Source organism: Microtus oregoni, unplaced genomic scaffold, assembly GCF_018167655.1.
Source record: "Microtus oregoni isolate MIOR12 unplaced genomic scaffold, Mior012 000100F_ref0000014, whole genome shotgun sequence".
Taxonomy (NCBI): domain Eukaryota; kingdom Metazoa; phylum Chordata; class Mammalia; order Rodentia; family Cricetidae; genus Microtus; species Microtus oregoni.
In genome coordinates, this window is record NW_024544713.1 from 2,073,582 (window position 1) to 2,217,231 (window position 143,650).

The 143,650-nt window shown below is 38.7% G+C and overlaps 1 protein-coding gene across 1 annotated transcript; it reads right to left on the minus strand.

The window, feature by feature from the left end:
- Positions 1 to 6,498: 6,498 nt before the first annotated feature.
- Positions 6,499 to 77,691, minus strand: LOC121443120 (hephaestin-like). Its single transcript, XM_041644802.1, has 20 exons — positions 77,595 to 77,691; positions 77,345 to 77,430; positions 75,241 to 75,321; positions 74,470 to 74,673; positions 72,287 to 72,531; positions 69,322 to 69,534; positions 68,365 to 68,547; positions 66,906 to 67,160; positions 64,556 to 64,724; positions 59,199 to 59,335; positions 57,436 to 57,567; positions 46,283 to 46,494; positions 45,195 to 45,345; positions 44,740 to 44,952; positions 20,092 to 20,198; positions 18,998 to 19,223; positions 16,417 to 16,556; positions 15,409 to 15,571; positions 10,331 to 10,375; positions 6,499 to 7,838 (listed from the first exon to the last, which is right to left on the minus strand). The coding sequence occupies exons 3-20, from the start codon at positions 75,264 to 75,266 to the stop codon at positions 7,606 to 7,608; spliced, it is 3,054 nt and encodes a 1,017-aa protein (XP_041500736.1). The 5' UTR covers positions 75,267 to 75,321; positions 77,345 to 77,430; positions 77,595 to 77,691; the 3' UTR covers positions 6,499 to 7,605.
- Between the last annotated feature and the right edge of the window lie 65,959 nt (positions 77,692 to 143,650).

Consider the following 143,650-nt stretch of genomic DNA (forward strand, 5'->3'; position numbering starts at 1 on the left):
GTTACACAGAAGTATTCTTTAAGGGAGGGAGACTTTTTCCATGATGTTTAGGGGTCGCATTCTGAAAGCCCTGGTTCTTGCTCATGCACACATTTTTATAAATTTCAGGCAGGTATGATATCACTTTTGGACATAAGAGAGAAATATCTGGTACCTAGGCTAATCTAGGGACAAAAAAAGACATGGGGGCTTGTTGTTCTTCTCCTGTATGGACACCATATTTCTAAGAGTAGGCACAACAGGTAGAAAATCTTAGTAAGTTGTGTGTATCTCCAAAAGGCAGAAAAAGAAACACATAAATTACATCCTTGCACTTCCTCGAAGACTGAAAGAGCAGAGGCACAGTAGAAGTCTTCATTGTGACATGGCCTTATCTTCCTCAAACTCTGAAAGGGAATCCCTTCCTCTTTGAAAGTTTGGTTTCTGTACTTTCAGATTACTTTAAACAACCAGGTAAAGAGCAAAAAGATTTGTATATTCTTTCCTGATCTCTCTATTTTTCCTTTTCTTGTTTTATTACAGTGCCTAAGAAAACCAGTATCATGTAAAGGAGAGTAGTCAGGAGAGATATACTTTCCTTATTCCTAATCTTGCTGGAAAAACCTCTAGCTTTTCATCATGATTTTATTAGTTGCAAAAGTTTGTAGGTGTTCTTCATTTAATAAAGTAAGAAAGCTACCCTTTATTACTGCTTTCTTGTATTTATATGAGTGGGTGTGTAGACATTTCACATAACTCTTCTGCAACTATTGACATTATCAAATAACTGTGTTCTCTTAGGTCATTGATGGACTTAATTACATTAATTGATTTTTTACATGTTGAGTCAGCCTTGTATACCTAGAACACAGCCCACGTGTACTTTATGTAACTTAATATTTCCTAAGGTACTTATTAGTAAAATTTCTATTGCATCATTTTTTTTCAACTCAAGTTTCTCCTGGGTAATTTTGTTGACTTAGTATAAAGTAGGAAGTAGTTTCTCTATTGGAAGAAACTACAATGAACTGACTCAACTACTTCCTTAAATGGTTGCTGGAATTCATTAGGACACCCATCTTCACCCATTGCTTTTTATTTAGAACAGTTAAGGAATTTTAAATTTAAAAATTTAAGTAATTTGTATACTGATATAGGTTGGAAACACTATGGCTGTTGAGCTGTTCATATCACTCACTTATTATTATCCTTTTAATAGCTTTATGATCTATAATAATGATGTAGAAGTGATAGAATTGGTAATATAAAGGATTTACTGATAAATTTAGTTAGGAAACTTATACAGACCTGTTAGAGATAAGGGAAATTGAGCACTTTATAATGGAAATGTTTATTCACCAGGACTGATTAGCCATAAGGCTCCATTCCTATGACAAATATACAGCAATCACTAACAACTAGCCATTAAGCCCTGATTCCCATCCCCAAGGACATACTTCTAATGGGCAACTCATGTGGGGAGGGGGCAGCATAGATAGAGTCACAACTATTGTTAAATTCTGATATGCCATTGGGTTTCTTTTGCCCAAAGACCTCGATTTAAAATCATAACTTAAAATCATACTTAGATGGTCAGTGAGACTTTTTATTTTATCCATGAAGCATTTTAAACTATATTTTAAAGTATTAAACGTGTTTTTTTTTCAGCTACTGATTTCTAGTTTGGGTCCACTGCAGTTAAAAAAAAACAAACCATATAATATTAATTTGTCTATGTTTAATGATGTTTATTGTATGCTCCAGGATATCATATAATTTTTTGTACATTAATGTTCAATGCACCTTTTTGTGATAAAAACAACTAAAATGTCCACAATAAATAAAATGAAAAAAATCACATTATTCTCACACAATAGAATACAACTCAGAAATTATTTCAAAAATAAGATGCCAGTGGAAAGTCCAAGGTCCTCCTCCCTCCATCCAGGTCTAGGAAGGTGAACATCCAAACAGCCTAGGCTCCCACAAAGCCAGAACATGAAGTAGGAACAAAACCCAGTGCCATTGTCCTTGGCTTCTCAGCAGCCCTCATTGTCCGCCATATTCTGAGAGTCCGGTTTTATCCCATGCTTTTTCAGTCCCAGTCCAGCTGGCCTTGGAGCTCCCTTTAGATCAGCCCCACTGTCTCAGTGGGTGGGTGCGCCCCTCGTGGTCCCGACTTCTTTGCTCATGTTCTCCCTCCTTCTGCTCCTCATTGGGACCTTGGGAACTCATTCCGGTGCTCTATTGTGGGTTTCTGTTTCTATCTCCATCCATACCACAGGGCAGGGAACCCTGACTACTCTTTGGACTGGAGAGAGAGGGGGAGAGGAGTGGGGAGAGGGGGAGAATAGTGGGAGGAGGGGGAGGGAAATGGGAGGCTGGGAGAAGGCAGAATTTTTTTTTCAATCAAAAATAAAAAAAAGTAAAGGAGCAAATATTTAAAAATAAATAAATAAGATGCCAGTACATACAAGGAAATTAGATCACATAGTACACACTATATGAATTGTATCTGTGCACAATTCATGCATAGACTCTTCACTAGATACAGAATTGAAATGATAGAGTGAGTCAGTTTCTCAATATGTAGTCCAAGCCAGCTTTCAACTTTCAATAAAGTCTAAGCTGGCCATGAACTTCAGTCTTCACTGATTTGCATTCCAAGCTTTAAAACTCTAGGTGTGTGTACCACCATGCATGGCTCTTTTTCTTCCTTCATTAGAAAAATACTACGACACTTCTAGTTTTCAGAGTTTCTAAAAGGTAGCCACTGTCACTCAATTTGCTGTTACTCATTGGTTATTTCCATGATTATGTTTTTCTTAGTTAGGGTTTCTATTTCTGTGAAAAGACACCATGACCCTGACAACTCTTATAAAGGAAAACATTTAATTGGGGTGGCTTACAGTTTTCGAGGTTTAGTCCATTATCTTCAGGGTGGGAAGCAGGACAGTGTGCAGGCAGATGTGGTGCTAGAAAAAAAAAGCTAAGAGTTCTACATCATGATCTTCAGGGAGCAGAAGCAACTGTGTATCACACTGGACGTAGCTTGAGCATAGGAGACCTCAAAGCCCACCTCTACCGTGACACTCTTCCTCTAACAAGGACACACTTGCTTCAACAAGGGCATAATTCATAATAGTGCCACTCCCTTTGAGCATTCAAAAACCTAAGACTATGGGGACCATATTCATTCAAACTATCACAATCTTTTCTAAAATTTTCTACCTTGCTTGTTTTGAGTGTAAGTATGCTGCGACTTGGTTGTTTCGGTAGAGAGTCATATGATGCAAAGCTAACACTACATTTTCAGTCCCGCTGTCCCTATTTAGTGATTTTCTCTTTCTTCTTCTGTTGTTGCCTCTTTAATTATCTCCAGGGTCTAGTTATCTTCAGGGAGATCTAAACGTACAATATGTTGTTCAAAGTAGAGACTTAATTATATTTTTGAAGCTTCCCTTTTCTGTCTGAAAAATCAATTGTAAGTCCGGAGAGAATCTGAGAAAAACATCAGGAAAAGAATACAATAGTCTAGGAAACAAACGGCTTTGAATTTTTTGCCCTCTTTGTTTTGAGAAACAGTTTCATTCAGTGGCCCAGGCTGGTGTGGAACTCACTGCGCAGTCTACGCTGACCTTCAACTTGTGTCCTTTATGTCTCAATGCCGGGATGGTATGCATAACTCACCATGCCAAGTTAACAAATAGTTAAGCTTTGAAGTGAAGTGGGGACCAACAAAGACATAAACAAATAAAAATATTTGGGTTCAGCAGGATGGGTCACTGGGTAAAATTGCTTGTCATACACGCCTGATAATGTGAGTTCAATCACCCGAACCCACAGTCGGGGGAGAAAATCCATTTCTGAAAGTTGTTTTCTGACCTCCACATACAGGCTCTGGTATGCGCTCCACAATAGTAATAAGAAAAACAAAATTGTTAAAAAATAAAATATTTTAAAGATGTATTGGAGAGAAAGCAAATAAGACACATTATTGTATTGATGTTGATGGATGAGAGTATATTTAACTATTTTTTGCATAGTACCTCCTTAAACCCATATTTGTAACAACTTAAGTAAAAAATACATCCTTTTCTAAAATACGAAGGCTCTAAGATTCCATTTTTTGATTGGAGGCAGAATTATTCACAACAAATAAAAATGTATTTTGTTTGGCGACAGAGATGGCTCATTGGTTAAGAACAAGTACTATTCGTGCAGAGGACCAGAGTTCGGTTCCCAAACCTACATTCAATATCTTGACACCATTGGTAATTCCAGCTCCAGGGTGTCTGATGCCTCTGGCCTTGCTCCATTTCCTCATACACATATACATAATTACAAAATAAATTTAAAAATTAGTCGTTTAGGATCTCTGTGAGTTCGAGACCAACCTGGTCTACAAGAGCTAGTTCCAGGACAGGCTCTAAAACCACAGAGAAACCCTGTCTCGAAAAACCAAAAAAAAAAAAATTAGTCATTTAAAATGCATCATGACATACCTATATCTCCCAGTCTCACATATGCTAACTAAGGACTTTCCAGTTATATGAAAATTACCAACATTAATTGACTGGGTTCCCTGGAATAGAGTCAGTTTTCATTAATCTCCACATAAACAACAGATCAAAGGATGGTTGTCGGCTGCTGCTACATCTATCAATTTGCAAAGGCTTAAATACTAACACTTTGTTGTGGTAAATTGTTGTAAAAGAAATTCAACGTGATAAAAAAACTGATATTATAAAGGACTTATTAATAGATTTGCTTAGGAAAGATTAAGTCACACATGTAAAACTTAGCCTGAGTAGCCCTACTTACAAAACACCGCAAAGATAAGTAGCATGTTCACCAGGCCTGAGAGAGATGAGTAAAACTTAAGATGCTAGAATGTGAATGTTTATTCACCAGGGCTCACCAGTCATTTGGCCCTGATTCCTATACCAAAGCTATACTTGTAAGGAGCAGCTAGATTTGGAGCAGCATAGAGCGACAGTGATCACTGAGGTCCTGTATGCCATTCAGTCTCCTATGTTCCTATCAGGAAAAACAAATGCTGTTACAGGGAGCCCACCAGAGAAGAAAACTCAGACACTGTTTATATCCAACTGAAAGTCTTTATTCCAGCCAGCTGGGACTACACTCAGATATTCAGGACCCAAGTACAGCACTGCAATTTAGGGTAAGGGGGTTTTTAAAGGACAAACCATATCATGCTACCTGGCTCTGCAGTTGTGCTAGCAAGCAGTTTAACAAAAGCTAATTCGCTGGAGGGGGAGGTTTGCATAAGCGGGCAGTTTAACAGAAGCCAAGATAAATTAACTGGAGCATCTTGAATTCAGGTTCCTAGAACAGAGTTGGGTAATTTTCCACATCAAGGAGATCAAATTCTAGTCAAACCTAAAACAGCTTTGACGGGAATGATGAAGGAACACGAAGATGAAAGAACCTCTGTACCATCCTGCTCCGCACAATTTCTCCATGTAGAAAGGATGGCCCTCTGTAACAACTATTCAAAAAGGAATAACACTGGTACACTTAAAAACAATGATGACAGTATCTTTGCTATGTAATTCTAGCTACCTAAGTGACAAGAATTGCAGTCTCCTGACTGTTTAAATTGTTATAAGTGTGACCTTCGGTCAGGACAAAAAGAGATTTTAGCATGACAGTGTTTGTGGGACACATAAGCCTAAGGTGTATGTAAGTCAATAAAACCTTCCATTCATTTCTGACTCTTATTTGAGCATTGTCACAGTCAGCCATGTACACTTTGGTTAAGAGTCTACAAAATATCTTCTAAGTGTGTAGAATCATTTCTCTCTAAGAAGGCATATTATTTCTAAAACAGGACAATAGGTAAATATGGTACCTAGATTTCCAGAAATTTTCCAGAAAGTCACTGAGCATGGACGAGTAAAACACATTATTCTGGTCTTTGTTTACATCTCTGGCCTCTGACCTGCAGCATCCTATGGCAACTGGAAACCAACTCTGTGGGTTGCTAACTAAGTAAACAAGTTGCTAGGCAACCTCACAATTTGAAATCAAGTGCAAAAGAACGACAAAGAATAATAAGAAGTTTCCAAGACAAAGGGAGAATAGGACATTTTTAAAGTCAAAGACATGAAAAATTGAGTCTCCCCTCAATTTGCAGCTGAGTCACCCTAAGTAAAATCATTTAATCTCCCCTTTAATGAACCGAGGCAAATCCAATCTAATCAGGAATTAGAATTATTTGCTACGTGTAGGAAGATCACTACACACCTCTGTTTTTACCTTGTTTTCTGTTTTGTTTCCTTTCTGCTTTTTTTTTTCAACCCAGGGACTCTCTTTTATTAGGCAATCACTTTGCCACTAGGCTATATTCCCATTCCATTGCTATTATCATTACTCTCCATGATTCCCCTTCTGTTCTCCATTTGCCATGTGGAAACTCTAGTGAGAATGGGCTGTCTTACTCCATTCTGTTTCTCCTGCCTTTGCTTTCTGATCAAAGTTTCAGAGAGGATTTAACATGCTGGTCAGAAAGAGATGATGCTGTAAGATACAGGGAGGAATGATTCTGTTCTATGAAGCTGCCTGCAAACTGCAAACCTGTCTCTCGTATCCCCATAGCCATCCCTACCAACCAAATCGCCATGCATGCACCTATCTCTTTTTGCCCAGTGGACAGGTGTGAGTCTTGTCTCGGTGCCTTCTCTAGCCACTTTTCTTGACATTCCAAAAATGTTTAGCACCCATAGAACTTCTCCTCTAGGATGTTACTACTCTGACATGGAGGCTTACGTTGAGAAAGCACCCAGATCTCTAGGATCCACAAAGGGTGTCTAGATTTATAATTTGCCTCCCCAGATCACTGAAATCCTTTTGTTTAAAACGCAGTTCCACCTCCCAGTTGCCATGGGAATCATCAAAATTACCAAATCCAGTGTTCCAATTTTTTAATAAGTACTTTAATGGATAGGATTCACTACCTCAAACATGCAGAGATCATCCCAAAGTCCCTTCAGTACCACTGTGAAGAAACCTGAAGAACTGTTTTACAGGTGTTTCTGGTTCCAGAGTTTGTAGGTACTCATAACAACCACAGTTCCTTCATCTAAATAGTCCATTGCCAAAGAAAATTAAAGAGTAATTTTGATTCCTACTCCCCACGCTACCTCTCATTTTCCATAATGCTTATGTTCTTGGTCCTTTATTTAGTTGTGGGTTATCTTTGTGGCTCATCATTTGGCTTCAATTAAAAGTATACTTTTCTAGCTAGGTTCTGGAAATAAAAGCCTAATTAGATAACTTCTTGGTATCTATTCTGTGAGCATGATTACATTCTAGGAATTTCCGTACAATACTGAAGGGTGACATATCCTAGCTACTAAAATTTGTTTACAAAGGTACTTATCTAATCCTAACTGCCTCAGGTTGCAAGGAAAATTAAGAAAAAGTAAGAGCATGATTTCCATGTAAATAAATAAAGAAATAGCCAAATAATTTTGATTCCATCCTCTGCCTTTCCACTCCCCTGACCCCTTGACAAAAGAGGTTCCTGCTAGTGCACAGCTTCCTGGGAGCATGGGAAACATTCCAGATGTGTTTTCTGAAGATATCTTCGGGATTCAGCTATTACTGCTTGAGAGACAAAAGCTTGAAGCTATCATCAAGAATAGACCTCCTGTTGCGCCGAAGCTTTCTTTGTCGATGCTGGTACCAGACTACGCCACCAAGAGCCAGAGCAACAAGAAGAAGAATTACACTTATGGCGATCAAAACAGAAGACAGAATCTCAGCATCCTTTATGGGAATCTTCATGCCCAGCAGCTTCACATTGTCTTCGCCAATGTCTCTTAGGATCACTGCTGAAATGGAGGAAGAGGAAAGGGATACCCAGACATGAGATTAACTTTTACAGGCATCTTCTAGACAAACAAGTCCATGAAAATAGGACAGAAGACCTGCCCCCATTCCTCAAACCAGCTGATGAAGATAGATTTTAAATTTATAATCAGATAATTCATATAATTACAATATCACAGCAAGAAGCTCTTCTTGTCAATCAGTGATGAACAATGATTTTTGCCCATGAGGAGCCCTAAGAGTCACTGGAGAATACTTAAAATCTTATGCTATAGAAAAAAGAATTAGACTTGATCTGCATGGACCCAGAGAGTAGAACTAGAAGAAATAAGTGAAACTTCATGAGGACATTGAGTCAATCCAACTTATCAACATTCATTTTAGCCATTAGACTGTGACAGCTTGCCACCATGCTGTCTGGACTCCCACCTGTACAGATCATGTTAATAGCAATTTCAGCTAGATCTTTTCTGATGGTTGTGATAGTTTCTGTCATATAAACATTTCACTGTCCTTAATTGATCTACATGACAAAGCTCAGAATTTCAAGTCACGCATTCCAACCCTGTCATTCAGGCTCCAAACTACCTTTCTAGTCTTATCTGATATTTTTCAACCACAGTAACTCATCCTTTATTTCCTGTAAACATGGCGCCTCTATAGGTTCTGACTTTGTTCATGTATCTTCCTTTGCCTGAATAATTTCCAACTTTTCTTTTTCTTTGTAACTCCAAGTTAAAAGTTACATATCTGTAATTCATTTGTACAATTAGGGGTGCACGTCTCTAGAACATAAACTGGCTGTGGTCTTCCTGAACCTATAATTTATTTAGTCTGTGACCTAGGGCTAAATGACTGAATCCCTAGTGAATCTTAGTTTACTCTTTTAGCAAAATGTAGATAATGATGACCATTCCTAAGAAAGGGGATTATTATCAGATTTGAATGAGTTAATAATACGTATGAAATATTTAGCATGGCACCTGGTAAACAGCAAATATATAATAATTATAAGATAGTATTGCTATTTACCCCTTCTGTGCACAGCATCTAATATTACAATTATTGTTTCTGTGTCTCATTCCATTTTTAGGCACTGGAAAGTAGCGATTATGTCTTATTTGTTTTTGTGCCCCTGGTAAATGACACTTGTTTGATGAATGCATAATTGGAAGAATGAATGTTCTCAGAAAACTGAAAGAAGATGCAAAGTAATGAGTTCAAATAGAAACTGAAAAGCATTCTGGTTCTGAGTTTACATTCTGGCATTTAGTCTTCTTGTGACCCTGAACAAACTTTCAATTTAGAAGATTAGTGAATTTTGTTAGACCTACAATTTTGACAGATTTTTTCTCAAGTGAGAGTTTATAAAAAATACACATATAATATTTATGTATATGTATACAAGCATGCACATATTATATACACATATGCACATGCATATGTATATATATGTAAAAATGATAAATGTACACATATATATAAATGCATGTATGCATATATACACACACTCACACACACACACTATATATATATATATATATATATATATATATATATATATATATATTATAGGACTTTAGGTTACTTGAGTTGAAGGAAATGTGATCTGCACACTGCCCTTTCAACCTTACCTCACCTTCCTCTAACCTCTCCAGCACACATCCCAATCCATGGTTAACAGTTCATGAGACACTTAAGTAGATGACAGGGGCTTTACTAATGAGAAGCTGGTTTTCAGTAGAGCTGAAAATCTCCAGAGTAAACTGATACTCTTTAGTGTCCCCTTTAGGTGGATTTTTTTAGTCTTTTGTGACAGGATTTCACTATGAGTCTAGGTTTGTCTAGAACCAATGATTCTCCTGCTCCACTTCCCAAGTGTGGGCATATCAGGCATGATAGCACCCATGGGTCTAATAGTCTTTGTACCTCACACAACTTTCTGAATCTTTCCTGGTAAAAGGCACAAATAGAGTAAAGAATGAAAGAATAATTTTGACCTAGGCATCATAGGAAAAGAAGCTTTATTTTCTCAAAGGGAAGAAAACAAATGGTTCCCAAGCTACAATTCCTTGGTATTCTGTAGATGAAAAATAAAAGAATAAAAGTAGTTGTTAATGGGCATCTGGTATTTGTTCTCTTCCCACATTGTCTGTGCAGGAATCCTTGTTTCGGCTACAACTCTTTCAGGTCCAACCTAGCAGGATTTGGAATTTTCTTCTCCCTCATAAAATATTTCATGAGCTAAGGTTACAGCTTTCTATGTGACTATTTCCCCAATCCAGAGGTTATGGGGGAGACACGAGGTGAATAAACATGTCAAGGGTCACTAAATCCTAGTTCATTGGCTTCTGACATCTTACAGAAATCTTAAGTTGTTATATCATGGTGCCGAAGTTTAGTCATGCTAGAAGTCACACACACACACACACACACACACACACACACACACGAGACACGTAACTTCTCAGTATATATGCATCATCCTACATACCTTTTCCAATCTCTTTGGTAACGGTACTCATAGTACTTAAATGTTCTGTGGGAAAAGACAAGAGGTTAATCCTATTATTCTTTGTACCTACCGAGAGGATTTCTATGGGATATTCACATTACTTGAAACAATTTCTTTTTGGAATTTACTACTTTTTAAAGGTCTCCCTGATTGGATTTGATATCTGTTCTAAGAGTACAAGGGAATCCATGCCTGGTACTTAAAACCTAGTCAAAAACCCATAGCAGGGCAGATCATAGGTCCTGTGTGGTGGTGGTGGGGTTATGGACTACTGTTGTTTAGCAAATGAACATAGTATTAAGCCATCTCCTAAACAGTTCCATTTAGCCTTCTAGACATACGATATTCTCAGCTTTGAAGAAAAAAGACTTTTTCCTGTGAACAATAATGAAAGGAAAAGCCTATTGCTGTGCAGATGCTCAGCCCTGAAAAACACATTTGTACTATCCACGGAAAAGCTTGAGGAACACTGTGAAAGACATGTCATGAAGAATGGAAGCACCGGAAGACATGGAGAGGGACTGCAAGAGATCATCTCCTGAGCAAGACAAAGTCTCTTGCACACACAAAGTCAAAGCAGGTGCAGCTCCCTGCAGCGGATCTGCACAAGAACGGCACTGTCAACAGTCAGGCACAGATGGAAAAGAAGCACAGGTCTCTACCCCTCATGGTTGGCCTTTGCTACAGATAAATTCAGGGAGAGTGAGGACCATTGCCTTCAGTTAAGTTCCCACTGAGGATCTCACCAGGCTCCAACAAATAGTTCCAATTCAATGGTCATACAGATGGTTCTGATTAAACTGAATGTCACCAAACCAACCTAAAAGTCGTGAATCTGAGAAAGGGACTGGTTGAGGGAGGATGGCAGGGAACGAGGTAGTTAAAGGGAGAAAGAGTAAGCCAAATACATTAACAGAATGTATGAGACTGTCAAATAAGGAATTTCATCAGTAAAAAAATCAATATTAAAATGTTAATTTAGTTTGGACTGGTCACAGGAAACAAGAGCAAGTGCACAGACCTAGGCAGCCAAAATATAACTTAGCCCTCTGCCTTTACGTCTGTGTTTCTTGTCCCTTTCTCTATTCCCATTGATTATTATGTTACTTCTCTTCCACCATTTCCCAGCCTCCCTGTAGAAAGCCCCTGCTCTTTGTCAAATGTGCTTCTCTACACATTCAATCCTGTCTCAAGATACTACTACTACTATTAATTCTCCCCTTCTTCAGTGAAGCGGAACTATTTTCTGAGGGCGTGCTATTCAAATATTGATTCTCCTGTTTTAGTAAAGACTGATTGTTATGCGGATCACATTAACCAGACAGAAAAAAAAAAACATTTCTTGTTATTCTTAACCAGTAGTTCTCTTCCTCCGTGGAAGTCTTTGATTATTAATATAGTCCTTCTTCATTTCTGTCCCAGGAATCAGACATTTTCATTCCAGTCACTTGTATCTACTCCAGTTTGAGCCCTCATGCTAAATCATGATCATACTGGATTGCTCATCTAGACCAGCACCATTGCAGAAATCCCAGTGCTAACAAAAATCTCTTTTTAATGCTTATTGTTTTGCTAGCAAAAATCCTGTTGTTCTCCCATCAATAAACATTTTATTACTAAACCATTTGACTTCCCAGACCCACCAATTTCATTTATATCTTCTCTTCTACTAATGACAAGATTAAAATACACGGTCTATAACTTCAAACACTAACATAGGGAATCACAGTAACTTTCCTTGCCTTGTATTTTACCTAATATGCTGAATACCACCAGAAAAAAATCATAAGAATATAGAGACTTGGATTCTCCCTGTCTAATTTTAACTAAGCCTTCAATGCTAGAATGCAATACTGACTTTATTTCTCACTCCAAAGAAGCTATCCTAACACTTCTCCCAATTTCCTCCAATAGCTCCCCCTCAGCAGATGACTATCAGCTGAGCCACAGAGAAATAAAGAGAACATGAGGCAGAAAATCTGCTTGTCAGGACCTTCTTTTAAACTTACATACTGATCCTCTTTTTTTTCTGTCTTCTCTCTTATCACAATAGAAAGATTATCTTCCTCCACTATTGTATTAATCCTTCATCTTAGATGTGGTTCATGTACCTCATAGCTTCATCAGAAACTTTATCCAAGAAACGGCCTTTTTAGAAATTGGAAATGACCTAGAGGTCCCTCAACAAAAGAATGGGTAAAGAAAATGTGGTACATTTATACAATGGAGTATTACTCATCTTTTTTTAAAAAATGACATCATGAAATTTGAATGCAATCGAATGGAACTAGAAAAAAATCATCCTGAATAAGGTAACCTAGACCCAGGAAGACAAACACGTTAATATCCATTTATATGTGAATATTAGCTGATAAGTAAGTGATAACTAAGCAACAATGCACAGACCCACAGAGGGTAGGTATAAACAAAGAGATCTCATTAGGAAATGGAAGGAAGAATAGATAATTACAGATAGACAAGGATGGGGGATCTAAAACAGAAGGATCAAGTAGATGGCAGTTGTGGGAGGGGTAACAGCTAAAATTAAGTGACATTCGAGGGGCAATATAAAACTAATATAATAGGAATTTCCTAAAATACATATATTTAGGTGATCTAAACAGCCAAATAACAAGAAGGCAGAGTCCCAGCTGTCCATCTTTTGTCACCAAACAAAGCTTCCTGTAGCAGGATTGAGTACATCTAGTTAAGTTGTGGATACAAGGGCCCCAATGGGAAAGCCTAAACAACTAAGGGTGTTGTCAAGACTATTGATTGTTCTCCACAAACATAGCAAGACCCCATTTCTGAAGACAACACGTACACAGCTCATTGCACATGGAGAAGTTAAGCTGGTGCCTACATAAAAGCCTCTACCTCTATGTTTTAGCATCTTTGGCACAGAAATGTACTCTGCATTCTCTCAAAAGAGAAACATAAACACCAAATCCACCACAAACCTTCTGATCTACAATGGTATCCTGTCTGCAAGATGTGCTAGGGCAATGGTGGCCAAAACTTGTGGGAGTAACCAACCAACACGTAATTTGACTTAAGACCCCCTCCATGAGATGGAACCCATGCCCAGTACTCCCTGGGTGACCAAGAACCAAAGACTAGGTAGCCTAGTGACCTAGGGGAAAACTAAATAATACTGGTCTAAAAGAGGAAAATAAAACAACAAAAAGCATAGTGATTAAATTACTCCTTATGATATTCTGCTATATTTATAGATCAGTGCCTTTTTCAACCACCACCAGAGAGGTTTACTCCTATAGCATTTGGGAACAAATATAGAGAAGCATAGCCAGAGAATGAAAGACCTTGGAAGACTAAGCCCTAAATGGGAAATCTCCATCAAATCCCTCCCTGCACGGAGCTCAGGGAACACCAAGTAAGAGGCAGCAGAAAGAGTGTAAGAGCCAAAAGGCATGGAGGACACCAACAGAACAAGACCTTCTAAATAACATGAGCAAAGCTTATATGAATCTATAGCACCTTGATGGTGTGTGTCTTCTGGGCTGTGAAGGGACAGAAAAATGACAACTGGGTTCTGGGGGATTATACCAGAGTAATAAGTAAAAGCAACAGAAGCAATATTCTACTATTAAGATTTGGCAAAGAAAAACTTTTTTAATGATATAAGAAATCATACCTACTATCATTTTGTCTTTTTCCATTAAGAGCAGAGTTGTTTTCTGTACTCCAGTTGACTTAAGTTTGTTTGAATAGTGAAAGGCATCTTCACTCTCTGTGCTTTGATAGAGTCAGTGACTGTTCATCTCAGAATACCTACTCTCATACCATTATTTTCCAGATCAGGATGATATATGAAAAAACTTTAAAAACATACATACTAGCAACATCACATGGACTGAGCTGGTTATAATTAGGAAAATAAATGTATATATATATATATATACACATACACACACACACATATATATATATACATGCATGCAATAATAATTAATAGAAAAGGGGTTGTGACTTTGAAAAAGAGGAAAGAGGAATATATATATAAGTGTTTGGAGGGAGAAAAGGGAAATACTATAATTATATTATAGGCTTAAAAATAAAAGCAAAGTAAAAATACGCATTGATATAAGAAGGCTTCTTGGAATGAAAATAGTGCTGGTCCTTGGACACAGTTCATGTAGAAGAAGAGTGAGACATTTACCATTTAACTTAGAGATAATTTTGAAGTGAGACATTTACCATTTAACTTAGACAGACAATTCTGAAGAACTGCCATTTATAGCCTTCACAAAACCATGACTAGAGTATCCCCTAGAATTATTTTCTTCTCTTTAGAAAAGGATTCACTACAATCCGGGGTTTGGATCTGTGAGCATGTCTGTGTGTGTGTGTGGGGGGGGGGGGAATGTGTCTGTTGTATATATGCTCACATGTGTTTGTGCAGGTATGTGTGCTCATGCCAATGCATTCAAAGGCTAGAGGCACTGGATATCTTTCTTCCTACTTTCCACCTCTGTTTCATTGACAAGAATCTCCCACTGAACCCAGAACTTGCTGTTTGGCTTAGCTGAGTAGCCAGTGAGATCCCAAGATTTTCCAGTCTTCATCCTGCCACACCAGGGTTCCAGGTATTTTGGTCATAGCCAGCTTCTTTTAAATAACTGCAAACAGATTCTCATGCTTGCTTGCAAACATTGTTGCCCACTCAGCTCTCTTCCAAGCCCCACAGATTTGTCTGTATCGACACTGACCACATCAAGAAAGCATTCACTACTAATTTCCTTGAAATAGTACCTCTATTAGACTTTAAATGAATTTGTAAATAAATAAATATTTTTTTTACCAAAGAGTGGTAAAGCTACATTAGCAAAGCACCCTCCCTTGCAAATGTAATAAACTTACATGGGAGGAAGAGAAATGCACCTTGGGAAAATACCTAATCAGGGTCCTTGCTCTATGATAAAACCTGGTTCTTCTGAGTCAGTAGGGGAAGTTCAAGTGGTTCCTTACTATTACCTGTTCTCTACCGACTAGACAAAAGATTAGAAAATAACACACTTGGGGGATTTTGGTCTTACCTCCATGAGACAAGACGGTAAAGATGGTCTCCATGCCAGCATGAACATGGTCAGTCACGTGGCAATGCATCAACCATGTCCCAGGGTTGCTGGCTACCATCTCCACAACCTCAAATGTCCCTGGAAAAAGATCTACAACATCTGCCCGGTAACTGTGTCCATTCTGTAATAAAGATGATGGCGAGAAGTGAAAATGAGGAACCAATTTACAGCTTATAGCAACTAAAAGTTTATGATGTCCTTTTTAGGTTCTTAAGACTCCAAAATGTCTGCGACAATGAGAAACATCAAAGGTCCATTTATTTATCTCTCCTAGAACTCAGTCATGCAAACTAAAACAACACAGCACTGTTCTACTTTTTCATAAAGTGCCACAGATGAAAGATGCTACCAGTCTTTTAGAGGGTTCAAATCTGGTTTCTCTGAAACTTTTAATAAGCTAAAATCTGGAGAGTCTGGTTAAAGTTCTGATATCTTAGAAGGATCCACATGTTTTCTTTTGAGTGAATCCAGCTTCGTTTCTCCTTGCCAAGACCCCAATCAAAATAGTTCTAAATCTCTAATCTACAACAATGTCTCCAATTCTGTGTTCTTTTCCTAAGATTAAAACTTTTTCACAACCATGTATTGTTCTATAGATCCTGAACTTAAAGTCTTGTTATGATGGATTCAAGACTTTCAGGGATTTTTAAGAATATTTGAAATTCCTTCTTCTTAAGATCATTGCTCATCGAATCTAAACTCTTTGGCTCAGATACAGTAACACTGGTTCCTTCCATCTACTAACCTTTTAAGTGAGACATTCTCTTTCTTATCAGAAGGAAAAGCTAAATCCTACAAGGGACTACCTTGGGGTATACAATTTATTAGAATCCCCTGCTAGATGCTCCATTCCATAAACCTTCATATTCCTTAACTATTACCTTATACCTTGTCATTGCCTTCTGCGAAGACTCTTAAGGCATCGTTTGAATCACCCCTGTGGGGTTCAACCACATTTCAGCTCACCTGATAAAGGAAACTCTCTGCATGGAAGTGTACCATGTGAATGTCAGTATCTTGACCCATGGCTAGCATGTACCAGGCTACTTGTTCTCCTTGGTATACGGTAAGACCCTTGAGATTAGCATAGAGTTTCCCATTGATGGCTGCAAAAGAAGAAAATGTCTCATATCTTTTATTTACAGTTTGCCACTGTCTTCTGTGGATTTCCTGTCATTTCTGATGATAGCGATAGTCTACTAACTTGCTACATTACTCAATAGAATGTATCTTCCACAACAATGATATCAGAGCTATCTCTAAGCAATTATTCCTAATCATGTTATTTTGCAGTTAAAAAACTTAAGGGCTCCTCCTTTTCCCAAACAACAACAACTCCACGGCAATAAGTTCATTTAAAATATAGCTCCATATCAGCTTCCCAGGTCCACCTCCAACTACCCACACTATCGACTCCAGTGAGTGGATTTGTTCTTTTTCTCTGCCATCCATTCGGTCTATACATGTCTGAATCCTTAGGCTTCTGAGCTTCCTTCTCATAAAAATTGCTTCCTTATTATTTCTCTTTAAAATTTCACCCCCTTAAGAAAACTTTTCTGATTTCCTAAGCTCCTCTATGTAACCTCAATTTCTTATATCACCTTCCCCCTTTGAACTCCTCCAATACTCCTCAGCATGATTCATTAGAACTCTCCAAAATCTGTCTTCTAGGTTTATTTATCTTTTAAGGTGTGAAAGCTTATGTTGCCAACTTGTCTCGGGTTACTAATAGCAGGAAATAAATTTATATACTCCAGTGTTATAGCTTCCTGGCACACTTGCAAAACCACAAACAGATAACTTGGAATACAATATACATTGTTTTATTTAACACATTGTCTTCCAAAATCACATCCTATGCTACACTGAACGATTCATGGCTATAGTAACTCATATTGGTAGGATTTTACCCAAAACAATTTCCTCCCACATCTCATTTTCTCACAGATGAGAGGCAATTTCAACTCTACTCTTCAAGAGGGAAAATAATGGAAGAGAACAGCTACAGTATTTCTCTATGTCTACCAACACTAAATTGTGGATTTGGCTAAAAACAAGAACCAAATTGCTCAGCTCACCCACTTCTAGAGGTTTTATCTCTTTGATCATAGAAAAAGGTGCAAATTGGCTCACTAATTGGTTCTGGTAAGCTCCTGCTTCTCTTAATGCAGAGAAATTATGTTGTCCATTGATGTCAATGACAATTTAGAAAACCTATCCTTTGCAAGGAAAGCTATCAGCAATCATATTTATATGATGAAATTCAGTTTTCCAATTAGCATTTTCGGTAATAAGGCTCATATTTTATCTTAACCATTTATTTTTTTTCAGCTGGTTCAGAAATGTAGAAGAGAAGTTAGAATATTATTTACTTGTCCCTTGGACTACAACATTATTTTTCTCTGTATTTATAGCTCAGAACATGTTTAAAAATACCTGCTATTTAGCTAGCTAGGTAGAGTGACAGCTGAAGTTTGGAAAAATGGACACCTGCGTAGATAAAAGTGGGCATTAGCCAAATCCTGAATTGGGAGGACCTATCTTTGCCCTCATTTCCTCTTAGTTCTAGTCCATTTTATTTCCGTGATTTGACAGAAACGAAAAAAGTTCACTTTGTAAAGTTGTGAATCATCCATTCTAGTGTGAATCACTCATCTTTCCATCAAGAGGAAATAGATAAAATCTGTAGGACAATGGGATACTACTTTTGAGTTCCATTAGAGTCATTATCAAAGCTGCACCTCACTCTCAGATCAAAGAAACCTTGGGCGAAAAGTGCTGGGGGAGATCACTTCAGACATTCCTCTGCACTTAAGCCCTCCCTCTCATTCGCGACTTTCTCTTTTGTGTGTGTGTGAAAAGCTACCAGCTATCTAGAGCAAAGGAAGGCTTTGATGATACAATTCTCCCACCCCAAATCCATTCAAGAATCAAAAAGTTCTTGATGGTATGTAACAGCTCCATGTGCTATTCTCGTGGCTAGCTTCTCCAACTACTCAATGCAAATTTAAATTTTATATTAAATTTAAATATTAAAGCATAGTAGTAAAACTGACAAGTTGTCCTTCATTTGTCTATATTGACAAAACCAATCCAAAATATAAAGTGATGATTAGATATCAAGCTTTTGAGAGAAAAACAAACTCAGAATTTTGAAACAGAGGGCCACTTACGAAGACTATCTGTCTAGATAGACTAATTAAGTATATAGGGGACTATAAATGTCCATCTTCATTTATCTAGTATGTTAAAATTTGCTTGTATTATAATGATAACTTTACAGAGTTAGCTTCCTTCTTTCGGGGCACCTCATCTAACCTGGACCATGGTTTTTTTTTTTGTTTGTTTGTTTGTTTTGTTTTTGTTTTTTTACAAATATATGTATAGAAAAATAAGAAATGTTTTTTCAAAGTCATTTCCATTCCACTGTCCAACTTTCTCATCCTTTCCAGAATTATGCAGCCACAGATAGAGATGAGCCTAGCAAATCATCTCCTGAAAACAATGCAGACTACTTTGAAATAAGAGTAGCTTCATTTCTACAGACCATGCATTTTATTGCTTTCCACGAAAGTCTCATCCTGTAGGTCAACACGCTTTGTCTCTTGTGACCCATAAATTGCGATATTCTCCTCCAGATACCAAGATTGGTTCTCATCAAAGATCAAAAACAACAAGGCAAATTCCCGGTCCATATCATTCCGGCCTCCATGGGGTCCCAAGACGCCCTTTCGGCAGATGACTAAGGGTCCCACCAGGCCACTATACATGTCCTGATAAAGGGAGAAAGGCATGAGGTTATTCCTGGATGGCAGTACTTTGTCAAGAGTGGAGTCACAAATAAGCTTACTCTAAGCCCGTTATCACTTTATCATAAACGCTTTGTATTCATTTCAGACAGAGTTGAGATGCCATGTGTAACTTGTGCTTTAGGTAGATTGAATTATTCATTAATTTTTAAATGTACCAACCTAACACCTTTTTAGGCAGTTTCTTATGCCTGCAATACCCTTCTTCCAACACCCCCTGATCTATGGCACACTCTCATTTAGATTTCAAAGTCCAGATTACAGGTGGCTTCCTTTCTTACACCTTCTCTGCTTCCCTTTTTCGCAACTGGACTTTGCAAGTAGGGACGATACCTTACATTTGCATCATCCAAAACTCCAAGAAAAATACCCATAGTATAGTAGACATAACATATTGCTGAAGACTTGCAGGATTATCTGTCTAGATAAACTAAATTCATTCCCCAGGCAGAGGCAGCACGACTTTATTATAGTTATTCCAAGGCCATTTGAGCTAAATTTGCAACAGGCCCCTAATTTCCTGACAACTATCCGCATTTTAAAAAAATATGAGAACATACTGCTTATAGGATCCACAAATCTGAGACAAAAAAGAAAATCCTCATGACAAGTATCTGGTGTCACAGACTACCTTCATCCCTCTTCCTATGAAAATAAGGCATGCATTTGAGTAAATTTCCTCAAACCCAGCTGTTTTTTGTTTGTTGGCTGGTTGATTGGTTGGCTGGTTGTTTTTTGTTTGTTTCTTTTAACCACACCTTTTGTTGTCCTTTTTCCAGGTAGTTTGCCCATTTCTGGGATCCTTCTTCCAATATTCAATTTTTTTCTTTACCTTGATGGGCTCCACTGCAGAATAATAAATCCAGGAAACACAAGCAGAGTCACCGGGTCCAGGACCAGATCTTTCTGGGATGTTCCACTGGTAAGTAAGTACTTCACCTAAGAAGGGTAGTAAGAAACGTCTCATTGGTGCCAGTATGAGAGTTTCCTCTATTTCTAAAGGCTGCAGTGGGTGAGCCTCAGCACCCTCAAGAGCCTCATCCATCATTCTCATGCCAAGCTCCATTTTATTTTGTTAGATTTTTTTTCTCTCTGCTTGGGGAAAAAAAAAAACTTGTAGCCCTCCATGCACAGACATTCAGGCTTAATTCTATGATGATGCAGTCCTGCTGCTGTGGTCAGAGGCTATGATGTTGTATCATTTGGCTTCTTTGTTCATCTTGATTCTCTGCTTGCTGCCTCCTGAATGAAACTGTTTCCATAAGCTCTGCGCTCATCTCACCCCTTTCTTCAAGACTCTATGGAAGATTTCAGTTACATATTATGATTTTCGCCTAGGAAAATCTTAACAACTTCAAGTCAGACCTACCTTGTTACTAAACTCTCACCTCAAAATTGCAATTGAAATTGAATAGTAGATATCATTTTCATACTGTCCTAATAGCAGATAAAAATGGAAATTTTCCGTTGGGGGTTACAGTTCAGTGGCAGAGCATCTTACTAGGCAGGAAGCCTTAGCTTCAATCTTCAGGACCAAAGACAACCTAAAATTGCTATAAATTTAATTCTCCCCTTGAAAAAAGTAAAACTTTTCTCCGAAGTGTGCCTTTGATGTTGTGAAGTAGCATAGCTATTCTACTAGTTGCCAAGACTCAAAACTTTAGTTTTCCTTGCCACTTTAAGACTCAACATCCAATGAAGTACCATCTCTGCAATATACTTTAGATTTTTAAGATTTAGTTTATTTTAAATTCATATGTACAGGGACTGTGCCCACATAGTGCTGATGGCCATTTAGACAGGAAAGCATCATGCCATCCTTTGGAGCCATAGATGGTAGTAAGCTTTCTGGTGTGCATTTTGGGAACTGAATTCACATTGCTCTGGAAGAGGAACACTTGCTTTTAACCATTGACTCATATCTTTACTCCAGATGCTTTCAAGATGCACAAATACCTACCATCAGAGATTACATAGACAGTAACAACTGCTAAAAATGAGCAGACTATACAGGAAGCTCCAAGAAAGCAAATTTGATGAGTTATCACCTATGATAAGATGAGGTTTTCAATGTTGTTTTTTAATTATCCATGTTTCTGTAAGTTACCCCTGAGTCATTACTGCTGCTTTAAGTACCCCAATAACTCACTAGTTTGTGAAGGTAGATTTGGGTACAGTGGTTTGACTGACCAGTTGTCATTGCTCTGTCTGTGATAAATAAACCTCTGTTCACATCTCTCCAGGAAAAGTGACCTCACTTCCAAGAAGTACCTCGGCCTCTAGCCTTGTCTTTTCCAACCAACTTCCTATTACTCTCATATAGACCTTCTATATCAATTTTATAGAGATATGATTTACACAACATACAATTAATTCATCTCTAACTACCCGAGTTTGATCATTGTGTGTGTATAGTATTATTGCATATAACCCATAGATATATTTAATTAAAATAGACAACAAATTACTGCACCCTAAAATAATACACTTTCACATAGTTTTGTAACTGCTACCATGATCTATTGTAGAACAATTCATTACAGCCCAGAAATCACTATACCCTTGTCACCCTCTAAACTACTCACCACTCCAGTGCAAACACAAACTTGTTTTCTCGTTCTGAACATTTCACATAAATTCAATCATATGATTTATTGTCTTTCTATTACTAGACTATTTCATTTTGATAATATTTTCATGGTCTACACATGCTGCCAAATACACTGTTGCTTTTTATTGCCAAAGTATATGACATTTTATGGATATATTGCACTATGCATCCCCTCATCAGTTGATAGATATTTGGGTATTTCTACTTTGAGTGCAATATGAATGACACTGACATTAAGGACTACGGTTGTAGCTCAGGGGCAAAACACTTTCCTAGCATGCTCGAGACCCTTGATTTCGTTCACAAAATCAGAAAATTGTCCCTATTAACTTTCATACAGTTTTTTTTGTATGAAGCTATGTTTTCATTTCCCTTGGGTATATAACTTGGGATGGAATTATTAAATTATACAGATATGCCAATCCTTAACAATTGGAAAAATTGGCAAACTGATTTGCAAAGCCGTGGAATCATCAAACATCACTATGTAGATTCTCCTTTCTCAATATTCTCAAAAATTAGTTATCTTTATTCTTAATTTTGCTTTAGTGAAGGAGATAGGCTATCCTAATGAAATTCTGATATGTTGTTCTCTCATGGCTAATGATGTTGAGAATCTTCTCTGGCCTGTAGTGGCATTTTCAAGTACTTTTTGGGAGAAATGTTTATTTAATTCATCTGCTCACTTTTTTCAATGAAATAGTAAAGAACTCTTAAAATGTAACAAAACAAAAACAATCTGCCCAATTAAAATGAGCAAACCTTTGAACAGACACTTCACTAAAGATGATATAAAAATATAAATAAGAACATAAAAGATTGTCAGCAGCAGCAGCTATCAGAAAAACAAAAACCAAAGTCAAATATTGTAATGATCCTTTTTGTAGCTTAGTGGTAGAATTTTCCCGAACATGCACAAGGACCTGAGTTTGACTCCAACGTCACTAAGTAAGCACAATATAATATCACTGGTCACATATAATTTAATAACTTTAAGTAATAGTCATGTTCACTAAAGCTGAAAAATACTAAGCCATATATCATCCTGGAATCCATCTCCTCTGGTATCAGACCAGTAGATACTAAACAGCACTGATGAAAGCTGCTTGGCCCTAAGTATGGCAGTTTTTAAAAATATATTCACAGTCTCAGTGGTGCCCCAAGTGCTATTGAATTTTGTAGCTCCATATCTTGTAATTCATGGTGACTCCAAATTTTTACCACATTCTTCTAGGCTCACCTGTTTTGTACCTCACTCCCCGTTACTCATTTTCACTCAGATTTTCCATAATAATGACATTGCCAAATGCTTGTCTAGCACATTGAAATTCTGAATTCTCAAAAAGAAACCTTTGTACATAGGAAGTGAAGGTCCCAGACAGATGTTAATAACTTTCCAAATGCCACACATAGGACTGAAATGTGACCTTATACACCCTAACTCTAGAATTATGCTCTTACCATTTAGATTAGTAACTTTTCTTAACCCTGTGACAAAATATCTAATACAAACAACTTAAAGAAAGAAATATTTGTCTTGAGTCATGATTTCAGCACCTCCTGATCAACAGGGAATAGTAGAGCAAGCAGCTCCCAATCTAGGGGTCAGGAAGTAGAGTAGAACACTAGTACATAGGATGCTGCTGTCTACATACAGAATAGGTGTTCCTGCCTAATTTTTCTGGAAATGCTATCACAAACATGCCCAGAAGGAAATTTCACAAATCACAACCAACACATCGGTTTAATTAAAGTGAGAATCAAAATTAACCTTCACATACCACTCTGAAGGCTTTTATCTCTTCTATTGCCATTACCAGTTCTAGTACCATACCGATATATATATATTCACCAGTCACTCCAGTCTCAGATGAGGAAGTTCTCTTTTTCTGATTTAAGATTGCAACTTTCAAGACAGTTCCCAATACCACTTCTTGTATATTGCCAGATTTAAGTTCATCGCCCTACCTGTATCTTTAACTTCTCCTCTACTCATCCCTCTTTCCAAATACACCATGCTCAGTTCTCTCCTTGCTTCTGTGATTTCCCCCCCACACTGCATCTTCTCCAATCTATGAATCTGGCTTCCTTTACAATTAAGTATTTTACAGTGCTGCCAACATTTACATCTAAATTTCCTCATTTCCTTTTCATTACTTAATCCTCTATCTGTTGTTGATCCAAACGTGTCCCTTCCAAAATATTATATATTGAAGTCTTAACCCCCATTAGCTCAGAATCTGACCTCATTTAGAAACATGGCCAAATTAGAAACAAGAGGAAATCGGTTTTAAATGAGGTTAGTAGGGCAGGCATCGAATATTACCCAGTATCCAGTAGTTGAGAAACTGCTTCAATCAGATATAGGCAAGTCTATAGGGCACGTTCTTAATGATGATTGAAGGAGGCCCCAGATCTCTGTGGGTTGTACCACCCCTGGGCGAGTGGTCCTGGGTTCTATAAGAAAGCAAGCTGAGCAAGCCGTGACAAGCAAGTCAGTGAGCAACACCCCTCCACAGTCTCTACTTCAGTTTCTGCCTCCAGGTTCGTACCTTGAGTTTCTGCCCTGACTTCTTTTGCTGATATGATATGATGTGGAACTGTAAGCTGAAATAAACCCTTTACTCCTCAAGTTTATCTGGTCATTGCCTTTATTAAAGCCATAGAAACCTAAAACAGAAACTGGTATCAGGTTCATGCGGCATTGCCGTGACAGAACTGATTATACTGCTTCGGAGAGGATTGTGGAAGGACATTGGAACTTTAATATAGGAAAGCCATTGAGAGCTCAAAGCTTAATGGGCATTTTGGAGTTTGAATGAGAAAAATGCTGAAAGAGATGCAGATGATAGAAGACTGACTTGTGAAATGTCAGAAGGAAACAAAGACTCTGACCAGGGCAATTTGTGTGATGTTTTGTGTTAAGAACCCTTGGTTCCGGTCAGCTAGACCTGAAGACTCATAAATGATTAACAAGATACTAGCACTGCTGAAGTAAAACCTTCGCTTTACTGAGACAAGTGACGCTGGTTCCCTGGGGCTGAGAAATAAGCTGTGCTTAAGAAGAGACCAGCATCATTTAGGAGAAATCTTCTGGGAGTATTTCCTCAGGATCCAAACATAGCATCTGTGGTCCTGGGTGGTCAAGGCTGTATCTCCTGCTGGCAGCTAAAATGGGTAATGTGTAAGAGTCAGGTGGTACTGGCTTTGAAGACCTGAAGAGGTAACGGGAAGCAGCGAGGGCTGGCACTGTGTAACAGGGATGGGGGTCCCTGAAGAGAAAGCAGGAGAGGCCACTGGTAAAGACTCATCCTCAGTTTCAGTGGAGACTCCAAACTTTTGGAGGTACAAGTACTATGGGATTATCACCAAGGACAATAGCAACTCTGGAGTGGAGCTAGCCCAAGGTTATCTATCAGACAAGCTGATTATGCTGCAAAAAGCAGATATGGATAAGGGGAACTGTACAGGCTTTGAAACCCAAAAGATTGTGATCCTGTCACAGACATCAAGCACCGAACTATTTACAGTGTTGTATTTTGGGCTAATTTTGGTTTTATTGTGACTATGTCCTTGTTCTTCCCCGTCGGAGTAAGAAAATATGTACCTTATATTTTATTTTGTAGGAGTAATTTTATATTTTATAGTTGAGCAACTTTAGACTTTTACCCCTAGGTAGGCAGGTAGTCCGGGATGGTATAACAAATCAAGCTGAACAAGCGATGATGAGCAAACCAGTAAGCAGTGTTACTCCATGGTTTTTGCATAAGCTCCTGCCTCCATATTCCTGCCCTGATTTTCCTCAGTGAGGGATTGTGACTTGAGAGATCTAAGATGAAATACACCTCTTTATTTCCAGGTTGCTCTTGGTCATGGTGTTTAAAGCAGCAATAGAAATCACAGAATGATGTGGGATTTCCTTCTGTATGATTAAATACCTTTAATGAATAAAGAAACTGCTTTGAACCTATAACAGGGCAGAGCTTAGGTAGACAGGAAAGACAGCACTTAATGCTGGGAGAAAGAAGGGCAAAGTATAGAGACTCCATGTAGCCCCACCTGATACCAGACGCTGGAACTTTAGCTGTTAAGCCACAGTCATGTGGCAATACACAGATTAATGGAGATGGGTTAAATTAATATGTAAGAGTTAGCCAATAAAAAGCTAGAGCTAATAGTCTAAGCAGTGATTTAAATAATACAGTTTCTGTGTGATTATTTTGGGGCTAAGTGGCCAAAAACCAATAAATGAGCTGCCCCCTCCTCCAAAACAACAACAACAAAAAAAAAACAAGGAAAAGATGCCTACCTACAATCCAAAAAAGACTGAGGTCTGAAAAAAATCCCTTCCCTCATAGCCATTAAAAAAAAGAAGCAATCTTTCCAGTACTTTAGTGTAGACCTCTAGTCTCTAGCAACTTGAGACAATAAATTGTCTGTTGTTCATATAATTCAGTTTGTGATATTTCCTTGGGCCACCCCTAAAAAATTAGTTCAACTTTTGTACTACAAATATTTATAAATAATTTGAATTCAGGTATGTCCAACTCATGGCCCACAGACTGGAAAGGTTAGCAAGAAGTAGAATCCTCCCCAAATATCTTTTGCCCAGAAAAAACTTAGGGTAGCTCAAAAGGAACGGTTTATCAGTGCTCAGGAACAGGATGTTTGATGTGGCAGTCTGCAATTGAGAATGGGTCCCATAGGCTCATATATTGAATACTTAGTCTCCTCTTGGTGGAACTACTTTTTAGGAAGATTAGGCGGTGTGGCCTTGTTGGAGGAGGTGAGTCACTAGGAACTGACTTTGACGTTTTAAAAGTCTACGCTGTTCCCAGTTAGTGCTCTCTCTCTCTCTCTCTTCCTCTCTCTCTCTCTCTCTCTCTCTCTCTCTCTATCTATCTATCTATATATCTATATCTATATATATATATATATATATATATATATGAGATAGCTGCCTCCTACTTGCAGATAAAGATACAAGCTCTTAACTACTGGTACCTCAGAACTGTGCCCGCCTCCCAGTACTGGAAAAGCAGACGTAAGTAGCTCTCTGAGAGTTTGAAGACAACTTGGTTTATATGCTGAGTTCCAGGCCAGCCATGGCTACATAGTGAGACTCTGTCTCTCTCATAGAAAATCAGAAAGAATACCTTGGAATACATCAAACTAAAGAAATAAAAAACCCTCTACATTAAAAACTTCGTAACACTAAAGGAAGAATTAAAGCAAGACGCTAGAAGATGAAAATGTCTCCCACAATTACGGACTGAAAAAATAATATTGTGAAAAGGATTACAGTACTCAAGGCAACCTACAGATACAATGCTGTTCTTCACAAAACTAAAAAATATTCTTAAAATTCATGTGGAAGCACACACACAAAATACCAACAATAAATGCCATGTATAGCCAAAGCAATTTTGAGCAAAACGAATAATCCTTGGTTCTATGTCAAACTGCACAGGCTGAGTTAGAAAATAGAATAGATCTGACACAAAGCAGAAACACAAATCAGCAGAATAGAGAGCCCAGATACAAGCCCGTGTCATAATAGTTATCAGATACCAGACAATAATTTCAAAAACATACATTTTAGAAAAGTCTCTTCAAAAATATTGTAAGTTAAAACTGGATAACCATATGTAGAAGAATGAAATTCTATCCCTATCATCTCACATACAATACAAATAAAACCTAACCCCAAATTAACCTAAGACCTAAACCTAAACTGTTGACATTGTTAGTCAGAATAGTATGGGAAACATCTAAAGGCATAAGAATATTAAAGGGCTTTCTAGAAGTGGTTACAGTTGTTCAGTAAATAATACCAACTATTGACATTAAGATCTAATGAAATTCCAATGTGCAGCACAGAAAAGAAACAGTTAAATGAGTAAATGACAGGGTATAGAATGGAAGAAGATCTCTACTAGTTTGATATCTGACAAGATTAATGTCTAGAATATAAAAAGTACTAAAAAAGGAACTAAATTATAATAAATCAAATAATTCAATTATATAAATGAACTAATGAACAGTTCTCAACAAATGAAATATAAATAGCTAATAAACAAATATAAACTTCTCAAACTCACTCGTTATCTAAGAATTCCAAATTAAAACTACATTGAGATTCCATCTCATTCCAGTCCCCAAAGCAATCAATAAGTAAATAGAAAAAGAACCAAAGAACCAGGCAGTGGTGGCACACACCTTTAATCCCAGCACTAATCAGGCAAAGACAGGAGGATCTCTGTGATAACTAGGCCATCCTTGTGTATAGAGCGTGTTGTGGAATAGCTAGGGCCATTACACAGAGAAATCCAGTATTGAATAACAAAATGAAAAGAGAAGAAAAAGAAAGAAAACAGAAAAAGAAAGAATTCTTACATACTTCTGGTTAAAAAGTAAACTAGTAAAGCCCACTATGGAAATCAGTATGTGATGGAGGTGGGTCTTGTATTTATCTGTTGCTTTCATTGGTTAATTAATAAAGAAAACTGCTTGGCCCTAATAGGACAGAAAATTAGGTAGGAGGAGTAGACAGAACAGAATTCTGGGAGAAAGAAGCCAAGTCAGTGAGTCGCCATGATTCTCCCACTCCAGACAGCCGCAGGTTAAGATCTTCCCTGGTAAGCCACCTCGTGGGCTACACAGATTATTAGAAATGGGTTAGATCAATATGTAAGAGCTAGCCAATAAGAGGCTGGAACTAATGGGCCAGGCAGTGTTCAAAAGAATACAGTTTCTGTGTAATTATTTACATAGCTATACTTCAGAAGAAAGGTGGTCTATGAAAAAGCACTTACATGAATTCAAGTGCATTACAAGTTTGTTGAGACTTATATGCACAGAAGAGGTCCAGTTCTGAAGCCACTGGGTTAAAAATTAAAGATGTCCAGGAGAATAAGGAACTCCTCCAGGGATGCCATATCCTTGGAAACCCCTCTTTTTAGATAAATTATAATCCTATTTGCTACTTATTAGCTATCTAAGCTTGTATGGGTTTCCAATTTCAGTTCTCTCTTCAGTAGACTGAGAATCATTTTGCATCCTTCATTTGGCTGTTTTACAAATAAAGATTGTCTGGCTGGCCAGACCACTTAGCAGGTCAAGGTATTTGCCCCAGGAGTCTGGAAATCTGAGCCCAATCCTTGAACCCACAGTGGAAGTAGAAAATCCACTTCCAAAAATTGTACTCTTATGTCCGTATGTGTGTCATACCATACATGCAATCACACTCACCATATATATCACATACAAATACACGGCCAACAGTAATTAATCCAGAAAGAAATATAGCATGTATCACTATATTTGATAAATGTGCAGTAAGTGAAATAATAAGTAAACAGTAATCAATACAGATTTATAATTATTATTTAATATAAACATTGACTTTTTTCCTACAAAATGCCCCCAAAACTTAAAGACCTACTAACAAAAAGAAACAAACAAACCCTATGGATTTATACATATATTTAAAACAAATTGTCTGATTACATGGGAGCTTACATGACAGATCTTTTTTCTTTCTTCTTTTTTTGAGACAGGATTTCCCTATGTAACCCCGCATAAACCTAGCTGTCCTGAAACTTGCTCTGTAGATCAAGCTGGCCTCAAACACAGAGATCCACCTGCCTCTGCCTCCCACATGCTAAGATCAAAGGTGTGTGCCACCACTTCTGGTATTCATAATAGATCTTTTAAAGGTGACATCTTAGGCTTTATACCGTATTTAGATATTTATCTTGGATAACTGTGATATATGAACTATATCTAAATAGCTAAATGAACCTGTCTGTAGCCACAGGTTTCTGTGTGGAAGACTCTAACTCAGATTATGCTAATCAAATGGAGCTAACTATTTTAGTTTTGTTATTTTCATTGTTCCTACATTGCTGCCTACAAACTACCCTGCCACTATAAATATTTCATCAACTAGTAAGTCTCTTATGAATGGTCCCTAAACTATTGATCCAGGCCCATTTTCCACCCTCAATTATTTTGCCAACTAAATCTGTTTCTGACTGCTTCCTTGCATATTCCTACCTTGTATTTTTTTCACTCCTGCTGTTATTCCTTTCTGAAATATATGTTCTTCCAACTCTGAAACTCTACGAGTGCCTACTCCTTTGCAGGATCCAATTCATAGTTTATCTCCTTTACAAACTTCTCCCTGATTGGTTGGGCCTAATTGCCACCATACTCTTGACCTTTCCATTACTATGTGTTCCATCATTAAGTGACACCATAAAACACTTAAATGTTCTGTATTTAAAATTAGTGCCTTACATTATTTTATAGACACCTTGATGAAAGCAGGAGTATTTTCATTTCTTTCTGTATCTTCTTGCCAAGACTTTTATTTTTATCATCCTATGCACCCATTTGATCAATAAATCTTATCACCTCTTCCTTAAAAATCACTCTTTCACTCCATTCCTATGGGCTCGCTCTTGGTTCAAAACCCACTTAGCACTTTCATTCAGCCCTCTCAGCCTTCCCTCCTAATCTATCTATATTCATTTGTGTCACCCGCTGACCCACAGAAGCACACTTTTCCAGTGACCCCATAGCCCACTTGTCTAGGACACAGACAGGGAAAGAGCAACCAAAGAATAAGACAGCCATCCAACAAAGACAAGACCAGATATTGACTCCAAGAAACATCTTGAACATCATAATTCTAGGTATTTCAATCCCAGTGCAAAACTGCAACATGAGGCTGGGTGGTGATGGTGCATGCCTCTAATCCCAGTACTCAGGAGGCAGAGGCAGGCGGATCTCTGTGAGTTTGAGGCCAGCCTGGTCTAAAGAGCGAGTGCCAGGACAGCTAGGGCTGCACAGACAAACCCTGTCTCAGAAAAAAAAATTGTAACAGGAACAGCCAGGAAAAATATGCCTTTACTAGAATCCAGTAACCTTATTGCAGAAGGCCCTGTAGAATGCAATATAGCTGAAGCACAAGACAAGGACTTCAAAATAGCAATTATGAAGATGTTCAAGGACCTTAAAGAGAATATAAATGAATTATTTAATGAAGCGAATGGGGGGGCAGTTGAAGGAAATAATGAAAGGACTGCAAGAAATGGTAGTGGAATTTAACAATATAGAATCCTTAAAGGAAACTCAAATTGAAATAAAACTGGAAATGGAAAATTTAGGATGAGAGTCAAAACCTCAGAAGACTCATCAATAGATTACATGGCACGAAAGAATCTGTAACCTTCTCTCATGTAAAATATCCCTTAGCCTACCACTGTGCAATGCTTGCTTTCTTTCTCTAGCTCTCTCATTTTAGACAGAGTCACCTCACACAGCCAAGGCTGGCCTTGAACTCAGTATGGAGCAGCAGCTGGGCTCAAATGTGGCATCTTTCTGTCTGCATCTCCACAGTTCTGGAAATCCACGCATGCATCACCATGCTTGGCCTTACCGACCTTGCACTGACCTTGAACAAGCTATGTTGGTTCTTACTTTACATTGGTCCTTTTCATCACCATTTAGGCTTCAGCTTATGTGTCACATCTTTGAGAGTATTTCTTTTGGACACAGTGCTCTAAAATAACATCATCATCATCATTTCATCATATTACTCCCTGCCTTTTGTTTTCTAACCTGTGTCAGTATCTTGATTTATTCATGTATAATAATAATGTTCTAAGAGAAAACATCCTATCTAGGACAGGTATGATGGTGCATGTCTTGAATCCCAGCACTTGTGAAGCAGAGACAATATAACCAATCATATTTCAAAGCCAGTCTCGGATACACAACAAGTTTCAACACAGCTGTATATCAAGATTGTGTCTCAAAACACAAAAGTTCACATACAAAAAGATTGTTATATAACTCATTTGCTCTAGTATTACAATCTTACCAGTAAAAGGTTTTCAATTAATAGGGGTTTAATGACTAAATGTACCAGCAAATGCAGTGATTTATGCACGCTGCCCAAAAGCCAGGCCAGTAAGTTGGCTTAAAAGGTCTTGGCACTCGCCAGCAAAGCTGACAGCCTGAGTTTGTTTGTGGAGCTCACATGATAGAAGGAGAAAACCAACTCCATAAAGTTGTCATCTTACCTCCGTGCAAGTGCTGTGCCATGCACACACCCCATAAATTAATTCATTAGATTAAAAAATATTGAAAAACAAAAGTTATGTGATGAGTCAGGACATAGTATTTTAAAAATAAAGTGTGAGAGCTACTTGATGCTAAGGAAACAAGTTATAAACATTCTGGTCTGGGAGAGTCATATGCCGTTGCAAGAAATTTTCTCATAACAATTCTGTTTTTTTTTAACTCACTTCTTTTTCAACATTCTTCTGTTCCAGGTTCTTAATATCGAGCATCACACTCTTAACACTTTTAGTTATTGCTACAACTAAAATATCACCGCATTTATGAATATGTTTTACCATGCAATATCAAGTAAGGAAAGAAATCACTGTAATCAACCTTCTCAAGTCAAGGTTTTACTTCTTGATGTCTACGGTGATCTTTACATCTCTGTCTCATTTCCTTGCATGACAATAGCTACTCATCCTTGAAAGACCAGTCTGAAACTACAGCTATAAAATCTCCATCAGAATGTCTGCTTTCCTAGGAAACCTTCACTCTGTAAGTCAGGAAAACTTTGTTACGGTTACCTTCGTGACATAGTTCTTGGCAGAGAGTGTCATCATGAGCTTAGTAATGTCTACATACTTACCCCCTTTCCCACTATCTTTAAACCACCTGATTCATCCTCACAGCCCCAGTACATAAGGCAGGAAGTGCAAGAAAATAGATATTAAGTGAAAAAGTTTAATAGAAAATAGAAACTAAGGAGTGGGGAATTAAAAAGAGGAAAAAGAGGGAAGAAGATGGAAAGAAAGTAGGAAAAAAGCAAATGGAACAGAAATAAAGATAAACAGTAAATAAAAATAGACTGGTGAGACAGCTCAGTGTGCAGAATCACTTGTTGCCAAGTCCCTGATCTGAGCTGGATCTCTGGGATACACATGGTGGAAGGAAAGAATCAACTCCCACAAATTGTCTTCTGACCTCCACAGGCACATATGATTGTAAACACACACACACACACACACACACACACAGAGAGTGGGAGACAGAGACAGAGAGATAGAGAGACAGACAGACACACATATACACAGAGAGATACAGAGACATAGAGACACTGAAAAAGAAAGATATAGAGTCAGAATCAATAGATATATTTTTAAAGTCACTAAAGAAAAAAGAATTGAAAAAAAGAAGAAAACCTCAAGAAATAGAAAGAAGCAAGGAAAATGAATAGGAAGAATGCAAAGAAAAACTAGAGCGAGACTCAAGCCAGGAAAGCAGGCAGGGTAACTGCAGATCTTCACCTCTGTCCTCTCCTCCAAATCTAACATGCCAGTCTCACGCCCAGCTCTGAGGCAGACCACATGTTGTAGTCGCTCCTCACTCTCTGTCCTCATTCCCAGGAGATTAAACCGATCCTTGTGGAAAATCTTGCTTTCCTTCCATTTGTAGACCCTCCCTCAGGCCCCCACCCTTCTAGCTCATTTCTAAGTGTAAGATCCTAATACCTAGAAACATTTTACCCAGAACTCCCAGGAGCCACAGCTAGCATAATCCCAAGTAATTCCCTACCAGGCAATACACAGCCACTAGACCCTCCTAAGAACCAGAGGGGGCAAGAGAAACTAAGGAAAAAAACCCACCCAACAAAGACAGGACCAGATAACAGCACCGAGAATTAGAGTCACCCCAAACCAAGATGCTTAGAAGCCAGCATGAAAACATAATTACAGCCAAGACAAGATGTGCCCACTAGAGCACAGCAGCCCTACCACAGTAGGTCCTGAGAATTCAAGACGAGGACCTTAAAATAGCTCTTTTCAATATGATAGAGTTCCTTAAAGAGGAGATGAATAAATGCCTTAAATAAATCTATGAAAACACATACAAATATTGGAAAGAAATGGATAAAACAGTTCAAAATCTGGAAGGCAAAATAAAATTAATAAAGAAAATCCAAATTGAGGAAATGAAAAATTTAGGAACTCATTCAGGAACATCAGAGAAAAACCTCACCAACAGAATATAAGAGATGGAACAAAGAATTTTAGGCGTAAAGAAGATAAAAGAAATGCTTACTTTGTTCAAAGAAAATGTTAGATCTAAAAAAAAAAATTCAGACACAACACATCCTGGAAATCCATGGTACTATGAATGAACAAATCTAATAATAATAGGGATAGAGGAAGGAGAGAAAGCCCAGGTCAAAGACACAGAAAATATTTTCAACATTTCATAGAATTTTCTTAATGACAGAATCATAAGGACATACTTTAAAAATTTGTACTCTACCAAACTGGAAAATCAAAAAGAAGTGGAGAATTTTCTCAATATATTCCACTTATCAAAGTTAATTTAAGATCAGATAAGCAACTTTATTTTTTCTGGGTTTTCGAGACAGGGTTTCTCTGTTCCTTTGAAGCCTATCCTGGAACTAACTCTAGCTCTTGCAGACTAGGCTGGTCTCAAACTCCACAGAAATTTGCCTGCCTCTGCCTCCCAAGTGCTGGGATTCAAGGCATGCACCACCACTGCCCAGCTCAGATAACCAATTTAAACAGGGCCAAATGGTTTTAGCACAGAATTCTACCAGACTTTCAAAGAAGAGTAAAGGCCAATACTTCCCAGATTATTCCAAAAATAACAATGGAAGGAAGATTTCCCTATTCATTTTACTAGACCACCATTACCCTAAAACCCAAATTACATAAAGAACCAACAAAGAAAGTTACAGATGAATTTCCCTTATAAACATCAGACTCAAATATCCACAATAAAAAAAACTTTAAAAACAAATCCAAGAACGCATAAACACACACACACACACACACACACACACGCACACACACCTTGATCAAGTAAGTCTCATCCCCAAGATACAGGGAAGGTTCAGCATACATAAACTGATAAATGTAATCCACCATATAAACAAACTGAAAGAAAAAAAACAAAAGATCATCTCACTAGATTCATAAAAGGTCTTTAGCAAAATCCAACACTCTTTCATGATGAAAATTTCTGAAAGATTAGGGAAACAATACAGACACACCTCCCATAATAGAGGCAGTTTACTTCAAGTCCAGAGTGAACATCTACTTAAGTGGAGAGAAACTCAATGCAATTCCACTAAAATCAGGAACAAGACCATGTTGTCCATTCTCTCCATACCGATTGAATATAGTACTTGAAGTCTTAGCTAGAGCAGTAAGACAACTGAAGGAAATCAAGAATACAAAAATTAAAATGGAAAAAGTCAAAGTATCTTTACTTGCAGACAATCTGATAGTATGCGCAAGTGACCTGAAACTTCTTCAGCTGATAATTCTTTTTTCAGATAAGTAGTGGGATACAAGATTAGGTCACAAAAAATGAGTAGCATCCCTATAAACAAATTACAAATTGAGAAAGAAAAAGAAAAATGCCTTTCACAAAACCTCAAAAAATATAAAATATCTTAGAGTAAATCTAACAAAGAAAGTAAATGACTTGTATGATAAAAACTTAAAGACTTTGAAAGAAATTGAAGATGTCAGAAAATGGAAAGATCTCTCATGTTCATGGATAGGTAAGATTAGTATAGTAAAAACAGCATCCAACCAAAAGCAATCTACAGAGTGAATATAATCCCTATCAGCATGCCAACACAATTCTTCACAGATCTTTGAAAATTTTCAGCTTCATATGGGAACACACACACACACACACACACACACACACACACACACGAGTCAGAACAGCTAAAACAATACTAAAAAAAAAACTGATGGAGGTATCACCATTCCCAATTCGAAGTTGTACTACAGAGCTGTAGTCATAAAAACAGCATGGTGACTCACAAAAGCAGACATGTTAATTAATGGAATTGAATTGGTGGCCCTGACATAAATCCACACACCTATGAATACCTGATTTTGACTAAGAAGCCAGGAATATACAATGAAAAAAAAGATAGCATCTTCAAAAAATGCTACTGGTTAAAGTGGATCCCTGCATATAGAAGAGTAAAATAGATCCATATTTATCATCCTGCACAAAACTCAACTCCTAATGAATCAAAGAATCCAATGTAAAACCAGATACTGTAAACCTGATAGAAGAGAGAGTAGAGAACAGCATTGAACTCATTGGCACAGGAAAAGACTTTCTGAAAAGAACACTATTAATGTAGGCACTATGATCAACAATAAATAAATGGGACCTCATTGTAAAGTTTCTGCAGGGCAAAGGACACCATCATTGGACAAAACGACAGCCTAGAGATGGAAAGAGATTTTTAACCAGATCCACATCTGATAGAGCTAATATCTAAAATACATGAATAACTCAAAAAAAAACTGTGTATCAAGCTACAGCCCCTTTCAAGGATGGAGTACAGATCTAAACTGAGAATTCTCAATAGGGATAACCCAAATAACTGAGAAATACTTAAAGAATTGTGCAACAGAAGGAGGGAGAACATGAGCAAAGAAGTCGGGACCACGAGGGGTGCACCCACCCACTGAGACAGTGGAGCTGATCTATTGGGAGCTCACCAAGGCCAGCTGGACTGTGACTGAAAAAGCATGGGATAAAACTGGACTCTCTGAGCATGCTGAACAATGAGGGCTGATGAGAAGCCAAGGACAATGGCACGGGGTTTTGAACCTACGTAATGTGCTGGCTTTGTGGGAGCCTAGCCAGTTTGGATGTTCACCTTCCTAGGAATGGACGGAGAGGGGAGGACCTAGGACTTACCACAGGGCAGGGAACCCTGATTGCTCTTTGGACTGGAGAGGGAGGGGGAGAGAAGTGGGGGGAGGGGGAAAAGGGTGGGAGGATGGGGAGAAGGGTGGGAGGAGGGGGAGAAAGGTGGGAGGAGGGGGAGAAGGGTGGGAGGAGGGGGAGAAGGGTGGGAGGAGGGGGAGAAGGGTGGGAGGAGGGGGAGGGAAAGGGGAGGCTGGGGGGAGGTGGAAACTTGTTTTTTTTTCTCCTTTTCTCAATAAAAAAAAAGAATTGCGCAACATCCTTAGTCATGAGGGAAATGCACACTGAAATCACTTTTGAGATTTTTATCTTACACCCCTCAGAATGGCCAAGATCAGTAAAAACAAATGAAGGCTCCCGCTGGCAATGATGTGGTGGAAGGGGAGCACTCACATACTGCTGAAGGGAGGGCAAACTTGCGTAGAAACTATGGGAATCAGTGTGGTGGGCTCTAGGAAGATAGAAATTGATCTTCCTCAAAACCCTGCTATGCCATTCTTGGGCATATGCCCAAAGTTGCTTCATTGTACCACAAGATACTTGCTCAGCCATATCCATAACTGTTCTCTTCATAAGAGCGAGAAACTGCAAGCAACCTAGATGTCACTCAATAGATGAATGGAAAAAGAAAATGTGGCAACATACTTGTGGAATATTACTCAGCCATTAATAAAATGAAGTCATTAAATTTGCAGCTAAATGGATGGAACTAGAAAAAAAATAGTCCTGAATAAGGTAACCCAGATCTAGAAAGACAAATATGGTATGTATTCACTTAAATGTGGATATTAGATATTAAGCCAATGACAACCAAGCCATAATGTGTAGAACCACAAAGACAGGTATAGAGTAAGTAACATACTAGTGGGCACAGACAAATCTCCCTAGAAAAAAAATAGAATAGATAATTATGGAAGGATGGGGAGGACTGGAACAGGGGGATCAAGAGAGGAAGCGTAGGAGACATAGGAATGAGGGAGGGAATACAGGGAGAGACAGCTAAAATTAAGGGCATTGAGGGGCAATAAGGAAACCTAATACTTCCTAAAACCTAAAGCTTCCTAAAATATATGCATATATGAAAGTGATCTAAATAAAATTTCCAAGTAATGGGAGAAACAGAGACCCAATTGGACATCTTCTATCATTGAATGAAGCTTCCAGTACTGGTAATGAGTTACATCTAATTGAGTTTTCGGCTAACAGATCTTATGGAAACCCCAAAAACCCAGGCTGTTCCCAAGACTGCAGGTTGCTCTCCACAAACTGACAGCACATTTTGGTGCTCTGAATAAGGAATCATTATTGTGTTTAATCCACACATTTTGGTGTTCTGGGTGAGATATCTTTAATGTGTCAGTGAAGCATTTTAGAGGGTTCAGTGTGAGAGCTGGATAGCCTGAATTGATATGAGCGTGTGGGGGAAGATCCTGTGTTGGCGACGCATGGCATGTTGGGGATTTGAATTTTGAATGTCTCAGGTGCCAAAAGCAATATTAGTCTATGAGTCTCCCAAAAGCTCCCAGCTCGTGTGTTTGCAGTGGGGCGTAGGGTCCCAAGGCAAAGGGAAATCTGGCCATCTCAGGTTGGAAGAACCTATCTGTCACTCTTGGCAGCAGTGGTCCATGACCAGAAGGCTTTTCTCCAACACTACATCTTTTATCTCCTTCTTCTCGTTCGTCAAGTCCTATTAAATGCTACTTCAACTTGTACTACCAGAGGTGGCTTTCTCTTAAGCAGACCAACGCCCAGCCTGCCTGTTCACTTTGTCTTCTGTTCTCACTCTGGAGAGTTTCTTGGTTCCTCTATCTCATATCCAAGAACAACAGCTAGCAAATTTATTCTTTAAAAACTAGATTAAGATATTAAAACTGGCTTGTAAAGTTTTGTCGAGCAAACCAGACATAATACAATTCCTCTGGGGCCTCTTTGTTCCAGGCCCTATCTTAATCAGACAACTTAGCAGCCCGGCCACCTGCTGCTAGAACAGCAAGCAAGTCTCTGCCAGTTCTTCCCCTGAGGCTGCCTGGCCAGTCCATTCATAGCTAAAATGTCTGCTTTCACCTTGAAAACATTTTGGTTTTGTACTGTCTTTGCAGACAAAGGACGGTCATGGTCTTTGCTGATGATACCTATTTGAGAGCTTGAAAGGAAAGTTCCATTACCCGAGTGTCTAAAGTAAAACTTCCACACTGAGGCACAGTTGCCCTCCAGTACTCAGTGGGTTAATAAGGAAATCAGTAGAGACTCTTGAGGCCTCACAGACTCTGATACAAGGGCCTACAGTAAGTACATAAGTAAACAAATAAAATCCCTAACCTTAAGACACACTCAGAGTATTGTTGCACTATCAGACAAAAAAGGCACAGAGAACTTGCTGGTTTTGCTGGAAATAAAAAAGAGATGATTGCTAGCAATGTATTTCTTTCATTGATTTGTGAACATACAAATTCTAACTAGACCTCTTTAAGTGTTTCAAATGTGAGAAGTAGGCTTTGACTTTTCCTAGAGCCAACAGGCTTCCTACTGAAAGAAGTAAGCTCATAAGCAGGTTTCAATGGGAAAACGCGCTCAAAACTAGCATGCTGTTGTTATTGACTTAAAGATTGCTTTTTGCTACCTCTTTGCAGCCTGATAATGAAAACGATTTGCCTTTCCAATGACTACTCTCAATATTCAGGCACCCATATCTCCTAGTATTAAAAAGGATAAATGTGTGTAAAGACAGAAGGCATTTCAGTTTTTAAAATGGCAAAAAGAGTTGCATATTTCCATATGAAAAGGTAGACAGTTGACGCAAGTGGCAAGGGTCTGAGTATTTGATTCAAAGTATGTGAAATACGAGATATAGATGGTACATATGATATTAAAACTTCTGTGTTTAATTCATTGATATTAAACCTCTACTTAAATAAATGGAGTTTTCATAAGTTGTTACTGGCTACTAAAGCTTTACAAAAACATCATAAAATTTTCATAGACATGGTCTCAAAAATTTAAATTTCTTTCAGATATTTAATTAATATCATGTTTGTGTTAATACCTTTTCGGGTTCCTTTGTTGCTACAGCTCAGATACTGATCAGCTGCAGAAATTTGCTGCCTATTTCTCTGTTATGGGGATCTCAAAAGAGATCAAAATGGACAATGGTCCTTCTGACGATTGAAAACTTTATTTCTTTTTGCCAATTTTGAAATGTTTATGCCTCTCTCAAGGTCATAAAAATGCCCTATAATCCCAAAACCAAGTCATAATTGAAAAGCTTATTTCTCACTCAACAATTAGATATTTAAACAAAAAAATGGAGGGGGAGGGAATAAAGGAACTGACTCCTCGGGATCAACTTGCCAAAGAAACTTACACTTTCAATTTTAAAAATTGTTTCTCCTCGTCTTTCCCCTGACACCCATATAAATTAACATCATAAAAAGCAGGAAGTTTTATCCAAACCCATGATTTTATATAAATTCTCTCAAGGACCTAACTAACCTATGTTTGGGTACTATTCCCTTTATAATGTAGGGCTGAGGGTTTATATCTGTGCTTTCTCCTACAGGCTCTCTCTAGCTACAACAGGATTGGCAAAGTGACATCATAAGCTAAACCAGAGGACAACAACCTGGTAACAAAAGAGGGTCTCTTGCCTAACTTTTAACCACATAGAAATTGCATGCCACTGCTATTCTTTCCCAGAGTTACTCTCATAACAACGTTTTTTTTTTCTCTCTCTCTCTCCTGGTTTTAATTCTGAAGCAAGCCTATGCATGCCTGGATTCCGGTTAATCTGGCTTGCCCGTGACATGGAAGATCTGCTTCAGAACAACTTAATTATTCCCTTGAACATATATGTACAAAAGATTCACTGGAATGATTGCTAAGGGCTGACTTAGCTGCCACAGTTGGAGCTACAACTGCGAAATTATCCTTAACTCAGTCCGTCCAAACTAAAGCAACTGCAAATTTCTATCTTCAAAATGAACATCTGGAAATGATGTTTTATACTAACTGGCTCAAACCCTTTAATTGTTTTTTCAGGATTAAATATCAAGATGCGGTCTTTTATAGATAAATCACTCTGTCTGCTTCTTTCTCGAAGTCCTAGTGTGTCTTTGTCTACTCTTCAAAAGGACTACCCTTACCAAAGTGATGTTGATTTAGGCTGCCTGCCCAGTACATCATCCCTTGGCCAGCTCTTCACCAGTGACTCCCTCCAGCAATGTGTTACTTCTTTAATAGAAAAAAATGGAGAGACTGTGGGGATGCAACCTGATAAAAATAACTCTTAGATTCTAAGAGCCTGAAACTTCTGCTGGACCACATAGCCAGAGTTAATAATAAACCCTGAGGTCATGTAAGACATAAGACAGCTAGCCTACTGTGTACTTATCCTGTTTACTTAGCATGCCTTTAAGAGAACAATGTAACAACCAACCTTACTGGCCTTGAATTTGCCATGTATTCAGCTTTTACAACCTCCATTAATCCATAGTTATAATCTTCAATTATATACTCATCCATGTCCCTGACCTACAGGAATGCATGTGTTCTCATAATCATTTGTTGAAAGAGCAAAAATCGAGTTTGAGAGCATTCTTTTAAAATGAATCTCTACAGTAAATGTTGAGCACAGCATTCAGATATTGCTTGATAAACAATGATGTTTATCACACTGCTTGCTAGCTGGGTCAGTTGGAATCAGCGACTAAATTCCTTGTAAAATTCTGTTAAAGATTTCTGGAAAGGAGCCTCATTCCTTCCCCATGTGATACTTCTGTGCTGTTCAATAAATTCAGAGCAAAGCCCTTTGTTAGGGACAGACAGACACAGATGCAGGGACAGATTCACAGGACAGCATTCAAGCGGCACAGATTCACCCACATACAACAGAGAGACAGGACAGAAGACACGGGGAAGGTAAAAAAGAGACTTCTAATCTGGGCTTGTTCGGAGTTAAACGACACCGAGAGGAAATGCTTTGATTTTTTCCCCCTTGATGCAACACCGACAAATTATTGGTGACTCAGAGTTTACTATTAATGTCTTCAAACCGACCACACAAAGGAAATGAGAAAGAGAAGGAAAAGATAGAAATAACGAACAAAGAAAGAGCTCCACTGACAAAGATAAAAACAGAGGAAAGAAACCCTAATCAGAGTCTGGGTGGGTGGTAAAAATAATATTATCTATGCTACTGAATAACTAACATCATTTTAATGGAACATAATATAGTCAGGCTTTAACCTTTTATCTGACACCTTTCCCGGTATTAAAAATCTAGTCTCAGTGTTTCAGTTTGAATATCTGAGGCACATTATTCACAGTGCTATTTTTAAATCAAGATGGTATTTTCAATTAAAGGTAATATAAGCCTATTAAAATAATAAATTCCTAAATGAAAAATACTGCAGTAAAGAAAAAATGATAGTGACAGCTATCACCTATAGGCCCACATATAAATTCCTTAAATAGTTTATTTATTTTTTAATATCTGATTTTGTTGCTTGGCTTTTTTTTTTCAAACCTAAGTATCGAAGACATAACATGCTGAATCTCCAACATGGAATTTTATGAGGGAGTCCTGTTATACTGCTCAGGGTATTGTAAAATTCCCTGGCTCAGGTCATCCATGTTCCTATCTTCGCCTTCCGAAGTGCTTGCACTAAAGAGAAGACACGTGCCACTGTGCCTGGCTAGAGTGAGGCGCATGAACCATCTGCAAAGCTGAGCAAGCACAACTGTATATTCATTACTGCCAGTCGACACTAGTCTCCACAGAATTCTAAAGCCAGATTCTGATCTAGATTGGCCATTATATTGCTTTGATTTGGGAGAACTATTCACAATGGTTCCTCTCCTTCTTAATGACAAAGCAAGTGCCCATGGGACAAATCGAAAGTTCAAATTCAAAATATCATCCACGGGTGAGAATTAATAGAACTTGATGGAAGATGAACCAGAAGAAAAGCCAAAACTTCATAGTCAATAATTCTAACCTGTGCAAGTCATGTATCCCTTTCAGGAAAGTGTTCGTTGCATCTATTAGCAAAATAAGTGAACCTAGGTGAATTAAAAGGAGCCTTACAGATTCCAGTATTCAATGACTTGACATTTCTTTGGCAGAGAAATTTTAAAAATATGTATGTGTAAAGAATGAAGGAAAGATTTTTGTTTTTGCTAGTAAAAAAATTCAAGAATCTTAGTCAATAGTCACATTTATACTTTTACACTTGAACACCTACCATTGTATTTCCCTTTAGACTTCCACCAATTTTTGGAGTATTTAAATCATACTTTGAGATGGGATATTGTCCAAGCTGGTCTCCAAATCCAGAGCTTAAGTGATCCCCCTGTCTCAGTCACTGAAGTTACTAGGACTATAAAGACTTATCACTGTGTATAGCCAGAATGTTTACAGCTACCTTTATGGCCCAAAACATGATAGCAAAAAGAAAATCATTCACTTAAAATTAGAGTGAACCCTAGGAAAGTATATAGATGTGCTGGGGATGCTGGCTGATTTTTCAGAAAAGACTTTGGCTTTGGAATTAAAGCTCAAGAATATGATCTTTCTTATCCATAGCTTTCCTACCCCCATGCACTAAAAGCACACCTGCTGCTTTCAACACTATTAACTGATGGGTGTAATTTGCTAAAAACTCTCTCCGGTCAAAAAAATGCTCTAGGTAGATGGGAAATAAGACATCTGAAGAGAATACAATTGTATTGTGCTTGGAAAGTTCACATCCATGAAGAAATTATTTAAATTGTCACAAAAATCATCTCTTTAAGGAATTGTGTTCCAAATATAAACAATTTATCCAGCTAAAATAAAAGTTACAAAAACAAAAATCAAAGTTCAGTAGAGACTGCAGTGATACATAAACACTCTTACAAATGCTCTTGCCACCTACTGGCTAGGAGAACACTCCGGACTGAAAATAACATGGTGCGTTCTAAAAAGCTTAAGCTTAATGGGATCTGAGAAAAACTGATATTTCAGTCAAACTTCTTCACACAAAAGGAGACAGGAATTACTGTTGAGAAGAAGAGAGAAAAAAGAGAGGAAGTACAGAGAAGAAAGGAAATGAGGAAGAAGAAAGGAAGGATGGAAGGGAGAGAGTGAGGGAGGGAGGGAAGGAGGGAGGGAGAAAGGAAAGAAGGAAGGAAGGAAGGAAGGAGGGAGGAAGGAAGGAAGGAAAAAAGGAAGGAAGGAAGGAAGGAAGGAAGGAAGGAAGGAAGGAAGGTTGATTCTGTACAGATAAGGGACAAAGTGATTAACAAGTCGGTAAAAGATCCTTCCAAAGTTTTGATTTTTGATCTAAAATGAAGCCAAGTGAAGTACATTGCTCATGCCATGTTGTAGGTAGTAACAAAAGCAGAGACTCGATTCCAGAACTTGAGATTTCCTGTCCCTCCTCTTCATACCCAAACAATGACTTCGTTTCACATTGTTTACACTTCTGTTTCTTATTAGACCCCGAAAGAGTTCCTCAAATCTTAGTTATAGCTAAGGCATGTAGCTGAACAAAGAAAGCTTTCTCTAGTCATTTGTCTTTATTACAAATGCATTTGACTTAACACAGACAGACATACAGAGAGATAGACACACACACACAAACACATACACACACACAAATAGGAGAGCTCGCAGAAACCTTCACAGAATAGCAGAGTTGAAAACACAAGAACATTCCATTGACTTCCTGAACATAAGTACTCTATTATAATCTGTCTCTATATAGCCAAAGAGCTGTGTGCCAAGAGCTGTCACATCAACGCTGCCCTGCAGCTGAGCAATGCCTGAACTTCCCTCCTCTTAGAACAGAGCTTCCTCAGCCTGCTAGTCACTCTGCAAATGAAGAAAACATCAAATAATCAGAACATGGACCATACATTGAAGAGATAAAAGTGTTTTGAAAATCTCCCAAGCCTCCTGAACACATCACCCTTTTCTTCCTACTACCCCTTCCTCCTTCCATGTCACCCCTTGTCACTCTTGACCCCCTACTTAACAATGCCCGTGCGTCTTGTTCCTGCTGCCAAAGCACTTACCAGGATTATCAGGCTGCATGAGAGCCATCACAAAGGCGTGGGGAAAGAGCATGGCTGCACTTTTCCTCATGCCCTGAAGCTGGATAGTGTTGCCCTCGAACATGACCCCATGTACATCAGTCTCTGTGCCCAGGCCAAGCAAGTGCCAGGCCACTGTATCGCCCTTGCACATGTCCAGTCTGGGCAGGTTAGAGAAGAGAAACCCATTGATAGCTGGAAAACAAAAACACAGACAAAATAAAGAGATATGATCAGACTACTCAAATCATGGTCAGCAGCATAGCAGCCCTGTATTATGATTTCCCATAGCTTGAAATCCCTCAGTCTAGCTTTTCCCTTGTATAAAGATTATCAATGAAATGAGTATTTTTAGGAATTGGTTATGAGTATGGTTCGAGTTGCGTGTTTCCTTGGGACCCCAAAGTTATAGTCAAAGGCAACCCCATTCCCCTTACCATGCATTCGATTGGAATCTTGGAAGCCCTCAACATCCTCTGAGAGCAGTCGGGTATCCAACATACCAGCTGCTTGATTGGCATCGCTGTACCAACTGTTGTTCTCATCAAACACGGTGAAGAGGAGAAAAAATTCTTTATCCATTCCTTTCTGTGGTCCCATTGGAAAGAAATAGAGGGAGGAATGACAATGGATTCAGCAGCTGAGTACTGCGTAGTTGTAGACCCAAGGCTTCCTGATTCTTTCTCATTTCTTTTTTGCAGATTCAGAGCCAGGCCCATATCTCATGCTCAGAGCTGCAGCTGTTGCTAGGCAGGTTTTCCTCGGGAAGACTTCAAATTGTTGAGGTCAGAGTAAGGGAAAAAGACTAGAGGCAAACCATGTAGGAAAGGAAGCAGGGAAGAAGCACAGGCTGTGGATTAAGGAATCATAGCACAGGATGTGACCAAAGATAGCTTGAAGTCACCTGCGGAGAGGATTGAGGAGACAGTTGCTAGGAAAGCACAGAAGGTCTATGAAGGGAAATTAGAAAACAGTTTTAAAAATTAGAAGTGCATTAACACCGTTTATTATTGTTAAAGCTGATAATTACTGTGTGCATACTAAATGCCAGACACTGCAGTAAGCATTTGATGTGTATTAATTGTATGACTTTTCCAAGAAATCAAAGATAACTTCAGCTGTTAACCCTTTCTTTACAGATGAAGTTAAATTAAAGAGACTTTAAGTAACTAGCCCAACGTTACACAGAAATGATGGGATAGGCCAAAAATGACAAACAAATATTAAAGCAAGTATATGGGTTACAAACAAATTTATGGGTCACTGAGGTAGGAGGGGGGAATAATAATTGGGATATATAAAAAAAGTAAGAATCAAAAGCTAAGAAAGATGTGCGTTTGCATATAAAATAGTAATATACTTAAGAACTGGTGGTCACCACCTATTAATTTTTGATACAATTGCTTGGTTTATCTTTTCTCTATTCTTTTACCTCCAGGATCCAACCCCATTCTTGATACACACCCGGAAACACAATTTTAGTTCTTTTCAGCCAATCTTCCTACCCCAGACCCCCCAGAAATACCTGCTTGCCATCTGCACCCAAGGCGCCAGCCTTGCAAACCAGCAAAGGGCCCACCAGGCCAGAATTTGTATCTCTTATGGGATCTGCAGCAGAGAAGTACATCCAGGTAAGGCAGGCAGGATCCTGAGCAGCTGGCCCAGCATGGGGAGGAACTGTCCACTTGTATGTAACTTTCTCAAAGGGCTTGGCTACCAAGCCAGGATGAGCTGTACCTGCAGGGAAACATGACTAGAGTAAGGACCAACAGCTCCAAAATTATAAACTACAATGACATTTTAAAGGCAACAATGATGGCAGAACCATGCAATAATGGATACTGCAGTGCATGAGTGCAAACTCATGGCCTTTTTCATGCTAGACAAGAGAGTTCTACCACTGAACCACAGCCCGCCTTAAGGCTATATTCTCTTAAAAGGACACACAATATGTTCAAGTAATGCATATTAGTAATCGAAGACATATAAATGGATGCATTTAAATTATTTTGACCTATCAAATTGGCAAATATTTTATAAATTTCAATCAGTATAATGAAAATGGTCCAAATGGTATCTAGCTCTTTCTCTCACCTATAGAGTTTAAATGTAGACATAAATAACCCTTTTTGAAAATAATACTGGCAAAATGCAAAAACTTTAATATCCTTCATGAATAGAAATAAAGATTCGCAGTAATTACTGTAGAAATGTTAACAGAAAGCAATCAAATAAATGCAAATGAAAACAACGAGTTGCATTGATGTTACTTGTTAGACTCTTATTTCGAAAAAAACTAAAAAGATGGTTCTGATGCAGGTGAGGCTGGAAAGAAAGCGACCTCTCAGTACTGTTGATGCAACTACAAGTTAATCAGACTGCAGATCTGTCCAGAGAACAATATGGAAGCAATTGACAAAAGTTTCAACACTCATGTCCTCTGACAAACTAATTTTACATCTTACAAGCAAGGAACTCAGAACCGTGAGGGGTGCACCCACACACTGAGACAGTGGGGATGTTCTATCGGGAACTCACCAAAGCCAGCTGGCCTGGGTCTGAAAAAGCATGGGATAAATCCGGACTTGCTGAACATAGCGGACAATGAGGACTACTGAGAACTCAAGAACAATGGCAATGGGTTTTTGATCCTACTGCACATACTGGCTTTGGGGGAGCCTAGGCAGTTTGGATGCTCACCTTACTAGACCTGGATGGAGGTGGGCAGTCCTTGGACTTCCCACAGGTCAGGGAACCCTGATTGCTCTTCGAGCTGATGAGGGAGGGGGACTTGATCGGGGGAGGGGACGGAAAAGGGAGGCGGTGGCGGGGAGGAGGCAGAAATCCTTCATAAATAAATAAATTAAAAAAAAATACATCCCGAAGGAGTAATCATTAAAATCGTACAAAAGTCCACTGGGATCAGGGCTTGTAGTAAAGGGATAAAATCTGATGTGCTATGAATTTATCTGTTCTTATTCCCTTGTCATTTTCTAATTCCTTAAATTTCAGAAACAGGAAACTTTAAAGAATGGCATAATTGATGTGAAATAAAAGGAGGGTTGAGAAAAGAAAGAGAGGGGTTGTAGAAGAAGTGTCATATGGGTAAGTATGATAAGAACATATTGTATACATGTGATACTAGCCTTATGAAAGTCAGTGTTTATAATAAAAAACAAAAGAGAGTTTAAAAACGACACAATTATGAGCTTAGCATCTAGAGTCAATGTCTATCAAATTTTGCCATCTTTAGTTTGTCTACGTCTACTGAGGAGTATAGCTCAGTGGCAGAACATTTGCTTAGCATGTGTGTAGTCCTAAGTTTTATCCTCAGTGACCATAAGGGGGTAAAAGTCCTATATTTGTGCATATTGTACATCTACATACATACATGCGGGCTTTAAGTTGTTTGTTTTCTTTTGCTGAGTCATTCACAAATAAAATTTAAACCACCATGACCTTATACTTAAAATAGATCAGTAAGAATCCCCTATGAAAGGGCTGGACAGATGACTCAACAGTTAAGATCATATACTGCTCTTGCAGCAAACCTGAGTTTGGTTCCCAGGATACATTCTGCTAGCTCACAACTCACACCAGCTTCAGGGGGAATGAACATCTCCAGCCTCCAAGGGCATCTGAATTTATGTGCATATACACAATCATACATATTCATAATTAAAAATAATAAAAATTGAACTTACTACCAGGGCCCCTCTAGCTACATCATGTACTATGGACCTAAGTGGCTAACACTGCTCTTCCTAAATGCCTCCTCCAATCGCATCACCAATCCTAAGACTGATTGCCAGGTCCAGCTACCTTCCCTCAGCCTGAATGTATCCCTTCCTCTGGTACTCACCAGATCCCAGCTCAATTCCCAGGAAAGATCCTCCAGTTATCAAAACTGACCTGGAGTCCCAAAGCCATGCCAACTCTCTAATTAGAACCTCTACTTGTGCTTTGAGGTCTTTAAACCCAGGACAAATCTACACTGCCAAAGGAAACTTCCTCAAGACTTCTTTTTTTTTATTTTTTTTATTTTTTAAATTTATTTATTTATTAAGGATTTCTGCCTCATCCCCACAACCGCTTCCCATTTCCCTCCCCCTCCCCCGATCAAGTCCCCCTCCCTCATCTGCGCGAAGAGCAATCAGGGTTCCCTGACCTGTGGGAAGCCCAAGGACTGCCCACCTCTATCCAGGTCTCATAAGGTGAGCATTCAAACTGCCTAGGCTCCCACAAAGCCAGTACGTGCAGTAGGATCAAAAACCCACTGCAATTGTTCTTGAATTCTCAGTATTCCTCATTGTCCGCTATGTTCAGCTAGTCCGGATGTATCCCATGCTTTTTCAGACCTAGGCCAGCAAGCACTGATTGAGGATGTAGGCCCAAATACCAGTTAAACAGAGGAAATCAATATTCCAATGCTAATATGACTTAACCTCTAGAACACTGTAAAACCCTCTGCTGAAAAAAGAAAATTATGTTAAACAAAAACAAAAGAAAAAAATAAATTAGCAAAGTAACGCCAGATGTGCAAATCCTAATGCAGAAATAATAACAAGCCACAAAAGAGCAAAATAAAGTGCTATCTCCAAAACACAAATCCCACAGCAATATCCCCTATTGAAAATAAATGGAGACACTTTCGGACAACAAAATCCAAAAGAATGATTGTCACATTGGCAAACAATCCAAAGAAGACAAAGGCAAAGAAGTACTTGAAATAATTAAGTCAATCCAGGACATGAAAATAAAGTTTACATTTGTAAGAAAAGACAAACTTAAAAGATTCTGAAAATGAAAAATTCAAAAAGTTAATTAAAAGTGTAGGTGGAAAGCCTCATGAACAAATTGTATCATTCCACAAACAGAATAAGGGATAGCAGACAAAACAGAGGAATTGGATCATTTAGTAAAGGTCAATGGAAAAAAATTAATATATATAAATGGGACACGAAACAGCTTTGGGACACCATGACCTAGCCTTCAAATATGAGCACAGAAGGAGAAAAATACCACAGTGAAGGCATAGAAAGCATCTTTAGTAAAATCATAGAACAAAACTCCCAACCAAGAGAAAAAAAATGTTCATACAGGCACAAAAGGCCCTAAGAGCAATGGCGAGACACATTATATCTAAAACATTAAAAATAGAGGATAAAGGAAAGTTATGGAAAGATACAAGAGAGGAAAGTCAAGTCACATTCAAAGGTAGGTTAATAAGAACAACAATTAATATTTAAAGAAAAACCTCTAAAGTCAGAAAGGCCTAGAAAGATGACTCCAAGACGTGAGAGGTCACAATTATCAATACAGACGATTATACCCCCAAAAAACTATTAAAATTATAAACCCTGCCTCTAAAAAGAAACCAAAAAAATTAAAGAAACTAAATTTCCATAATAAAAAACAAACTAAATGTAAATTATCCCTTTACACTGCTTGAATATATGTCACTGTGATTGGTTTAATTATATATAAAAAAAGCTGGTTGGCCAATAGCTGGACAGGATAAGATTAGGCAGCAGAACCAGACTAAGAACACTGGGAAGGACAGCAGAGTCAAGACAGCTGACAGCCAGATATAGAGAAGGAACAGGAGGTGCAAGATGAAAGAGCAGCAATGCCACATGGCAGAGCATAAATGTATATAAATGTGCTAATTTAAGTTTTAAGAGCTAGTTAGTAATAAGGTGGAGCTACAGATTAAGCATTTACAATTAATATTAAGTCTCTGCATTTACTTTGGAGCTGGAGGTCCTGACAAAAACTCTGCCTTCAACTACAGGAATTTATGACTAGAAAGCCAGCTCTTCAGAGGATACTTGAAGAATTATTTCAACTTGGAGAGAAGAATAAACACAACCAAGAGGTCACAAGAAACAAATAAGCAATGTCAGGACAAGCAACCAAAAGAGATTTAAGAAAATACTACCAAACTGACAAAATGACAAGAATTAACACACACATTCAATAATTCAATAATAACTGAAGGTTATTGATATTGATTCTAAAAAAAACCTTATTAGAATAGAGGATCCACATTTTTATTGCCTTCATAAAATGCACCTCACCTCGAAAGACAGACACCTCCTTAAGTAAAAGGGGTTAAAAAATCATGTTAAAAAATACATTCCAAGCAAATGAATGAAAAACATGTAGCTTTTTTTTTTTTTTGGATTTTCGAGACAGGGTTTCTCTGTAGCTTTTGGTTCCTGTCCTAGAACTAGCTCTTGTAGACCAGACTGGACTCGAACTCACAGAGATCTGCCTGTCTCTGCCTCCCGAGTGCTGGGATTAAAGTTGTGTGCTACCACCGCCCAGCTAGATGTAACTATTCTTATATCTGAAAAAAAATTAGTCAGAGACTTAAGGAGGATATTTTATGACCCTTAAAAAAACACGCTACCAACAGGTAATTACAATCATGGACATAAACACATCAAACATACTGGTACCTGATTTCATAAAGGAATCACTACCAGAACTAAAACCATGCATTCATCACAGCAGAGTGACAATGGTTGACATCAGCACCAGACTCTTACCAATGCACAGATCATCCAGAAATAAGCTAAACAGAGATAAGTTGGAACTAAATTACATAAAAAAAAAATCAAATGGATCTGACAGAAATCCACAAAAACATTCCACCTAGACATCAAAGAATAAGTGTTCTTCTCAGCAGCCTATGGAATTTTCTCCATAATAGACAGCATACTAGGACTCAAAGTAAGACTCAACAAATATTAGAAAACTGAAACCACATCCTTCATTCTACCTAACCACAATAAAGTAGAACTTGATATCAGCAGCCAAAGAAATGACAGGAAGTATAAAAATTCATAGAAACCAAACAACACACAAATGAATAATAACTGAGTCAAGGATGAAGTCAATTCATTACGAAAATTTTTTAAATTCCTGGAAAGTTTAGAGATATGGGCCAGAAGTTATGTGTACTTGCTGTTCTTCCAGAGGACCTGGGTTGGCTTCCTAAAACCCACATGGCAGCTCACAACTGCCCACAGCCATATATACATACATACACACCAGGCATGCACACGGTTTACATGCATATATACAGGTAAAACACTCAGACGCATAAAATTAAAAATAGATGAATCTTTAAAAATAAACTTTAAAAAACTTCTTAAAATTGAATAAAAATAAAAAGAGAAGATTTCAAATCTATGGGACACAATGAAGGCAATGCTAAGAGGAAAGTTTATATCTACCATGTAGGAAAACTCTAATAAATGCATAAATTTATAGATGCATATGACCTGGAATATTTAAATATTCTGCCAGAAATCTTCTATACCTGATAAACACATTCAACAAATTAGTAGACTAGAAAACTAGTAACAGACAAAAACCACTATGTTATAGGAGGCTGTTAGTTCGTTCCTGAATGCTCAGCCCCAAATAATCACACAGAAATTACATTATTTGCAATACTGTTTGGCCAATAGCTTAAATGTATTGCTAGCTAGCTTGTACATCTAGAATTAACCCATTTCCATTATTTTAAATTTTACCATGAGGCTCATGGCCTACAGGCAAGGTTCCAGCTGTCAGCTGGCATCTTCCCCCTCCGGCAGCTACATGGCATCTCCCTGGCTCTGCCTACTCTCTCTCTATATATATATCTCTTCCAGCCTGGCTATATTCTGTTAAGCCATTGGCCAAAAGCAGCTTCTTTATTAACCAATAAAAGCAATGCATATACAGAAGGACTTCCCACACCACCAGTAGACATCATATAAATAAAGAGAAATCATACCAAGAAAGAAATCAGGGAAATATTTTTTTCACAAATGCCTCAAAAAATAAGCAAAATATTTTGTAATAAATCTAACAAAGGATTTGAAAGACTTGTGCAATGAAACTTTAAGCCATAGAAATAGAACACTGAATAAGATACCAGAAGATAGAAAGACCCCCTCCCCATTATATATGGACTGACAGCATTAATACTGTGAAAACAGTCATCTTACCAAAAGCAGTATACAGATTCAATGAAACTGCCATCAGAATTCCAATACAATTCTTCACAGTAATTGAAAAACAATCTTAAATTTCATATGGAATCACAAATGACCTAGGTTACACAGTCCAGATTCACAAACACAATCGAAGACAATGAAAGGACAGCTAAAAGTATTACTAGCCCAGATTCCAAGTTGTGTTAGAGAGCTATAATAATTAAACAGCATAATAATGACAATAAAAGAGACATTTTTCAATGGAGTAGAACTGAGGAGCTCCAGATAAGCCCACACTCTGGCATCCATCTGACTTTTGAAAAAGTGCTAATTGGTAAACATTGGAGAAAAGATAGCATCTTCAGCAGGTGGTGCTGGTCAAACTGGATAGTTACATGTAGAATGAAATGAGATCCTTATTTCTCACCCTGTATAAAACTCAACTCCAAATGGATCTAGGACCTGAACAGAAGACCAGAAGACCAGATAACCTGAATCTGACAGAAGTGAATGTGGCAAATAGCCTCGAACCCCTTGGCACAAGAAAGAACATTCTGAACAGGACACCGATGGCACAGGCACTAAGACCAAAAATTCACGAAGCTGAAAAGTTTCTTTACAGCAAATAATACCATCATTCAGGTAAAGTTTCAGCCTACAGAATTGGAAAATATCTTTACCAGGTATTTATCCCATGGAAGACTATATATATATATATTCATTCTGATCTGTTCATCAATCGAAACAGTCTAGTTAAAAATAAGGTACAGAACTAGGCTGTTCTCAAACAATGAAACCCAAATGGCTGAGAAACACTTAAAAATGTTCAACATCCTTAGCCATCAGGAAAATTAAAATTACCTGAGACTTTTTCTTACCCTAATCAGAATGACAAAAATTAAGAAAACAAATGACAACACATGCTGGTAAGGATGTAGAGAAGGGGAAACATTTATTTATTGTTGGTTGGAGTGTAAACTGGTACAGCTACTATGGAAATCAGTATAGAGATTCTTCAAAAACTATACAGAGAGCCTCCACATGATCCAGTTACACCACTCTTGGGCATATCCCTAAAGGATTCTATGTCCTACCATAGAGATACCTGCACATCCATTTTCATAGCTAGAAAATAGAGACATATTAGATGTCCATCAACTGATGAATGGATAATGAAAAACAGTACATTCATATCATGTAATATTCAAACTGTTTAGAAAAAAAAATGAAATTTTCATGTAAACAGAGTGATAAATAATCCTTCTGAGTTAGGTAACCCAGGCCCAGAAAGACAATGTTTTCTGCCATTTGTGAATGTTAGCTTTGACTCTTTGGACATGTATGTTTCATTTGGAATACCCATAGAAGTGAGGAACTCAGCACGGTACCTTGGGATTGAGCAGGTTTCAAGAGAGGGGAAATAGAATACAGTAATATTAAAGGGGAATACTGATACAAGAAGTGTTAAATAGGAAAGAAAAGGACATGGCAGCACAGAGGATGGAGTAGAAACACAAACTAACACTAGAGACATTTTGAAAAAGTCATATGGGAAACCTATCTAAAATATATTCATGCACCATCAATAAAGAATTTAAATGGAGTTAACCCATAGCAGCAAAGCATGTCCACAGGTCAACAAATAAGTTCAATGACAGGAATGGGTTGTCTATTTTGGAGATGTTGATAAGTAAAGTCCCACTGATCCCTAAATACTGAAGGCTCTTGCCAATGCTTTTTGTTACTCTCCAGAACTAGATAACAAAGCTCTGTTGCTGAATTCACCATACACTTGAGTCATAGATCATGGAGAAATCAAGCTGATATGCCTGGAAATTTCCCACCTACTGGTTAGCTGTCATAATGTTAGATGGTGATAAGAATGTCAGAGGAAGAGAAAAGGAACCAACCTCATCTAGCTGTGAACCCTAAGAACTACACCAATGGTCACCCTGGCAAGACATACCACTTGCACATTAGTGTTGTGGGAGTAATCAACCATTTTGTGATTGGATTAGATTTAAGGCCTGCCCCACAAGTTGAAAGCTGTACCTAGAACTATTACTGGGGCCAGGATCCTGTAGATAGACAAGTTATAAGCCCTAAGGGAGAACCTATTACTATCTTTCTACAAAATTATCATAATATGAAACTCACTGCTAATGATTGGTATATTTTTCTGTGAAGAGATTAGTGTATCTCTCAGCCTTCATCAGAGAAACTTCTTTCTGCAGTAGATAGTGACTAACACAGTAACTCACAACTGCACAACTGACCAAAGTATAAAGAAAAAGAGACTGGATATTCCTCAGCCCGAAACAGAACATTGATATTGAAGGCTCAGAATTAATTATAGAAAGGGAGCAGAAATATTCTAAGAGGCAGAGAAGGAGCCTACAAGAAAACTGTTTTCTGAACACAGCAGCGTAGCTATACAGTTGAGAGAGCATGTGATGTGAGAGTGCCCTCTGTGTGCTGTGATTACCATTAATGAATAAAGAAACTGCCTTGGCCGGTTGATAGGGCAGAACTTAAGAATTCTTAGAACTTAGGAGGGAAGACTGGATTGAATGCTGGGAGAAAGAAGGGCAGAGTCAGAGGAATGCCTTGGAGCCAGCAGACACAGATGCTGGGAATTTTACCTGGTAAGCCACTGCCATATGGTGATACACAAATTAGTAGAAATAAGTTAAATTAATATAAGAGTTAGCCAATAAGAAGCTAGAGCTAATGGATCAAACAGTGATTTAATTGATATGGTTTCCATGTGATTATTTCGGCCGGGAAGAACAAGCAGCCCTTCCCCCAACAAGCATGTATGAAACCTTTATATTCTCAAGCCAAACAAAATTCCATCTTGGAGAATAGAGTTGAATACAAAGTTCTCCACCTAGCTAAGGAGCTATTGGCTTATTGGGGAAGGAGATGCTATTTCCTTAAAGTATGCAGCCCTTGATGGGTTGAAGATCTTCCATTGAAGGCCCACATCCAAGAATGTATGTGCAGCACAAACTGGAATTATTTTTTTTTAAGATACTAAGTTGAGTTGGTAAGGAAGTGGGGATGGATCTGGGAGTAATGGGTAGAGGGTGCATATTATCAAAATACATTTTAGAACCCTCAAAGAGCTAATAAAAATGAGGACAAAAGAAATCTTAAAAATTTCCTAGCCGGGCAGTAGTGGCACACGCCTTTAATCCCAGCACTCAGGAGGCAGAGGCAGGCGGATCTCTGTGAGTTCGAGGCCAGCCTGGTCTACAAGAGCTAGTTCCAGGACAGGAACCAAAAAGCTACAGAGAAACCCTGTCTCGAAAATCAAAAAAAAAAAAAAACTTTCCTTTTGTGTTAACAGAACAGTATTATCACAGCTAAGAAATTTCCTAATATCATTCAAGGACAACTCTGTGTCCAAACTTCTTAAGTTTTCCCCAAAGTTTCCGTTTGTTTCATTTTTGCAAAGTTTCTTGTGACAGAATTTTTGCTAGGTAACACAGGTTAGCCTAGAACTAAGTAGTAGCCCAGGTTGGCTTCACCCTTCTTGGCAATCCTCTTCTGCTTCCCAACTGCTGTGATGATAACCGTGAGCCACCATACATCAAGCTTGTTGTGCTTTTTGAGAGAGGGTCTTGTTTCATAGCTGGAAACATCCTGACAGCCTCTGAAGTACTGGTGCTATGTGTTCGTCCTCATAGCTGAATTTTGAATGTTTCTTCAAACTGTTCTTATATCAAGGATCAGTAGAAGTTTGCATTTGGTTTTAACCTATATAACTCTGTCCACTTCTTCACAATATTGGCTTCGTAAAAGAACAAGTCCTGAATGCCTTATGGAAAGTTCTTTCATATTCGTTTACAACTTTGACATTTATGTGTCCAGTGCTTTTGACATGTTCATCTCAGAATGAGCACATGAAAATATCATCAGAGTAAATAAGAAGTTAGTTTCAGGGTAGTAATCTCAGTTGTAGGACTCTGTCATGAGATGTAACACCCTCCAAACAATAAAGCTAGGATATACACATTTATATGTTACTATTTAAATAACCACAATACTTACAACTACTAAAAAAGTTATATGCCTAAGCAATAGAAGATAAAGAAACAAACTATCAAGGAGTGTTACACTGTCATTAATATAATATATATTATATATTATATATAATATATATATTATGATTGTAGACAGATATAGTATAGAGAATAGTAGAATGAAAAACTGTTCAAATCATATCATCCCATTTCTTAAGTATACATTATAATTACAGAAAATATTAAAAGGCCTATAAAATGTTCGTGACAGTATGCATATGAATGATGATTGCTTTTTAATTTTTTATACTTATGCTTTCCAAAAGTTCATGATGTGTACACTTTGTAACAAGAATATATTTAAGTATATTTTTACTTTGTTCCTGAGACTACAACTCTGACTTTGCCCACGTGGGACATAAATTCTATCTCTAAGCTATACATGTGCCTGAAAATACAAGACTGTATTGTCAGGAATCATTTCTAAAAATACCTTTTAAGAAGTTTTTTATTATTAATGGGGTGGTCTCTGCTTCACTGCTCCATCATTCATGCGTTCATATGACCACAGACTTTGCTCTTTCTCCTAATTCTTTGTTTATTTTTATATCTGGAGCCACATGCAGCCTACATTATCAGAAACCCTTCTAGCTCACCATCATTGTACACGGTCCCCTCATAGTCTTTCTCATAAAAGACACCGTGGGGCTGCATGCTGAATGGCTTGGATGCACGGTTGTAGAAGACTACCTGGATGGTATCACCTACTTCAGCCCTTATCACTGGTCCTGGAAAAATAAGAAAATAGAGACCATGAGAATGAAAACAAAGATGAAGGGTGGAAACAAAAGGGTAGGGCGAAAAAAACAATGTAATGGAATAAACACAAGATAGAGAATGTTTCCCTTTTAAAATAATCTATTTTAAGCATCATGTTATTTATAATAATAAAAGCACTATTAAATCTATTATCTCTGGTGATTCTCACATATTACTCTAAGGTATAATAGGAGGGCTTATTACCTCCATTTTACAGATGAAATCATTGCAGGGAAGAAGCGTTAGCCTATAAAAATTCAAATAGCAATTACAGAGCCAGAACTTAAGGTCATGGCTTTGTTCTACACTACAGTCAGATCCAATTTGATTAGTCCTGAATTTATTCTCTGTTCTCCCATATTTCCTAGGAGATTCCATCTAAGGTCTGAGCTCACCAATATCTTAACCAAATTCTAAGCAAAGAGAATACAGACCTAAAAGTAGGTAGTCTAGGCCAAACTTCTGGACTTCTGTGTGCTTTGATATTCATTATCACTTCCAACCTGCCTGGGATCACTTTCAAGAATATCAAACAATAGCCTGACTGTTTAAACTGACTCTATTCCAAGGTTAAACCTTCTAGCTTGGTTTTCTAGCTCAATTTCCACACAGTTTTCATAACTGAACAGCTGGGTATATATACAGAAAACTGGCCAACAAAACTCCTTCACACACACCAATACCTCTCTTCTCTAGGGACATTTTCTCCTTACAGTTCCCAGTTCAACAAATGTAGTGCCCATTTTTCCTTTTCAATCCAGAATCAACTGCACACAAATGTCCCTGGAATATTATATTATTTCCAATTTTTTTCCCACCCAATCTCTTTGATTTCTTGGTTCCATGAAGTGATTAAATCACATCTGACCTTCATATACTGTATTCATTCTGTGCGTTGGACCGTCTAGATAGAGTCTCAACAATCAAACAGCAAGTCTAGTTCTTTATTGATAATAATAACGAATATGTCTCTATGTAGTGATAGTATTCTTCTGGCTCTAGACTCTCAGGATTCTGGATAGTCCTACTACCTTTATATAGTTTCTCAAGAATACCTCTTTTTTTTTGGCTTTTCGAGACAGGGTTTCTCTGTGGCTTTGGAGCCTGTCCTGGAACTAGCTCTGTAGACCAGGCTGGTCTCGAACTCACAGAGATCCGCCTGCCTCTGCCTTCCGAGTGCTGGGATTAAAGGCGTGCACCACCACCGCCCGGCTAAGAATACCTCTCCAGAGGCCGTTCACAGAGTATAATCTGTACCACAGTGGTAATAGAGGATGTTACCAAAATATTTTATTGCTGAAAGTTTGAGAAATGATATATAATTTTCATTTCCATCTTGAACATCTGTCATAAACAAAAATAATGTAATGTTGCAGAAGTCTCACGGAAAAAAAATTCTATTTGACTATGATTAAAACATATTGTTTTTTTAAATGTACTCAAATATGGGACACATTTTACAAACATTTATTTCTTGGGACTCAACTTGGGGGATATTTTCCCACAGTCTTCACTTGCGTCATCACCAGGGTCATGCTATAAGTTCTCCTCACTTCTTCTTGCCTCAGTTCATGAAGTCTTAGAGTTAGAGATTCCTCACCCAATATTCCAAGATGTGTTTCTTCCTCTTGATGTACCCTTTCCTGGAATGTCTCATCTTGGAAGGCTTCATATCGAACTTTCCAGTAAGTACCTCCGATTCGGCTAGAGCTCTTCTGGAAGTACTTATCTGGGCCACTGACATGTAAGAGGAGAAATGTTATATTATGAACTCAGTGAGTATCAAATAGACTCCCACCTCATCTTCCAGCACACAAACTTGTAGATCCTCTTGAACCACCTAGATAAATTCTGAGCAGTAAAGGCACCTTCTCTGGTGACAGCACTATTAAGTGGTATACAGCTTCTGCTTGAATGTTTCCAAAGACAAAGACCTTATTTTCAGAGAAATTACTATAGTATATAATAATCGGACTTGTTATTTATAAGAAAGGTGAACTGTGACTGCTTCTAAGTTCCATATCCTGATACTCGTTCAGTTCTCCAGAGTTACACAGACTGCATCTGTTCTTTTACTTTGCTTCATCTTTTTTTTATGTTCACTTTTTCCCCTTTGGAGTCCACTGATTATCAAGAAAAGCTAAGAAATGCAACAACAGAGAAAGTCAATGTCCAAAGTCTAAGAGCCCAGGGCTGCTGAGAGCATAGGACATTTTACTGCCAGCTTTACACGGGCTGCAGAAATTATGATCTTCACAGGGCATAGCTGCTGGCCTGTTGGGAACCCAGCCGAAAGGTGAGAGTGGAGCAAAGAGGTGGAGCTAACTGCTGCAGCGCTGCATGATGACCATATCACACAGGTTGGCTTCCTTCAGAGTCACTTTTGTCAGAGAGGGTAGTCATGAGAACAAAGCTGAAGGCAGCATGGCTGACCAAGAATCTACAAAGAAGACTTGGGTATTACTGTTCATATGTTGTTAAACTTCCGCCACCACCTCCCACAATCAGCTAGCCAAACTTGGATATTCGTGGTCAACTCTGACTCCCTGACTAGTTTAGAAGAGTTCACTACGCCCTGTTTTTTTTTTTTCTGTTTGCATCACTGGAAGGCTGATATTCAGTACTGAGGCATATGAGAGGATATTCTGCTCCCCAGTTTCTGAGGATTCAGTAGAGTTTCTGAGGATTATCTTGGACTTCCCAAAGTCCTGTACCAATAGTCTTCTACATCCAATTTTACTTGGCACCTCCTCTCCAGACAGTATCCAGAAAGTGGGCACTGGATGGTTCCTGATAACTTTTATTCCTTTGGTAACTTCTGAGGTCACTATTTTTACATGATAAGTGGATTTTGTTTCAGAGCCGCAGCAGAAGATCTAGGCTGGAACGCTGGTACCTTTCTCCTCAACACAGGTGGACTCTCTGGTGCTGCCCCAGGGGAATAGCCACGCACAGCAATAATGGCCATTTACTGCTCTCTTTAGGGAGCATGACCAGTTGCTCCACAGTTCCATGTCTGTATTTCTTGACATTTTTAAAGAGATCATCCACTAGCTCATTGGATCTTTTCTTCCTAGGAGGTCCAAAAGCTTGTTATCTGCTTCTGCCTGAACATCTAGCAAAGAACCCCTGTGGTCCTTATCTTGTCATGAATGAAGTCTCTGAAAATGTCACCCTATTATCACCTATTATCACCGGAACTTGTGCCTCTGGATGCCTAACCTTGGTTTGCCAGAAATATAGTCAAAATGTCCTTAGATTCTAAATGCTTAAAAAAAAAAAACCTCACTAACATAATCTCCAAGTCCTAGGCAGGCAGAGAGGGGGAAGGAGCAGCAGAATCTAGCCTTCTCAGCACGAGAGACTCTCAAGAACTTCCCTATGCCCCCATGGATCCTGCCCTCATAAAGCCATCTTTACCCCACATATACTCCAAATTTCTCTAGACAAATGAAGGGACTGTCTCTTTATGGGATACATATTATTAGGAAATTGCCACATCTTCTTTAAGCTCATTGAAAAACTTGGCTCCGGAGGTGGGGTTTGCCCCTCCCGTTTCTGACCCAAGCAGGTTTTTCTTAAAAGTATCTTCCAAGACCACTTATCCAGGGACAAGTTGGTCTCCCAGCTTGTGAGAAAGTTCAATGAGAACAGCAAAACATGACAGGATTGAAAATACCATGCCCTTGAGAACAGAAGGAGAGCAAATTGTTAGAGTCAAAACGTCATGTCCTTGAATGTAGCTAGGAGACAAATTATTCCCAAGTACCTTCCTAAAGCAAAAGATTCAGCTACTGCTTATCCTATGATATTAAAATATAACATGATATAAAAACTGGGAGCAACTAATTCAAGGTCTCACTAAAGAGACCTTGACCTGGGAACCTATTTACTGGTCAGAGGCTCCATCTGACTGTTTTGGTTGCTAGGGTTTACCCAGTCAGTTTCTGTTGGATGGTATATATGTCTGATCTGATGCTCCACCATCTTTCTTCTGCTTATGGTTTGTTACACTTTTCTTCTTAGTTGTTGTGTGCTGAACAAGAGCCATTCATTCAAAACCAAATGCACAACTACCACGGACCATTCTCCAAATAGAGCACTCTTACTAGGCACTAGGCACATGTGAAACAATCTGGAAATCTGGTTGCTTGTTTGTTTGTTTGTTTTAAAAAAAAGCAACTGCTACTTAAAGAAAGGAACGCTATCAAACTCTGTAGACAAAATCAGTATTTCTCTAATAGCCAAACCAGATAAAAGCACGAACACACACACACATATATATAGTATATAGTAATCTCATTGATAAGCATAGATGCCATATTTCTTAATACATACAAATGAAATTCATGAATATACCAAATATGTCATTACCATGATCAACTTGACTTTATTCCAAGGATACAGTGATGCTTCAATATATGCAAATTAACACATAAAAATCCCTAGTTTACCTATACACCAACAGTAAATATGCCAAAAAAGAAATCAGGAAAGCAATCCTATCCAAAATTGCCTCCAAAATTACTTTGAAATAAATGTAACCAAGAAAGAAAAACAACTTCTACAATGGAAACTTTTAAACACTCACTGAAGAAATTGAACAGGACTTTAGAAGATGGAAAGAAATCACATGTTCATGAACAGGAGGAATGAGTACTAGGAAAATGGTTTTGCTACCAAGGACAACTTAAAGATTCAATGGAGTGGACATCAAAATTTTGTCACCTGCACAGATACAGAAAAAAAAATCTTAAAATTTCTTTGAAAGTATGAATGATCCTAGATCCATCAAAGCAATGCTCAACACATACACACTCACACAATAATATTAGAGGTATTCACCATAACTGATTGCAAGTTACAATACAAGCCTATAGTAATAACAATAATTTCAAAACATGAATTTGAAAGCACAGGGACAGGTATGAGGGAGGATTTACAGGGAGGAAAAGGAAGGGAAATGAGGTGATTATATTATAATTTCAAAAGGTAAAAACAAATTGAAAATAACCATCCAGCCATAAAAATAAACTGCAACAAATACTGGCGTGTAGATAAATGGAGCAGTCAAAGACGCTCATAGAAGCCCACCCACTCAGTTATAGCACCCTGAATTTTAACAAAGTTGTCACAACTACATGCTGTAGAAAAGACAAACTTTTCAACAAATAGTGCTAGCAAAATTGGAGGTTCACATGTAGAGGTTTGAAATTAGATTTCTATTTCTCACCCTGCACAAAAATCAACTCCAAACGGATCAAAGATCTTAATGGAAGACCTGAATTGCTGAACTGCTAGAGGGTAAAGAAAGGAAAATAATAAAGCTGGGTAGCCACAGATAATGGCTTTCTGAGGACCAGAGTAATTCAGAAAATAAGGCTGACACTGAAAAATGAAAACACATGAAATTAAACAGAAAAATTTGGTGCAGCAATAGAAACAGATAACCAAGTGAAGATAAACCCTGCAAGATGGGAGAGAGTCTTTGCTAGCGGATGTTTGACAGAGAGTAATATCTATAATAAACTCCAAACTCCCATAAAACACTGAAATGTCAGGCAGCCCCATCAATAAATGAGGTAATACGATGAAGAGACAAGTTCTTTTTTTAAAAAAAACTCTTTTGTATGTGTTGTGTCGTATGTGCATACAAGGCTTGCATAGAAGTATGTAAGCGCATTGCCCATGTGTGTACATAAAAAGTCCAGAGGAGGAGAGTGTCTTCCTCTCTTGTTCTCTCACCTTACTGCCTTGAGATAGTATCTCGCTTGCCCCTTTACTAGGCTGGATGGCTTTTGGGATCCACCTGTCTCTACTCCCCATTGTTGGGCTTTATAAGCATGGGTAGCTATGTCCAGCTTTTCATGAAGGTGACAGGGATTCAAATCAAGTCCTCATGTTTTCAGAGCAAACCCTATTCCCAGTTGAGCCATCTACCCAAAACCTGAACAAACAGTCCTTAAAAGACGAATACAAATGACCAATATACACATATAAAAGATACTCTTGTCAATCATCTCTGAAATATAATTCAAAACTACACTGAGTTTCCATCTTACCTCTGGTAGAATATCAGTCATCAAGACAAGAAGTAACAATAAATGTTGACTCGGGTGTGGACATAAGGAAACTTTTAAACACTGTAGGTTGGAATGTAAACCAGTCAAGTCAATATGGAAATCAGTATGGAGGAAAAAAAGAAAAGGAAAGGAAAGGAAAGGAAAGGAAAGGAAAGGAAAGGAAAGGAAAGGAAGGAAGCTTTTAGATGGTGCTCCAGAAGGCCAGTGTCAGCTTTTAAGGTTTCTCTATATTCAATCCATTTCTTACCGAAAGAATGGTATCCAAGTATCTTCCCATGCCTTGCCCTAGTCATCTACCAAGTACTCTGGGAAAGAACCTGCCTTGCTGAATGACCCAATAAATTGGAAACTTAAGGTCTGGCAACTGAGTTGAGACCTAACCGTCTGCTCTAACAGTTGTAAATGTGACTCAAAGGAGAGGAAACTGGAGAAGTTCCTACAAAAGGATGGACGGGGATTCTCCACAAGCAGTCTCTTTTTGTTCTGATATTTTTCAGGGTGTTTGTTTTTAAATATCCATGCTCAATTGTTTTCTTCAGAACAGAATAACAAAGAGAGGAGCGAGGGGTCAAATGATTGATACAAATAAATAAAAGTCACATCAGTTAAGGAGGAACTGGTCCCACTGATCCCTGCTAAACATGGTCACATACTCAGCAGTAACAACCTCAAATTCTATTGAAATATTAATTGAGTATATGATGCAACCTCGCAAAAGGCTTGCTACATATTGCAAGCAAGAAAACCACAAGAAATTAAATGATAATGGCAATTCTATCTAGGCAATTGTGACCTTCCAAGTAAAGAGAGATTTCAAGAAGGCATATAACAAGTGTTTGGGCAGGAGTACATACAGGATCCCTCTGTCTCTTACCTTCCTGGCTCTCGCAAACTCTTCCCAGTTCTACCATCACGCCCTCGTGGGCCATAGTCCCATTGAATCTCATGGGCCTCAATGAAGTATTGACGAACTTTGCCTGTGAGTTGCTCCACAGGTGAGTCCAGGGAGCAAGAGTCGGCCTTATAGAGAGCTTGCATGCCATCTGAAGAAAAAACACACATCTTTTCATTTCTACTGCTAAGGTTCCCACTCAGAATGGACTTTTCCTTGTTTTGTCTCCTCCAGTCCTCTTCGAGTTTCTTAACCTCTATCTCCAAATCAGGTACTTTTCCTGATGCAAGAGCCTGGCAAAAGATCCATGGTGCAGCTACATCATAAAGACTCAAATCAGGAGACCCAAGTTTAAGCCAACTATGCATTGCTATCTATAAGGCTTTAGGCTTGCACACACTTTTATAAATGAAGAGAAAAAGAAAGTCTGCCTCGGAGTGTTTCGAGTGATGTGGACATTGGGACTTTGGATTAGAAAAGCAGTTGAACTCATTAAGTGGAACTTAAGGGGTCATCCTAATAGGAACACAGAGGGCTGTGGTACTGAGGGTGATTTGAACTGTGGGGGCCTGGCTCAAACGGTATCAGAGGAGAAGAATATTAGTATATGGTTGAGAGACTATTCCTGTGATATTCTGGCAAAACCGAAAATTGGTGAAGATGTAATTGAAAAGGGGGTTCATGTTCTAGCCCCAGAGAGCAACAGAACTTTGCAGCTTTGGACACATGGTTGTGGCTTTAGAGTCAAGGACAGAAGAAAGGGACTATGGAATCTTTCTCCATTGATGGAGGAAGGTCATTGGCTAATAAAGGAACTGCCCTGGCCCATTTTATTGGTTAGAAGATAGGTGGGAGGAGAAAACAGAACAGGATACTGGGAGGAAGAGGAAGTGAGGTCAGAGACTCCACAGCTCTGCTCTCTCGGGAGCAGACGCCTCAGCAGAGATGCCATGTCCCGCTCCCGGCATGAAGCTCCGACCCAGGATGGACTAGGCTAGAATCTTCCCGGTAAGACCGGTTCTCACAGATTATTAGAGATGGGTTGATCGGGATGTGAGAATTAGCCTGTAAGTGCTAGAGCTAAAGGGCCAAGCAGTGCTTAAAAGAATACAGTGTCTGTGTAATTATTTTGGGGCATAAGCTAGCCATGTGGGCAGCCGGGTGTGGGGGACGCAGCCCTGCCGCCCCATATTACTACACTCCATGACTAAGGAAAGTCACTGAGGTCAGGTGTGATTCAAGGATATCCTTGCATGGAGGCCTAGAGAGGCCATTGTGTGAAGCTGTGAAGATGAAGCCTGAATTGCCTTGGGAACTTTAAGATGCTGAAGATGCCAGAGTTGTGGGATACTTGCCAAGAAGAGCTGCTAACAGGGAGTGGTAAGAGCCTAAGAGAGACAAGTGTGTGGCAGTCATCAAAGGTGAAAGGAGCTGGAAATCTGAAGAACACTCGATATCGAACATGGAGATGAAGAATTTAAAGTTTGCCCAGCTAGATTTCAGTCTTGCTCTGGTCCAGTATTTCCTCACTATGCTCCCTTCCCCTGTTTTGGAATGGTAATGTATATCCTGTGCCATTATATGTTAGAAGCATGTGATCTGCTTTTTTTTCTTTTTATTTTCTGGCAATTAAAGTTAAGAGATTATCAGAAGTCTCAGAAGAGTCTGCACATTGAACTTTCTCAGGGATAAAACTGTTACAGACTACAGGAACTTTTGAAGTTGTAATAAATGCATTTTGCATTATGATATAGTTATATGCCTATGGGGGGGCAGGGAGTGGAGTGTGGTAGTCTGAATAAAAAATGGACCCCACAGTCCTGTAGGAAAGTAGCACTATTAGGAAGTGTAGCCTTGTTGGAGCAGGTGTGACTTTGTTGGAGGGAGTGTGGGGGTCACTAATATTCAATCCGGGCTTTGAGTGACTGTCACTTCCTGCTGCCTGCGGATAGAAATGTAGAACACTTAGCAACCTCTACAGCACCATGTCTGCCTGCATGCCAACATGTTTCCTACCATGATGATAATGGACTAAACCAAACCTCTGAATTTATGCCAGGCCCCAATTAAATGTTTTCTTTTGTAAAAAGTCTCTGTGGTCATGATGTTTCTTCACAGCAATAAAACCCTAACTGAGACAGGAAGATTAAACCCAAAAATTGTTTCTTAATTTACCCAGCACATTAATGGCAGAGTCAAGAAAACTGACTTCATTCCAGTTATGTACATCAAGAAGCCTGGAAGACAGATGGCTCCAAGCTAGAAGCCCCACTTCCTACTGACCATTAACTACACTACATGTATTCCAAGGGTGAGAAATACTAGACCTTACTTTTCAAGTGGCTGTTCACTTCACAGCTAATTAACCAGGTTCCAGATTTCTGGGGCACCATCTCAGCAGTCACAAAGGTGGCTGGAAAAATGTGAGCAACATCAGTGCGGTGTCCACGGACGGTCAGTAGCTGTCCGTGGAAGAAAGCTGTGTGGACATCTATTTCATTGCCCATGCCAAACAGGTGCCAGGCTACATGCTTCTGGGCACACATGTTCAATTCTGGTAAGTTCCCAAAGACAAACCCATTGATTGCTGCAAAAGAAAATTTCAGAAATTAGCAAAATACAGATAAATGGGAAAAGCCTTACCATCTGACAAAAAGAATAGATAACGTTCAAATGAAATTTTAAAGAGCACACTGCACTGAACATATGCCTTATTTCATTAAAATTTACAGTTAAAAATAATCATTAGTCTAAATCAAAAAATTGAGAAAACCAAGACATAAAGAATTGAAGATACTTTTATGTAAGAACTACAGATCTATTAGGTAAATAAAATCAATATTCTAAATCCAGTGATCTGACAAAGTTCTGTGAGATGTTTTTTTTCTAAGCCATTCTTTTTTTTTCTAGCCAGTTTCCTTCTGAAATTTCCACAGTACGCTGTTACATTACCTGACTATCATGGCCGCTGTAATCTATTTTTGTCAAACTCAAGATACATTTTAACTACCTAATCCTTCCTTTACATCTCTCCACTAAGATTTCAGCTCCTTTAAGGCTTTGAGTGTATCCCCATAACCAAAGCAGCAAATCATTTCCTTCACTAACAAAAACAAAGTCAGGCTATTTCTATTCCTAAAATCAGTTCTCTGTACATTTATTTATCTTTAATCAATATAACTAGTTCCTTTAGAGACATTAGCCAGTTATCTATTGAATTCCAGATGTGCTGACCTCTGTGATTTCCCCAAATATGGGAAACTCGATGGCATAATTTTTGGAGAACTGCATTCATGCTCTCCCCTAATTTAAAAAAAATAGATATAAGCCAAAAGTAGAATATAAGGAAGATACTTTGAAGATAGTAGCTTTTCTCCAGAAAATAGATAATTCTGCCATCTTGCATCCTTTTAAAATCAAGGCAATATTAATTACTATATCAGTGGGCAACTCATCTAGGTGACTAAGCATATCATGTATGATTTAGAATCAATAATCCTGTCTATTCTACATTATGAGAAAGATATTCTTAATGGCAAGGGTACAGCCTGCATAACTGGAGAGATCAGATATGAGATTTGAATTTGCCATTTTTGATCCATAATAATATGATCCTCGATATCTTAAAGACAAAAGAAAATCCACATACCCCTGGTCTTTCCACCTACTCTTGGTCTTGGTGAGTATTAAAAGGACAACATATATGAATGAACCCAACAAATACTAGGCCTAGCAGACACGCTACATAAGATTCTCCATTGTCACAATGCAGCTACTTCCTCCTGGCTCACCATGCATCCTATTGCTTTCTTGAAAGTCTTCATCTTCTTTGTCCACTGAGGTGGGATCAGAACAGTAAGCAGCAATGTTGTCCTCGAGGTACCAGCTAAGGTTCTCATCTATCACGCTGAAGAGGAGGAAGAAATTACGGTCCACATCCTTCCTCTGAGGTGGGGAGTTACCATCCAGGGTCCCTGGGCAAGCATAAGAAATTATCCTTCATAATACGTTACGAGGGGTTCTCATAAGAAAAAAATAAGAAAGGAGGGGAGAGGACCCTAGAGGTCTGTCAACAATAGAAAAGGTTTCTGAGCTCCTTTTCATTTCAAAGCTTGCCAGACGAACCTGTGACATAAAGGAAGAAAACACAGGTCCCAGAATAATTCCCTCCCAGCACCCTTATTGCTTAGTGCTTAAACCTAACCCAGTTCCTTCGATCCCTTGGTCTTCAGACCTGACTACTCTTTGGGAATAAGCCATTTCAAATCAAGCAGCTGCATCCTGGTGGCTGCATTTTCCATCTGATTCAACCTAAGCTCTTCTTAGTTACCTTACTCAAATGTGAGTTGGCTGCCATCATCACTAACTTGAATATTAAAAGTGAAATAGGAAATAACAGAAAAGTAGTTTGGTGAGTGTTTTTTTTTTTTTTTTTTTTTGCAGAGGGGATGGTAGGGTTTGGACAGGGTTTCTCTGTAGCTTTGGAGCCTGTCCTGGAACTAGCTCTTTTTGACTAGACTGGCCTCGAACTCAGAGATCCTCCTGCCTCTGTCTCTCAAGTGCTGGAATTAAAGGTGTGTAACACCACCACTTGGGTTAGTCAGTGTTTTTTAAAAGTAATGAAATAGACACAGCAGAGGAAAGAGAGTTTGACAGGCTAATAAATGAGAATCACTCAGGTTGCTTCTCAATATGATCTTGATTTAACTATCTCATTGCATCTTATGGCTGGTTGTTTGGGTAAGTACCTCTTTTACAGGTGATAAGGGGTCCAATGAGACCAGTTGCAATGTCTCGTGGAGCATCTACATGAGAATGGTAAATCCAAGTGAGGCATGCTGGGTCTGCATCAGTGGGTGCATGGCCTTCTGGAATAGTCCAGTTGTATACATGGTAGCCTCCAGGGGGAACAGAATCATCAGCTTTCAGAGACCCAGAAGAACCATCTGGATATAGTGAGCCTGCAAAACAAAAATGTGCATGTCTAGTACAAGGGTGAGCAAGATTGTAGCAGTTATAGAATGAAAGAGAAGGCATTAATCAGTGAGATCACTCATCAGGTATAGGAACTTATAGAGCAAGCTTGGTGGCCTGAGTTCAATCCCAAGGATCCATGTAAAGCCAGAAGGAATAAACAAACTCCACAAAGTTGTTCTCAACATGCATACTGAGGCATTCACATGCTCCCCCTGACACATATATCATATACACATACACAATGATAATAAATTTTGTTGGGAAATCCAAAATATGTGGGATACTTAGGTTAAGTCTAAGGTTCAGTACTATGGTTTTCCAAACCTCAGTACTCACATGGCAAAAGAGAGAAGCAACTATAAGTTATGCACTACTTCTGTTATTAAAAAATCTTTCTACACACTCTTCCCTACACATTCCTGAGCCCTGGGAGAAGGGACACAACATAGATATTCCAATTAGGACATTCCTCAGTTCTTAATACTCTACATATTGATCAGTAGTGGGTCTCTGTATTAATAGCCATCTACTACAAAAAGAAGCTGCTTTGATGACTCTAGAGATATTTTCTGGGTCTAAGAGGGAAGATGCATGCATAAACCCACAGTTTATGGCAGGAACTGTATGCACACGACCTGCAAAAGATTGAGCCAAGCAAACTCCAAGCACAAAGCGGGGAGTAAATCAAGAAGTTTTCCCTTATTTGCTGCTGGATGTGGCCCTTGTGAGGCTGCCCATGCACATACTGGCAGAACTAAGGGAGGGCTGAAAAAGAGTGCATAAAGTTGCGAAGAGAGAAAAGTGCTACAAGGGCAGGGAAGATACAGGAGGAGAGGGTTTGGGGGAGGGGGGTCTGAATTTGATAATTTACTTTTAAATATTAAAATTAAGTAAAACTCATTAAAAGAGTTTTGAGATATATAGAAATCACTTGGAAAGAACTATAGTCAGAAAAAGTCATGTTTAACTTAAATGATGTGAAGGCAAAGAAAAAAGCAGACCTTCCTTCCAAGCTCCCCTGGCAGTACAGTTAGTTCTAGTAACACTCAGGAGTTGGAGGGTCTCTAGTTAAAACACTAGCCTGGGGTATATAAGGAGACCCCACCTGAGAGTAAGGGAAGTCCTTCATTTCATGCACTCACTTTGAAATACAAAGAGCACACAGTCACACTTTAACGTAACGCCATGACCAGTGGGCTTATTTTCTCATTTTAGAGAATATAAAACAGTGAGTAATTTTATTTCTTTACATTAAAAAAAATCTATCTCTTCTAACAAACATTGGTTGTTTGATGCTGGGTTTCACCAGACATCCCAAAGTATTTTGGAATCCAATTTCCTCCTGCCTCTGCCTCCTAAGTGCTGAAATCCTTGGTATGTATAACCATATTACTATTTACTACCTTATGATTTACAAAGTGTATTGCTACATATATCTTAAGAACACCATAATTTATTCCTTTTATTTGTGACATTAAACTTTCAGTAATCTTTCCCCATTCTTATCTTTTCTTTGCCCCACCCCCTCTGGTAATGGCTATTTTCATGTCAACTTCTATGATAACAACTACTTTAGATTCCAAAAAATAATCAAATCCTATAGTATTGATCTTCCTGTAGCTGATGTAGTTCACTCAATGTAGTGCCCTTCCAGGTTATTCTATGTTGTAATAAAACAAAATATTTATTTCTCTCTAAGGGTGAATACCATTCAGATACATACACACACACACACACACATATATATGTATGATTTTCATATTCAAGTATAATATATAACATTCATATTTATTTTTGCAACTCTGGGGATGGGACCCAGGGCCTTGCAAATTATGCCTTATATCTTCAGTTCTATATACCATTTTCTTTGTTCATTCATCTGTATATGGACATTTGGGATAAGTATATAATCTCGCTGTTGTGCATAGTTCTACAATAATCACGGGAATATATGTCTCTTTAACATGGTGCTATCATTTTCCTTTTGGACATACACCTAGTAATGGGATTTCTGGGCAGTAACATAGTTCTAATTTTAGGAGTTGAAGATTGGTACTTGATGGCTATATTAATTTACCTTCCTATTTACAGTAAAAAAGAGTTCCTTCTCTGTGCATACTCATCCCAAACCAGAGCTACTGACTTCCCTCTTTAATTTTCTCACTAACTACAATATCTATTTTAAGCCATTGTGCTTTGACAGTTAGAAGATGCTAAAGAATAAACTGGACATACTCTTTAAAAATAACAGATCTTCTGGAAGCTTCTGGAATCAGAATAGCACTCCATTACTTTCACAGAACTTTTCTTTCAAAAGCGTACTCAAATATTTAGTAGAAATGGAATTCCAAGAGTTCCTTGCAATAAAACAGGGAGTGTGTCATCATACTCCTCATGTAGAATCTCAAGCCCAAAGAACTGCAATGTCTTGTCCACCCAGCGTATGTATCGGTACACAGCCATGTTCGCTCTAAATAAAGTTTTGCTGTGGCAAAACAGTAAGTAAGAAAAAAAACTATATTGGACTGGGCATGATAGCATCGAAGCACTCAGGAAACTTAGGAAGGAGAATCATGAGTTCTAAACCATCCTCAGCCACAGACCAACATTCTGTTCAAAAGACCAAGAAAATGGAGAGAAAGGTAATTCTTGTTTTAAAGTCCTCTATCTCAGGTGGCAGTAAAGGAAAAGCGATACTTTGTGGGAAAGGAAGAGAGGAAAGGTAGACTGCTTTACCTTCTGAGTCCTTCTCATAGAAAACTCCATGAGGGTGAATAGTATAAGGCCGACTTGCAAAGTTCTTCAGGTGGATTCGCATGACATCCCCCACCTCAGCCTGTAACAGTGGTCCTAGGAAGCCCAACCAGGCAGGCTTGGCTACTTCAATAGTGTATGTGCCGTCACTGTATTCCTTGTAGACAGTCTTCTTGTAACTACTCCCTATCCTGTCTTTGCCAGACTTTAGGAAGCTGGAAGCCACTCTGAGAAAATGCAAGACAGAATTACAACTTTTCTACCATCTTCAAGCAACTGGAAGCTTCTTTCCTAGAGAACGCTGACAAAAGAAAAGAGGAATTGGATTGCACTTGTGAAAAAGCCATGTGAAGTAGAAAGTTGAGTCATATGAAAATGCTGGAATCTGATCAAATTTCAACACACAAAGAGTCACTTTTACATGGTGCAAACAAGAGTACATTGACAAGTAGACAAATGACTCTAGAATGACTTTTTTTAAAATGACAACTCCTCATTCATGCAACCCTTAGCATTGTGCAGCTAGAGAGAGGGCAGAATATCATAGTGGTTATGACCATAGGCTTTGGGTATTTTGTATTAAATATCAGCTGCTCCATTTCCATAGTATTTGAACATTCAACAGGCTACCTTAGCTTCTATGTACATTATTTCACCATCTTCCAAATGAAGATTATTGAAGGATCTGACTTTCAAAGTTGTTATGGTGACAGAAAATTATATTTATATGTCTGGGGTCTTAAAATGTGTGGTTAGCATGTACAACACCTTGGATTTGAATCTCGGAAGTGGAGGGGAAAAAGTAATTGAAAACTTCAGGAATTTTTAGAGAAGTACCTGGGAAATTGCAGAAGCTATTACTTCAAATTATTAAGATGAGTGGCTAATGGTTGCTCTTTTAAGAAGAATTTCAATACAAGAGTTATGACGCCAAAGTTGAATGAATGGCTTGAGTCAAACAACAGCTTATGCTAGTCATAGATCTCAGTTGTAAAACACTTGCCTACAATATATGAGGTCTTAGGATTGATGCCTGCACTACAAACCAGAAAGAGAGAAGCTGAGTTGTGAGTACTGCAAGATGAAAACTGCTGAGCTTCGGAGAGATAAGAGGAACCACCATTGTAAAAGATGTTTCCATACGTTCATTCGCTGTCTTTAACTTTTGCTGAAGCATCAACCAATATGTCAGATCAACCTTCCCATTGTTTGGGAGCTTGAGGCTGGACGAATGTCGTGAGTTCAAACATGGCAAGAGTTATGTAGTGAGCTCCAGAACAGCCTTTGGCATAGTAAAAGTAAGATCTTGTCTCAGAAAAAAAATGAGAAAGAGAGAGGAGGGAAGGGAGATGAGAGAAAGAGAGAGGATAGAGGATGCAGGGAGTGAAAAATAGAAAAGAAAAGAAAAGAGAAAAAAAAGTTTAATCCTGTGAGGGGTACAGTGGTAAAAACAGAATCTACTTTATAGAGATTAGAATCCTAGTACCTCCATCTACTGGCTATAGGATTTGGATTGATCACTTGACTTCCATGAGCCTGTTTTCTCATCTATAAAATCAAGATTGCCGATAGTTACATGTTGCTCTGTGGTAGAGTTCAAGATCATGGGTTCTATCCTCATACCACAATATTGACAATATTCATACTTCCTAGGGGTTTTTCAGAATTGAATGATGTATTTGTAGGTGTCTAGTATGGCATCTCCCCTAAAGCTCTTGTCTATGAACTATGTGTTACTATTGTCTCCTTGCTTATAAGATGTTTTCACACATCTAGAATTCGGGTAGCTCCACCAGACTACAAGAGCATGGTTCCACTTCACGTGTCTCAGAAATACTGCATACATTTCATTTTAAAACGATAAACCAAACAACTGTTAATAGATGAGCATTATGAATCCCATTTTAAACGAAAAGGAATATGGACTTATCTTCAGAAATCTAAAAATGCTGTAGTGTTTCATTGCTGAAAAGCAAACTTGGGATGGGATGTTGGGTCCCAAACCAACTTTCTTTCCATGAAAGCTGTTGTTGCATGTATGGTCCAAAGAGATTGGAAGCTGGCTGTTATCATACCCTGAGAAAGTACCCTCAAAAGACTACCTATTGGCCTCAAGAATATCCTCTTTTATCTCTACTTCTAATAATACATAAGATAAAACCTACATGTCATCGTTCAGAGGCTGGTTTGTGATGACATTTCTTCCTTTGGGAGCATAGTCCCACGTCACATTTTCAATGGCCAGGTAGTAATCTCGAATGGCCCCATCAGTTGGTAGAAGCCACAAGGAGTTCATGAACAGTAAAATCCAGAGAAAATGGCCTGGAGTCATGGCCCACACTACTCGGAGAAACCAGGAATGGAATCTGCTGGTATGAAAAAAAAAAGATAAAAGAGGACAAAGGAATTTTGCATGTATCTGGGAAACTGTAGAGGCAAGGAACATATGAAATGGCTGAAAAAAACATAACTCAATTAACCCAGGTGGTTTTTTTTTAACCTCACTAGACTCTTTTCAGTCCAACAAATATTCAGTGGCCTCGATACATAGGTTGTTAGAGAACAAAGTTAAAAATTCACCTGTATTACTAATCATGCATTGTTTCCTTCAGAAGAGAAACCTGAATTCTGTTCTTTCAGCAGTATGGACACGAGAATGTACTCTGACCCTTGAATCAGGAAACAGTCATCGGAATCATGATTAGACTATACTGACTGACTTGGTACCTTAATCAAGTCAGTAATTCTTCCTTTGCCTGTTTTCCCTTAAGCAAAAAGTGACTCATAGTTGCTACTTCCCATAATCAATAAATTATATTTAGAAACACATGAGAAACCATCAAAAGACATTTGCTGGAATATTCATAGACCCAAAATGAGAACTGCCAAAATGCCAATCAATATTAAAATGGCTGAGTAAATTGCATTTTACTTACACAATGGAACTCAGAATGGCAGTCATAATGAACAAGCTATAACTATGCACGGAACGATGGGCAGAGGTGGTAAATGCAACTCTAAAGAAAGAAACAAATCAAAAGAAGCATACATGCTACATGATTTTACCAGGTAAAGGGCAAATTACAGCAAACAAATCCTTGCTACAAGACGTAAGGATGGAGGTGAAAAAAGAGCTCAGATGTTTACTACTTGCACACTGTCCAATGGTCGCTGAGTTCCATCTCTAACACTATAAAAAGAAATGAAGATAATGTTCACCCTTGAAGCAAACATCAGTGACTTTGAAGGGAAGAGTCATGTTCTGTTTCTTTATATTCAATTTATATAAATGTGTTCGGTTTCTGACAATATTCTGAGCAATACAGAATTTATAGACATTTTCATATGTTTCATTTTGGGTGTTAAAAAGGGTAAAAAAGATAGAACAAAACTAAATGAAAACATCAGAGGGAAGTAGTTAGAACATCTTAGAGTCTCAGCTGGTTTCCAATGCTGTATATAAATTCATTTCACAGGTTCCATCCTGAGTCACTGCCATACCCGGACTTCCAGCTTCTTATTTCAATGTTTTAAGCAAGAAGGTTAGAAGTCTTTTGAACCAGGGAGGGAGGCTCTAAGTCATACCAAATATAGATCAAAACCAGAAACATAAGCACACATTAACATTTGCACGCATGGCTTTACTTAAAATCACAGATGCACGTATTTACATCCACATACAGTCATACTGTCAACATAGAGACAGCATCACCATCAGAACAACAACAACAATAATAAGCAAGTGTCTATTGTGTCAGTTGTGTGCTCATTCTAAACATTTAACATAAATGAACTACTTTATGTCTGACAACCACCCTATGAAGTGGATGTCATTATTCCCCATGGTATAGTGGAGAAATTGGAGAACAGAGATGTAGTATGTCCAAGGCCACCTTAGTTAGCAAATGTTAGAGTTGGGATTTCATTCCAGGAAATATGACTCCACCACCTAGGACGCAGGCACAAAAGAAATTTGCACACTCACTTGCATGCACACTGAAAGTGTGCATATCCTCACAGCCACAGCTATGTCTGGAAAAACTGCACGCAATCTACAATATGCAATTTCATGTGGTTATGTTTACTTTAGAAAAAGAGAGATAATCATAATAATGATAATAACTATGTTTCACCAAGATATGACTAAACACAAAACACCATGTTGAGTGCCTTAAACAAAATGTTTCATTAAATATTCGACTCAAGCAAAAGTAATAGAGATTATTACCCCAAACTAGAAACCCAGTCTCTACTGGGTGTGGTAGTGCATGACTAATTTCAGCACTCAGGAGATTGAGGCAGGAGGATTACATGTTCGAGCCCAGCCTGCGCTACATACAGAGAAGAAACTCTGTAAACTTAATGAACTGTTTAACTAATTAACTCAAGTCTTAGTACCACAAAAAAAATTTTAAAAGATGGCTAGATTCACACATGGATAGAAAGGAATCAGATATTTATCCTAAGTAGGCCCAGAACTTACTCTGATTAAAATCAAACTTAAAGATTTTTAAAAAATAAACTCTCAGGCTTTTCAGTACATAGCAACTGTGTAAGAATTAATCACCAATCTCCATATTATGTTTGGCAGAAAGCCCTAGATGGAAAGACAGGCCTGTTTGGGACATACTTCTGGCAGAAACCTGGCTGCCCCACTGATTGATGATAATATAACCTGATCATTATTTAACAGCTATGATCTTGCTTCCTCGTGGGTAAAGTGAATTTATTATCAGCCTTGGAAGAATAAATCAGAAATTTTACCTAAAAGAGCCTTAGTAATATCAGTGTTTCGAAGACAGGAGATAGTTCCTACTATAAGCTTTTCCTTCCGTCTCCTGGCTAGCTTGCTAATATATCCTTGCAATATATCCTTCCTAAGACATTGCCTTTATTTACCACATTGGACTATAAATTCCTTGAGAGTGGATGGAAAGTAATACAGGTGTCTGTGTATCTACTGTCAGGTGAGCTACAGAAGGCCCACTGGTCAGGCAACTACTAAAGTGAAAGATGAGGAATAGGCATGGGTGTTCCCACCTGTTTGCTCCAGTCTAGTTTCTAGCACTAGCTTGAACAGTGACTTCAGGCAAGTTCCTTTATCTTAATGAGCCCCAGTTTCTCATCTATAAAACAGGGAAAGACACAGAGCTAAACTATACAGTACTTACATTGTAGAAGTTACGGAAATGTTATAATCTAATGGAACACACATATGCATAACTATGACAATTGTGGCATTTAAAAACTTGTCAAAGACTCGTTTCTCTCACATGATGCCAATACTCACATTTCCTGATGAAACACAGGTACCGTCACATGTACCTACATACAATACTACGCATGGACATACAGTTAGCCATCCCTTAGGACCCTCACACTGGAAGAAGAAGCCTTTGTTCAATGGACGCCTGATTGTAACCTGGACATCGTTCACACTTCCTCCTCAAGGGTTACCATCAAGGCAGCTGTGCCTTCAGCTTATTTACCTAGAGAGAAAATAGTTCCAGGTAAGGGCTCCATGATTGCAGTCTCACTTGATAGTCTTGGAAATGTCTGGAGATGCTTAGTGCAGACCATTAGCACAGAATTAATAAGCAGTCAAGTTTAAAAATGGTGACTAAGATCCCACAGTCCAGATAATATAGAACCTAGCAGTACCGATGTGCTCTTTGTATCTGCAGCCTTATTTCTCCTAGTCCTGTAAGATATGGACTGCTTTCCATGTTTTCTATACAGCGCAGAGGCTTTGACGTCACACCTCTTAAACAAAGCCTGGGGTCACCATAGTCTTCATCTTTAATACTATTTGTTGCCTCAGAGTCATGAAGATTAAATACATAATAACAATCTATACCTGTATATAGTGCAAATAAGTGCTGCTAGTTATGAAAAAAATAGTGGCTATTATCATTAAAACCGAGGAAGTAGATTTGAACATATAACCAACCACTATCACAAAGCTTTATCTGTTTTGATTTTGTTGTTGGTTTGTCTCCTTATTTTTCTTTCGGGTTCTGGGAATCAAACCCAAGTCATTTCACAAGCAAGGAACGTACTTCCAGCCTAAACCTTATAATTTTTTGGATAATGACAGATATATATATTGTTCACATCAGTAACACATTCAATGTACAGAAGCATTCTTACAATGGTATAAAATGCACGCATTCCAAGCTGACAGGCTCTTCTCGAAAGAAACTTGATTTAATGTGAACTAGACCTTGGGCCAGTTATGGTGACACACACCTATAATTCTAGTACTCGTGGAGGTGATGGGTGAGGCAGGAAGATCAAGAGTTCAAAAGCCAGTCTGAGCTGTATGGTAAATTCTAAGTTAACCTGCTGTCTCTAGCTCTGTTTCTCGGTCTCTGTGTCTGTCTGTCTGTCTGTCTCTCTCTCTCTCTCTGTGTGTGTGTGTGTGTGTGTGTGTGTGTGTGTGTGTGTGTGTGTATAGAAGCAGAATTTAGCATCAGATAAATTTAGTTGTGAGTACTATGTGTTTTGTGTTTAAATAAGATAAGTGGATATAGAATCTGGAACTTATCAAGCATCTTGTAAGGACTAGTTTCTCTTCCTTTAAATTACTGACTTCCCATCTTACTGCCTTGAGACTGAGCTTGGCATCCTCTTCGTCATTTATGTTGTTTACGTTGGTTTTTATCATACACTTTAAGGGCAGAGGAAAGGAAGAACCCATAAACTTACTTGGACATTCCATGATAAATGTGGAAAGTATCCAAGCACCAATAAAAAGAGAGAGAGGGAGAGAGACAGAAAGAGAGAATCACTTCCCTATTCACTGTTTATTCATTATGTGACACTGGAAAGCTATGCAGCGTCCTGAGCCTAAGATCCTCGTTTCTTAAATAGTGAAAATCTGTACCTTGGGCCTCTCAGTGGTTTCCTATGAAGACCAAATGAGATGAAAGACATGAAATCTCCATGGAAACTTTTCATCAGGTCTGTGACATGGTTCTTGCTAATGGGCCTGCGGAGAACAGCCAAACCTGTGTAGGAAAAGGAAAACAAGAAATGAAATGAATAAGGTGAGCATGAGTGCTGGGTAAAAGCAAAGAGGAAGTCTCTTTAAGAAGAAAGTAAGAGCCACTCAGAGGGAAAAAAGCTAAGGGCACTTTCTGGGCAACTTGGAATTCAGTATAATTTAATTGTACACTGACCTCTCGCTTCAACCAGAGTAGAAAGTGAAGCCTCTCCTTCCTTTCAGTTACCATGGTCTCCTGGCCTAGCCCTTAGCAACCATGGCAATTTGCATCAAGGTTTTCCCTAGAATTTGCAAGTTGCTTTTTTACTGTGATAATGCTTTCTTCTCTCCCTGTAGTCTTGTCTCAGTTAACTAGACTGGGTTTAAAAGGTTCAGCCTAAATTTTAAGAAGTCACTAAACTGAATAGGAATTTGAAGCTATCTTCAGTGAGCCCTGCCTCCAGTCTCTCTGAGCAGCCTTCCTAAGATCTGCCTGTCAAGATTCTCCTTTTGGCTCCCTGATTTCTTAACGTTTTATCACTCTGTTGATAGAAAAAAAAATAGTGGCATTAATGACCCTCAATCAAATTCCATCTCTTGCCTATATGAGTTATAATTCAGCAAATTATTTTCACTTCTGTGAACCTCTGCTTTCTCATCCTCAACATGGGGATTCTGATTATTTCAATTGTTTCACAGGACTGGTTTGGTTTGAGACTCAAACAAATGATAAATATCCGAGGCAGTATACAGATATTTTGTTTGTATAGTATATGCAAATAATAAAGCAGATACTCAGTACTGAGAAACTGAATAAACTATACTTACTTATCTACCAAGCCTTTAGAAACCGTTTTTATGTGTGTGTGGCTCGGAGATATTTAGAAAACTGAGAGCACAGTGGTAAAATGGTTGGTTCAAAATCATGCAGTCAGTTACCAGGAAGGTCAGAATTCAAATTCATGCCTAATAAATTGTTTCATTGAGCATTAAGTACTTTTTAAATGATTCTTAAAATAATTCACTTTTTTAGTGTGACTCAATTACTCAAATCACACTCATATCTGCACCTATCTTGTCTGAAATATATGAAAGTTAGCATAGTTGTTTTTAAGGGTTGTAACCTTAAATTCATGGAATTTGCAGTCCATTTTCTCAATAAAACTTCCCAACCTGAGAGACAGAAGATGAAGAGGCTGTTTAGACAGCAAAATGAATTATTCTCAATGACTTCAAGATTGTCCCAGAAACAGTGGAATCAGTGAGATTCTGGCCATTTTGGCTAGAGGAACAAAAGGAATGCAGTCTATTGTCTCCTGTTACTTCCCTGTGCACCTAACTAAACTTCCTCCAACTCTAGGTCCACCTACTTTCTTTCCCAGTGACCCTGGACTCTTCTAAAGCCAACTGAATAAGCATTTTGCAAAGGAAGGCAAGTGAGGTTGTTTCAAAAGAGAAAGAATCTTACCTTTGTTAGGGAAAACCCTTCCTTCCTTTCTTCCCTCCTTCCTTCCAAATTCATGTCAGTGGCCCATCAGTGCAGAACTGCAGACCCCAGCCTGAGTCTGCCAGCCCTGTTTACTGAGTAAACACGGCTACAAAGCTCTTCCCATGAGTTAAATCTAGGACTGCTGTCTGGCGAGGATTACTGACTGGGGTGAGTGAAAGGGGGAGGGGACAGTGCTGGGTGCCCTCTTTTCCACAAACTAAACTACTGGAATGTCCTGTTCCCGCCGGTTTGGTACAAAACCCGGGGTGGTTCTTTGACAACATCCGGGTGTTTTCCAAATCCTGGTGAGGATCTCCGGAGGAATTACAAGGAGGTGTAGCTTGCTAGAAGGCTTTGCTGAACTGGGTTCAAAACGCATCTTCAGTGTGGCCAGCCAAAGCCTGCAGGCAGATTCCAACTGCCTGGGTTAAGAAACAGGAGGACAGGGGTAGAAATGCTGATAACGATAGTAACAATAGTAATGCCACAAGGCTCTCTTAAAAATTAAACTGTCGTCTGGATTTTTTTTTTTTTTTTGAGCCAAACACCATTTGTGCTCCTTCTGCAAAGAAAAGGCAGTGAAAAGTCACAGGACTCAACAGAATCTATGTCCTGGCTTTTCTGGCTTGGAAGCAAGAACTAGTTGAGAGAATTTGACCTAGGCCCTTACTTCACTGGGCCTCTTTCCAGTGATTAGGGCCTTAAAGTAGACACGAACCCATTCATCTCTGTAAAATTACAAATCTAAGAATCTATGACGGTGTATTCTCAGTGTTAAGAGCAGTTGAGAAAGAGCCGTAAGGAAAGACTGAATGAAGAGAAGGTCATGAAGACAGAACTGAATACCTTGTCATGTTAGAAGGGGCCATTTCTACCCACCAGACTCCCCAGCCCCAGGATGGTTGTTGGTAAGATGGCAGTCGATTATCTGGTGTCCTTACTTTGTGACGAGGAGATCTCCACGGAGAGCAAACTGTCTTCTTCACGCCGGCTGTATTTGCTCCCTTGCCCCGAACCTGGAACACCTGGAGCAGGGGCCACGAAAGAGAACTTTCATAAGACCGAAAGTCCACTGAGCTGGTAGGGCAAAGTCTGAGTCATAAACAACTAGAGGTTTTAAGTATTCTCAGCCACTGAGGAGCTGCCCTGCAAATTGCAGCGTCAAGGGAAGTGGAAGTACAAGCAAAGAGAAGGGAGGAGCTGCCAGACTCAGCTACCTCAGAGACTCACAGCAGTCAACAGCAGCTGGATTGGTTCAAAGCAGCACCTAGGATTACCTGCCTGACATACATGTGGACCTTGAAGCTAGAGGGGGAAGGTGGGGACCAAACCCATTAACCTGGGATCCAAGTCCAGGCTCTAAGGCATTTATGACAGGGAAGGGAGGGGAAGGAATAAGGTCTGCACTCTGACTCATGAAACACAACAAGAAGCAGGTCATTATAGATGCCCTTCAGTCAACACAGTAAAGACTACGGAAGGCAAGCAAGGCAAGATTTCCGGGCTTGTATTATTTTTTCACAGATTTCACTGAGAGTGTAAGAGGCTAACATGTCTTACAAAAATCTTGCATGTTTCTGGTGCTTTCTCCTGGGAGTCATTTAAAGCATATTTTTAAGTGGTTGCCTATAGACCACAGGTTGGCAAGCTTTAATGTAAAGTGTCACTCGGTATATATTTTATTTTTCAAGAGTAGATAGTTTCTTTGTGGTACAACTTTTAAAACTATAGTTATAACTCATACTTCTATCCATATTTGAACAGTAAATAAAAAAGCAACAGACAAGATTTGGGCTATGAGCTATGGAGCTTTATTCTTTTCTTTTCCTTTCTTTCTTTTTTTACATATATGAACATTAGCATGGAATTTGTGTCTAGTGTCCTTGATTGAGATTGCAATTTTGCCATTTCCAGATAATGCAAACTTGGAAAAGTGTTTTAATCTTCTCAAATGTAAGTTTTACCCTTTGTGAAATATGTTTTACCTTTGTTTTATTGGGCTATTATGAGGAGGGAAATAAAATTATATATGTGAACATGGTGACTGGCACATCGTCTAATGACAGAAATGATGGTTGGCTTAATTTTATTAAAGGTATAAAACTAGGGCTGATGATGTAGCTTAGTGGGTAACAGCTTGAAAACCATGCACAAAGCCCTGTGACCAATCAGTAGTACCATAGGAAACCTGGGTTGGTGGAAAATGTAATACTAGCAGGACACAGAAGAAGGATGATCAGAATTTCAAGGTCATCTTCGGTTTCATATTGAGTATATTGAGTTCTATGTCTGCCTAGGGTATATGAGACTAAATAATAAAATTCTTATTAACACAAATGGTGTGAAATATGGTAAATTGTGGTGATTTGAATGAGAACTGTCCCCCTAGGCTCATATATTTAAATGCTAATTCACCAGTTCGTAGACAGTTTAGGAAGGATTAGGAGACATGGCCTTGTTGAAGGAGGTGTGTCTCTGGGGTTGTGTTTTGAGGTTTCAAAAGCCCATAGCAGCCAGGCGCTCTCTCTCTCTCTCTCTCTCTCCCTGCCTCTCTCTCTCTCTCTCTCTCTCTCTCTCTCTCTCTCTACCTGCTGCTTGTGATTCAGGATGTCAGGATGTAAAGCTCTCAACCACTGCTACAGAGCCATGTCTGTCTACTTCCTGCCATGATGATCATGGACTCACCTTCTGAAACTGTAAGTAAGACCCTAGTTAAATGCTTTCTTATGTATGTTTCCTTAGTCATGGTGTCTTTTCACAGCAATAGAACAGTAAGACACAAATAAAGGAAGCATGCTTCAACGATTCCTGCTTTATATTCTGGTTATGTTTCTGAAGAACCCACAATGATCCTTAACATATCGTTTTACCTCTGAGGAAACTTTACCAATAACATTTAGAAAATAACTAGACTTTCATATTTTTTTAAGATCATCATATATACATTTATTTTACTTTTTCACTTCATCTGTTATTTGAGAATTTCATACAATGTATTTTAATCATATTCATTCCCTTTCTTTACTCTTCCCAGATCCATACACTCTCCCCAGCTTACTAAACTCTATCTTCTTGTTTTATTAAACTCACCAAGTCCAATTTATATGCCTGCATGTATGCCTTCCACTGAATGGTAATCAACACTAGGGACTGAACCTCTTCTATCAGCAATCAACTGGCAATAGCTTCTTAGGTATGGTGGAATGTCAAACCCACATCCTTTCCCCAATTGAACTTTTGCCTGCTTGATATTGTACAGTGGTGTGGGAGGTCCTTCTATCTATGTGTTGCTTTTATTGGTTAATGAATAAAGAAACTGCCTTGGCCTGTTGATAGGGCAGAACTTAGGTAGGTGGGGAAAGCTGTACTGAATGCTGAAAGAAGGAAGGTGGAGCAGGAGATGCCATGGATCCTCTGCTGGAGATAGACATGCTGAAACTTTGCTGGTAGGCCAAGACCTCATGGTGATATACAGATTAATGGAGATGGGTTAAATTGAGATGTAAGAGTTAGCCAATAAGAAGCTAGAGCTAATGGGCCAAGCAGTGATTTAATTAATATAGTTTCTGTGTAGTTATTTTGGGTCTAAGCTAGCTGGGATGTACAAGCAGCCATTCCTTCTACAAATTGGTGTCCATGTGACCAACTAAATCCATGTGAAAACTGAGAGGGCTTAAAAAGGAATTCTAGACCAAAAAAACAGCTTCTTGCTGTTTGTTGATGGCATGCCACACCTCCTTTAAGACAGGTTTTCCTGATTCAGCCATAGCAAGAAAAAGCAGCACCATTTTAAAATGCCTGCTTTCTGGACTGTGCTGCCAGCACAACCTCTGGTTCTTTCAGGCAGGAGGTCTGGCTACAGAGCATTTGAGTGGGGTTAGTGAGCAGTGTGTTGCAACTTGCTTGATGGTGATGTGGACAAGCTTTGTGCCTGGAACTGGGGTGGTGTGCATGGTTCAGAGATGCAAGTGGCTCCACCTTGCTGGACTGTGCAGAGTGAGCAGGCAGTATAGTATATACCATAATAATAGCACAGATTAACTTTTAGACTATGGGGAGTGAGCAGGCAGTGCCATATATATCTAAGTAATGTTGCAGCTTGTTTTAAGAAGTGCTTAGCATTTTAAAAAGCACTCCTAGACAGTAAAGAATTACAGATATGCAATAAAGACAAATCCAGAGAGAGGAGTCATAGTGTTGGCTAAATGTACATAGGCTTAGAAGAGAGAAGAAAAAGAGTATAGAGAGTTATAAAATAAAGTTAATGCTTTTAAAAAAAAGTAAAGTCTTTAAAGAGACAGAGTACAGACATTCATAGATTAAAAGGAGTAAACAAAGAATAAGCCACATAAAGATGGAAAATTTACAGAGAGTCTGGATTATGTATATTATTGGGTTTTCTTTGAATTTTTTGACTGTGGAGGAGCTAAGTAACAGACATTTCATTGTATGGACTGCTAAGTTAAACCAACATAAAGGTATCTTGATTTCAAAATTTGAGTCTAAGTATATATTGCTTTGGAAAAGAGGTTATTTTTTTGTTTTCACAGATTATGAGAACTTGTGGATTGCTTCCAGACCAATATGGTTAGATGTAATGCAACTCCCTGAAAGTGTGCTGTAAACACCACCACAAAGAAAATACTTCACACAATAAACAGCAGATATATAAACCTGAGATATAAACAGAGGTATAAACATGGATAATTTCATTGGTATCCTTAGACTCAGATCTGTGCCTGCAACAAGGAATCCAGTAATCTGCTCAGGTAATATGCCTACCCTCTCAAGCAATATGGCTAGCCTTGGTACACCAGTAAGAAACCTTTAAGACATTTAAAGAAGGTATGAAAAGCACAAACCCAAAATATCCTTAATGGGCTTCAAGCTTTAATCTCTATTACTAACCCATCAATTCCTTATATTTATTCAGCAACATGATCAATATTTCCAGATTTCTTGATTACAGACTTTCACCCTGAAGTAGTTCCAAAGATGAGATGGATACAAAGGCACTAAACATAGGCGTAGCATTGTATAGTAAGAAAAACAAGTAGTTCAGATTTAGAAAAACCAAGGATCATAAAAGAACAGAGTTCAGAACTAATCACTAGAAGCAAAGACATGCAAGTGGGGAATGGAACAGAAACAAGTTGTACTAACAGTACCATAACATGGATGCGAGAAATTAGCTATGGCTTTATTTTATTGCTCCCCCTCTCTTTGTGTGTGTGTGTGTGTGTGTGTGTGTGTGCGTTCTTTCCTTCTACTATGTTGATCCCTAAGATTAAACTCAGGTCATCAAGATTGGGGCCATTTGTCTTTACCCCACTGAACCATAGCAAGGATTCTAATTATGGCTTTCTGTAGCAACATTTGATGTCTTAATTATAGCAATCTATAATAAATTAAGAAATATATCAAATATACAAATTATTAACATTTGAAAAGATGGAAATGTTTATTGTCTTATTTTTATTGTTATGTGTATAAGACATGCATTGGATTGCTGTCATGCAGCTGATGAAGATATAAAAATATTATGTCTAATAAAAGAAAATTTTAAAAAATCAGGTCTCAAATTCTAGTATTTATCAGAATCTCTTGAAGAATTATTAAGACACAAAACTTCTGGATCAGGACATCTTTGGTGGGACATGAAACCATCATATTTCCAATAACCACCCAGGTGATGCTAATGTTACCATAAAGTACTATTGCTTAAAAGCTCCACCCTGCCGTTTCACCTCCATGTGCAGTGTGATGCTTAAGTTCCATACCTGCTTCTCTTGTGTGTGGGTATCCAGGCTTAAATATATTTTCATCAGGTATCTTATTTATGTGCAATTCTCCCAAAACTCATCCAAACATCTATTCCCTTTGCTGCAGACCTTGCCTGCTTGTGTGAATATGGCCTTCCACCTTCTTGACCAGCTACACAGTCTTCCTTTCCAGATACCTACCTGACTCTAGTGCTCTCGAAATGGTACCAGCTGACCAACTCCACCCTCTGAACTTCCTCTGCTGTCTAGCATTTCTTCCTGATGGTGCTTTCTGGGCACAGGCAAACCTTGCTTGAATTTTAAGTCTGCTTCTCCCTGAAACGTGTGATTTAAGTGAGGTCACTGAATTTTCCAAGTATCTGTTTTGTCATCTACAACAACAGGCTTTGAAAATGAAATGGAAAAAAATGTTTATATAAAGACAAGCACAACATTTGTCACATAGAAAGGGACAAAAGTGAAAAAGCAAGGTGAATACTTAAATAAACTTGTCAATATATGTATGTGTATATATCCATGTACCACGTGGGAGTCTAAGAAAATTTTATTCTATAAATATTATAATCAAAATATTCTTATCTGTGGTTTCCTATTGGCTCTCACTTTACGTTTTGAACTATTCAGATTTTTCATCTCTCATAAATTAGTTTCTTTATTTTTAATTTTAAAAAGAATATCTGGAAAATGAATGTGAACCCACTTTTGTTTCCTTCCCTTCATTTCTATGAGTAAGAAAGAAACTATTGGAGTGAGGAAGATGGAAAAAGTGTGAGACCATGAGCTTGGTTCCCCAGAACAATAGAAAATGTGATGTGGTGGCCCACATCTATAACCCTAGTGCTGTTATAAGGAGAAGAGATCATAGTCAGAGTTGAGAGAATCTCCAGAGCTTGTAGGCCAGTTAAGCTGGTGTGTGCATCAGTAAAAAGAGACATGCCACCTCAAACAAGGTGAAAGTTGAGGACCCCACACCAGAAATTGTCCTCTGACCTCCACACATGTGCCCACATTTACACACACAAACACTAATATGATCACATGGACAATATTTAGAATAAATACAAGCTGCCTTCCAAGATACTAAACACAACAAAATCTGTGGGTGTAGTCTATGCAGTAGAAACTGGGTTTCTTTTCAGCTATGCGTTTCAAGTGAGTTGAATTTACCTCTATTAATTCTTTAACAAATGATTACTCTTTACATGGAAAGGAACATAAATGGAACGGTGTCTCCCCCAAAAGAATTTGCACTTCGTTCCCTGAAATTTATAAATAAGGATATTACATGACAAAGGTTAATTAAAATCAAAGATGAAATGAATCACCTAATCACCTGGTTTCTAATCACTTGGCCTTAAAACAGGGAAATGATCCTGGATTTATCTGGTGGGCCAAATGATATCTGACAGACCCATTAACATAGAAGAGAAAGCAGAAAAAAAATCAAAATGAGGAATTGTTAGAAGCCAGACCACTGCTGCAAGCTTCAACGATGGGGGAATTAGCCTCTAGCCCTCAGAAGACAGTCCTCCCTTAGCCAAAGGTATAACCTGATTAAGTGGTAAGACTCTGGAGACAGACAACCAAGGGTTGAAGGTTTCAATTCTCCTCCATTTTGTTCCATTTCCTAGGTGTTGACTTTAGGCTGGTACTTTAGAATTTATTTTAGTTCAGTTTCCTCCTCTATTAAAAGGGGATAATGCTAGTGACTGTTTCAGAAGGTTATTGTGATGATTATATAAGCAAATACGTGAAACACCTTTTCGTAAATAAATTTATGTATGTATGTATGCTATTTATTTATTTTTCAGCCAGGCTGCAGCTTCTTCCCTTATCCAAGTCCCCCTACCATACTCACTCTGTTCCCACAAAATATGACACAGAGACTTATTTTTAACTATGAAAACTAGGCCTTTGCTTAGTTTCTAATGAGTTCTTATAACTTAAGCCATATTTTTTAAATCTATGTTCTTCCACACACTCAGTACCTCCTCACCATTATGCCATTCTGGTTATTCTGAGTCTTGCTGGGATCTCTGCCTTTAATCTTCACAGAGCTCTCATTATTCATTAGTCCCACCTATATTTCCTTCCTAGCTATTGGCTGTTTACCTTTATATTAAACCAATCACAGTGACACATCTTCACACAGTGTAAAGGAATATTCCATAACAAAGTACCTCGCCATGCATCAAAAATGGGCAACGTGCCCCTGCGTGAGGAGTGGAGGTCCCCCAAAGCTGCAAAAAAAATTCAGAGACAGCCCTTGTTCCTACCACCAGAACTCCCTGAAGAGGACCAAGCCACACAATTGCAATATTTATGTAGAGAGCCTAGGTCAGTCCCATTCAGCATCCCTGGCCTTTGGCTCAGTCTCATGAGATGACATGAGCACAGGCTAGTTAACTCTGAGCTTCCATGTGGTATCTTTGCCTCCTCTTGCTCCCACAATCTCCTCCCTTTCACTTCTGCAGGATTCTCTAAACTCCACCTAATGTTTGGCTGTGGGTCTGCACCTGTCTCCATCAATCGCTGGAAGATGCCTCTCTGCTAACACCTAGGGTAGGTACCAATCTGGTCACAGGAGATATCCAGTACAGGCTACATTTCTGCTACTGCTGAGAGTCTAAGCTGGGGTCCTCCTTGTATCCTCCTGGGAGATAGCCTTGTACCAGGTTCTTACCTGACCCCCAAAGTGCTCCCCCACCTCTCCAATAGTCCCTCATAGTGCTCTTCCCCTCCATCCCTTCTCGCAACCTGATTATTTATGTTTCTATCTCCACCAGCCTCAAATCCACCCGTGAAATCTCCACTTCCCTTTCCCATGGAGATCTGGGTATCCGGCCCATGACTCTTTCTGTTACACAGTCTCTGTGGGTCTGTAGACTGTAACATAGTTATCCTTTATTTTACATCTAATATCCACTTATAAGTGAGTTACAAACCATGTTTGTCTTCCTTGGTCTGGGTTACCTCACTCAGGATGAGTTTTTTTGAGTTCTTTTCATTTGCCTGCAAATTTCATGATGCCTTTGTTTTTTTTTTAAACATTTTATTTTTTATTTATTTATTTAACTTTATTATGTTCATTGGTGTGAAGGTGTCAGATCTCGTGGAACTACATTTTCAGACAGTTGTGAGCTGCCATGTGGGTGCTGGGAATCGAACCCGGGTCCTCTGGAAGAGCAGTCAGTGCTCTCAACCGCTGAGCCATCTCTCCAGCCCCGATGCCTTTGTTTTTAACAGCTGAGTAATAGTTCATTGTGTGAATCTACCACATTTTCTTTATCCATTCTTCAGTTTAGAGGCATCTAGGTTGTTTCCAGCTTCTGGCTACTATGCATAAAAACTTCTATGAACATAGCTGAGCAAGCATCCTTGTGGTATGATTAAGCATCCTATGTGTATATGCCCAAGAGCAGTATAGCTGGATTTTAAGGTAGATTAAATCCCAGCTTTCTGAGAAGCTTCCCTACTGACTTCTAAGTGCCTGAACAAGTTTGCATTCCCAACAGGAATGGAGGAATATTTCCCTTACTCTACATCCTCTCCAGCATGAGCTGTCACTTGTGTTTTTGATCTTATCTATTCTGACAGGTACAAGATAGAATCTCAGGGTAATTTGGCATTTCCCTGATATCTGAAGATGTTAAGTGTACCCCAGTCAGGTACTCCTGCTGAGAATTCTGTTTAAACCTGTACCCCATTTTTTCCATTGGATTATTTGGTATTCTGATATTTAGTTTCTTGAGTTCTTTATATATTTTGGAGGTCTGTCATTTTGTTCTATTGACAGTGTCCTTTGCTTTCCAGAAAGTTTTAAATTTCATGAAACGTTTATTAATTGTTAATCTTAGTGCCTGTGCTATTGCTGTTCTGTTCAAGGAGTTGCATCCTGGGAACATGTCTTAATACCTAGAAACTTTCTAATAAATAAAGGGAACATTAGAAGTAAAACTTGCATAACTTGACTAACAGTTCTTTTATATAATACTTGTAGAGCAATGGATCAAATTTATGATCTTCTATATGTTAACCTAATAATAACGTGATAATGGCTACACCAGTTTTTCTCCATGCATCATATGTAAGGGTCCTGCTTTTTCAAACAATATGTTCTGATCACTGTTTCCCTTCCCCTATGTCTTCTCAGATCCTCCCCACTTCTCTGCTCTTCCAACTTCAAGCTTTCTTTGTATCTTAAAAAATAATCAGGCAAAATCCAAAACAATAATGAAGCAAAATAATTAACTGAAACCAAAAATAAAGCAAAGAAATAACCTGAGAAATATATACGCATGCACACATCAACACACACATACACTATGCCCAAACAAAGCAATATGAGACAAAAAGTCTCCAAAAATGATTTTGAAATCATTTCATGTTGGCCATCTACTGTTTGGAATGGGGATCGCCCTTAAGTATGGCTTGTATACCCAGTGAGACTCCCTTGGAGAAACTGTTTTTTTCCTTTTTGAGCAGTTGTCAATTGAAGATAATGTCTTGGTTAAGACAGGAGACTTGAATCTACTTTCCCACCTCAGCACTTGAACTCTGTCTCGTTTGGACTGGTACGGTCCTATGTATGTTGAAACAGTCTTTGTGAGTTCATATGTATGTCAGTCCTTTTGTGTCTAGAAGATACTGTTTCCTTGGTATTATGCATCCCCACTGGCTTTTACAATCTTTCCACCTTCTCTTCTGTAGAGTTCCTTAAGCCGTAAAGGGAGTTATTTAGTGGGGACATCTCATTTAGGACTTAGTATTCCAAGGCATCTCACACATTCTTTAGCTGAGTATTTCTGTATTTGCTCCCATCTATTGTAGGAGGAAGCTTCTCTGATGATGGCTAAGAGAGCGATTGATTTAGAGGTATAGCAGGTCTACTATATTAGGAGTAATTTAGTTGCTATATTCCTTTAGAAGAACCATACTGGTTGATTTTCTCCTAGGTCCCTAACATATCTAGTCTAAGATTTTTGGCCACCCAGGCAGTGTCATGTCATAGAGTATGTCTTAAGTCTAATCAGATAGTGGGTGATTACTCCCACAAACTTTGTGCCATGATTGCACCAGCACATCTTACAGGGGAAGTCACCTTTGTAAATCAAAGAGTTTCTAGCTGGATCGGTGTTTACCTTTCTGATTTGGTAGCCTGCACAGTACTTTCCAGGGCCAAGAACACAAGTCAGCAGAAATGAAGGCTCTAGTCCTGCATCAACTCAACTTCTCCATATTTAATGAGTTCTGTGGGTGTTGTCTTCAGTAAGGGGGTCTTACCATCAGTTTGTGGAGAAAAACAATAATTTGAATGCTGGCTGGGGTCAGTTGGAATCCAAGAGTTTTAATTCTCAGTTTTCTAATAGCTGAGGATGCTGAAAACATTTTTCAACCATTTATTTGCCATTTGCACTTCTTTGAGAAATGTTTAGTTGGCTCATTACCAAATTTATTGATTGGATTTTTATCTTAAAATTAAGTAGTTCTTTATATGTATTCTAGGTACAAATCCCTTCTCTAATGTATGAGTAGCAAAGGCTTTTTCCTGTTTGGTAGGCTGCCTCCTCACACTGGTGATTATTTCATTTTGTATTCATAAGCTTTTTTTTAAACTCATGTTTTCCTCTAGGTATTTCAATGTTTCAAGTGTTACATTAAAGTCTTTAATACATTTTGAATTGATGTCAAGGATGATATATATATATATATATATATATATATATATATATATATTTAAGGATCATCTGTATTTTTTATATTATCATCATAGTCTTTGAATCAAGGTAAAAATGATAGCATAGTTCTTTTAAAGCTTAGTATTAAATATTAAATATCTTCCCCATTTTAATTTTGTATTACTCTGGCAAGAAAAAAGGGTTTTTAAATTCAAGTTACTTGAAACCTAGATATACTTCCATGATTAGTTGACCTATATCAAAGTAGATTTAGGCCCTAGGAAGATGGAAGAAAGTTGTAATTGTTTTTGAAAAGTGTGCCAAAAACTGGATGGCCTGATACCAGTCAAGTTACAAAGTAAGGACATAAGGATGGGGTAAGGGACGGATATTTTCTTGAAGAAAAAAACAAAAAAATAGTAATTTCTGAAGATTTCTAGTCCATACATTTTTATTCAAATGGCTGAAGGAATGGGTGAGATCTCAACAAGAGCTTCAAAGTCCTATCGTTGAAGAACCAGCAGCCCATGCCGAGATGACTGCTGAAGACGGCAGCTCCCCAGCCAGCAAATGGAAATGGATAGTTGATTGCTTTATTTTCATTTCCAGAGGTTGTGACAGTGAAGTGAAAACTCACTTGTACGGACTTCTCAAAAACGTTTCCTCTAGAAACGGACAACTCAAACTCTCCCTCTTGCTAAAGTAATGAAGTAATTTTTCAAAGTACTTAGGAAGTTCCTCCTCCCAGAAGGGAAGGCTCAGAAGGGAGTCTTAGAAGACTGCCCTCTTCTAGGCAGTGGCAGAATTCCTAAAGTTTAGAGATTCCCATAGAAGTGTGGATGTGGACAATCTCATAAAACTGGAACCCTATGTAAAATTTTCCCGGAAAGAAACACTCAGGAATCTGAGTAGCATCATCTCTGGTGATGTTCATCACAGCCATGAGGAAGAAGTGGCCTATCTAGTCCACTCTTCTGGCCTTGATGTCAAGGAATTTTGATAGGTCTAGAATTGAAATTTTAGGTGACTGTTGCTGGTTCATGAAAACTGAACCCCTTAGACACCTGACTTTTATAAAGAAGTCAGATATATACAATAGTAAAAAGAAAGCACCTTCAACACACAGTGCTGAACTAACTGGATTCTGCATGTAGAAGAACGCACATAGATCCATATTTATCACCATGCACAAAACTCAAGTCTAAGTGAATTAAAAACCTCTACATAAAATGAGATACACTGAACCTAGTAGAAGAGAAAGTGGTAAATAACCTTGAAAACATTGGCACAGGAGAAGACTTTCTGAACAAAATGCCAATAGCACAGGCACTAAGATCAACAACTAATAAATGGGACCTCATAAAATTGAAAATTTTCTATCCCATCAAAGGGAGAAAATGACAGAATGGAGAAAGATTTTCACCAATTCCACATCTAATGGAGGGCTAATTTCCAAAATGTACAAATAACTCAAGAAACTAGACATCAAAAAAGCCCACAAATAATCCAACTTAAAAATGTTGGTACAGAGTTAAAAACAGAATTTTCAGCAGAGGTATCTCAAATGGGTGAGAAGCACATAAAGAATTGTTTGACATCCTTAGCCACCAAGGAAATTCAAATCAAAAGGACTTTGAGATTCCATCTCATACCTATCAGAATGGCTAAGATCAAAACCGAAGTGACAGCACATTTTGGTGAGGTTGTGGAGCAAGGGGAAACACTCTTCCATTGCTGGTGGGAGTGCAAACTTACAACCACTTTGGAAATCAATATGGTGCTTTCTCAGAAAACTGGGAATCAACCTACCTCAAGATGCAGCTGTACCACTCCTGGCACATACTCAAAGGATATTCTAACATACCATGAGAAAGCCTGCTCAACTATGTTCATAGCAGCTTTATTCATAATACCCAGAACCTCGAAACAATCTAGACTCCCCTCAATTGAAGAATTAAAAAATGCGGTAAATTTATACGACTGAACATTACTCAGCTATTAAAAATAATGGCATCATGAAATTTGCAGGCAAATGGATAGTACTAGAAAAGATCATCCGGAGTGAGGTAACCCAGACCCAGAAAGACAACCATAGTATGTACTGACTTATAAGTGAACATTAGCCATAAAGTAAAGAATAACAATGCTACAATCCACAGACCCAAGGACACTAAGTAACAAGGGGGTCTTAAAGGGACACAAATGAATCTCACTGAAGAGGAAATAGAATAGGCATCTCAGGTGGCAGGAGGAAGGGGTCTGGGTAGGGGATGGACATGAAAACAGGAGGGATCAGGAGAGGGGAGGATGAAGGGAGAGAGTACTGAAAAAACTGGAATCAGGGGCATCTCTGGGATGAGTTAGAGACCTAGTGCAATGGAAACTCCCAGGAATCTGTAAGAGTGACCCTAGATAAGACTCCTAGAAATAGGAGCTATGGAGCCTACATTAGCCATCCCCTGTAACCAGGCAAGACTGATAGTGTAGGTATTGGGACCCCAATCCAGCCACATAACATTGTCAAGATATGCTGGGGTAAAGAGCAAGGCAGAGCTCATGGGAATGGCCAACTAACAACTGCTCCAGATTGAGACCCATATTATGAGAGGGAGCCCACCTCTGAAACTTTCTGGAGGGTCATGACCTGGAGGCTAGACAGCCCAGAGACCCAGGATAAAACCAAACATGATAAACAAAAAAAATAGTTAATGAAATATTTCATAATAATATTCTGCTATACTCATAGATTGTTGCCTAGGCCAATTGCCATCAGAGAGGCTTCACTGAGAAATGGAAAGAGATGCAGAGACCCACAGTCAAACATTAGGCCGAGCTCGGGGAACCCTGTGAAAGGAGCGGGGAGGATTGTGAGAGGCAGAGGAGCCTAAGATACTACAAGAAAACCATAGAATCAAATAATTTGGGCTCATATGGGCTCACAGAGACTGAACCACCAACCAGGGAGCTTGAATGGGACTGACCTCAGCCCTCTGCACATATTTTACAGTTGTATAAATTGGTCTTGTTGGAACTCCTAACAGTGGGAACAGGGGCTATCTCTGACACTTTATTTGGGACCTTTTCCTCATACTGGGTTGCCTTGTCCAGCCTTAATAGGAGAGGTGCCTAGGCTCACTGAAACTCGATATGCCATGGTTGACTGATATACATGGGATATCTGTCCTTTTCTAAAGAGAAGTGAGGAGCAGTGGATGAGGGGGAGAGGGGAAATTGAGGGGATGGGCTTAGAGGCTAGGAGTGAGGGAGGGAAATTGTGATCAAGCTGGAAAATAAATAATTAATAAAAATAAATCGAAAAAAATAGCCATTTTTATATTTACATATACTTCTTTGATCCTACTTGTCCTGCTTCAACTACTTTTTGAAAAGCTAACAGCTTCAAGTATGAGTGAAATCTGCTGGCCTATTCGTCAATGCTATGTTGTTTTGCTAGCTTCTTTTCATCTCTCTCCAACTCTGATATCACATCTTTTTTTGGGGGGGGGATTCCCACTAGATAATTGTGTTTATTTAATTTTTATTTTTAAAAGATTTTAGTTTTGAATTATATGTATATCTGAGCTTGAATTTGTGCCAAGGGAGTACAGTTCCCACAGAGGTCAGAAGGTGACAAGAGCTGGAAGTGAAGGAAGCTCCAGGTGGTATAAGCTGCCCGTTCTAAGTGCTGGGAATGAAACGTGGGTTCTCCTCAAAAACAGTATGTTTCTTCTCAAGAGCAGTATGCTGTGCTCTTAATCAGTCCTCTTTCACCCCAGCCCTCCCCAGATGATGCTTTGATGAAGGGGTTCCATAACTATTCAAAACCCAAATAAGTACATTTAGAATCCAGTTGTTATGTATATCTGTCTTTGTACTGTTACAAGGACACGTAATAAAGTGTGCTAGAGGCAGTCTCTAGGGATGCTTAAGGAGCCAGTGCCAGATTAATTGCTATATTTGAACACTAATCCAGGAAATATGACACAGCCCAGGGATGTCTACGCAAGCTGAGGAACTCAGAAATTCAACGACTACTAAGTCAATACTATTCATTTTCTTTTTTCCGTTTCCTTTTAAACAAACAAGCAAGCATTTTGAATATAGTTTAGCTCCATTATAAAATAAATGATAAAAACAAACAATAAGACAACTTTGGCCTAAAATGAAGAAAAATATCCTTCTGCAAGTATATCTCACACTCTGCTGTTTAAACTTAAATTTTTTTAAAGGTATTATCTTAACTCTGCATTGAAGCTTAAGCTTTTATCTTTTGCATCATGGAGCTTTACTTAAAACTCATTAAAATGAACATAAGGGTTTCCTACTTATTTTTATTATCAAAGATGCACTCTGGTTCAATGTTATTGTGTTATATGCTCTCAATATTGATTTTCATAATTATTTTGGGTACTGTGTTATATGTAGAACAACACAAAAAATCATTCTGTCCCTAGAATTCTTAAAACTAGCTGACTATAAGAAATCTTTTGCCATGTAGTCTTTTCCCCATCCACTTTGGTGAGACTTTGTAAGGTAGCTTCTGACATTACTAGGAGACACAATCCCCTAGCAAACTCCCTGATCCTTCTGACCACTGCATTTTTATGCTTTTAGTCTAAATGGTATGCCAAAATTACAATTTTTCACATGCGTAATTTAGAGAGAGAAAGAATGCATTGTGCAAGTATATACAATATGTGAATGAGTGTTTCTATAGCTGAATGTGTCTGGAGGATAAGTTTTGTGATCTCTTACCTCTGTATCATTTTTCTCTTTGAAAAAGTGGATAGCTAAGATGCAGGAATTTAATTTCAAACACTGTTATCAGCATGCATGACAGTCACTCCAGGGATGACAATGAGTAATAGGAATAAAATGTCGTTTGGGGAGAGAAAGCCAAAAAGAATGCCAACAAGAACCCACTAGATGAAATTTTGACTGTATACTGGCAGGACTGTCATGAGGAAGTGTATATTGGAAAGAAATCTATCTCCTCAAGTTTGATAATTCATATTTCTTGTGGAGGCTGAAGTCAGTCTACTAGAAAATCTTTTATATTAGATAAAACTGATGTTACAAGATGTATAGTTTAGGTTTGGACAGATGATGGCATTTAATTTATTTTGACTATAGTGGAACATTGAAGGCAATGCTGCCTCTACTGATTTTGATCTGGTAGTTTGTGACTCTTGCTAGAATCAGGGTTTCCATAAGACCATAGCATTAATGGTTTGGGATTTAAATCCATTACTCAGACTGAATTACTCACAGTATTGACAGCAGAGTCATTAGTAGATGCTCAAGTTTCATATCTCAAAAAAAAAAGTCCCTGCACCAACCCAAACTTGTTGATTCATTGCTGACTGCTCTGTGGGTTTAACGACAAGCCACAGTAATAGTACCCTCTAACTGGAAATGTTTGTGTCTATGATCTATATCTAATGCAGTTGGCTTTGGATTAAGGTTAACATTTCCATTTGAGCTTATTCTGAATGATCCAGATTGAATTCGTTTTGAGTGAAATGTCTAATTCAGTGTTACCGTGGCTTAGTTGTCTATTGCTGTGACGAGACACCGTTTCCAAAGTAACTCTCATAAGGAAAACATTCAATTGAGGCTGGCTTACTGTGCAGGCCTGTTTGATCCTGGAGAGGTAGCTGAGAATCCTGCATCTTGATCCTCAGGCAACAGGAATTGAATTTTGACATTGGACCTAGCTTGAGCATAGGAAACCTCAAAGCCTGACTCCACAGTGGCATACTTCCTCCAGCAAGGTTGCATCTGCTCCAACAAGGACCCACCTCTTAATAGTGCCACTCTCCTAGCGGGACCATTTTCTTTCAAACCACCACATATAGATAATTATTTTTCTGAGACAATCTGACTATTAAACACAATAGATAATTGAAATAGCAAAATGCACTGAATTTCCAAGTAATTAATCCTCCACTCATACAGATTTAAGAAATCTTATTTAAATTCAGACATACACACACACACACACAGTGCATACATAAAATTAGAAGCAGGATTTGTTGAGGAGAAAATATTCAGCAGATCAAAAGGAAAGGTAATGATAAAAAAACAAAATGGGGACATGTCAAATTTTCATTAAATACATATATGAAACAGTAAAAAGAAAAAGATGCATTGGACACCTTATACTTCTTATTAGTAAGTCTCTTCAAACTCTCAGGTCTTTTCATTTGACCTTCATACTAATAAATAAAAGTAGTCAATTTTGGTTTTATGGAGCTTTAGAAACATCTCAAATTGAAACTACTATAAAAATCATAGTTAGGAGATTTATTAATTAGAATTGCACCTACTTAATAAAAATATGCAAAATAATGTAAATGTGATACAATATTTACAAAGAAATGGTGCACTAATAGGAAATCATGGCCAGAAACAATATTCTTTAGGGCGCAAATCCTATACAATCACCACTTTAGAATTACCCATTAGAAAAAGTTGAAAATACACATGACCATGAAGAAATGTTACAGTTTTAATCTGCTTACATTTTTACTGATAGTCAAAGACATGTCTTTGGTTTTGTTACTGAAGCAAATACGGATTAACTGCTTCAAATACATGTTAATAGTAGCTCTAGAGCATTGGTTCTCACTGTGGGTAGTGATCACTTTGGGAGTCCCATATGAGATATCCTGCATATCAGATGTTTGCATTATGATTCAAAACAGTAGCAAAATTACAAAGTAGCCAAAAATAATTTCATGGCTGGGGTTCACCACAGCATGAGGAATTGTATTAAAGGGTACAGTGTTAAGAATGTTGAGAATCACTGGTCTGGATGCTTTTGTATTTAAAAGAGAGGTGGTATAGATAGAAAACGACAGAGCTGTAATATGTACTTAGTGTTGCTTTATGCTGCTACTGAAAAACTTGATTTAAAAGTTTTACATCACAAATCACATAAGAGGAATTATATTAATTAATTGAAAATACGTAGTTTCTTAAATAGAGGCAAGGAGGCCCTGAGAGGTCACTGTGCAATCCATGAAGGTGAAGGGGGAAACTTAGGGTACACAGCAGACTCCAGAATGGTGCCTCTTCCAGGGTTATGAGATATCTATGAAGGAGAGATGTGGGCAAGGAGTGGAACTGATTTAAGAAAGAAACATTGTACACTATAATTAGAAGAGCTGGAAGAGTTGGGGCTACACAAGCCCTTTATAGCTCAACCAATTTCTTTATGCTTCAGATGTGAGACACAAAGCTATAGATTTTGATTGTTTTCACCTTGCTGATGTTGGGTCTGACTACGCTCTAAGTCTTCCATTTTGGAATTGCAATGTTTATTTTGTGTCACTTTTTTTTCTTTTATGGACAAAAGAAACTTTGGACTTTTAAAGTATTTGAATTGTTAAGGACCATTGGAATTATTAAAGTTGTATTGAAAGTATTTTACATTATAACATGGCCATGAACCATAGGGGAACTGGAGTTATTAAAAGTGATGTGCTCAAGTGTCACGCTGACAGGGATGTAGTTATGAAGGCTAATGTTAATTGTCAGTTTGACAAAATCTTTTACTGGTGTGATATGACTGATCTCACTCTCTTTTTATGGATGTGATGTGACCAGCTGCTCTTAAGTTCCAGCATTCATTGCTTTTTGATTACTGTCCCTTGAATGCAATGCGGTCCTCTACTTCAAATTTCTGTCACCATAACTTCCCCCACATTGATGGGCTGTGCTCTTCAATTGTAAGCCAAAATAAACCTTCCCATCTTTCATTGACTTTGGTCAAGTATTTTATCACAACAAGAAAAGTAAATACTATACTGCACATCTGTAACTTATTTGCAAATGACTCATATTAACCGTCCATAATTCTATACTGCGGCCAAACAGGACAATAAGAATCACACACCTGGAAACTACAACAAAAGTCATTTTAACTATGAATGGATTTCTTCAAAATCAAAGGCCCTATAGCTTCCCTACATTTCAGGCAATACTCTAGTTACTGCCAGGCTATTCGATTTCTTGTTGTGTAACTAATTGTAGGAATAAGTCCCGCCCCTTAAGGGGCGTGTTCGCCTCGGGCTAATGTCTGCCTATAAATTTGGCTAGCAAGCTCCGAGCTCTCGCTTCTGCTTTCCTGGTCTCTGCGGGAATGGTGGTTCTGTAAGTCTATTTCTACATTAAAGCTATAGATATATTTTTACACTCTGTCTGCATTCATTTACGCCGTTACATTTTGGCGTCCAACGTCGGGCTATTTTGCCCCCGACTCAAGCGGGTAGCCGGCTAGCTAACACAGCACCCTCCCCAGTGCTGTTTTTCAGTTCGTGACTCCGGCCCCAGTGCCGAGTCCGAGACACACTCGGGGACACAGGCCCATTCTGCCTGCCTTGGCTAAGTTTTGCAGCGGAACACCACTGCCTGAATTAGCAGAAGCTCAAGTACTTGCGGTTTTGCAACAAAAGCTGCCACAGCGTCAGATTTGGTCTGTTACAAAGTGACTTGGCCGGTTGTGGTGGCCCACGCCGGTAGGATTTGCTGAAGGAGGCAGAGGCAGGAGGATCACAAGTTTGAGGCCGGCCAGGCAGTGGTAGAGCACGCCTTTAATCCCAGCACTTGGGAAGCAGAGGCAGGCAGATCTCTGTGAGTTTGAGGCCTGCCAGGCCTTGGTAGTGCACGCCTTCAATCCCAGCACTTGGGAGGCAGAGACAGGTGGATCTCTGTGAGTTCAAGGCCAGCCTGGTCTTCAAGAGCTAGTTCTAGGACAGGCTCCAAAAACACAGAGACCACCACTGGCAGGAACCGATCATTGCAGGTAAAAAAATTTTCTTTTATAAAAAAAATGTCTGAACACATTACTGTTCAAGAATTTAATGATTTTTTTAACTGTACCATGTGGGAGATTTTACAAGAGGTGTCTATCACCCCACATATATGGATCGTTCTGGGATTCGTAGTTTTCATTGGCACCAAATGGTTTGATAATAGAAATATGATAAAGTCTTTACGAGACGAATCCAGGATTCTTAAGGTAGAGATTGAACGCTTAAAAACAATTGAGAATGACAACAATCTTCTCAAGAATCAGTTTGAAGTTCTCCAGGCTGATAACAATCTTCTCAAGAATCAGGTTGAAGTTCTCCAGACTGATAATAATCTTTTCGAGAATCAGTTTGAAGTTCTCCAGGCTGATAACAATCTTCTCAAGAATCAGGTTGAAGTTCTTCAGGCTGATGTTAAGGAGAAATTCATTACTATGGAAGAGGGAACAGCTGATCTGGACCATAAGATTCAGTCCCTTTCTGTAGGAAATGAAACATTAACTGAGAGAATCAAAACTGCTGAATGTGACAATCGGATTTTGTCTAAAGCTTATGACAGATTGACGGAAAGATTGTCAATACAAGAAGGCACGGTTTATGCCATAAAAATTATGTCCAAAGATGAGATGTTATCTCTAACGGACAAACTTCATACTTTAGAATCCTCAATGAAGGCTTTGGAACATAATTCTGGACAGGAGATTCAGACTGCAGAAGGCAATGGTGAATAGAATTGAAAAGATTGAGGAATTTCTAAATTCTGATGAGGAAGAACAAAGGGTAGAAAGGCCAATTTTAACTACATCTGTGGGTAAGTCTCTCCGGGACAATTTCCACAAAGCTCTACCTACAGCTCTACCTGCCTTTCCAGTAATAACAACAGAGAAGGTGATTGGTCCAAAAACCCTAGGGTCATCAAGGAGGATACATGGGAGCCTGTGCATATGAATGATCTCAAGGAAATAAAACAGGCTGTCATGACTTTTGGGATGCAAGCCTCTTTTGTTAAAGAGATGCTAAGATCTTGGGCCATGACAAGCAGAGCAACCCCCTCAGACTGGCTCCAGCTGAGCTCTGCGGTACTCGAGAGTGGACCGCAATTGAAATGGAAATGCTTATTCAGGCAAGAGGCTAGACTCTTAGAACAGCAGGAAAAAGCGAAGGGAATTGACATTTCCCTAGATCAAATTCTAGGTGAAGGGCCCTTTTCCGATCCTCAGGAACAAGCTAATTTGGATGAAAACACACTCTCCATGTGTACTACAGCAGCCTTTAGGGCTTGGGACAGGGTACAAGACCCAGGACAGAGAATGGAATCATTTGTCAGAGTTAAACAGGGTCAGAGAGAACCCTTTAGTGACTTTTTACAAAGATTAACTAAGGCTGTACAAATAGGAATATCTGACCCAGAAGCAAGACGTATAATGATTGAGTCTTTGGCTTATGAAAATGCAAATGTGGAATGCAAAAGGATTTTGGGTCCTTTAAAGCTCAGATCAGCGCCGTTGGAAGAATGGGTCTTGCATACACTCAATGTTGATACATTTGATTATGGCACTGAAGCATGGGTAGAAGAAGCAATTTCCAATGGTAAAAGGAGACACCAGAATACCAAATGTTTTAATTGTGGAAAAATGGGTCATATGAAAAGGAATTGTAGACAACGGATTTTCAGAAATAATAATAATAATGCATCTTTCAGAAATAATAATAATAATAATGCATCTTCTAGAAATAACAGAAATAGGAGGACTCAGCCTTCAGGTGTATGTAGAAGATGTGGAAAGGGTAGACATTGGACGAATGAATGCAGGTCTACAAGAGATAGACAAGGCAACCTGATACAGCCGGGAAACGTGAGGCCCCCATGGCAAACATGGTTCAGTCATATCCAGTTTCTGCAGAGAACGTGCCTCATCAGGACAATTAGGAAGCCCCATGCCTACTGTTACAAGCAATAATGATCAGAAAGATAAGTTACGTGTGTTTTGGCAAACTTCTATAAATGATCAAAGACCTAAACTGAGAGTGTGTGTAAATGGCATTTTTATTACTGGCCTGCTGGACACAGGTGCTGATGTAAGTATCATTATCCCAGAATCTTGGCATCCGTATTGGCCTCTTCAGAATGTAAATGTTCAGCTCCTGGGAATTGGAACCCTATCTCGAGTAAGGCAGAGCACGAGATGGGTTGAATGTATAGGGCCAGAGGGACAAATAGGAAAATTAAAGCCATATGTAGCCAATATCGCAATGAATTTATGGGGTCGTGACCTATTACAACAATGGAATACTGAAATTAACATTCCTGCTAAATCTAGAGCCTATATTTCTGAGAATAATATTAAAAGATATTACAAACGGAGAAAACCAGCCATTCGGGCTGTAAAAGAACAAGCAATTGATGTCCCTTCAGAGATACCAACAGCCTTGCCTCTAAAATGGTTGACTGAGAAACCAATATGGACAAAGCAATGGCCTTTAGCTGAGGAAAAGTTACAGGCTTTAGAACAGCTGGTACAAGAACAATTAGATGCTGGACATATAGAAGAATCTACCAGCCCTTGGAATTTTCCTGTATTTGTGGTTAAGAAAAAATCAGGTAAATGGAGAATGGTGACAGATCTCAGGGCCATCAACAAGGTTATTCAACCTATGGGCCCTCTGCAATCTGGAATTCCTTTGCCCTCTTTATTACCAAAAGGATGGCCTCTCATAGTTATTGATTTAAAGGATTGTTTTTTCACTATACCTTTGCAAAAAGAAGATAGAGAAAAATTTGCCTTCACAGTGCCTACTTATAACAATTCTCAACCTTCGAGGAGGTACCACTGGACCGTTCTCCCCCAGGGTATGTTAAATAGCCCCTCCCTGTGCCAATATTTTGTGAACCAACCATTGCAAATAATACGCAAGAAATTTCCCAGATCTATAGTATACCATTACATGGACGACATCTTGTTATCCGATTCAAACATGGATACCTTGAACAGACTGTTTGAAGAAATAAAGATACTTTTACCTAAATGGGGATTGCAAATAGCTCCTGCAAAGATTCAGAAGGGAGATTCTGTTAATTATTTAGGTTATAAAATAGGTTTGCAAAAAATTAAGACACAAAAAGCACAAATTAGGAGAGATCGCCTACGGACTCTTAATGACTTTCAAAGACTGTTAGGAGACATTTCCAGTCTACGACCAGCTATTGGAATAACACCTGATCTAATAATTCATTTGAACAAAACCTTGGATGGTGATAAGGATTTAAACAGTCCCAGAGAATTAACAGCTGAAGCAGAAAAGGAACTGACAATGATTGAGGAAAAATTACAACAGGCACATGTGGACAGGGTGAATCCAGAGCTCGATTGTATTCTCGTCATACTACCATCAAAAATTTCTCCTACTGGAATTTTAATGCAGAGAGATGATATTATTTTGGAATGGATCTTTTTACCACATAAACCAAGTAAGAAACTGAAAACTTATGTGGAAAAAGTCTCTGAGTTAATTATAAAAGGCAAGCTGAGACTTCGTCAACTAGCAGGCATAGACCCAGCAGAAATTATAGTGCCTTTCACTGCTGATGAACTAAAGAAATTATGGGAAGATAATGAACCATGGCAAAGAGCTTGTGCTAATTTTTTGGGAGACATTAATAACAACTATCCAAAAAGCAAGAGGCTTAACTTCATAAAGAGAACTTCTTGGATTCTTCCTCGAATCGTCCGTGATGCTCCAATAACTGGAGCCCGTACATTCTATACTGATGCCAATAAATCAGGGAAGGCAGGTTACAAATCAGAAGACTTGGATAAGGTGGAACAAAGACCGTATACTTCTGTCCAGAAGGCGGAATTATATGCCATTCTTATGGTGCTAAGGGATTTTAAAGAGCCTATTAATATAGTTACAGATTCACAATACGCAGAAAGAGTTATTTTACATATTGAAACTGCTGAATTTATACCTGATGATACTGAACTAACCTCATTGTTCCTCCAGGTTCAAGATTTGATCAGGAACAGGCTTTGCCCTATGTACATAACACACATCCGATCCCATACGGGTCTGCCAGGTCCTCTAGCACAAGGTAATGCAGAAATTGATCAATTATTGATTGGTAGTGTGCTACAAGCCTCTGAATTTCATAAAAAACAGCATGTTAATAGCAAAGGTTTGAAGAAAGAGTTTTCAATTACATGGCAACAAGCTAAGGAGATTGTAAAGAAATGCCCTACTTGCTCTTTCTATAACCAAACGCCACTGCCTGCAGGGGCTAATCCAAAGGGCACCCAAAGGAATGAAATCTGGCAGATGGATGTGTTCCACTTTGCAGAATTTGGCAAATTAAAATATGTACACCACACCATAGACACATATTCAGGTTTTCAATGGGCTACTGCCCTGAGCTCAGAAAAGGCTGATTCAGTAATCACACATTTATTGGAAGTTATGGCCATCATGGGTATACCTGCGCAAATAAAGACAGATAATGGTCCAGCATATGTATCTAAGAAAATGAAACGGTTTTTTGAATATTATAATATAAAACACATTACAGGTATACCAAATAATCCTACAGGTCAGGCAGTTATAGAAAGATCAAATCGTACTATAACGGATATGCTGAACAAACAGAAAGGGACTGAAAATACCCCCAGAAATAGATTACATAATGCTTTATTAACCTTGAATTTTCTTAACGCTAATGAGAAAGGAACGACAGCAGCAGAAAGACTTTGGATAATGGAAAAGTCTGCTGAACTAAATCAACCGATTTATTTCAAAGATGTGCTGACCTCTCAGTGGAAGCCAGGAGATGTGCTACGTTGGGGAAGGGGTTTTGCTCTTGTTTCCACAGGAGAAGAAAAATTGTGGATACCATCAAAATTAATAAAGTTTTGATTTGAAGAGGAGAAACCTCTTGGAAAGGAGAAATGACAACTCATCCACAACGATGATATTCATACAGGTGGTAAGAAAAACATATAGAATGGGGGCAGGGTTATGTTCTTATCTCCACAGGAAAACACTCATCTTTGAGAAATTCAAGGGACCCTGGATGTTTGGATACTGACAGATGGAAAAATACCTGCCCAATAGGAAATATCAAGACAACTGAATGGGTTGTGTAAGTAATATTAAACCATATTTCTAAATTTATAAAGCTGGTTTTGAAGTTGGACTCTGGCTCAGTCCCTCTCCAATTCCAAGCCTGTTAGTAAGAGAAAAACCCAGAATTTCTGGAGTTTCTGTCTCATGTCAAGAGCCATGATATGGGACAGAAAGAAATATGAGTTTAGAAAACATCTTTGCTTTTCTTCATGTCTATCATACTTTTCATTGAATATATCTATCATGTCTTTCATTGAATATATATATATATATGTCTATATATGTCTATATGATTAATGTTTAAGTTTTTCATAATGAACAATGAGTTTTTCCTGAAGTGACATTTGAAGTTTCCAGGAAGAAGATGGGGCCCCATAACAACAACTCCACCTGGTTGATATGACGTCATGATACTGATAGCGCTACTACAAGACCTGCTTTGGGTACCAGCTGCACAAGACAGTTCCAACTTGGTTAGCTGAAATGGTGCACATCTTATACAACATTTTGGCCAGACCTGCACGAAAATACTCAGAGACTATTTGCAATTTTAAAAGACATTATCTTGAAATTCAACCATCATTTTACTTTCACAGGATCCCCCAGAAAGAACGTCGCCCCTATGACAGCTGGAAGTAATTCTAGAGAACGATGTCCCCTCTCCCAGTAAAGTTTGTCCTTGGATTTAGGGACATCATTTAGGGGTTGATTATAATTAGTATATGATTGAGGGTTGGGGGAGGAATTTTATAAGCTCAGGGATCATTTTGAAAAAAAAAGAGGGATGATGGGATAATAGACAAATATATTGGTATAGATTCTTGTATATTGATACAAAGTTAAATTATATTGACTATTGTACGCATGCATGTTTCTACCTCTGTTTAAAACATTTTTATGTATTGACATATATTGTATTGATATATATATTGTATATATTTACCATATTGCAGTGTACATTTCTACCTCTGATTAAGATACTTATATAATATTTGTGTATTGATATATATTTACCTACTGCAATGTATATTTGTACATTGTTTATATTTGGAGGTCATTGTCCTCATTTCTTTCACAGTCGTTTATTGTCTTATTCTTTAAGTTAGATAGATATTGAGAATTATATAGACTAATTGTCATCTAAGTTTGTCATTTATAATTAGACTAATCAGGTTCTTTAGATATATAGAGATTATACTCAGTATAGATAGATAATCTTCAACCTCTTCAAAGAGCTGTAGAAAATGGCCTTTAATCTAACTCAGAGTTTCGTGATAGTGAGACACAATTGCTCCTGGCAACACCGCTCTATTCCCGAGAGAATGTTGAGCACCAAAAACACTACACCTGGAGCCTTTCTATTTGGCAGAACTGGCCTTTGGGCAAAGAAATGCCCATACCTCAACCACTGACACAGATACAGAGCGTGCATCAATGGATAAAACAGGACTGTCATATCTTGCCAAGACAGGGTAAGATAGTTTTGAAAAGTTCCTTGCCTTTAATAATGGTATGTCAGTTATGTTAGGCCTTAGCCAAAATTGGTTGACTCAACATTGCAAACGAGACTTTGGGTGATTGCCCAGGTAGTCAGTTGTCTCTGTCAATTGTTGCACATTTTGGATATATCTCGTTTGTTGAGTAGTGTTTATTCCCTTCTCAGATCTTTGACTGAGTTGAAGATTATATAATTGTAGTTACTCTTTACATTATTTGGACTTCTTGAGATAGAATGTTTAGCAAAGCTTTTGTTCTCAATATTGTTTGTTGTATTTATTATTTGTTGTTATTGTATGTAGTTGTATTTGGTTTAGTTCTGTCTTATTTAGACAAAAAGGGGAGATGTAGGAATAAGTCCCGCCCCTTAAGGGGCGTGTTCGCCTCGGGCTAATGTCTCCCTATAAATTTGGCTAGCAAGCTCCGAGCTCTCGCTTCTGCTTTCCTGGTCTCCGCAGGAACGGTGGTTCTGTAAGTCTATTTCTACATTAAAGCTATAGATATATTTTTACACTCTGTCTGCATTCATTTACGCCATTACAACTAATAAACTATTTTCTTATAGTAGTTTAGTGGGTGAATTCATCTTTTCCCCATAATCCCTTCCCTGCTACTATACTAACTAATCAACCAGTCCAATACAAAAGGTTCAAAGTTCTTCTGAGCTCTGACAACTCATCCAACTGAGAAAAGATTTAGGATACTTCCCTAAAAAGTTAAGGTTTGCTAGTACTAAGATTGAATGAGAGGATCCTGAAATGGAATCGACAATGAATTTTGAGATCTGTGTATTTCAAGATTAAATACATACCCAAGCTTGAAATCTGGAATTTCCCTAATAACTTTGATATATTACATAATGACTAGTAAATTGAAAATGGAAAAGGACACACTGTTAGAGGGAAAGAAAAGGAAATCAATCAGTTAAGAGTTGGGGAAGTAAGGGGTAAGTAAGGTCAAGCATAGTGTACAGAATTTTCAAAGAACTAATAAAATTTTCTTTCAAAAAGAAATAATAAAAGCATCATTTCAAAAATATGTCTTTGCTTTTTTCTTCCTTTCTGTGGACTGTGCATCATTATTATCAAAAAGCAGCATAAAGCCTTGTACAAATGTAAGCATACTCTTATGTATTGAACATTTAACATTTGATATTTGAAAAATTATAGAAGAGAGACAATATATTAGTTTTAAAAAGCACTAAAAGTTCATATATCTCACTTCTAATCTCAATGCAAGCAACTTAGCAAGAACAAAGATACTTTTAGTATTCATTATTTTGATTATTAAACTACTGAGATAATAGATTGCCCAAGAAAAGATTTGAGATGAAGTAAGACTTGGAGAGACAGATTAAAGATTCTGAAAAGTTAAATAAAAGGAAGGATAGAGGGAGGATACAAAACTAAAATACAAAACTAAAAACTTTCTCTGAAATCACATTCTGAGAAAAGTAGTGAAGGCCTGTGCCAGCTCCCTCCCCACAAAAAAAACCTTCACAAAAGAGATTTCACCCTATTCTGACAATCTGTGAGGCTATATTAAAGGACATATTATAGCTATGCATGCCTCCTCCCCTGTATTTAAACCTCAGCTTCATGTTAGGACACAAGTTGAACTAAAAATTCATGGGAGCTCTTTCTTTGTTCATTTCCACAATGTGGCTACATTAAAGAAATTTCTCTTCTTTTCACCATTACTTGACTGTTTAATTAGACATACTGGGGATGGGTGGCCAGCCATAAGTCATTAGAGATATCAGGGTATAGGCTCTGATCCTAACTCACTGGTAATATTAATACCATTTGTGATCAGCCACTTAATTTAGGTCAATTCTGTTTTTAAAGTATTAGTGTGTGTGTGTGTGTGTGTGTGTGTGTGTGTGTGTGTGTGTGTGAATGTTTTTCCTGAACATGCACCATGAATATTCACTGTCTGTTGAGATCAGAAGAAGGTATGAGAACCTTTAGAACTGGAGTTACAGATGATTGTGAGCTGCCATGTAGACCATGGGAACTGTTAACTGCTGAGTTTCCAGCCACAGATTAGTTTCTATGGGCTTTCTGAACACAGTTCTCTCCATTGTGAAAGAAAAACAATAGACTAGTTTCTATAAGAGCTAATTTGATTTTAGAAGTGCTGCAAGTTGATGACTAGATAAGATATTTGAGAATTTGAGTTAAAATGTTTTTATTTGCTTGTTTCATTTTTCCTTTCATGTCCTTATGCCTAGTAATGGTGATTGTATAATGAAAACTTTTGCCTGAAAATGGCACACACAACTTCGAACATGAAGTAACTGCATTTATCCAAGTCTATGTAATTATGTCTTTAATAGAAAAAATCTTTTCACACAATATATTCTCATCATATCTTTGCCCTCCCACAAACTCCTTTTAGATGCTCCCTATCTTCCCATCCACTTAACTAACTGTATTCCCTTTTCTTTCTCTCCCTCTCTCAGAAGAAGAAGAAGAAGAAGAAGAAGAAGAAGAAGAAGAAGAAGAAGAAGAAGAAGAAGAAGAAGAAACCTATACAACACTCAAAACCACAATAATAGTAACCAAAATGTGCAAGCAAAGGACCAATGGGACAAAAATGCCCAAAGAAATATGAAATTAAAATTTACAAATATTCCATTGAGTTTGTTTTGTGTTAACCAAGTACTTTTGGGCATGGTGCCTACCCTAATGTGTGGTTAATATACCCAGTGAGACTTTGTTGAAGAAAACCAATATACTTTTTAAAGCAGATGTTTATGGAGATAGTTTTTTACTTAGGGATGGGGTTCATATCCACTTCCCCCTTTCAATACTGGGACCCCTGTTTGGTTTGAACTTGTACATGTTCAGCCCTGTGCATGCTCCACAATTTCTGTGAGTTTATATGTGCAGCAGTCCCATTGTACCTGTAATACACTCTTTCTTTGGTATCACACATCCACTCTGGCTCTCAAAATCTTTCTGCCTCTTCTTAATCATAGTTCCCTGAGTCTTGAGAAGAAAGGTGTGATAAAGATAACCCACTTAGGACTTAGTGTTCCAATGCCTCTCATGATCTTCACATGCTACAGATGTAGCTATGTTAAGTTCCCTTCTACTTTAAGAAGAAACTTCTATGATGATGGTTGTATGAGACACTGATCTACAGGTATAGTAGAAAATGCCATTAGGAGTAATTTTATTGTTGTGTTCTTTAGCAGAACAATTTGGTTTTCTTCAAGGCCCATGGTTCATCTAGTCTCAGGTTCTTGGTCTCCCTAGCAGTACAAAGCCTGGGTTCCATTTCATAGATTGGTCTTTAAGTCTAATCAAGCAGTGGTTGGTTATTCCCATGACATTTGTACTACTATTGCATCAGCATGTCACACAAGCAGGTCATCTTGATAAGATACAGAGTTTGAGCCGGGCAGTGGTGGCCCACACCTTTAATCCCAGCACTCAGGAGGCAGAGGCAGGCGGATCTCTGGGAGTTCGAGGCCAGCCTGGTCTACAAGAGCTAGTTCTGGGACAGGCACCAAAGCTACAGAGAAACCCTGTCTCGAATAACCAAAAAAAAAAAAAGATACAGAGTTTGTAGCTAAGTTAATGGTTACTTTATTCCTCCGGTAGCATGCAGAGTAACTTCCAGCACCATAAATACTAGTTTGTAGGGGTGAAGCATCTAGTTAGGCACCAAATCAACTTCTCTGTGTTCAATGACATATGTAAGTGTTGTCTTCAGCAATGGGAGCTTTACCATTAGTTTATAGAGAGCAGCCAACAGCCTTGGCAGTAGTCTGAAATGTTTCGGGGTTTCCATGGCTTCTTTGACCAAGTGTTCAACTATAGTGGTCAATTAAGTGTCTAACATCTGTGATTACATGGATTATAGCACACTTATGGAAGGCTTAAGCACTAACTTCCACATATAAGAGAAAACATATATGTCTCTTCAATCTGGGTTACCTCACTCAGTATTATACTTTTGTAGCTCCATCCATTTACCTGCAAACTTCGTATTCCATTTTTAGCCCTTAAGTAACGTTCCACTGTGTAAATGTACCACCTTTTCATTATCTATTCATCACTTGATGGGCATCTAGGCTACTTCCAATTTCTGTATATACTTACAATCTAAGACACTTGGATATAACAAGAAATAAGCACTAGAACCTGAGAGTGCTAGTCACTTATGGCAGCAAGCACCTTCAAGACAAACTCCTGTTTTAGTGCACATTAAAAGTATCCTTTCCTTTGTTTACAGTTAAAACTTCATGGTGCATGATGAGAATGTCCAGAGGCATTTTTGACCATTGTTTTAAACAGTATATATTTAAGAATGTTCTCTTTAGCCAGCTATACTTAGGAATGGGTCAATCCCTTATTAAAAGCCTCGTGCTTTCCTGTTCAGGGAAGGGGCCATTGCATAAAAACAGCTCTCGTTCTCTCCCTAACTGCAGCAGGTAATCAAACTTTCTGATCTTTTTTCCATTTTCGCTGTCCTTATTTTGGCTTTGCACCCCTAAAAATCAGAACCCATTTTATTTAGTTACAAAAGGTAGAAAAAGGGTAAAGTTCCTGAGGGTTTTGGAGCTAGAAGAATGATAAAGTGGTGAACTCCCCGTGTGGGCTGATTGTTCCTGTATTTGCCATCCTAGCATACTCTGAAAGTCTCTTATATAGAACCATCGATAGACAGACCGAAAAGAAGGTTCCAACATTAAGGTTTCCCATATAAAAGTTCTAGGTACGATGGCTTAATAACCCACCATCTTTCTACGTATTCTCAGCCTCTTTAACCTAACTTTTATAGAAATTACACAGACACATTCTCGGGTGATCTGAAAACCCACCTCACCTATTCCTTGTATCCCAGAGAAGAAGGAGAAATATCAAGCCAGGGCAGACAAGGCCAGGAAGCTAAGCCTCCCATACGCTGAAGAGAATGCTCATTTGCTACCTCCTCCTGCAGAGTTGTAGTGGGTGAGGAAGATTGCTAAAACTCTCCCATTACTCTCTGTAGGGCCGTAACAGATCTTTCATATCTACACGAAGAAAATAAGCAACTTTCTAATTCTTCAACAGATTGATGATAATAAGTTCAACAGGAAGACAAACGTTGTCTTGAGATTTAGGTATAATATAGAATCCAATACCTTCCCCATTCCAAAAAAGTACTCTACCTCTGAGCTACACTTCAGGAAAAATGCTTTCTTAGAACAAATATCAGCTTGATATCTGAGAAAGGCTTTTTATAACTTCAACTCCATGTAAAAAGAGGCATTTTGGTGTGTTCGGTAAAGGGGGACTCAAAATTTACAATAGCTACCCAATTCACACAAGATAAAGAGTACACTACGTGAGGCTATTTTGTATTCTCATGCTTCTAGAAGGTTCCACTGCCACATAGCACTGCTGACTTGAAGAATGAAATCTAAATATGAGTTTTAGTGGGGATTTACCATATTCAATTTACAGCATGTGTGCTGGATCATTTTTACGTCAACTTAACACAGGAAAGAGTCATTTAAAGAGGAAACCTCAACTGAGAAAATGCCTCCACCAGATTGGCTTGTGGGCTATATCTTTTGTTAATGATTGGTGTTGGTGGAACCATTCAATAGGGATCTGACAACCTCAGGGTGGGTAAACCTGGACAATATAAGAAAGCAGATTAAGCAAGCCAGTAAGCAGCGCTCGTCCATAGCTTCTGCTACAGTTCCTGACTCTAGATTCCTGACTTGAGTTCCTGCCCTGAATTTCTTTGCCAATGGACTATGATGTGGAAGCGTAAGTAAAATAATTTCTTTCCTTCCCAAGCTGCTATTAGGCATGGTGCATTATCACATGCACCATGTATTAACTAAAATACCACCCCATATGTATTTGTTCCTCATTTCTTGTCACCACCATCATACTTCCTGTTTTATATCCTGTTTTATATCCTGCCCTTTCATTTCAAATCATCTCATGCATGGTGGTCTAACACGAATATTACAGTTTTGATGACTGTCATTACAAACACCAAAGAGCAGAGGGAGCAATTGAATAATTATGATGGACTTTGTTCAGGGAACAAACATTTTGGAAGGTCAGAGAAGTAACTACCACAAAATTGATGCTTTCAGGCCATCATCAGTTATCATACATTATAGGGCATCAGAACAAAGGTAGAGAGAGAATCATTTCCAAATTCATTCTCGTTCCTCTAATCATACAGTTAGTCTTGTTTCTGAGATTCATGGTACTGGTTTTTCTCTTCATAATTTCTCCTAAATGTTTCCATTATTGCTATCTCTTTCTGTTTAATGGAGGTTTAAGGATTCCGAAGGTCACTCTCAACCTCAATCTTAGCTAGGTCAAAGATCAACTAGGAGTAATTAAACTGTTATTGGTATGTACATACAGTTTGCTTTTACACTATGAAGTAGAAATGTCCTCTGTAACACAAATAAGAAAAACCTAGAGACAGATATTAGAGTTCAAGCTGAAGATCATAAAAGCAAAGCAGCCAGCCACTAGTTCTTAACGTTACCTCAGACAAAATAGGTGATCCTGCCTCTACAAATCCTCAGAATTTGAGCATGAGACCTGTCTCCTCCGATCTTATATTCCTCTCTTGTACTGGGATTAAAGGCATGCACCAACACCATCCAGCCTCTGTGGCTAACTAGTGTTGCTGCTGGGATTAAAGGGGTGTGCTACCACTGCCTGGCCTATATGGCTGACTCATGTGGTTATTTTGCACTCTGATCTTCAGGCAAGCTTTGTTTATTAAATCACAAATAATATACTGTATTTACCCTTTTGTCCAAAATAAAAAGGCTATAACCTATATAAGAAAAATTGCATACAATAAGTTCAATAACTATTTACAATATATAGGCAATAAATATATCAACAATGTCTAATTCATTTGCACTTGACAGATTCAAAGAAAGTACTCCATATCTATGCTATCTTGGTGAGTCCAAAGTCTTGTACTTACTTTACTTTCTATAACTTGCTTTCTACATCAGGTATATAAGAGAAACTATAACTCCCTAGTCTTCAACTCCCTCAGAAACCGCAAAGGAGATAATATTAACTGAGTAAGCAGGAAGTGCAAGCAAGCAACTTCCAAAAAGGGTGAAAAATAACACTGACTGCCTGAACAGTCACCCAAAGTTCCTCTGCAATTCCGGGGCATTCATCTTCAGTCTACAGGCCAAGAATATTTGACAGACTTTTCTGTGAAGCAGAATATTCTGAAGGGCTGGCCTACCTTGTCTTGACGAGGTTTGGCAGTCACTCTCTTTTGTGTCTTGCTTGTCCAATTAGGACAGCGTACTGTCAGCAGTCGAGGCAAGGGCATTTCCTTGTCCATTGGCTTAATTTTGCCATAAAGAAAGTAAACTCCATGTGGACTTTCTTCGATGTCCATTATCTTCTCTGAAGTAGATTGATCCTGTCAGGAGCAGACATGTCTCATTGTCATTATAAAGATACTATGTTATTAAAACATCTTAAATGCCATATTCTGTAGATTTCTGAAGTGTTTGAAGATAACCTGTCTATTTTAAATACATCTCTTTGACCTATATCCTCCCTTTTTTCCTTTTCAAAGTAGATTCAATAATCTTTCCTCTTATCCCGCATAGCTTTATTCCACTTTCTTCTTTTCAAAACAAGAACCCTAAATCTAGTCTCCTTTATCTTTTTTTTCCTGACCATTACCAATAACAACTTGTTACCAACCACCCTAATCCAGGACAATACCATAACCCATTGAATGACTAAAAACCTCCTAATCCACCTCTTAGGAATATGGGCATTAATTTATGACCTGCTGTCTTAGAGTGATGGCATCTTTAGGGGATCTGAAAAGGAAATTTTAGGTTAATTATCAAGTCCCAGGAGAGTCAGTAGCTTTATCATTTGTTGTCCATTTCCTGCATAATGGGAAAGTGCAGGGCTTGTCTGAAGTCCTGGCTAGAGTAGTCTGTGAGGCTGGATCATCTTAGCTAGCCACCTTGAAAATGTTTCAAGTACTTTGTAGTCCAAAGCATATCTTTATGTGGTGTTTTTCAGCTTAGAGGTGTTATCATAGTCCTGGAGGAATAGTTGTTGTGGGACCCCATTCTCCTTTTGGAGACTTCAAAGGTCATTATTTGGCATGTTCATGGTTCACTGCAGAATACTGATAGAGGCTCAAACATGAAATCACGTACAAGAGAGTCGATGAAACATTTTTCTATAATTGGTATTCTATATGACCATTAATATGACAAAAATTAATATATATAAACATCTTATAAATTTGAGGTGATATTTATACCATAAGAAAAACTATTAAAGAGATAATAGAAAACCAAAATGAGATTAGTGGCAATAAAATAGTACTTATGTATTTGTTTTTCTTCTGTCCCATATAAGGTGGCTCTTCTAACATTAGACAGGGATTTTGTATTTTGCTTTAATAAACATGTTGGGTTTAGAGAGGGAGAGAGCCACACTCCATATCCAAAGCCAGCTTTAATCTTTAACTGGACTGGGACTACAAAAAGACCATTTATATTATATGTCTGAAGAGAATAGCAGAAATAAACATTTGGGAAGATTAATAAAATTTTGTCCTTTTTGAAATGTGATATAACAACAGGCTAATTTACTATTTTTCATGGGATACTTTTTCTGAATTATTTGTCCTTTTATTCTTCAGATGTCTCATTTTTCCAGTGGTCTTTGGATTCCTTAGCTAGATGCCCTTTTTTCATCTGAAAAGACAGAAACAAAGCCCTTTCCTAACCTTAATTTTAGGGAGATTCTCTTTTCACAAGATATATCTGATCAAATGAAAAGCACTTGTTAGTTTAGATTAAACGGCCATGCTGTTTGATGAGCTATCATCTCTTCTAATTAAGAGGTGTCTCTTGTTCAAATTGAATCTATCAATTTTGGTGGAATCCCTACCTTTTCTTCTCCTGTGGAAGCAAAAACAAAACACCTTCCCCAATGTAACACATGTCAGGTTTCCATTCTGAGGTCAGTATATATATATATATATATATATATATATATATATATATATACATATATATATATATTATACTGACTAGTTTAATTAAATAGTTTTTTTTCTACTATTCAATGCCTCTCCTCAGCTATTGTTTCTTTCTCATTATCATTTGGAAAATTCAAAGTTATAAAGCATTCTACAATCTATTTATGGGGATTTTTATCATTGCTTTCTGTTTATTGAATATATCCTTTAGAGTTTGATTTGATCTTTTTATAACTGCCTGTCCTGTAAGATTGTGTGATATACTTGTAATATCCTTTATATTATAATAAGCAAAAACTATTTCATTTTCTTAGAGACATATGCTGGACCATTATCTGTCTTTATTTGTGCAGGTATACCCATGATAGTCATAACTTCTAGCAAATGTGTGATTACTGAATTATCCTAGTTGCTTTGGTCATGGTGTCTCTTCACAGCAAGATAGTTAATAGGAAACTAAACAACAACAAATACTTTTTAGGACATAATGTGTTCTAGCTAATTTGCACCATTATACAAATGTCTCCTTTTCCAGGAATACTTGTTTGTGATCCCTTATTCTGAGAAAAAAAATGAAAATGTGTTATCACTACATAAGGTCATCATCTTAGCTACTTTTCTAATTATGTGATAAGACATCATGAACAGACAACTTACAGAAGAAAGCATTTAGTTTGGGGCTTATAGTTTCATAGGGTTAGAGTCCATGACCATCATGGAAGTATGGACAACATGCAGGTATAGCACCGGGGCATAGCTGAAAGCTTACATTTGAAAAAACTAGCATGAGCCAGACAGAGCTAAATGGAAATGACATGAGTTTTTAAAACCTCAAGTCTACCCTCAATAACTTACCTCCTCAAACTAGCTCATACCTTCTAATCCTTCCCAAACAATCCTAACACCTGGGTATTAAGTATTCAAACATATGAACTATGGGGACCTTTCTTATTCAGAACACAACAGTCTTTTATACAGTAGTATAAATGTGTTGTGCAGCGCCAGGACCTATTATGAACTAAATACATTATCTGTCTTTCGTTTATGATGTGATATGCCATCCCTTTATAATACTATCACTTTTCAAATAGGATAAAACTCCTTTTATTATTATTTCCCAAACTAAGACTTGACATTAGACAGACCCCTATTAGGCACACAAATAGAGAGAGGAGATCCATTTAGGTAATAAAGGTAACCTGACAATAACAATAAAAATAATAAACTTCCAAGATGGCAAGTGTCAAAAACTAGCACCTTAAAACAAAAGTCTGACCAGGTTTTTTTCTCTCACCAATAGCTCCTAACCCCTGGCTGATTCTGTTTACTGTGTCTGATATTTTCCCTGCCGGTCCATGCTGCACTCAAGATTTTTTTTCTTGACTTTTCATTATTTAATTAGCAGAAACAAATAAACTTGATCAAGATCCCCAGGCGATAACAAAATTTACAATATTGTTTAAATAATTTAAGGTTAACCAAATGCACAGGTCACTCTAGAATCTTGACAACAGCACCATTTCTTGATAAGAACTAGGTGACCCAGGTGAGATACCCAAAGGATTTTTCTAATATCAGTAGGTGTTCATTCTACCTAATTCAACCCCATGATTATCTCAGAATATCTGAATAATTCAATAGAGTTTCCTTAGTGCAAAGCACATTTCTTACCTCAAAAAAAAATAAACATTAATTTCTTCTGAGCCAAATATGAGTAACTATGACCTGGGAATGCTGATCCAGGTCATCTTAAACAGCATGTACCAAGAGAAATGGTTGTGAAAACCATTACAGTTACTGGACAAAAGAAAACCAGATATTAGGACATTCAGCAAATACATTGGAGGGAGCATTGTGTAGGCGGGTTGCATCAAAACCAGAAAAATACTACCATGGGTTTCAAGTGTTATATAATCACATTCGAAGCACGTGGATTGCTAGAAGTTAGTCGTCTGTCAAATAAATGCATTCCAATGGTATCACTGGGTAATTGAAAGAAGTTTTGTCAGAGACAAAAGGTGGGCACTAAATGGCTATTATGGACACTAGAGACAAATGAAAAAAATTCTGGCTTTGCTTCTGCAACATTCCAGTTCTCCACAATGGAGAAGTTTGAGTCAGCCAGTCAGTGTTTTATACTCTTCAACATAGCAATAGATTTTCTTCCTGAGAACTTTAGTTTAACGCTCCTACAAGTTCACATCTGCCCAAAACCTATAGGAGTGCCTTTACTTGAAAGAGAGAATCTTTGCAGGAGTAATTAACTTAAATTCCAGCTTTGTTAGAGTAGACCTTAGTCCAGTCAATGACACTCTCATCAGAAGAAGAAAGTATGGACGTACAGACAAAGGAGAACGCAGTGTGAAGACAGTACCAAAGACACTGAGACTCAAGATGCAGCTTGCACTTTTAGTGTGCTCGTCGGTCATGCTCAGGGTCCTTTTTTCTGTCTCCAGCACTTTCAAAATGACAAAGTCATTAAGGGGATGATGCATCCACAGCTAAGAAATACTAAGGACTAGCAGCACAGTAAACACTAGAAATTGAAAGAGGCAAAAAAAAATGTCCTAGGGCTTCATAAATTATGGTCTTGAAGGAACCTTGAATGCAGAATTAAAGCCCACAAAACAGCAACAAACAATTATTTTTTAATTTTAATTCACCTAGTACATTAGTTACTTTTTACGGAGCTGTAACAAAGTTCACGACAGAAGCAATCTAAGGAAGGGGAATTTATCTTGGCTCACAGTTTGGGAGGATTGTCCATCAGGGTGACTGACTCACAGCACCAGGAATATGCAGTGGCTGATCACACCGTGTGAACACTCAGGAAACAAAGCACCATGAAATGCTGGTGCTTGGCTCATTTCCTTTCTTTCTTATTTTTTTTAGTTCAGTTTGGAATCTCAGCCCATAGAATGATGATATCTACATACAGGGTGGGCTTTCCCACCTCAGTGAATCTAATCTAGATAACCCTTCATAGACAGGCCCACATATAACTAAATGTATGCAATTCCTCACATACATGCCTAAAAACATATTTTAAAAAATTCCTTCTAGATATGCCCAGAGGCTTATCTCACAGGTGAGTCTAGATCTTGTCAAGTTGACAATAGGTAATAAGCATCACAATTATACTCTATCAATTTAATACCCAAACACAGCAGTTTTAAGCCATAGCCTTCCACTCTTTGTCCTCATATCATAAGCTGAGAACCATCATATAACGCAAAATGTATTCAGTCTGACGTCAAAAGTGCCTTTAACAGTTCTAACAGTTTTATACATCCAAAGTTCAAGTATCATCTAAGACTTGAGGATTTTATCTGTGAGCACTTGTTAAGAAAAGAGAGAAAGAAAGAAAGAAAGAAAGAAAGAAAGAAAGAAGAAAAACAAGCTGAATACTTCCAAAATTAAATGGAACAAAATAAAGTTTCCCATTCCTAAAATGACACAATGGAGGCATAGTGAAGGCTGACATAGTGAAGCCGAAGCAAGATCAAAACCCAGGACAAACACCAAATCTTACAGTTTTATGGTTCTATGTCAGGTATATGCAACTTATAATAGAATCATCTGGGCTTGAAAGCACTTGAGTAACCCAATGCCTCCAGCTATGCTACTGGGTTCATACACTGCCTCTTTGCAAGATCAGTTCTATTCCAGTGCCTACAGATCAATGTACTATGGTTCTGGCATCTTCAATATCTTGGGATCTCCATTTCAAATTAGATCTTATCATAGCGTCATATATTGATCCTTTAGGGCCTCCTTGCAGGGACTGAGACACTGAAACAGATTGCCTGGGCATTGGTGGCTCTCTGAAACCATGATGCAAAATTCTATAAACCTTTCAATATTGCATATGTTATGCCCACAGACTCAGTAACATGTGAACACTGCTACCAACTTCTACTATCAAGTGGGAGTCTAGGCAGAATGTCTTCAACTGCTTTGATTGTAGTCTTTGTGTGTTGTCCCTGGGAAACATTCTCTAAACTATTTCTTTCAAGGAACATGGAATCCCTTCATCATCTTTTCCAGTTTAGACTCTTTCCTTTCAAATGAATTTGCATTTTCACAAATTAGAAATTTTCATGTGTTTGGTGCTAGTTTAGGGCCCCTTTCTCGTTGTCCCAGTGCAAAGCAGGTAGCTTCTTTTTAACAATTATGGCCTCCTTTTCAGCAAATACTTTGGTTGCAATTTAAACTTGCTCAAGCCCTTTTTCTCAACAAACTGCCCACTATTTAGTTCTTTCTGTCCCACTTGTTCTTTTTCACTACAGACATTAACGAGAGCACTGAGAAGCTGTCATGTCATAGTCAGAGCACTAGCCGGCGTTGACATATTAACTGTTGAACATTAATCTATTTCTTTTCAATTCCTCCTCACTCAAATTCTCAGAACATGTGCCAACAAAATGGCTCAGTGGGTGAGCATAACTCCTGATGACCTAACGAAGTGAGTTGTATCCATGGTAGAGAGAACTGACTCCCACGAGTGGTCCTCCATTCACACATCTAAATAATGTAAAGAAAAAAATGTTGATTAGAGCTGGAGAGACAGCTCAGCACAGGCTTCTCTCCCAGAGGACCAGGGTTTGACTCCTAGCATCCACACATTGGCTAAAACTTGTAACTACAGTTCCAGGGGAGATTTCTCTCTATTCTGGCCTCTCCGGGTCCTGCACTTGTGTGGCACAAAGTTATACATGTAGGTAAACATTCATTTATAAAAATTACACATAAAAGTTTCTAATAGGCAAATGCAGTTAGATTCTCTGAGTCTATTACTTGAAAGACCTCTAGCAGGTTTTGTAGAGACTCCCTGTTTCCTTCAGACAGCTCATGAGCAGGGCCTGCACTATCTGCACTTCTCTCAGCAGTTTGGATCTTCCAAATTCCCAGGTCAACATCCTGTTACAATATGCTTACGACATTCAAGGAATTTTCTAGCTGAGTGTTCCAAACTCTCCCACATTCCTCCTGCCAACCAGTTCCAAAGGTTTAAGGGGAAGAATGTGTAAGAATAGAACTTGTAGAAGGAAAGAATGAATGAGAATTTAGACCACATCAACAGCTCTAACAGGCTCTACTTAAATGCCAGAGAAGTGACATCTACAGATCTGCCTACACTGTGATCAGCGCACAATAACCTGAGCTCAGGAGAACACAGATTACATGGTTCAAGCTGCTGTTTCTATAGATAAGAATAGGGAAGGGGGAAGAAGGTTTCCTTAGGGGAAGAATGTGGAAGTTAGCTGTTTTCCTTAGTTAAGCTTTAACAAAATCCTTGAAGGCTGTGTTGTCTCTTTCTGCAGCCACTGGGTGTTCTGGGTAGAGGCCAGCTGCTTTTCTTCTGCAATCTCTGGAAGCAGGATCAGGGTCAGCTGCTTGTCTTATGCAACCCACAAATAGCTGACTTCCTGGAACTTTGATCTCAGTTAAGGGCCTTGGTTGTTTTTTTGCTTTTTTTTGCGGGGGAGGGGGGACTTTATTAAAGACCTTTTATATATAAAGTACATAGGGCCTTTTTCTGTCAGTCTACTTGCTGTTGGTGGAATGGGTATAGTTCTAGGGTCTAGAGAAATATTGTTTTTGCTTTGTCATCTGTGATGAACTGAGTGATAGCAGTGAGGCCATCCAAGAGGAATTTCTATAACAAGTTTAAAGACAAGGTAAAAATTTAAGTATTAAGATGGTAAAGACAAAAAGGGTAAGTAAGGAGAGGAGCCAGGATGGAAGGGTCTATCTGGAATATGAAACTTGTTGGGATTTTAGTGTCTGGTATCTGAGCTATTTGGCCCTTCCTTGAACCAATTTTGATTTGTTGATGTAAAAGTAGCATTGTTCCAACAGCGGAGCTCAAATTCCTCCACTAGTGCCAATCATGAGACTTAGCCCTCCACAGTTTTGGAGCAAGCACCACAGCAGCCAAAGAGTCCAGCTGATCTTGAAGGCTGTTGAACTATTTGGAAATTTCTGTAAGACTTTCTGACAGATGTTGAGACAGAGAAGTTAACTGATACAAAAATACACCTAGCCGTGCCAGCCCCATCCCAAGGCCAGAGAGGATTCCCAGAGTTGCTAGTAAGGAGATGAGATGGATAGATAGCTCACTTTGTCTTTACCAGAGTACAGCCCAACATGGCAAGTGGGCTATCTAGATAGATAATAGAAATGCTAGGCAAGACCAAGACTAAGGTACCTGTCACTGTCCTATTACTAAGCAGGCATATGTAGGCACTGGACCCATAGACCCAGAACAGTCCTGTCTTCTCAGACAGACATGGAATAAGACTAAAATAGATTACTAGGTGCAGTTTGTCTTTTCTGTTGTACAGTAGGGAAAAGGTATGCACTATATTGATGTGGGAGTGTCATATATCAATCTGTTGATTTCATTGGTTAAGCAATAAAGAAACGCTTGGCCCTGATAGGTTAAAACATAGGTGGGAGGAGTAAACAGAACAGAATGCTGGGAGGAAGAGGAAGTGAGCTCAGAGACGCCATGCCCCCCTCTCCCGGGCAGACGCGATAGCTCTGCTCTCTGAGGCAGACAGCGATGCAGCCAGCCACCAGGTCAAACATGCTGAATCTTTCCTGGTAAGCGCACCATGTGGTGCTACATAGATTATTAGAAATGGGTTGAGGCTGAAACTAATAGGCCAGGCAGTGTTTAAAAGAATACAGTTTGTGTGTTGTTATTTTGGGGCATAAGCTAGCAAGGCAGCCGGGGTGCCGGGGACACAGCCCCACGGCTCCTATTACAACACTATATATATATATGGTGTTGAAGGGTTGTAAATTGATTAGAACATACTGATCAAGTTTAGGTTTCTCCTGAACTAGACAGAAAGTATTAGTTTTAAGGAAGGAACTGTAAGATATGGAGATGTTTAGAAGCCTACAAGTAGAGACAAAATCACATTTGAAAGGGAAGACTAGAGGTTTTGGAAAGGTCTTTTCTCTCCCCAGGAAATCAGGTCTCTCCCTGCCCTATCAAAGGAACCTGGGGTAGATTTGGATAAACTGAAGGTTAGAAGACTGGAAAGATGGACAGTTTCTGAATTACCATGTTCTATAGGGGAATCTAGGTATTCTTTGGGGGGAACAGAGTGCCAGTGATGTTGCATTAGTCAAGTCTGCTGAGAGGTTACTGAATGGATGGATATAGGGAAGCAGGGCCTGTGGATACACAAAGGTACCTGATATGCTAGGGCTACTGAGCTTAGTAAGGTTCTTATTACTTTTCATTCTGGGAGGCTGCTTGTTCATTCCCAGTTGCCCTGACCATGAAACAATCACTCAGAAACTATATTATTTGCAATACTCTTTGGCCAATAGCTTAAACATATTGTTAGCTAGCTTTTATATCTTAAATTAACCCATTTTCATTATTTTATATTTTACCATGAGGCTCATGGTCTACTAGCAAGGTTCTGGTGTGTCTGTCTCCAGCAGCAACTACATGGCTTCTTTTCAACTCCACCTTCTTTCTCCCAACATTCGGTTTAGTTTTCCTGCCTAGCTCTATTCTGGTAAGCCACTGGCTCAAACAGCTTATTCATTAACCAATAAAAGCAATATATATACAGAAAGACTTCCCACACCATTTCATGATAAAGGTAATTCATAGAAAAAAAATAGTTTATTTGCACCTTATCATTTTAAAGGGTGAATCCATGATTATTATTTCAGGACACAGAAAGACATAGCTCTGGAGTAGCTAAGAACTCATTTCTTGAGCCGTAAATAGAAGACATAGAGAAATAACTGGGAGTTGTATGGGCTTCTAAAACCAAAAAGCTTGCCCCCCTCTGTGACACACCTCCCTTCACAAGTCAATACCTCCTAATCCTTCTCAAAGATTTCTACAACCAGGAATCAAGTATTTTTATATATGAACTTATGGGGCCATTCTGACTCAATTATAGGCAAGGTTAGAGTCACTGAAGAGGTACCAGTAGAGGCAAAGATTCCAGCATTTTGGAGAGTTCTAGTACTGTAGAATGAAAACTGACAACAGCAGCAGGCATAGATTGGAGTTTATCTGAGCCTAGGAGATAAACAGTATGTTATATGTATGGCAGAGCCAAATAGCTGTGACTATCCAAGCCATTTGGCACCCAAAATATTTTAGTGAATCCCAGATATTGGACATTGAGTTAATTACACTGTTGGAGTTTGACTTTATTTTATTTGGACTATGACTATATCCTGGTTCTTCCTTCTCAGAATAAGAAGAGATGCCACATATTTTATTTCTATTTTACAGGAGCCCACAGTTAACAGACAGGAATTATACAGGGAAATTGGGATTTTTAGAGTGGCTTTCAAATTTTAGAGAGTTTCTTGAATATTAGAGAAACGTTGAATGTCTTAGGGAGGCTTTGAACTTTGAACAAGACTGGATGTTTTAAAGTAACTGAAATTTTAAAATGTTTTAGTGTTTAAATACTGTGGAACTTGCAAAAGTTGGAATATTTTATATTGTGATATTTATATAACACCATCTTAGAGACAAATGAGAAAGGGACAATTATAATTGAAAAATGATATGTCTATGTATGAAGTTGGCAAGTGGGTTGATTTTGCTGGCTAGTTTTATATCCGTTTGACATAAGCTTGAGTCACTTGGGAAGAGAACCCCGCAAGTGAGATAACATTCTTGCAGGACTGGCCTGTAGGCAAGCCTATGATTCATTTTATTGATTGACGTGGGAGGGTCCAGTTCATTGTAGGCAGAGCCACCGCTTGGTTGGTGATCCTGTGTGCTATAAGAAAGCAGGCAGGGCAAACATTGAGAATCAAGTCAGTAAAAAGCACTCTATGGCCTCTACAACAGTTCCTGCTTCTAGGTTCCTGTACTGAGTTTCAGCCCTGACCTTCCTGGATAATATACTACAACTATAAAGTGAAATAAACTGTTTCCTCCCTAATTTATTTTTGGCCATGGTATTTTGTCATGGCAGTAGAAACTCTAATAGCAATAAAATAATCCCAAGGCTATTTCTTAAAAAATGCTTTACCATTTTTTTTAACCAAAAAACAATTGATTATCATTCCGGATCGCAGGACATATCACATGGACAATATAACCAGTACCCTGCAAGACACAGAAGTAGGATATGACTTTCTGAGTAAGACTCCATTTGCCCAGTAATTAAGGTCAACAATTGGCAAATGATACTTCACAATATCAAAAAGTTTGTGTATAGCAAAAGCAGCAATCAACCAAGTGAAGAAAAAGCTCACAAACTAGGAGGAAATCTTTGCTAGCTAAACATCTGATAGAGGTTTAATGTTCAGAATATATAAAGAACTGAAAAAGCAAAGAGTCTAGAAAGCAACTTAGTTAAAAATATGCTATAGATATGAACAGAGATTTCTCAAAAGAGGAAATAAAATGGCTAAGAATATCTCAAAATTTGATCCTAGAATGATGTAAATTATTTTTTCAAAGCAAAGAGTAGTTTTATTCACATATCATTCTAGAAATGGAGTGTCTCCATCAAAAAATGGATTTAGAGAATAGAAAACAATTAAACAGATATATAAATAACACCAGTCTCTGCAAATATTTATAGCTGCTACTATTAAATGCTTTCTATTGCTGTGATAAAATACTATTAGAAAGTAACTTCAGTAGGGAAGGGATCTTGACCTCAGTCCATCACTAAAGGAAGCCAAGCTAGGAGCCTGTATGTGGGAACTGAAGCAACAACCATGAAAGGATGCTGCTTACAGATTTGCTATCCATGGCTTGCTCATGCTGTTTTCTTGTGCCACCCAGTACCACCTGTCCAAAAGTAGTGCCACCCACAGTTGGCAGTACACTCCCACAATCAATCATTAATATAGAAAATAACCTACAAATATGCTGACAACAGGATGACCTTGTGGAGGATTTTCTTAACTGATATTCCCTTTTGTGTCAACTCGACAAAAACTAAGAAGCAAATCAAAGATCATCTCTATGTGTACTTTTTTTTATTGAGAAAAAAAAACTTCGCCTCCTCCCAGCCTCCCACTCCTCCCCCCCTCCTCTCCCTGTCCCCCCACGCCTCTCCCCCTCCCCCCACTCCTCTCCCCCTCCCTCTCCAGTCTGAAGAGCAGTCAGGCTTCCCTACCCTATGGACAGTCCAAAGTCCTCCCCCCTCCATCCTGGTCTAGGAAGGTGAACATCCAAACTGGTTAGGCTCCCACAAAGCCAGAACATGAAGTAGGGTCAAAACCCAGTGCCATTGTCCTTGGCTTCTCAGCAGCCCTCATTGTCCGCCATATTCAGAGAGTCCGGTTTTATGCCCTGCTTTTTCAGTCACAGTCCAGCTGGCCTTGGTGAGCTCCCAATGGATCAGCCCCACTATCTCCGTGGGTGGGTGCACCCCTCTTGGTCCTGACTTCCTTGTTCATCTTCTCCCTCCTTCTGTTCCTCATTGGGACTTTGGGAGCTCAGTCCAGTGATCCAGTGTGGGTCTCTGTCTCTATCTCCATCCATTGCCAGATGAAGGTTCTATGGTGATATGCAAAATATTCATCATTATGGCTATAGGATAGGATCATTTCAGGTTCCCTATCTTCAGCTGCCCCAGGAACTAACTGGGGACCTCGCCTTGGGCACCTGGAAGCCCCTCTAGGTCCAAGTCTCTTCCAAACCCTAAGATGGCTCCCTTAATTAAGATATGTGCTTCCCTGCTCCCCTATCCAACCTTCCTTTATCCCAATCATCCCGTTGCCCCAAGTTCTCCCCATCCTACCCTTCTCACTTTTCTCTCCCCATCTCCCCTTACCCCCCTCCCACCCCACCCTTAAGATCCCGATTTTTTTGCCTGGGAATCTTGTCTACTTCCCCTACCCAGGAGGATAGCTATATGTTTTTCTTTGGGTTCACCTTCTTATTTAGCTTCTTTAGGATATCAAATTATAGACTCACTGACCTTTATTTATGGCTAGAAACCAACCATGAGTGAGCACATCCCATGTTCATCTTTTTGGGTCTGGGTTACCTCACTCAAGATAGTATTTTCTATTTCCATCCATTTGCATGCAAAATTTGAGAAGTCATTGTTTTTTACCGCTGAGTAGTACTCTAATGTGCATATATTCCACACTTTCTTCATCCATTCTTCCATTGAAGGGCATCTAGGTTGTTTCCAGGTTCTGGCTATTACAAATAATGCTGCTATGAACATAGTTGAACAAATGCATTTGTCATATGATCGGGCATCTCTTGGGTATATTCCCAAGAGTGGTATTGCTGGGTCTAGGGGTAGGTTGATCCTGAATTTCCTGAGAAACCGAAACACTGCGTTCCAAAGTGGTTTCACAAGTTTGCATTCCCACCAGCAATGGATGAGGGAACCCTTTCCTCCAAAACCTCTCCAGCAGAGGCAATCATAGGTGTTTTTTATTTTAGCCAATCTGTCAGGTGTAAGATGATATCTCAAAGTTGTTTTGATTTGCATTTCCCTGATCGCTAAGGAGGTTGAGCATGACCTTAAGTGTCTTTTGGCCATTTGAAATTCTTCTGTTGAGAATTCTCTGTTCAGATCAGTGCCCCATTTTTTAATTGGGTTAATTAGCATTTTAAAGTCTAGTTTCTTGAATTCTTTATATATTTTGGAGATCAGACCTTTGTCTGTTGCGGGATTGGTGAAGATCTTCTCCCAGTAAGTGGGTTGCCTTTTTGTCTTAGTGACAGTATCCTTTGCTTTACAGAAGCTTCTCAGTTTTAGTAGGTCCCATTTATTCAATGTTGCCCTTAATGTCTGTGCTGCTGGGGTTATACCTAGGAAGCGATTGCCTGTGCCAATCTGTTGTAGGGTACCTTCCAATTTCTCTTCTATCAGGTTCAGTGTGCTCGGACTGATATTGAGGTCTTTGATCCATTTGGACTTGAGTTTTCTGCATGGTGATAGATATGGGTCAATTTTCATTCTTCTACAGGTTGACATCCAGTTGTGCACCATTTGTTGAAGATGCTTTCTTTCTTCCATTGTATACTTTTAGCTCCTTTATCGAAAATGAGGTGTTCATAGGTTTGTGGGTTAAAATCTGGGTCTTTTATATGATTCCATTGGTCGACTTCTCTGTTTTTATACCAATACCAAGCTGTTTTCAATACTGGAGCTCTGTAGTGGAGTTTGAAGTCAGGGATGGTAATGCCTCCAGAAGTTCCTTTATTATATAAGACTGTTTTGGCTATCCTGGGTTTTTTGTTTTTCCATATAAAGTTGATTATTGTCCTCTCAAGATCTGTGAAGAATTTTGATGGGACCTTGATGGGGATTGCATTGAATCTATAAATTGCCTTTGGTAGAATTGCCATTTTTCTATGTTTATCCTCCCAATCCAAGATCAAGGGAGATCTTTCCACTTTCTGGTATCCTCTTCAATTTCTTTCTTCAATTCCTTAAAGTTCCTGTCAAATAGATCTTTCACTTCCTTGGTTAGAGTTACCCCAAGATATTTTATGCTATTTGTGGCTATCGTGAAAGGTGATGCTTCTCTGATTTCCCTCTCTGCTTCTATATCCTTTGTGTATAGGAGGGCGACTGCCACATTACTAAAGGTGTTTATCAGCTTTAGGAGTTCTTTGGAAGAGTTTTTGGGGTCACTTATGTACACTATCACATCATCTGCAAATAATGAAAGTTTAACCTCTTCCTTCCCGATGGAGGAAGGTCATTGGTTAAATAAAAAGTAACTGCTTGGCCCTCATTGGTTAGAAGATAGGTGGGAGGAGTAAACAGAACAGAATGCTGGGAGGAAGAGGAAGTGAGCTCAGACTCCACAGCTCTCCTCTCGGGAGCAGACACCTCAGAGAGATGAAATGCTCCGCTCTCCCGGGCAGACACACGCGATGAAGCAAGCCGCCAGGTTAGACATGCTGAACCTTTCCCGGTAAGACTGGTGCTCACAGATTATTAGAAATGGGTTGATCGGGATGTGAGAATTAGCCTGTAAGGGCTAGAGCTAAAGGGCCAAGCAGTGTTTAAATGAATACAGTTTGTGTGTTGTTATTTCGGAGCATAAGCTAGCCAGGCTGCCGGGGTGCTGGGGATGCAGCCCCACCATTCATATTACTACACCTTTCCAATTCGAATCCCCTTGATCCCCTTATGTTGTCTTATTGCTATTACTAAAACTTCAAGCACTGTATTGAAGAGGTATGGAGAGAGTGGACTGCCTTGCCGTGTTCCTGATTTTAATGGGATGGCTTTGAGTTTCTCTCCATTTAGTTTGATGTTAGCTGTCGGTTTGTTGTAAATAGCTTTTATTATATTTAGGTATGCCTCTTGTATCCCTAATCTCTCTAAGACTTTTATCATAAAGGGATGTTGAATTTTGTCAAAAGCTTTTTCAGCATCTAATGAAATGATCATATGATTTTTTTCTTTCAGCTAATTTATATGATGGATTACATTGATAGATTTTCATATGTTGAAGCAGCCCTGCATCTCTGGGATGAAGCCGACTTGATCAAAATGGATAATTTTTCTAATGTGTTCTTGGATACGGTTTGCCAGTATTTTGTTAAGTATTTTTGTGTTGAAGTTCATGAGTGAGATTGGCCTGTAATTCTCTTTCTTGGTTGAGTCTTTGTGTGGTTTTGGTATCAGAGTGACTATAGCTTCATAAAAGGAATTTGGCAATGACTCTTCTGTTTCTATATTGTGAAACACATTAAGGAGTATTGGTATAAGCTCTTCTTGAAAGTTCTGGTAGAATTCCGCATTGAAACCATCTGGTCCTGGGCTTTTTTTGGTAGGGAGGTTTTTGATGACAGCTTCTAATTCTTCGCGACTAACAGGTCTTTTTAGATTGTTCACCTGATCCTGGTTTAACATTGGTATATGGTATTTATCTAAAAAAGTGTCCATTTCTTTTACATTTTCCAGTTTTGTGGCATACAGGCTTTTGTAGTAAGATCTAATGATTCTTTGAATTTCCTCTGTGTCTGTGGTTATGTCCCCTTTTTCAGTTCTGATCTTATTAATTTGCATATCTCTCTCTGCCATTTGATTAGTTTGGATAGGGGTTTATCAATTTTGTTGATTTTCTCTAGGAACCAGCTTTTTGTTTCATTGATTCTTTGGATTGTTTTCTGTGTTTCTATTTTGTTGATTTCCGCCCTCAGTTTGATTATTTCCAGTCTTCTACTCCTCCTAGGTGAGTCTGCTTCTTTTTTTTCTAGAGCTTTCAGGTGGGCTGTTAAGTCTCCAATGTGTGCTTTCTCTGTTTTCTTTAAGTGGGCACTTAGTGCTATGAACTTTCCTCTCAGGACTGCTTTCATAGTGTCCCATAAGTTTGAATAGGTTGTTTCTTTATTTTCATTGAATTCAAGGAAGACTTTGATTTCTTTCTTTATTTCTTCCTTCATCCAGGTGTGGTTCAGAAGTTGACTGTTCAGTTTCCATGAGTTTGTAGGCTTTCTGAGTGTAGCATTGTTATTGAATTCTGACTTTAATCCATGGTGGTCTGAGAAGATGCAGGAGGTTATGAATATTTTTTTGTAACTGTGTAAGTTAGCTTTGCTACCGAGTATGTGGTCAGTTTTCGAGAAGGTTCCATGAGCTGCAGAGAAGAAGGTATATTCTTTCCTATTTGGGTGGAATGTTCTATAGATGTCTATTAAGTACATTTGATTCATTACCTCCATTAACTCTCTTATTTCTCTGTTAGGTTTCTGTCTGATTGACCTGTCCATTAGTGAGAGAGGAGTGTTGAAGTCTCTTACTATTAGTGTGTGCCGTTTGATGGCAGCCTTGAGTTTTAGTAATGTCTCTTTTACGTACGTGGGTGCTTTTATATTAGGGACATAGATATTCAGGATTGAGACTTCATCCTTATGCATTGTTCCTGTTATGAGTATAAAATGTCCCTCTCCATCTCTTCTGATTGATTTAAGTTTGAAGTCAACTTTGTTAGAAATTAGTATGGCCACACCTGCTTGTTTCTTAGGTCCATTTACTTGATAAGCCTTTTCCCAGCCCTTTACTCTGAGTAGGTGCCTGTCTTTGTGGTTGAGGTGTGTTTCTTGTAAACAGCAGAATGTTGGATCCTGTTTTCTTATCCAATCCTTTAGCCTGTGCCTTTTTATAGGTGAGTTGAGTCCAATTGACATTAAGTGATATTAATGACCAATGGTTGTTAACTCTGGTCACTTTTTTAGGAGTAGAGTTTGTGTGTTTCCCTTCTTTGAGTTGTGCTGGTGAAGGGTCTCTAGATGTCTGAGTTATAGTGGTCATTGTTGGACTCCTTGGTTAGTGATTTTCCTTCTATTACTTTCTGTAAGGCTGGATTTGTGGCTACGTATTGTTAAAATTTGTTTTTATCCTGGAAGATTTTGTTTTCTCCATTTATAGTGAATGAAAGCTTGACTGGGTATAGTAGTCTGGGCTTGCATCCATGGTCTCTTAGTTTCTGAAGTACGTCTATCCAGGACCTTCTGGCTTTCATGGTTTCCATAGAGAAGTCAGGTGTAAGTCTCATAGGTTTACCCTTATAAGTAACTTGACCCTTTTCCTTTGCAGCTCTTAATATTCTTTCTTTATTCTGTATGGTTTGTGTTTTGATTATTATATGGTGAGGAGGTTTTTTGTTTTTTTTTTTTTGGTCCAGTCTATTCGGTGTTCTATACGCTTCTTGAACCTTCAAAGGAATATCTTTCTTTAGGCTGGGAAAGTTTTCTTCTATAATTTTATTAAATATATTTTCTGGACCATTGAGCTGTACTTCTTCTCCTTCTTCTATCCCAATTATTCTTAGGTTTGGTCTTTTTATTGTGTCCCAGATTTCCTGAATGTTTTGTGATGAGAATTTGTTGGTTTTGCTGTTTTCTTTGATCAGTGTGTATATTTTCTCTTCGGTATCTTCAGTGTCTGACATTCTTTCTTCTATCTCTTGTAATCTATTGTTAGTACTTGTCTCTGTAGTTCCTGTTCGTTTACCCAGATTTTCCATCTTCATCCTTCCCTCGGTTTGTGTTTTCTTCATTGCTTCCATTTCATTCTTCAAGTCTTGAACCGTTTACCTAACCTGTTTGATTGCTTTTTCTTGTTTCTCTTGGTTTTCTTGCGTGTCTTTGAGCGATTTATTCATTTCCTCTACCTTTTTGTTTGTAATCTCTAATTGTTTATGGCAGTTTTTCACCTCCTGTTTAAGGTCCTCTATTATTTTCATATAGTTCACTTTTGAGTCGATTTCTTCTATTTCTTCTGGAGTAGGGTGTACAATTCTTCTTATTTCGGGATCCCTGGATTCTGGTGGTGTCATGTTGCCTTTCAGGTTGTTGGAGGAATTCTTGCATTGGCGCCTTCCCATCTCTTCCTTCAAATGGAGCCAGGAGAGGCCTGGTGTCTTGGTCCAGTCTTTGCTGTGATTGACTCTCTGGGTGTATCTCTTCAGTGTAGAAGCAGGAACCGTTCCTGTCCAGATGAACTCCTCAGCACCAATACATGGACGCCTGGTAGTCCCATGACCCGAAGACAAAAGGGGGAACTTGGGGGGCAGGGTGGGGACGAGTAGAACACAGGACACCCTGCCGCACAGGCTGAAGGTGCATGTGCTCCCTTACCAGGGGTCCTTGAGGCCTGCCCCTTAGGTAGGCTCTCACCGCTCTGGGTGGGTAGCCTTAGTGTAGGAGCAGAAAACTGTTCCTGAGCAAAGGACCTTGCAGAAAACGAAGACTCGGGGGGGGGGGTCATGTGTAAGAAAGACAGCCCTGCAGACCGAGCTGGGGGAGGGGGGTTGTGCTCTCTTCCGGGACAATCCGCCCCTGGATAGCACACACTCAACCGTCCAGATGGGATTCCTCAGCAACTAAACAGGGCTGCCCGGTAGCCCAATGATCCGGGGACAAAAGGATGAACGGAGCAAGGGGGGGTATCCAGGAGTGCCTGGCGCATGCATGAACTGAAGGTGTCCAGGCTCCCTTACAGGGGACCCTGAGGCCTGCCCGGTAGGCAGGCACTCACCGCTCTGGGTGGGTAGTCTTAGTGTAGGAGCTTAAAACTGTTCTTGAGCACTGGTCCAAGCATACAGCAGGGCAGGGTTGGGGAGGGGTGCTGGGGTGTTGGGCCGTGCAAAAGAAAGACAGCCCTGCAGAAGGAGTTGGGGGAGGGGGGTTTGTGCTTTCTTCCGGGACAATCCGCCCCTGGATAGCACACACTCACCCGTCCAGATGGGATTCCTCAGCATCTAAACAGGGCCGCCCGGTAGCCCAATGATCCGGGGACAAAAGGATGAAAGGAGCAAGGGAGGACGGTATCCAGAAGAGCACAGGAGATCCTGGCACATGCGCGAGCTGAAGGTGCCCGGGCTCCCTTACAGGGGACCCTGAGGCCTGCCAGGTAGGCAGGCACTCACTGCTCTGGGTGGGTAGCCTTAGTGTAGGAGCTTAAAACTGTTCTTGAGCACTGGTCCTAGCATACAGCAGGGCAGGGTTGGGGAGGGGTGCTGGGGGTCTGGGTCGTGCGAAAGAAAGACAGCCCAGCAGAAGGAGCTGGGGGAGGGGGGGTTTTGCTCTCTTCTGGGACAATCCACCCCTGGATAGCACACACTCACCCGTCCAGATGGAATTCCTCAGCAACTAAACAGGGCCGCCCGGTAGCCCAATGATCCAGGGACAAAAGGATGAATAGAGCAAGGGGGGGTGGCGGTATCCAGAAGAGCACAGAAAGCCTGGCACATGCACGAGCTGAAGGTGCCCAGCTCCCTTACAGGGGACCCTGAGGCCTGCCCGGTAGGCAGGCACTCACCGCTCTCCTCTATGTGTACTTGACCTACAAAAAAAAAATAAATAAATTTTCATTAGACCAGTCATTTATTTTGGTCACACAAGTGGGTAATGGTGTCATTTACTATAGAGCTGCTGAGATCAGATAAGAATAATTAAAGATTTCAGATATGAACCTTTTCGTATAATTTTTACCCCATGCTATATAAAAATAAACAAATTTATATTACTAAAATTATAAAAATTAACCAAAGAAACATAAATAAAGACTTAAAGAATTCAAAAGACATAAATTGCTTTAACATAGAATCCTTAACATTGTATTTTTCTCAAAATTATATGAGCATGAGTTTAGAGAAAAATCACACTAAAATTTTTTGGAAAAACAAACGTGTGAGAAGACGCAGAAACATGTAAAAGAAAAGTGATACCTAGATTACTATATATTGCACTATAATGTAACTTTATTGCAATTAAAGAAATTTAGTAACAGCAAATGATATAGCAGAAAAAATAATCAGTGGAACAGATCTCACAATTGGACTTCATACATAGGGGAAACTAAGGCTATTAAATACAGATTGTGTGAAATTTTGAACTTGATCCTCAACACTGCGCAAAAAGTACATTAACACTGGGACAACTAAAAAACAGATAAGCCATTTACACAAAAAGAAAGAAAAAAATGACTCATTTCCTATCTCTGTCCTTGTGTCAAAGTAGATTATACATGGAACAAAGAACAGTCTGTCTGGCTTGCTTTCTTTCATGTTCTTTCTTAAGGTTCAAACTCATAGCTGTCTGGAGATTCGATACCTTCTTCCAATCTTCAGAGGCACCAAGCATGTATAAGGTACATGTACAGACAAGACATGAGCACATGGCCAGAAAAAAAGAATAAATGAAAAAAAAAGGAAGAGTAGCTCTAGTAGGATTATTTTATGTGAAAACCCTGAAGTAGAGATGTTATACACTGTCTCACAGCAAATGCACTCCAGGATACAGGCTAAGAATTCAACAGCATATGATTTGATCCTAGATCCCACAACTCCTCCATAGTATTACATTGCCTCTCTAAAACTATGATAGAATATTGGTAGGCACAGAGAATGTGAGCAATAAAGGCAAGAATGAGGAATAAGCCTTGAGATAAGCATGTGAGAGTGTGTATATGTGTTGTGATCTGGTTGCACTCAATCCCCCTGGCCGACAGTGGAACTTCCTTTTACTCTGTAATTGACAAGGATGTCTGTGTTCTTTCTGGTGTGTGCTCTTCTGCTGAAGCATTCCCAGTATACGATGCCTTTGATCTTGACCTCTGGCTGCTCAGCAGGTCTTGGGTCAGCTGCATAAAGGTATAAAAGACTTCAGCTCAGGGCAAAATAAAGGTTGCTGTTCTCCCACCTGAAGAGAAGCCTCCAGCCTCATGTCTCAATCCCAGCACCCCCACCAGTCTCAGCATCCAGGCTGCGCTGGCACGGTGTGTGTGTGTGTGTGTGTGTGTGTGTGTGTGTGTGTGTATGTTTCCTTCTGTTAAATCAAACATCATTGGTAGTAGCGTAATGGGTACCAAGACAGGAAAGGGAAATTTAGACCTCTTCAAAGAAGGTACTAAAGTACTTACTTTCTGAGGTACAGGGTTTGGAGAGGGAGGAGGGGGGCTGAGGCGGAGGTTCCAACAGAACATCCCAACCTTCTTGGATACATGGGCACCAGTTCAAGTCTGGCTACTTCCTGCTGGCATGGAATGATGGGGGGAGAGGGAATGGAGAGTCAGTGGACTCCTGCTCAGTGGGAGGTATGTGTGAAGAAGCATTTGGTTAACTGCCATGACCTCCGGGATCTGTTTTTTGATAAAGCAAAGGCGAGCAGCTAGGAGAAAAAAAGTAGATTTTTACCAGCAGCTCTATGAATGGAGCTAGCCATAGGAAGAATGAAGACTGACAAAAAGAATGGAACAAAAATGTGTCCAGGTTGCACTGACAAAGATAAATGAGCAAGGCAGAAGAGCAAATAGGCCCTTTTTTGGGACAACTTGGAAAACCAGAGGGTGGAGGATCCCAGTTGCTGGACAGACCATGTATCCTGGATAGGCGTCTGCTTGAGCCTGGAGAGATGGTACCAGCAATGATGTCTCAGAAGCTTGAGGTGTGGCATGGCAAATTAGGGGATGATGTGTTCCAGGAGTAACTGAGCCGTCACATCTGCTGTTTCCCTGGAGGTGGGGAGTGCCTCTATCCATCCTGTAAAGGTGTCAACAAGAGTTAAGAGATAACAAAAGTTTTTAAAGAGTGGGCATGTGGGTGAAGTTAACCTGCCAGTATTCGCCCAGTTGGTGTCCTCAAAACTGGTGCGGGGGCTGACGGATCTGGACAGCCCCCTGAGGGTTGGCCTTGGCATACATTGGGCAGAGAAGTGGAACTGTGAAATACAGCCTCAAAAATGGGTGGGGTCAAAGATGGGCTTTAGAAACTGATATTAGTTTTCACTAGGAATATGAAGGTGTATGTAAAACAGCTGGAACAGATACACATATAGCTGTCATAGTAAAAAGGCTATGGCTTTAGATTAGGAGGCATGAACAATTTTAGAAGACAACTAGAGGAGATTTACTGAACAAAAGAGGTTGAGTGAGCCAAAGAGGTGGGGGAGGTGGCTGAGGGACACCTGAGGAGGAACAGAGCTGAACATGCTTACAGACTTCCAGACCCTCTTTTAATGCTAACCTGTTTCATTGGGGGAGGAGCTGGCATTTCAGCAGTTTTGCCATATGTGGCTGGAGACGATCCAGCAATGCTGAGAAAGCCTCCATGCAGTTCTCAAATCCATAGAAATTTAAGAACTTCAGGAAAGTTTTGTAGTCAGTGCTTACCAAAACTGCATTAATTAAGGCTAAAATGCTGAACCGCTGAAATTCCAGGGTAATAATAGCATAGAAAGGGGACAGAAGTTTAAAACATTTGTACATATTTTAAGTGGGAAGTTACAACTGAAACCTGTTTATCCTTTACTATGAAGTCTATGAACAAAGCAAATCTGTCTGTATTTTTAACAGGAAACTTAACTAATGAACTAATGGGCTACGAAGGTGGTTGCAGCCTTGAGGGGTCAGGCAGAGGGAGCTGTTAAATTTAGAAATCTATCAAACACCATCAGATCTGAGAAGGATAAATTTCATCTGAGTAAGCAGAAGTGAGACATCTTTTAGGCTATCTAAACAGCTAAGCCAGGTTTCTCCATGGTCGTTGGGGACAGAGGTCCCAAGGCAGTATCAGCTGCCAGGCCCCAAAGATCTGACAGACTTTCCTGTGGAGTCAAAGTTTAGGGAAACCAACTTACCTTGTCTTGACAAAGTGGATCAATAAATTCCCCAGTGTTCTGCTTGGACACAGTCTGGACAGGGTCTTAGAAGCAGTGAAGGTGCAAGGGAGTTTTCTGCTCTGTGGCTGACTTTGATGCATTTAAAAGCAAGCAAGGTCGAAGAGGAAATTCTTCTGTGGCCATCCTGTGTCCTTGGAGGAGATACAGGGTGCTGCCAGGAGCTGGCATGTCTCTATCATGAGAAGTTTTTTTTTTTTTTAAATTAAGTGCCATATTCTCAGTTCTCTGAAGCATTTGAGGATCAGGGGATCATTATCTGTTAGGTATAAGCATTTTAGTATCTCTAGAAGGCAAAACCCAGTTTTTACAGTGTAAACAATTTTGTGTTTCTAAAATCAATATCAAGTGGATTACCTCATGTGGCAAAATCTGGCTGCCAGCAAGATACATCCCTGTATATGAATGCATGGAGATGCAGCTTTAATACCTCAGTAAACCAGCATTGTTTTCATCTAATCTCTCATAAATCTTGTTTTTAGGACATGACAGTAATTATCATACAGAAATCTATCCTAATCCAAAATATCTTGGGGACATGCTGTCTCTCAGTGGATCCACTCCTTTATTTAAGCTAATGGTGAAGTCATATGACCTCCCTCTTCTCCATCCTTTATAGAAGGAAGTTTCTGCCCTGCCTGGTCCTCCAGTTGTTCAGTCCCAAAGAAACACAAAGAGGCTTATATTAACTATAAACTGTTCGGCTTATTAGCTCAGGCTTGTTATTAACTAGTTCTTACAATTTAAATTAATCCATGATTCTTATCTATGTTTAGCCACGTGGCTTGGTATCTTTTCTCAAAGAGGCATTCTCATATTGCTTCCTCTGTGTCTGGCTGGTGACTGCGTCTCTGCCATTCCTCTTCTCAGAATTCTCTTAGTCTGGTTTCCCTACCTATATTTCCTGCCTGATTACTGGCCAATCAGCATTTTATTAAATCAGTATGACCGACAAATCTTTACACTGTACAAAAGCATTATCCCACAGCAGTTCCCCTCTTTTTCCTTTTTAAAACAAGACCCTAAATCTAATCTCATTTGTTTAGATTTTTCCTGACCATTGTCCATAACAACTTGTACCCAATGCACTAAAAAAAGACAGGCATCTATAATCCATTTTTTGGGAATGTGGGCGTAGTTTTCTAAGCTACTTCCTGCTGAGGTTGTTTATCAGAGCAGTTCCAATTTGGAGTTCCAAGTATTAAGATAACTTTAGTTACAGTTTTTTAAAGCAGAAACTTGGTCTTTGGCATGACAATGGAGAGAAGCCGTTTTGAATCAGAAATCTATTAAATTAGAAAGGAAAAGAGGAGTTGCAGGTCTACTGGAGTTGAATAGTTGCTAGAAGAACATTCCTTTAAAGATAATGAGAAAGGACTTTTGGACCCTTGAGTTAATTCTCTTAAGACATTTCTAAACAAAATAATCAGTGCTTTCCTACCTTACCACATGGTCTCCTCTGATAGATATTCTTGTACTCTATTGGTATCTGCTGTGTAGCATAGTCAGAGGGACCCTCAACATAGCCCAAATATTGCAAGATCCACACCTTTGAACCTCCAGAACAGAGAATTAAATAAAGTCTAAATAAAGTGCTTCTTTCTTGCTCTCTCTCTCTCTCTCTCTCTCTCTCTCTCTTTCTCTCTCTCTGTATGTTTGTGTGTGTGCATAGTGTGTGTGTCTTTCTTTGTCTGCATGTATGTGTATGTACAGGTGTGTGCATGTGTGTGGTACTAAGGATTGAACTGTGAGCCTCTGAGCATGCTAAGTATATAGTAAACCACTGAGCTATACTCCAAGGCTCCTTTTTTAACTTAAACATTCTTTATAAAACACGTTTTGTTCATGTTTTCCTCTTCTTCAACTCCTGAATCCATTCTACCTCCTTAACCACCCAGTTGTATGTACCCCCAAACAAACAACAAAAAGATACCTGCTGCGAAAGGGAAAGTCTGTTTTCTTTAATACTTTGTATATAAGCCATACTAAAGGTCAGGTCCTGTGCCAAGTAATAGTTACCGCAATACAAAACAAACTTCATTTTTTAGGTGAGCTGTTAATTCTATTTTGTATAGGCATGATTTTTGTTTAGGTCTCATTTATATGAAGCATCCACATCATATATCTTTTTACAGTAGCAGGAAATAAACTAATATAATATGTGTGTCAGTGAAAAAAGAAGCATAATTTTCTAGGCAGAGTAATTATATCTGGCAATAGCATAGAAAATAATTTTGAGAAAAAATACACAAACAGAAAGACCAGCATGGAGATAATCACAATGTCACTAAACACAGAGAAATATGATTGGAAAGGAAAAATGGCTTGGGGTTACATTGGTTAATTAACCAATGCACAAAACTGTTTGTGTCTATCCCTATATAAAACAAAACTATATAGCTTATAAAATAATGTTGACTTTAACAACTTTATAATCCAATTAGAGTATAAACATAAAACCTTGCAGATAGTAAGCAAATGAAGTGCTTGTTGTCATTATCTAGTGATAAAACTTATCTATTGAAAAAATGTAAATCATTGGTAAAGAAAAATAATATTAAAATTACATAATGAATTTGAAATTTGTCTGTCAGAGCTTCTCTTTTAATTTTTTCATTAATAATTTTTTCCATTTATTTTTCATCCTGACCACAGCTTCCCCTCTCTCCTCTCCTCCTAGTCTCCCCTCTCCTTTACTTTCCCCATCCATTCCTCCTCTGTTTCTGTTCAGAAAGGGGCAGGCCTCCCATGGGTGTCAACAAAGCATGGCATATCAAGTTGAGATAAGACTAAGCTCCTTTCCTTGTATTAAGACTGGACAAGGCAATCCAGTATGAAGAATAGGTGCCCAAGGACAAGTCAAAGCATTAGGGACAGTCCTTGCTCCCACTGTTGGGAGTCCCACCAATAGACCAAGCTAAACAACTGTCATACATATGTAGAGGACCTAAACCTGTACCATGCAGACTTCCTAGCTCTTGATCCGGAGTCTGTGAGCTTCTATGAGCCCAGATTAGTTGTTTCTGTGGGTTTCCTTGTGATGACCTTGACTGCCACACCTAATACAATTCTTCCTCCCTTTCTTCAACAGGATTTCTAGATCTCAGCCCATCAATTACTGGATGAAGAGTCTCTGATGACAATTAGAGTAATCACCAGTCTGATTATAGGTATGGCCAGTTCAGGCACCCTCTCTACTATTGCTAGAAATCTTAGCTGGGGTCATCTTCCTGGATTCCTGGGAGTTTCCCTGACATGTTAGGCTTCTCTCTAACATCAAAATGTACCCCCATCAAGACATCTCTTTGATTATTCTCCTCTTCCATCATTCCCCAACCCCTCCATCCCAATCACTCATTTTCATCTGCCCCCTGTTTACCCAGGAAATCTTATCTCTTTTCCTTTTCCAGGGATATTCATGTATCCCTCTTTGGGCTCTCTTTGTTAGCTAGCCTCTCTGCAGCTGTGAATTGTAGCACATAAGAGCTTCTTTAACAAATGCTTGACCTTAACTGTGAAGGCAAGAATGTAAAAACTCCAAAATCTTCCTTGGCTTATTCTTGAATGGTGGGAGTATAGAGAAGAAAAGAAGCAAATAAGAAGGGAGTGGGGAGGGGAGGTGTGAAGGTCTTGGGAAAAAATTATAAGTAGTTGTTGTTGTGCAATCTTAATTTAATGCCGGTCTTTTTTACATTAGGAATCTCTATTACATTACTCAAATGAGCAGGGATCAATCAGGCTGGCATTACAGCTCAGTGACTGAGTGCTTACTGAACATTCCTTGGGCTCTGGATTAAACCCCTAGTTCCTCAAAATAATAAAAGTAAACAGAGTAGGAATGAGTATTTATCATTTTGAATTCATTTGAGAAGACTCAGAGAAATAAGTAAGGAAAATTCAAAGTTTTGTTTTGATTTGGAACTCAGGATCAATTCCAGAACCTTGTGCTTGCTAGGCAGGCAAGCCTATCACTAAACTCCATTTCAAGCTGGAAACTATACACATGAACAAGTACTGACTAAAGAAGAGAATAGGATAAAGATTAAATAATAAAGGATACTTCATAGCAATCTAAGAAAGGACCTCCAACTAAGAAGCAATGCTTAAGTGATGGCTGTTGGGAAAGGTAGAGTCAACTTTCTTTAAAGACTCAGGCCTTGAGAGGACAACTCATGCTCCAACATATGGCTCCACACTCAATATATACACTGGCAGTACTAGTGTACTCATGACCTCATGAGTTGTGAGGAATTAGTGATTGGAAGAATGTGAAGAACTTGATCAAAACATTGTATGCACTTACAGAAGTACAACAAGCTAGAAAAGCAAAATATATTTTAATGTTAATATGTTTCATTAAAGAACTTCATCTTATATTTTACTGAATAAACTTAATAATTAGGTATCTAATTTCCATTCAAGAAAGACCATCTAATTTTTAAATTGTGACATATTGCTAGCTCTTAAGATATTCACTATTTGGAGTTTGGGTATAGCTCAGTGACAGAGTACTTGCCTTGCATGTGTTAGGGCTTTTATTCCATCCTTAGCATGAAAAAATAATTTTAAAAAAATTACTGTTTAGTCAATTAAATAGCGATTGCATTTCATTTATTTCCTCCAGAAAATGTAGCAACTGAACTTTCAGGTACTATTTACATGTAATAGTCTCTGTGTGTGTATTTGTGTATGCATGTGTTTTACAAAAATGAACATAAAAGTCTTCAAATTCTTAAAATGTGCCTTAAAATCTAAGACACTGATTCAGTGGAGGAAGTACATATAGGAGACAAAGCAAGGAATTACCAAAAATATATTGAAGAAAGAGAAAGAAAGAACCTGTTCGGGATAAAAACAAACATAAAGGTGTTGCATATGTACTGAGATGTAGAACTAAACCAGATTACTGGAGCAGTGTCTTGGAACCCTAGAACTAATCTGTGATGCTCAGATGCTGCCTTGTTTTCATGGCATGTGTCCTATGAAAGGTCATCTTGATGAAAGGCAGGTAGGAAGAAACGATGATCTCATAAGAAGCTGAAGCTGCTAAGAACCAAAAATTTCCCCTTATCACCTTTGAATCAATGTGGCCACACACAGACACTTAATGGTAACACCTGAATGAAGTTCCTGTGGTTTTGGAGTTGACATGCATGCTATCCAAGTACACTGAAATAATTATGAGCTGGATGTATTCATCCTTGTGGGTCTTGGAAGAATGACCATTCATTTTTAACCACTCATTTTTGATGATGTCATATTTGTTCCATTGTTTAGTTATGAAAAGATAACAAAAACTGGTCTCTTCATCTTCTTGATGGAAACTTTTTAATCTGCAAATTATTAATACGTCTTTCAACATCACTGGAGAACCAAACTTGTCATAATTTCCAGTGGATATACTGTCATAGATTGATAGCAAAGCCCAAGTACTTTGATAACTTTTTCATAAATCACATTTATTAGTAATTTTACATGAAGCCATGCCAGGGATATAAATTTAATTATTTCTTATCCAGAATCATGAAGTCTGACTGGGCAAAGAAGAGCAGAGAAGAAACAAGATTTGCAGAAATATCATTAAAACCATTACTATTATATTAATATCAAGGTTCATGGCAGTTGCAATTCTTAATATATATTCAAATATTTATTGAGGCTGAGTTAAAAATATTTTTGCTCTTCATATGAAAAAAGTCATAATTAGCATTATTTGGTTATGATAGTCTGTGATCCAAATATTAAGCCTTTGGGAGTTGGAAAGACGACTCAGTGGGTAAAGTACTTGCTTTTTAAGCATGGGGATCTGAATTTAGATCTCTAGGATCTGCA

Bases quoted from the DNA above. Each gene is read 5' to 3' on its own strand.
- LOC121443120 (XM_041644802.1), bottom strand. From the start codon at position 75,266: ATGACTGCCATTCTGAGTTCCATTGT. The intron at 59,336-64,555 runs GTAAGAGACAGA...CTTACATGTCAG, and splicing joins AGTTTGCGAGAGCCAGGAAG to TGGCCCAGATAAGTACTTCC. The intron at 46,495-57,435 runs GTGAGCTAGAAG...GTTTCCCTGCAG, and splicing joins GGGGACCGTGTACAATGATG to GTACAGCTCATCCTGGCTTG.